The following is a 144,179-nucleotide window of genomic DNA, read 5'->3' as shown; positions in this document are numbered from 1 at the left end:
AGAACATTATATCAGTGGAGGAAACTTGGCATTGAAGGAATCATTTGATTCTGGGAAATTCACTTATAGGTTTTCAAGCATTAGATGAGAAGATCAATAACGCTCTCAACTTTGTCCATTCAGTGTAATATAGAAGCCAAGAGATGATCGGGTTTGTTAGCATAAAGAGGAGAAAATAGAGGAAATGGCTAGCCTGGCTGCTTAATGCTAAGTTGGGGTAATTGTATTTTGTGTCCAGCTTTAAGAACTGCATGTCCATTAGCCTTTAACCAAACACAGTAGTATACATATTCATAATTGTTTCTAATAGCATCCAAATAGTTGTGTAAATCCTAAAGTAAAGGCAACTATCCATACTGACCTATTGTGCATTTAATATGGATCGAAATAAACAAATACAGCCACATACCCAACAACAATAACAATGCGCCTGACTCACACAAACTCACACACACAGAAAGATGTGATAGGAATTCCACTAAATTATCTACTGCTAAGCAAATTCCAGACATTCCATACGTCTCCCACAAAAGTGTGTGTGTGTGTGTGTGTGTGTGTGTGTGTGTGGGGGGGGGGGGGGGGGGGGGGGGGTAGGTTGTGATGTGTTTGGGTCATTGTAAATCCTGAGGTCACTGTGTGTCTAGATCAATTGGGGTCACATGCTTTGCAGTTTATTTTGTAATGTGTGTGTGCGTGTGTATTGTGTGCCTGGTCGAGCTGTATGTGTGTGAGTGTGTTTATGTGTGCTTGTTTGTTTTGTTGCGATGCAGAGAAGCGGGCGACCTCGTAAGAGTCTGTGGTTGATGGTGTTTCTGCCTGGAAGCAGTAAAACTGATCAAGTAGGGACGAATGCTTGCAGACACATGCACACACTGATCACTGTTGCCCTGCAGCACACACACAGCCAAACACACGCGCACACACAAACCAACATATTTAAAATATGACTGTTTCTATTGATATAAGCCCTTGTGTTTTGTCCTTTTATTGAGCAGTCTGTGTTACAGGAGCTTATATACTGATCTTATAATGTTATACAGGATCTCATATACTCCACACAGAGAAACAATCACATAGAGAAGCGTTAGATTTACTGGTCCAATGAGGCCTAAATTTTATAAACAAAGACACAATAAGATAAGCCATAACTTTTCAGATTTGCAGGATCGCTGTACATCAGTGATTCATGGCAATCACTGAAGTGCCCTGAATGGGAATCACAGGACAAATCAGAAGTAATGAAACATAAATCAGGATAAGAAAGGCAGAAAAAAGTAGCGCAACAATAAATAGTTTCTTCTTTTTTTTCGTATCGCTTCCCTAATCTTTGCCAGATGGCTTCTGTACTCTACGAGCGACTCACACACACAAATAGGCAGGTTCAATGTAGTAATCTGAGTAACTGAAAAGCCTTCAGAACACCAAGCTGTTGTCTTCCTTTAACCACTGCACCACATGTAATCACCTCATGCCTGGTGTCTTGTTTGGAAAACACATGCAATCAGTCAGCATGCATTAGTGGAAGGACTCGTGACACTGCATGCACAAATGTTTTAGCCTTTTTCCATTTGTGCTATGCTCTATGTTGGAAAAATATCAGGAATGGAGAATATGGTCAGAGCCAGAAAGACCCAAGGAGTACATTGAAATGATCTGTACAATGGGGATAAAAACAACAGGGCATATAAGAGTTATATATATGTTATGTGTGTGTGTGTTATATATATGTTATGTGTGTGTGTGTATATATATATATACATATAGACTACAGGACCACCAAACCCTCCCCCGCATCCTCTGATGTCTCCTTCCTCAACGAGCTCAACAACTTTTATGCTCGTTTTGAGCGAGGGAACCCCACAACCACAACCAAAGCAGACATGACGCCAGACTACCAACCTATGACTCTCTCCCCCACCGATGTAGGAGCGGTGCTGAGCAGGATCAATGTCCACAAGGCTGCAGGCCCTGATGGCATCCCCGGGCGTGTTCTCAGAGCGTGTTCTGGGGAGCTTGCAGGAGTGCTCACAGACATATTCAATCTGTCCTTGGCCCACGCTGTGGTACCGGCCTGCTTCAAATCCACCTCCATCGTCCCGATACCCAAAAACTCCAACCCATCTTGCCTCAATGATTACCGCCCAGTAGCACTCACCCCCATCATCACTAAGTGCTTAGAGCGACTGGTCCTAGCACACTTCAAATCCTGTCTCCCCCCCACCCTGGACCCCCACCAATTCGCATACCGCCGGAACAGGAGCACAGAGGATGCAGTCTCCATCGCAATGCACTCTGTCCTCTCACACCTGGACAACAACAACACATACGCCAGAATGCTGTTTATAGACTTCAGTTCAGCATTCAATACAATCCACCCCTCACAACTCATCAGGAAACTGACAGACCTGGGTATCAGTTCCCTCATCTGCAAATGGTTACTAGACTTCCTGACCAACCGCCCCCAACATGTCCGGCTGGATAACCGCTGCTCATCTACCATCACAATGAACACCGGTGTACCACAAGGCTGTGTGATGAGCCCTTTCCTCTACTCCCTCTTCACCCACGACTGCAGACCTGCTGATGGTTCCAACACCATCATTAAGTTTGCAGATGACACCACGGTGATTGGCCTCATCAGTGACAACGATGAGGCCGCCTACAGGGAGGAGGTGGATCGTCTGGCTGAGTGGTGCGACAGAAACAACCTGCTGCTTAACACCGAGAAGACCAAGGAGCTCATCGTGGACTACAGGAGGAATGCTGACCCACATCCACCCATCCACATTAAGGGGACGGCTGTGGAGCGTGTGAGCAGCTTCAAGTTCCTGGGAGTCCACATCTCCGAGGATCTCACCTGGACGACCAACTGCTCCAAGCTGGTCAAGAAGGCTCACCAGCGCCTCTTCTTCTTGAGGACTCTGAGGAAGAACCACCTGTCCTCAGACATCCTGGTGAACTTCTATCGCTGCACCATCGAGAGCATCCTGACCAACTGTATAACAGTCTGGTACGGGAACTGCTCTGCCTCGGACCGGAAGGCGTTGCAGAGGGTCGTGAAAACTGCCCAGCGCATCGCCGGAGCACCACTTCCTGCCATAAAAGACATCTACAGGAAGCGGTGTCTGAAAAGGGCTGGGAAAATCATCAAAGACCCCAGTCACCCATCACATGGACTCTTCACCCTCCTGCCCTCTGGGAGGCGCCACAGGAGCCTCCGGACTAAGACCACCAGGTACCGGAACAGCTTCTTCCCCACAGCTGTCAGACTCCTGAACTCTGCCTCCTGACATCTGACCCACGTTAAACTCATGGACTGAACATACACACACCCACAATGGACAACTGTACCCTCAAACACAATAATAACATGGACTGAACCACCACTCACAACCCCTAGCACTTTATATAGCCTCTGTAGAAACTATCTACACCCTCACTTATCTTAACTGCACTACTGTATAGCTCTGTGTAAATAATCATTCTGTACATTCGATAATTTTTAATCCTACAACTGTTTACAACTTGCATAGTTCCCATTTCTGTATAGCTGTATATCCCAGATTCTGTAAAGTTATTTATTTCATATTCTGTATAGTTTTTCATATTTATATTCATATCCTGTACATAGCTTGTACTCACTACAGCCTGTACATACTTATAGTTATAGAATATTCACAAGATACTTCATACCGTGTACATTATAACATACCATAATAGACACATTTCTGTAATATACTCACATATCTATATTATTGCTAATATATATTGTAATATATCTATATCACTAAAGCACTTCTGGATGGATGCAAACTGCATTTCGTTGCCCTGTACCTGTGCATGTGCAATGACAATAAAGTTGAATTCTATTCTATTCTATTCTATATATATATATATATATATATATATATATATATATATATATATATATATATATATATATATATATATATATACATACATTGGAATTTTTTGTTTAGTTTCTTCTCAGAGCGCAGCTCAAACACAACAGGGATGCTCTATTTATTTCAGATAAAGGTCACCATTCAACATAATCAAAACTAATTTTAATGATGACATTTCAATCTACACTTAGCTCTCAGTAGGTTAGCTCTGTGATAATAAAGCAAATCTTATGATGTCATGAACCTTCACAATTCTTGAACATAACGAGCGCACAAACACGTACCATTACAGAGACAGTCTGGCACCAGATCCATTCTGCAGAACCACAATCATCATCAAGAAAAGCAAGGACTCTGGGACGGATGCTGTCCCCTGCATCATTACAACAGTTTGGGGTTGAATGACAAAAGTAAAAGGGAGTAAGAGGGAGTTTTTCCTTCCCACTGTCACCAAGTTTTGCTTAAAAGGGGTCGTCTGATTGGGTTTTCTCTGTGTTGTTGTAAGGACTTTACCTTACAATATAACTGTTGGAATCAACATTCTTATTACTTTGACTATATGACATATAGGGCTGCCACGATTAGTCGACTAGTCACGATTACGTCGACTATCAAAATCGTCGACGATTAATTTAATAGTCGACGCGTCGTTTGAAGCATGATCCCTTAAAGACGCAGGAATAAGTAGTAGGATTTAGGAGTGTAATAACGGACTGAAACAGAAGATGGCAGCACTGCATGTACAAGGATGCCAGCTGCCGTTAAACCCCGAAGAAGAAGCTGTGTCCCAGAATTCATAGCGCGGCCCAGCTCAATTTCCAACAATGGCGGTAGCTAGTTAGTTTTAATATTACTCTTATTATTCTTTCTAGGTCACAAAATAAACATTTATCATATTTTCAGGCGAGAATGTAGCTGTGTAAACCTCAAATATCTGCTGAATTTATCAAGACCCCACTTATTTTCAAAAGCGCTCCGACGTTTTCGGAGGACGTCTGTTACCCACCAGCTCGATAGCTTGCCGGGCTTCAAGGCTCACTAGAGCCGGTGAGAACACCGGACTCCTGGCAAAACGTCTTCAAACCCACCGCCGTGTTTCGCTACTCAGGTTAAACATGATATATAAGTCATTTAGATAACTTAAAAATGTTATTGTTTGGTTTTTTCTGTATTTTATTTGTTCCTGAGTAAATCGGTTTGGCTGAGATTAAAGTTAAAGTTTTTACACAGACGCATGCTGGTGCAATAAGCTGTACGTTTTGCGTCCAATGGATGCATGATCTGATTAGTCGACTAATCGCAAAAATAATCGGTGACTAGTCGACTATCAAAATAATCGTTGTGGCAGCCCTAATGACATATGACACATGTTAGCTCATACACAAGTGCGTGGTATAATATACTGAATGAAGACCATTGGATTTAAAAATAGAATAGAATGAAATAGAATGCATCGTTTCTGCTTAATTAAAGACTTGTGTTTCTGAAATGCAAGTAATTAATCTGCTCTCTGTATTAAAAAAAAATACATGAAAAGTTATTTTCATGCACCAGGAGTAATTACCCGTTTTGTTACACACAGCTACAGGAGAAAATGAAAGGCATTTTCTTTAAAGGTGTACCTCTGCAATTCTGTAAGTTCTGAACATGCTACTACCTATTGTATCTGTGGCCTAAATAAACACCCCAGGGAGTTTCTTTAGGAAATATTGCTGCTGTCCTTAGAGAATGAAGAATTAGTGCTTGAAATGCAAACTCCTCGGAGCTGCAAGGCCTGTGCCACAAAGAAAAACTATAATCCCCCACACTAGAAATGAAAAAATCCATGGCGGCCTCACACTGAGGTTCTTATATAGATTACTTGAGTATTTTAAGGATTTAATCAGGGGCCGACGGTGCTGCGGCTTCTTTCTTTCTTTCTTTCTTTTGTTCATCTGCTGTAGCGTCTAGCTCACTAATCTTTAGATCTCGGGAAACACTGCATCACTCATTACAACCAGGTAGGGACTAACAAGTGTGAGCTCGCACACAAACACAGACGTACATAAATATGCAGATGCGCTGAAATCCTTGCCCACGCATATGCTTGTTTATGTGCGACTCCTTGGGCTGGTGTCAGGGCCCTGACTGATGAAAACACAGCAGCGGTGTTGGTGTCAACGCCATAAAACAAAGGCTGCAGAGTAGATGAGCTGCCATCCGTACCTTCAGTGATGGATTTCACCGAGCGCACATTTGCTGTTGAAAAGAGACCAGTTAGTCTGCCCACTGCTCCTTCTCCTTCTTTCCACCCTGCTCGCTTTAATTCTTGCACTTCTACCCTCTTCCTGCATCACAGCGCGTTTTGTCTTTTGCATTTTCTGTCCTCCTGTTGCAATGCAGCCATTTTTTATCGTATCCTCTGTCTTCACACTTTTATTTACAGCGCTCGGTGCCCTTCAGCCATCTTCAAAGTTGAATGGCTCACGTTTATGGCCCCTACAAAGGGAACACATCTGTTCTCTGCCTATCCCACACTGTCTGTTTCAGTGTAGTTGGTCCTCTCTCTTCTCCGCTCCACTTGTCTGCACACGTCTGTAGCAAGCCCACTTCAGACCGTCTTTTGTCCATTCAATATCCTTCACCGGTGAAAGGGTCACAGCAAGCTCCCATATCCTTTAAACCCTCTCGAAAATATAAGCCCTGTGTGTGTCTACCAAATATGTTCCATAGGTGAAAACCGTCAAGCAGAACATTTTTAGATGTTAGCTTTATTTCCTTAAAAATATATATTTTTCCCATTTTATCTGAGGAATGTCATTTCAATTTTCACCATCCAGGAACACCTGCAGATTTTGTTATTTTCCTTTTACGTGTCCAGACGTCATGCTTGTGCTCGAGTCTAACAGATTGCTTAATAATAACAGTCTACATGGACAGATCAGTGTTAAGCTGTACTTGATCATGACTCACAGTTTTGCGATGGCATTGGGTGCAGAACACATCTGAATGAAATATGCAAAAACCCCTAAACCGTGTGACTATTAATAGAGGATGAAATATCACAGAAGCAGATTATGTTCACACTAGGGAGTCTCAGCAGAGAATTTTCCTCAACGATCTTAAGTAGTCCCACTCAACAATGCATAACAATCCCCCTCTCATCAGAAAAAAAGTCTGTCTGAGTTAATATCGTGCAATTATAGCGCATGTTTCACTTTGGTGTTTTGCAAATCATGGAGGAATAAAATTACAAGTGATGTTTTCATTCATGCTAAATCTTTGTATACTGTTTTCCATTTTTTTAATGTTCTATATGTAATAGCAGTGCAGTTTAAGATTTGCAAGTCCTCCAACCAACTGGAAATACCCCTGAACATGAAACAAAGTTAGTGAGAAGAAGAATAGTGATCTGAAAATAGTTAAACTACGAGACCAAAAACCTTTTTCTTTCAGATGCTGACCACAGCATATCATCCGCCTGCATCTCACGCTACCTCTAGCTTCCTCCTCTGTCACACCAAACCTCTGCATATCTTCCAATATCCGTTATCCCTCCTCTGCACATATCCGAGTCATCTCAGCCTTGCCTCTCCCCAAACCGCTCGACCTGAGCTGTTCCTCTGCATTTTTGTTATGCCACAATCTCCAAATCATCTGAAATATGTAACACTCCACTGAATGGAAATATGAAAAAAGTAGATTCCAATCTAATTTTCACAATGCAGTGAATGTAGAATTTGCTCAACAGTGGTAACAGTGGCCTCTGTGGCCACATGTGGTAATGACAGGATTCTGTAAAAAATAACATTCGATTAACAAACACAAATCCATCATCTCTATACCCCCCTGCAATTTTAAAATTCATATCAGGCAATTTAGTGTTAGGTGTGCATCCTCTGAGTTACACTTGCTTCCCAAAAGTCATTTCACTTAGCACCACTCTCCTTCCCACCTTGCCTTTCGCATCCTGAGACGTGCAAACTTGGTGCAAACCAACTACAAGGAACTTCTTACTGCTGTGTTTCCAAACAAGGGTTTCTCCACCATGTACTAAGTTGTGTTTTGCTTGGGAATCAAATGCATATTTGATCCAGTGACATGTAAGGTTTCTCTTTTCAGTTGGATGGTTGATGCTAATCAGAGAGTAGTCTATGAAAATGTATTTATGACGCGTCGATTTCCACTGGTTTTCTGTGTCCAGGAGTTTCGGCCCACCTGGAAATCGACTGTCACGCAGAGTCTGATTTACTACTTACTTATGTGTGTGAAAGTTTGCTGGAAAAGGTAAACCTTTAGCTCTGGTAACCGTTACATATTATTCCTCTGAAACAGTCATTAATCACAACTTGCCAAATCAGTGCAAAAAACTTCTTTGCAGAACACCCAACGGTCACAGACATTCAATCATAAGTTTAGCCAAGCCAGTTGGAAGAGTCAATCCCACTTATTTGACCGTGAAGGTTTACGATAAATGGGCAGACTTTATGAATAGAGGCTCTATTTAGAGATGGCTCCATAAAACATGCAGCCGTCCACTGTTTCATGTTTTGTCGTAAAGCATAAGGTCAGTGCCATTTGAAGTGCAAAATGGGATTCATTCTCTATTTTTGCAGGGTGGCAGTTAATCTCTTGTGATTTAATGTTCATGTATATAGAAAATAAAGCAAGTGGGACCAGTGTTTAAACTGAATTTGGAAACTCTTGCGGTTGAGTTTCCACAATATGTTTGTACTTCAGCAGGGAGAATATACATGCCATGGCCTTTATGCTAACAGAAAAGCTATTTAGACCTTTGTGAGTGCATGAAAGGAGGGTTTTATGTATATACACTAATGGTCCTATAGTCTCTGCAAGTTCAAACTTTCCCTGTTTAACTTCAAAAGGAGCTGCTGCATGACAGCCATACCCATTGTGTCCCCACCTGTGCATGGGCGTTTCAACCACTGCTATTAGTACAGCTGCTTGTCTATATGCAGGAGTATTTGCTGAGAGCTAAAATAGCTTTAATGACAGTGTGTTTGACACTGTGCTCTCAAAAGCAGCTTTGCTCTCCCTGATGCAATGTCTGTTGTTTGTCGAGTTGAAAAGTCCATAGGCGGTCCAGCAATGACAGTGGTGCAGTTGATGGTTTTTGTGTGTGCGCGTGTTCCGCTGTTAATAGACAACGCAGCGAGGTGCCAGTTGGCTTGTCTCATCGCAAGCTCCAAAATTTGGCTATTCGCAGGCAAGCAGGAGACAAACAAAGCATTTGTTGGCTCTTCCCTGTGGTTACAGTACACAATTAAAGGCAGAGGGTAACACGTGCACACATTTTATCTGCCTGTCCTTCGTACATACACATGTACAATTTCCAGCCATCCATATAAGTTCCTAACACATTTTATTTTCAGCATGCAGCATGCAGCAGAGGAATCATAAGGGGGAGAAAACTGTCATTGATGTGTAAATTCACTATAAATAATTCCTATCTCGTCTCACCCAAAAGACCGTCTTGACGAGTGTTGGCTGCTGCTGCTTCCAGCTTACGCCTATCTCTCTTCCTTCCCTCCTGTATCCATCTCTCCCAACATCATTACTTATGAAGCAAAGTAATGGAAAAAAAACACAAATTTTTTAGTGTTTTCCGAGACCCACTGTCACCATCCTCCTTTGCTCACTCTGGGATGGGCACGCGGCGTAAAGTATCCAGCCATAATGGAACATGAAAGTGGGGTTGTGGCCTACGCACTTGCATGGTGAGAAAAACAGCAGAAGTGGAAGTATCCTCGCCTTGCTCTGCTCTATATTTATAGGCTGAAAACCTGATTTCAGATCAGTCACGCTAGACTTGCAGCAGACACCTACTGCACGCTGGGGGAGGCGGCCAGGCATAGAGACACTGACTTTTTCTCTTTCTTTTTTCCCTACCTTGAAAAATGTTGGGTTTTATTTTCTGTTCCTGTCGGACGTTGTTTTCTCTTAGTTTCATCTTGCTCGTCTAGTATTCCTCTTCACAAGCAGAGTAAAGCACTTCCTCGGTGCAAAAATATTATAGCTGTATGTGCTGAGTGCAGTTATATGTATGTAACCTTTCTTTTAAATGATGAAGCAACCTGTTTACTTTTTAAATTTGTGTCACCTTTCTTTCTCCAGTGAGCTAAAACTTACATCTGCAAAATTCTTCTTCTTATTCGAAATAGACCCGAATATTTCTACTGTCATGGTAGATTTTTCTTTCTTTCCTCTGTGAAGAATTTCTATGTCTTTTTCTTGCTCTTCTATGAGTTCAAGAACAGACGAAATGCTTTTTGAGTGACTGGAGTATCCTATTAAGAAACCCAGGGACAAAGGTTTCTTGGGAAATATGCTCACTTGCTTTTTTTGTTAGTAGTTACATCAATACCACTTTCATTTAAGCGCCTTTACCAGCAATCCGTTAGCATTTCAGCATATCTTAGCTTTAAGACTCAATATGCACGGGGTAAAAAGCAATACAAACTGGATGAAAGGTAACACATTCTGCTTATCTACTAGTTTCAGCGGGTGTGTTGCATCTTATCTTATTTAATGCTAGAACAAAAGTCTATAAAAGTGTATACATTAGCTGTTAAATACAAAATAAACTGAATAGTGTGCATGGAGTTTGCATGTTCTCCCTGTGTCTGCATGAGCTGTCTCCGGGTGGAGTTAGGTTAATTGGTGATTCTAAATTGAGTGGCGACCTGTCCAGGCTGTACCCAGCTTCTTGCTCCATTAGTTACCCGCTGCCATCAGTCGGATATTCCAACTGGAAAGTCTGAGAGGTAACTCAAGATTTCCAACTTCTCACTTGAAATGGGTGATAAAATGTGTAACGATGATGCACGAATAAAGGGATCCTGTAAAGTCGAAGACAGCGACAGCTACTGTATGTAAAAATAAGGTGAATCTGGTATAAGTCTACCACAGCAGTCATACCATAGCAGGTGCCAGAAAGCAAATAATGTATTCCTTAAAATGTCAAACTAGTCTATGTTTGATGCTCTATAAACACAAGGTGTGAGATTTAGATGACATTGCACTTTTGACCTTAAGTGATGACATAATTAACTGGTCCAAATTCTCCTCACTTCAACGATAATTTAGCCTTATCAGTAATATAAAAGACTTCTATTGTTTTAGTTTAATACAGACACCTGCAAGTCTTCAAATCAACCCAAACTGTGTTAGTTGTCCTGAGTTTCCTTTTTTTGTTCGTCCTTCCGCCCTTTTTTCAGTGTCACCACTTAGTCTCGCAGATATGTGAATCCTTTTTTTCTGTCTTTTTCCTTTTTCTTTTTTTTTACTCGTCCTCATCATTCAGAGAAAAAGCAGGCCAATGTCTTTATGGTCGTGTTCCTGTCCTGCTGTGCTTTTAGCCTAATGGACAGACAGCTGTGCTCCCATTTCTATATTTAACCAGAAACCCCACATGATGAAGTTTGTCACACCCTCGCTCTTCCTCATGTAACTGTATGGTTGCAAAGCTGAAACTTAAAGGAATTGACGGAAGGGCACCACCAGGAGTGGAGCCTGCGGCTTAATTTGACTCAACACGGGAAACCTCACCCGGCCCGGACACGGAAAGGATTGACAGATTGATAGCTCAGAGAAACACTGTAACCTCACAGGACATTTTATTTTGTGCACCTCTGAAATACAGAGATGGAATATTAAATGCTGGCCCTAACATGTCAGAATATCTTTGGGTATAGAAAATAGAAACAATTTTAAAAGCCAATGCAGAGCAAAATACCACCAGTTGCAGTTGGTCTTTCCCTCTGTGTATGTATGCCGAGCTTGTACAAATAAATCCGAATTTTAAGCTGCTGTCTTTTCTCATACTTTCAGGGGCTTTTTGCTTAAAAACTGGAATATTTTATGCTGCTCTTTTTATTTAATCATTTAAGCTAAACATGGAAAACATGGGTTTTGTAAAAATTAAGGGTACATTAAACAGATTTAGCGAAAAGCACGTTGATAAGCCTTGCTGGAACTACTTTAAATGCAGTATTTAATGTAGCTGTAATCTGCATAAAACCACAATTCTGTTATTAAATGGATGCAGGAGGTAAAAATAAAAATCCCTTTCCATTTCGGCTCTTTGGTTTCATCGGTTTGTCCACTTTTCAAGAGAACGGTTACATAGTTCTCTGCAACATTTATAAAATCCTTGGAACAACTTTTACGAGCCTTGAAAGTTAAACACACATTATAAATCATATAATGACAGATCCACTTTGTCTGCCTTTTATTTGATATAATACATGATTAAATATGCAAATCCCTTTTTCCTGTGGATCTGTTTGTGACTGTTGGTGTGTCAGCTATGCCTGTAGATGTGTTTGTGTGTGTGTGTAAGCTCTGTATTGAGGTATAAGTAAAAGCATTAAGGAAGGGATCAGCTTGAGCTGGGGTCGTGCCCATCAGATTAGAAAGCTTAGTCCTCCCGTCTTTGTGTAATTAATGAGAGACAGAGGACAAGGAAGCGATAAAGACAGAGAGGCAATGAGGAGAATAGAGTGATATTAAAAGAAGCTAGTGCACATGCTCACCAGAGAAGGGATCGTGTGTAATGACAGGGTTCCTGGTGGTCAGTATATTTGTGTACATGATGGACGACTATGCAGCAAAGTACTGAGTCCAGAACCAACAACAGAAAGGGCTGGACTGGATATGTGGCTCGTCTAGCAGAGTTCAGGACCTTTATAATGTAAACAGGGATAAAAACTAGAGAATGATGGGAATACAGCGGTGTGAGGGTTTAAACGAAGCAGACAAAAGTATGCAAGTGGGCGAACATGCGATAACGGTGCAAACACTTGTATCGGTGAATACATTTTAGGAATATGCATATTTTTTTTCTGCAAACTTTTACTACATACAGATAATAACACATTCCTGAGTAACAAAGAAAAATAGCTTTAATTGGATTTTTTTGTGTGTGTAATAATGAGAGATGTGACGTAAGAACAATTTCTCATTAAGCAGGTTAATCACCAAGGTAATCCAAGTTTATTTCTGTAGCATCATTCAGCAAACATTCGTGTGCTTTATATAAAAGGCAAAAGAAAAATCAAGCAACATAAAAAAGCAAAGAAGATAAAAAATAATTAAAAAAAAAGAATGAGGTGGCCTACACAGAAGAATAAAAACTGCGGTCCCAATTTTAATTAAATAAAAAGCGGCGGTAACTAGAGAAGCTGTAATTATCCAGTATCCAGTAATGAGAGAAATATGCCACCCTAACATGAAAATATCTTATTATAGCGTGAGAACGGTCTCGCAGAAACTGGAAATTGTTCACACTGGGTATATTATATATTGGGTGCAAGCTCAAATACATAAAACAGAATGATGCACAGCACATTTTTACGTTTTCTTAATATTTCTTCAATAATAAATATTATACAAAAAAAGGAAAGATTTACTAGACCAGCACCCCCCAGTGTAAGGTTTATGCCAGAGCTGCACTGAATTAACATCACTGGTTATTACCAAAAATAAATTTCCAATGTTTTTGTATATTTTAATTCACTAGTTTGGGCAGCTCTTTAATAAAAAATAAATTTTTGATGCTATGACATAATTATTGTTGTAGTCACATTTTCAGTGTTAATGCTTGATTACTTTCCAACATCTCAGAAAAATCCAGAGTGCCGGCTCAAATCTGGGTAAAAAAAACCTTGAATTCAGTCATTTCCAGTTGAGTTAAGTTTTCACAAATATTTCGAAAGGATTTCTGTTTTCTTGTTTTTACGAAAAATGATATAACAAGTTTGTTATGCTATTTATGAGTCAAACTTACAGCTCATCATCACAGGTTGTGCATTAGCAAATTGTGAGCAATGATAGGAGTGTATAATAACTTACCCCCCTGATAGCAGGTGGTCCTAGTTTTGTTTATGCTGTGAAGGATGTTGACATACAGGTGAGGGTTTCTGACTTGATGTAATCCTATTTTTGTTAAAGACCACATGCAGTATGTGAATTACATGCTTTTTTAAAAATGAATAATGTGTGTTTTCTCTGTATGGCACATTAGAATGACGAACTTTTAAGCTTAATGTGGTTGTAAAGGGAAATTATAAACAGTTCATTATACTAGCTGAAGAGTTTCATTGTTAGCCCAGAGGAAACGGTGACCAGTTTCATCCAAAGAAATCGCCCCTTGTCCCTTTTCAGAGGTCGGCCCTAATGACTCTCGGTAACTGAGGAAGACAAAGCTGCATGGCAGAAAATCCATTAGTGAGTCTGCAGCTAGATAGCAAAGAGACACAGAGGAATGGTGGCTTTTGATACAGTAAAAGGAACTGCCTTGTCTTTTTCTGCGAGCGTCTCGAGAAAGCTGGCAGTTAGCCTGCATGTCAGAGCCCTGGTGGATGACTAATACTTGAAGCACTCTGAGGTGTGTCTGTGTATTGGCAAAGGAGGCCAAGGAACTGTGGGAGAGGGGGAGGAGGATAGACCAAAAGGGAGAGAAATTTGGGGATTGCAGCAGCGCTGTCACAATAACAGACTTTTGACAAAAATGCCAATATGGTTCAGCCTGCATACAGATATTGCTTTTCTTGTGTCACCAATCGGATTATTTGACATCTGGGTCCGTGATTTGTCTGTTTTTAGATCTCACAGACAAAAAAGGAGACATTAGGAGGTTCAGAGTTTCTACTGGATGTCAAAATAATACGCCAGTGTTGTTTTTGCAGCTTGTAGCAAGAAATGAATTTAAGTTTAAAAACTAAATGCACTTCATCTCATGAAAAAAACGGGGCTTTTGGAAGTGAGGAGATATTTCATGTGAATAGTTGCAGTTAAATTATTCAGTCTGAATTTTGACAGGAAAAAAAAGGTCAAATTCATTTTTTAGAATTCCAACTGTGGCAACTGTGCGAGCTCACAAAAGTGTCATAACCAATAAAAACACGTGCCAAAACTGATGAGCAAAATCTTGCCTACATTAATTTTTAAAAGCCAGTTTTTAATCAAATCAAGTTCCAGTGATTTTTTTTATTAATATCCATTTTTTTCCCGTTTTGAAGTGTGGTAAAGACAAGGTTAGAGCTTTCTTGTAAATTGTGGCACTATTGATATGTAGCTTGTCAGTGAGATGCAGATATCAGTTCACATGGAGGATTCACTCAACACTACACAAAAGTGTTCCAGTGGGATTGATAGGATTCAAAATCTGACACCGTTTCAATACCACTGTGTTGAGACGTCTTCCTGTAGTTACTTGTGCTACCGCTTGTGCATCTTGAGCATTCGAGTCTGTTTCATTCTTAATATCAGTGTCATTCAGCAGATGATCTGCACTATGACTGACTCCTCAGTATTTTTTAAATTCATGCTACGTTATTTTAATCCCAAATCGCACTGATCCCCCCACATTTAACTCTTTGCTGAACTGAGTTGCAGAGAAATACTGAAAATGCAATCAAATCTGAATATTTTTGTACAAGGAAGCGGAGGGAATAGTAAGAAGAAGGCGTGGCTGAAGGACTGAAGCTTATCTGTCCATCTGCCGTTGCCAGGCAGTGAGCCTGTGTGTCCGTGAAAGATGGTTCCTTACCGCACCAGATGCAGGAGAGGACTTAATATCGGGATACACCTTCTCTGTCCCTGTCTCTTGTTGATTTGTCACACACACACACACACACACACACACACACACACACACACACACACACACACACACACACACACACACACACCAGCCCAGTTTTGTAGGTTTTTTTTCTTTTTGTTTTTCCTTGACACAGAGATTAGCGGAACGTAAAAAAATAAAAAAAAGATTTAGACAGAAGATATGAGGAGGAGGAGGGAAAAGCGATAAAATTTCGGGCACTTTTGCTACTGTGAGACATCACAGAGACATCTTCCACACAAAGAACATGAACACTTTGGTTTCTGTTTATTGTAAGAGGATACTAGAAGACCTCATTCCTCCGCACACTGAAACCTGAACTCTGTTTAGCTTCCTGTCTTTGCGCCCTCTCTGTTTACTGTTTCCTCATCTTTTGGCTTTTTCACCCTCTAATTTTTACAATATGCTGTTCACATTTCTCACTTGTCTCTTTGTCTTATTTCAGTTTTGACTCCCAGTGTTTTACTGTCCAAATAATGCCTATTGTACAATAAAATACAAAGGCAATATGTCTGCCCCTGCTTCCATCTGATGGCAGGTTTATTGTAAGCTATAGTGTCGAGTGCCTGACCTATTGCCTGCAGACAGAGCTGTAGTTTTGAGGCTTACTCGCATCCGACCCTCCCTTCCTCTTCAGGCCCAGAGGCTGAAGCAGCTGGCTACATACATATTTCTGAATGACTAAGCAGGCAGGCAGCAGAGGTCTGGATATGCTGAATATTTTGGGAGAATAAGCCATAATTATTGGATATTATTCCACTGGATTTTTCAGCAACAGAAACTCCCATTACTCCTAGCTCTCATTTGTCTTGATGCCTTGATCAATTGGTCCTTTGCAACATTTTACAAAAAACTAAATGAAACATGTAAATGAGGGTTGCTTGGGCCTACAGTTTTGGCCGTAATTTGTAAGACGTGTGCTGAAATTACAGAGACAGTCCAACTCTGTCATGCAGGTCATACTGTGCTCGCTGAGCTGTACATGAGAGTGAAAAGCACAGACAGTGGCCTGTTAGCACCGTGGCAGCTAATCCATAACCTTTGTGAGCCTCGCGCTCGTGCTCACGCATGCAAACACACAAATACTGGAGCACGTTCACGCTCCATCGACACCTGACCTTTACAGGAAGCAGAGTGGAAATCAACTGACCAGAAGCTCCTGTCACTCAAGGAGCATCCACCCCCCCTCCCCCTCCTCTTTTCCTCCATCCCTCACCTCTCCGTTTACACTTAGTCAATATTCATTAGTCAGTGTTTAGTATAGAATGAGAGAGAGAATGTGTGGGTGAAAGAGACAGAAAGGAAAACCGAATATGTGTGTATATATGTTAGGGCTGCCACAAACGATTATTTTGATAGTCGACTAGTCACCGATTATTTATGCGATTAGTCGACTAATCAGATCATCATCCACTGGACGTAAAACTACAGCTTATTGCACCAGCAGCATCTGCTCTTATATAACTATCATTAGCTTACAGCTTTAAGCTTTTAAGGTGCTAACTAAAAATAAAGACAAGATGATAGTTTATTCAATTTTAATGAAATTTGCAGATTGTTTCGGTAAAGTTTAATAAACTCCTTGCTATCTAAAATATAACAGGACACCGGAGTATATTCTCCAGCATCTCACACTTCTGATAATCAGCTGTCTGCTTGACGTTCATTCAGCTGTGTAAAAACTATAACTTTAATCTCAGCCAAACCGATTTACTCAGGAACAAATAAAATACAAAAAAAAAAAAAAAAAAAAAAGCCAAACAACAACATTTTTAATTTATCTAAGTGACTCATATATATTTAACCTGAGTCGCGAAAGACGGCGGTGGGTTTGAAAACAATTTGCCGGGAGTCCGGTGTTCTCACGGCGCTAGTGACCTAGCCCCCGGCTAGCTATCGAGCTAGTGGGTAACAGACGTCTCCGAAAACGTCGGAGCGCTTTTGAAAATATGTGGTGTCCTGAAACTGAGCCGATATTTGAGGTTTACACAGCTACATTCTCGCCTGAAAATATGTTAAACGTTTATTTTGTGACCCAGAAAGAATAATAAGAGTAATATTAAAACTAACTAGCTACCGCCATTGTTGGAAACTAAGCTGGGCCGCGCTATGAATTCTGGGACACAGCTGCTTCTTCTTCTTCGGGGTTTAACGGCAGCTGGCATCCTTGTACATGCTGTGCTGCCATCTTCTGTTTCAGTCCGTTATTACACTCTTAAATCCTGCTATTATTCCTGCGTCTTTTGCGATCTTACAAAGCTTCAAACGACACGTCGACTATTAAATCAGTCGTCGACGATTTTGATAGTCGACGTAATCGTGACTAGTCGACAAATCGTGGCAGCCCTAATATATGTATGTATATATATATATATATATATATATATATATATATATATATATATATATATATATATATATATATATAGATATGAAAGGAAGAGAATGTCAGGGAGGGTGAAGCTGATGTTTGAGCAAGGGAGAGAAAAGGAATCGGGAGATGACAGGGCAGAAGAGAAGCAGATTTGCTTATCAGACACCCCAAAAAAACAGGCATGCACACACAGTCAGAAACTCAGAGTGGTGCCATCTTAGTAAACACAGCTTTGATGATATGGGTATCATACTGAGCCCAATGACTTGACTTAAAGAGAGAAAAACTGCTGTGCACTGTGCACTTTGTGTGTGCACATTAGTGAGCGAGAGAGCGAGAGAGACTGTGACTGTATGAGACAAAAATACATATTAAAAAAAGATAGAAATATGAAGATATCAGGCATAAATCTGTGTGTGTTTTTGTAAAAGAGGAAAAAGAGAGCGCGAGTGTGTGTCTTGACTACAAATCAACTTCTCTTATCCATCTACGTAGATTGCCCCCATATTGGATGTTTAATATTTAACTATAGCTCTTCTCTTGGGAGGCATGGAGATTAGAAAAAAAGTTGGAAGGCTGCAGTGTGTGTGTGTGTGTGTTTATACACATATACGCAAAAGCACGCACAAATGCAAACACAGAGCAGTGCTGACTTCTACAGATTATGTACACATAATCAGAACCCTTCATCACAAAACCACAAACACTCAATATGCAATCAGGGGCATACAAATGAGATGGAAATGTATTCAGACAACACCCAGTGTCAAAATGTTAAGTACAAGTTTCACAGGTGTACAAAAATAACTACCGTGGTTCTGAAATAAATGAAAAGAGATAGTTTAAGTCATTTAATAAGCATCATTGCCCAAATCAATACTTGTTCCACCCGTCTCAGGTCAGCTGAAACAAGTAGCACATGCAACACAGGCATGTAATCATATTTTGATTTGGTGCAGTTAGCCGGCAGTAACAAAAAGTAAGCGAATATCGAAGCCAGTGGAACAAGTTTACACTATATAAAATCATTTAAAAACAGAGGATTCATGTGGAAGATGATCATGTTTAAAGAGGTGAATTTTGAGACAGGATATGAAAGTGGGGAAAGAGTCAGTGTTATGAATATCTGGGATGGAGTTCCAGAGGTGAGGAGAAGAGCAGCTAACGGCTCTAAACCCTGTGGTAGTCAAACGGGGGGAAGGGACTGAGAGATGGAGGAGGAGACCCGAGCATGCGATGTGCAGAAGTTTACCCCACAATACTGAAAATGCAGATCGTTGTGTGCACATTACATGCATCATGCATACTTTCCCACATTATCACGCAGGGGATCCAGTGCGGTGCACTCCTTTTTTGGCACAATATAGAATTACCTCTATGCAGTCACACACTCGTACATTAATACAAAGTGAGTCATTGTTATTTCACAGGGTTTACCTACTCCACTCACAGAAACACTGACTCAGTTATTCACTCATACACATGGTTATGTTCTCATTTAAAATGACGCTTCCTCGACTTACAAACCAACAAATTTTGCCGCTCAGCTGCTGTTTAATGTAGGCAGGCTGATGTGCAGTTGTGGAAATTTGTCATACGTTGCTAATGTAAAGTAGGGATACTAATCTGTGTGTATGAAAAGGAATGTGAAGGACCGCTACGTGGCTACATTTTGAGTTGAATTTTAACTAACGTGATGGAGGCCTTAGGTACGTGACAAGCTCACTGCTTGCACTTTTCTTCAGCATTCAGAGGGTTGTGCGCTATGAATTCATCCCCAAGGGTTAGACTGTCAGCACCAAGTTGCATTGCAAAGTTCTGACGGGTGTGAGGGAGAACATTCAGTGCAAACAACTTGAACTGTGGTGCGTGTCACTGTGTCAGTGTCTGCCTGCTCACAGTGTGTCAAAGCACCCTGCTCACCAGATTTGACTCCCTGCAGCTTCTTCCTTTTCCTCAGTACAAAATATGAGGTGAAGGGTCATCGTTTTGACACCGTGGAAGTGATCGAGCACATGTTCCAGATGGTGGTTGAAGCACTTAGAGAATAGGACTTGCAGGGGGGCATTCTAAGTGTGGCACGAGGACAGCTAGTGCGTTGCTGTACATTGTGACTGCTTGGAAGCAGATAGTGCCCAGATTTAAATCGTTTTAGAGAAAAATCTAGATTTCCAAACAAAAATTTAACAAACGGACTTGTACGGACTTGCATGCAGACAAGCTGAGTCGCAGTTATGCATTATCAAACACACATTAAAACATATGCAGGGACGCAGAGGCAACAGAACCCGGAGACAGAAGTGGGTCAGGCTAACCAGCTCGGTCTCGCTACGTTTAAAAAATGCAACGGGGTCCCGCTGTTTCGCATTAGATACGATGGATGCAAAGGCACGTGCACACTCATATACACAGTTTAGGAGAATATCTGTGTATTCTCAGACCAGCAAGCCCAAAAACGTCAGTGTGTTTACTCCAGAAGAAAAGACATTTACTTTTGAATGCGGCACACACTCTCACTTACACATTTATTTATTCCCTTTGCTCAGACACACGAATACACCGAGGAGCTGTACGTTTTCACAGATGCAATCTACAAATTCATTTGCTCATGCATAACTAAACGCATATCTTTACCCAAATCTCAAGCTTGGAACAAGATTTGGACAGCAAATCCTCAGAAATACATTGTGCAAATCTCTTTAACAGTCATGACGGTTATTTTTGCTGGAAGATTAATTTCAAATGTACATCAGCGCTGCTCACTGGAGTTTGGTGCTGTTGTACATGCAAACAGATCCTCATCACACACCTACGCGTGTATGCATGTGCATAAAACAGTGGAGATATCTCTCTGTCAGCTCCATCAACAGGTGGAGGAATATCAGAGCGGAGCTGGAGCTAACGCCAGACAGGCCTGTCTTTCAGTAAACTGATGCCAGTGTTTGTGTAGGTCTGTGTGTGTCTGTTCGGTGTGTTTTGACACATTTATAGTGGATACGCAGCCAACGCTGAGCTATAACAGTGACATCCTTTCAGATCTTGAACTCCAGAACTGCCAGTGTTAACCGTTGCCAACATGAGCAATGGAAGCCCAATTTTGTCATCTGGGGAGCAAAGGAAGACTGGATCTTGTCACTCATGAAGGGTTAGATGAATGAGGGTGCGAGAAGATTAATAGGAGGCATATTTTGCAGTGATGTTCCTGCTGCAAATCAACAAGCCGAGCGCCGGATGCCGAGACATGGGAGGGCTGAGGAAAAAGAGCGGGGTGACTTAAACAGGGAGGTGGAGTGATGAGATGTGGAGGAGGAAGAAAGAAGGGGGAAAGTTGAACTTTCGCTTAAGAGGCCGTTTGTTTCCTCATCTGTTTACTCTTCCCCGCAGTTCTTTACCATGAAACCGTTACGCCACTCGACCGTTGCCGTTCCACTCAGGGTATGAAGGAGAGTATTGTTTCAGGGGTTTCCATTTGGCATCTTGTGCATCGTAGAAGTATGAAATACGAGTGTGAGGCAGTGGACCTCAGCCAGTGGGAGGGGTACACTCAAAATTTCTTACTTGGCATGAGTTCAAGTCATCTTGTCTACAACAGAGAAGAGAGATTAGGGCATATTTACTTATGAGCTCAGTGATAGATACTTTTCCAACATGCAGTAGCTATCTGTACTGGTGCCAACGTGTCTGCAGAGGGAAGATTTATGACGGCACATAATCTGAGCCATTATGACTAAATATCAGAAATGAAAAGCCACAAAAATCCTGGTTTATTTAATGTGTGACAGATGTTAAATTTGATGTATTAGAGGGAGCATGTGCTGCCACATTGGCAGACTATGTATTCGATTTGTTCGCTATCATTTTAGTAGATTAGGCCTTCACACTGTGACGGCTTTTAATCATCACTGCTTTTACAAAACTATTCTGACTGTAGCAATATTAATTTTAATATACCAGTTAGCATATTAATATTGAGACTAATTCTAGATTTTAGTTTCTCCTTTAACTGGTTCCAGCCACAATAACATTTCTTCTTTTTCCACCTTTCTGCTGTCTTACAAAACTTTGCATAGCTTGGTTAGGTAGCCAGAATCATGACAAATGACTCGCTATGCCTGCTTTTAATAACTCCTGTGGATTAAAAGGTCAGTTGCTAATAAGGAATGAATGCTGCCTCTGCATATATGCATGTTGATAAAGACTAACAATGTGTTATAATTCCACTTTGCTAGGTTTGATTACCAGGAGCTCCTCCACAACTCCACGTTCTGTTTGGTGCCTCGAGGTCGGCGCTTGGGCTCCTTCCGCTTCCTGGAGTCACTGCAGGTAAATATATATTGTTGTGCACAATGCTGGCTATGACCATTATTCACCTTAAAGTCTCATAGGTCATTTTTCACGATTTACACCTACATTTCTCAGGCCCAGTCATCTATGCGAAATAATGGCTTAAAGATTCAACAGTTTTATTGATTTCTCTGGAGATTAGATATATTTCTGTTCTTGCTCATGCATATTACACACTTTCATGTACCGATGAGCTTTAGTGTTATTTGAGTCAGGATCTAACAGTTGGTGGGCTCTTTGCTTAAGATACCAACAGGAGCTGAATGAAGCAAATTAGATGATCTTATTATCATGCCAGATTTTTACTTATTTGATTATGAATGGTTAATGTTGCCAATTTAAACTTGGTTTCAAACAAGCTTACATTATTATGTTTTATGCAAAAGGCGTACAGTGTGATAATGAGAGGTTTCACAGGAGTCTCTACAGTCCTGTGAAAAAGTCCATCCCTACTGCTTTTATACGTATTAAGAGGTTAAAGCGTCCAGGGAATACTAATAAAATGCAGCTGATAAAAGGATCAAATGTGAGCACCTCTATAAAAGCAGAGGTTTTGGTTTGCCGGTCTGGAACATTTAAGTGTGCGTTTAACACAATGCCAGAGAGGAAAGACATCAACAGTGACCTCAGAGCAGCATTTGTTGCTACCCATCAATCTGGGAAGGGTTCTAAGGACGTTTCTAAATAATTTGAAGTCCATCATTCTACTGCACGAAAGACTGTTCACAAGTGGAAAACATTCGGGACAGCTGCCAGTCTTCCCAGGAGTGAACGCCCTAGCAAATTCACAACAAGGTTACTCCATGCAATGTTCGGATAAACTACAAACTACAAATCTCACACTCCCCAGGGCTCAGTTAGCATGTTAAATTTGAAGCTCACGACAGTCCAATTAGAAGACGACTGAACAAGAATGGCTTGTTTGCAAAGGTTGCCAGGAGAAAACCAGCACCACATTTAATAAAAACCAAACACGGCACATACACCTCATAGCAAAAGTGTGCAAATTGGTAAAAGTGCAATGATTTGAGCTCGTGTTGCAGGCACAGCACCTGAGCATCTTGCAGTCATTAAGTTGACCGTGAACTCTGACTATCTGACAGCTAAAGCAAGGCTAAAATTGGGTCATGCAACATTGCAATGATCCCAAGCACAGCAGTAAATCCGCACCTGAATGGCTGAAAAAAATAAAAAAGTCGAGGTGCTGCAATGGCCCAGTCACAGTCCAGACCACAACCTGATTGAAATGCAGTGGCAGGACTTTAAGAGAGCTGCGGATAAATGAGTTAGCACAAACGTCAATCAAGTGAAGCAATTCTATAAAGAAGAATGGGCAAAAATTCCTTCACAACAATGTGAGAGAAAGTTCTACAGAAAACAATTCGAGTTATTGCTACTTGTTCTAGAAGGTTACGTCTACTGAATCATGGGGTTTTTCACTGGACTGCACAGAGTCCTGAAAACCTTTTTCACATGACTCTGTGTGCTTACCAATCGTAATTACTTTCAAGCATATGTAGTAACATACTAATAAAAACATGATTCAAAAGTTTTCTCTTTACAAAACGCTGTTGTTATTTTCAGGACTTTACTAAATCCTGCATAAACAATCAGATAAAATCCCACATGTACTATACTAACACAGTAACTATCAAAGCATTATCTGCTGATTTTCCCACAACGCTGTTAGAATAACTAAACCGCAGTGAAACCGTTCATGCCGAACAAGCTCCATCTCACAAGGGAATCAACAGGGAAGTGCAAAGAATGCAGAATGTTTATGTTCCAAAGCTGCGGTTTGTGCAGTGTTTTTGGTTGTTGACACCTTAATGGTCACATCTGCAAATGTTTTGCCCCAGACCTTTGTGCTATGCTGAATGCAGATTGAGCCATAAAGTCTTTATTTGCTATTTGAAAGGCCTTTTAGCCTAAAATGGATCCATTAACACACACAGACGCGAGCGAGCACTTATACAAACTCTAGGATCCTTCATTTAAGTCCATCAGTGAAATGTGCAAGCACACAAACAATAAAGACACCACAGGCAGTGGAGTGAGAGAATAGTTTAAACGCTTTAACAGTGTGCTGTAGTTCTCACTCTGCCACCCAAGTTGATGGTCTCACACCAGTGCAGGAAGCAGCAGTGGCTGTTTTTAGCTTTGCCGAACACTGAACTCTCTGGCTGCTACAGTGTTCCCTGGCTGCACTGCTCTCTGGGGCTACGTGGTGTGTGTGAGTGTGTGTTTCTAACTGCGTGAATAGTCCGGAAGCATCTATGGGAGTGGCAGCCTGCCCCACCGCCGCTGATGTCTGCTGAATGGACAAATCCACACACAACCCACTCGGCTTGGCAGCAGGTAGCTGTCACGGTCCCTTTCTCCTCTTTGCCTTCCTTTTTTTTTCTTGTTTTTTCCTCCGTATCAGCCTCTCTCTCTCTCTCTCTCTTCCTTTCAAGGCGCTTTTTAAGATTTTTCACTTGTGTACTCTTTATTTTTCATTTTTCATTTTTTTGTATTATTTTTTTGGTGCTAGCCAAGCCCACAGAAGAACTGGCAATTACCACTGTGGTAGGAAACTTGCTGCCAGCTTTCCAGTATACACACAGACACACATTTGCACACTCCTCCACATACACCATCCCTTGTTCGTCTCCCAATGCAAACAAACCAAAAACAACTACACAGCACAGAGGCCTTCATTTTCCTCTACCTCCAGGCAGAGGGGGCTTTAAAACGTTTGAAGCTCACCCTCACAGTGATTTATCTCTCAGGGAGAAGGCTCCGGTGAGCTGCTGCAAAATTAAAATTAAAGGCCTTGGATTATCACTCGAGGATCTTCATTTGACCTTGTTTTAACCAGGTGCTAATTCCCACACACGCATGCACGTGCAGGTCCTGCTCGAGTGTCCTTCAGCAGGTTGATTCTCCGATGGAACGCTGGAGCGTGGAAGTCTCGATGGGCCGGAGAGAGTGGTTGATTTCTACAATATCAGCTGCCGGTGCTGTTCTCTCTGGTGGTTTAATTTTAAAAAAAAAAGGTGGAAACAAACCCAGATCTACCAACAGTCTAGACCACAGTGAGTAGAAAGAAAAACTGAGCAGGATGAGATGAAAGTGCTGCAAACAGAAATTGAAAAAACCAAGTAAACAAGGAGAAAATCTGATAGATTTACAGAGAGGGGAAGACCAAAGGGGGTGCAAGGGTAGCAAAAAAAAGGAGAACAACATCAAAAACCTGTCAGTAAATGAAGAAATAAGACAACATCAAAAATCCACTTCAATGAAGCATTTTTTGTTTTTTTGTTTTTTTGTTTTTTTTTTTTTTTTTGGCCTGTCCCGTTTGGCTCTTTTGCCATCAGAATTGTTGTCTAAAGGCAAAGAAAGATACCCAACGGATTTACTTTACCAAACTGACCATCCCAGCCTTGCCGTAATGGTCCATTTGATTCACCTTTTATTGTTTATTTTATTTTCACTTACTGAATACGGGACAGACTTGACTGGGGGAAAGAAGGGGAGAAAGAAAGAGGGAAAGAGAAACAGCTGAGAAGAGGGACGGGGGAGAAGGGCAAAAGACAAAAACCAACAGAACGGGCAGAGAAAAAAAATGCATATATCAATCACCTGGATCACCTGCTGAGAAAGAAAAAAGAAAGCAAGCAGAAGAGAACAAGAGTAATAGAATAAACAACATCACAATGATATATGGGAATATGACAGTAAATACTAAATGTTAAACATTATTGTGCAGCACATAAGATCAACAGAACACAGTGTGCTTTGAGGTAGGAGCCAAAAAGGGTGTAGTTTGTGGGTGTGATCACCCGTGTGTACACCTGTGAGCATGGACGCGCTTGTTTTTTGTTTTTTAAAAGGTTCCTTCATGTAATAATCTGCTAGAGGGTGTGGGGGGGCCACAGCCCCGTCCTCCAGGGCGTGAAGCAGGTGTGGAGGAGATCAAAACTCCAGACATCCAGAGGCCCCCAGAACACAAGAGACCAAGGAAGACCAACAGAGGGGCAGCTGCGCCACTGTCCCGGAAAGAGCTGAGGAGAGTCCCAGATGAGGGCTCACTCAGCAGCCGCGGAGCAGAAGCCAGGGGGAGTTGCAGTGACGCGCCCGTGAGCTCCGCCGGCAGCCAGCTGCGCCTGAGTGACCGAGCCCCAGGCCGAGAGGCCGGGGGCACCCCACCTCCGAAGTGGCCCGAGCGAGCCCCAGGCTCCAGGCCCCGATAAGCGGCCGCCAAGGAGTGAGCCGGTGTGTACCTGGACGCCCATCCCCGGACACAAAGAACCACCAACGCACCGATGTCTGAGGGGGTCCGCCACTGGCAGGGGAAGTGGTGGTAGGGGGAGATAGGCCTCCAAACCTTGGAGGGCCTGAGATGTCCCCAGAGAGGTGGCGCCTGACACCCAACCTGACATATAGACACAGACATACAGGCACACACAGATACAAACATCCATTCCCACCCTCATGCTCTCATATGCACTTACTCCACACTCAACCAACGTGGAGACAGACATAAAGAGACGCTGTACACACGATCACACTCCCCAAGCGTACTCTACAAACCGGGTCTAGGTGCCCTCGCCCCTGGAGGGGGGAACTGCACCCAGACCCAGGTGGTGTTTCCCTTTTCCCTGCGGTGGGGGGAGGCAGACCGCCCCGACTCCGCAGCAGCAGGAAGGCTCCACACTCCAGACCGCAGTCGGACGGCCAACTCCTCCTCCTAGTCCTAGCCCCCCTGCTCCAGCAGGTCGCAGAGAACGGGGGTGAGAGAAGACTCCAAACCTCCCTCCACCCGCTCATTGTAATGTTGATGCATGTGTGTTCTAAGGTGCATTTAAAACCCAGGAGGGCATGGAGCTACCTGCCAGAGAGCAGCAGGTAAGCGCATGGTCCCTCCTGCTAGCCCTCAATGTCTACGTGTATTTAAAATTGAGAGGTGGGCAACGATGCCAGGGGTGGGGTGTACACCCTGATGGTACTTTGGACTCCGTGTATCGTGCCCACCCCCAAGATCCTATATGTATGTGTAATGAGAGTGTGAGTAATGTGAATGTCTAAGTTGTGGGATAAAATTGAGGCAGAGGCAGCCAGAAGGGGACAGAGGGGGGGTAGCCTCCTCTGCACCCCCAAGGAAGATGCCTCCGGGGAACCCCCCGACGCCCTAAGCCTGTCCCTACCCCCACACCAATCACAACAGTGAAGGCGGGACCAAACTATGACCCCCCACCCCCACTAGGTGATGGAGCTGATCAAAGGAGCCCAGAGCAATTGATCTGATGTGGTGGCAGAGGCTGTATCAAGACTAATGTAATCTAATAGATAATTTCTATATTGGTTAGAATTAAGATTATTTTTATTTTTCCAGTTCATGAGGACTGTTTTCTTGGCTATGCATAGGGCAGTGAAAACCATATGGGCGATATTCTTTTCTGAAGTGACATTATCTAAGCTGCCCAACAAACACACTAAGGGGGAAGTTGGAATGTTACATTTCAGACACTTCGATAAGTCTTCACATATCTCGCATATTGTATTCATGCAGCTGTATATCAAGCTATAGCATTTATTGCCAAAGGGGAGCCCAAGCCAGCAGCTAAGGAGGGCTGAATCAGAAGGAACCTATTTTGACTCACTGGATGTCAACTGTGGATATAAGCCTGTTTTTGACTGTGAATTTCACATGGCATTCTCTGCACGTTACCAGTTTCAAAATCCGCTTTTCTTTGGGAAACAACAACAACCTATGACACTGCAACCTACGCGTTTAAAAAAGGAAGGCTCTGGCAAAGCAGGCCTGCTTGGTTCTTGGGTGGCTCTATGTATTCTCAAGAATTAGTCGTGCACAGCCAGATCTATGTATGTAACGCAGCGTGATTACAGCTTCGGCCTCACACGTGCAAATGTTCTCTCCCACAAAGCCAAATTTTGCAGTCTCACTACATCCTGGGTTTAGTGCCATCAGTTCTCTCTGGTGGTTTAATTTTAAAAAAAAAAGGTGGAAACAAACCCAGATCTACCAACAGTCTAGACCACAGTGAGTAGAAAGAAAAACTGAGCAGGATGAGATGAAAGTGCTGCAAACAGAAATTGAAAAAACCAAGTAAACAAGGAGAAAATCTGATAGATTTACAGAGAGGGGAAGACCAAAGGGGGTGCAAGGGTAGCAAAAAAAAGGAGAACAACATCAAAAACCTGTCAGTAAATGAAGAAATAAGACAACATCAAAAATCCACTTCAATGAAGCATTTTTTTTTTTTTGTTTTTTTTTTTGTTTTTTTTTTTTTGGCCTGTCCCGTTTGGCTCTTTTGCCATCAGAATTGTTGTCTAAAGGCAAAGAAAGATGCCCAACGGATTTACTTTACCAAACTGACCATCCCAGCCTTGCCGTAATGGTCCATTTGATTCACCTTTTATTGTTTATTTTATTTTCACTTACTGAATACGGGACAGACTTGACTGGGGGAAAGAAGGGGAGAAAGAAAGAGGGAAAGAGAAACAGCTGAGAAGAGGGACGGGGGAGAAGGGCAAAAGACAAAAACCAACAGAACGGGCAGAGAAAAAAAATGCATATATCAATCACCTGGATCACCTGCTGAGAAAGAAAAAAGAAAGCAAGCAGAAGAAAACAAGAGTAATAGAATAAACAACATCACAATGATATATGGGAATATGACAGTAAATACTAAATATTAAACATTATTGTGCAGCACATAAGATCAACAGAACACAGTGTGCTTTGAGGTAGGAGCCAAAAAGGGTGTAGTTTGTGGGTGTGATCACCCGTGTGTACACCTGTGAGCATGGACGCGCTTGTTTTTTGTTTTTTTAAAAGGTTCCTTCATGTAATAATCTGCTAGAGGGTGTGGGGGGGCCACAGCCCCGTCCTCCAGGGCGTGAAGCAGGTGTGGAGGAGATCAAAACTCCAGACATCCAGAGGCCCCCAGAACACAAGAGACCAAGGAAGACCAACAGAGGGGCAGCTGCGCCACTGTCCCGGAAAGAGCTGAGGAGAGTCCCAGATGAGGGCTCACTCAGCAGCCGCGGAGCAGAAGCCAGGGGGAGTTGCAGTGACGCGCCCGTGAGCTCCGCCGGCAGCCAGCTGCGCCTGAGTGACCGAGCCCCAGGCCGAGAGGCCGGGGGCACCCCACCTCCGAAGTGGCCCGAGCGAGCCCCAGGCTCCAGGCCCCGATAAGCGGCCGCCAAGGAGTGAGCCGGTGTGTACCTGGACGCCCATCCCCGGACACAAAGAACCACCAACGCACCGATGTCTGAGGGGGTCCGCCACTGGCAGGGGAAGTGGTGGTAGGGGGAGATAGGCCTCCAAACCTTGGAGGGCCTGAGATGTCCCCAGAGAGGTGGCGCCTGACACCCAACCTGACATATAGAGACAGACATACAGGCACACACAGATACAAACATCCATTCCCACCCTCATGCTCTCATATGCACTTACTCCACACTCAACCAACGTGGAGACAGACATAAAGAGACGCTGTACACACGATCACACTCCCCAAGCGTACTCTACAAACCGGGTCTAGGTGCCCTCGCCCCTGGAGGGGGGAACTGCACCCAGACCCAGGTGGTGTTTCCCTTTTCCCTGCGGTGGGGGGAGGCAGACCGCCCCGACTCCGTAGCAGCAGGAAGGCTCCACACTCCAGACCGCAGTCGGACGGCCAACTCCTCCTCCTAGTCCTAGCCCCCCTGCTCCAGCAGGTCGCAGAGAACGGGGGTGAGAGAAGACTCCAAACCTCCCTCCACCCGCTCATTGTAATGTTGATGCATGTGTGTTCTAAGGTGCATTTAAAACCCAGGAGGGCATGGAGCTACCTGCCAGAGAGCAGCAGGTAAGCGCATGGTCCCTCCTGCTAGCCCTCAATGTCTACGTGTATTTAAAATTGAGAGGTGGGCAACGATGCCAGGGGTGGGGTGTACACCCTGATGGTACTTTGGACTCCGTGTATCGTGCCCACCCCCAAGATCCTATATGTATGTGTAATGAGAGTGTGAGTAATGTGAATGTCTAAGTTGTGGGATAAAATTGAGGCAGAGGCAGCCAGAAGGGGACAGAGGGGGGGTAGCCTCCTCTGCACCCCCAAGGAAGATGCCTCCGGGGAACCCCCCGACGCCCTAAGCCTGTCCCTACCCCCACACCAATCACAACAGTGAAGGCGGGACCAAACTATGACCCCCCACCCCCACTAGGTGATGGAGCTGATCAAAGGAGCCCAGAGCAATTGATCTGATGTGGTGGCAGAGGCTGTATCAAGACTAATGTAATCTAATAGATAATTTCTATATTGGTTAGAATTAAGATTATTTTTATTTTTCCAGTTCATGAGGACTGTTTTCTTGGCTATGCATAGGGCAGTGAAAACCATATGGGCGATATTCTTTTCTGAAGTGACATTATCTAAGCTGCCCAACAAACACACTAAGGGGGAAGTTGGAATGTTACATTTCAGACACTTCGATAAGTCTTCACATATCTCGCGCCAAAACTTCTGAACTGGTGGACAGAACCAAAGAGCGTGGATATAATTGTCCGGTGAAGCATTATGCTGTAACGCATCAACTGCTTCTTAGTTTCTCTGCTCTCTTTCCCTCAGTGTTCCTCTTACCCCACACATGTCCCCCTCAGTGGTTGTACCTAATTAGCGTGGAGTGAGTCAGCCCAGTCAGCCACATCTGTGTTTGCATCTATATGAATGACAGTGTTTAACAAACCTCCGGAGTATCCAGGGAAAGTAGAGATGAAGTTACTACTCATTCCAGCCACTCTGTGAGGGTCTCACACACACACAGAAGCATTGATCATATTATCTGCCCAGTTTGGGATATCACAGTGCCAAGCAGCTGGGGCTACACTCCTCCAGACTACATTGTATTCATGCAGCTGTATATCAAGCTATAGCATTTATTGCCAAAGGGGAGCCCAAGCCAGCAGCTAAGGAGGGCTGAATCAGAAGGAACCTATTTTGACTCACTGGATGTCAACTGTGGATATTAAGCCTGTTTTTGACTGTGAATTTCACATGGCATTCTCTGCACGTTACCAGTTTCAAAATCCGCTTTTCTTTGGGAAACAACAACAACCTATGACACTGCAACCTACGCGTTTAAAAAAGGAAGGCTCTGGCAAAGCAGGCCTGCTTGGTTCTTGGGTGGCTCTATGTATTCTCAAGAATTAGTCGTGCACAGCCAGATCTATGTATGTAACGCAGCGTGATTACAGCTTCGGCCTCACACGTGCAAATGTTCTCTCCCACAAAGCCAAATTTTGCAGTCTCACTACATCCTGGGTTTAGTGCCATCAGGGGCGATCTGGCTATAAGAAACTAGAAGGAACCCATTTCATCTGCAGCTTCTCAAATCTTATATTTTCTCCTACGTTACACAAGTTGGTTTCTTATTTTCACTGTTTCCTTTAAGATTCTTTAAACTCTTATTTCTATTTGCATGTGTGTGTCCAGGCGGCGTGTATCCCAGTACTGCTGAGTAACGGCTGGGAGCTGCCGTTTTCTGACGTCATACAGTGGAACCAAGCGGTCATTGAGGGAGACGAAAGATTACTACTTCAGGTAACGGACATAAGCATTTACAAGTGTCCGCACACAGGTGAACACCTTAACACATGCAAGCAGACATTGTGTTGACGGCCAGATGTTCATTCGGGATGTTTTGGGTCTTAGCATAACATCTGCATAAAATACATACTTGCGTTTTTTCATAATTTAAAGAAGAAAACAAACAATTGTGTTAGTTCATGGGTGGCTCACAAGCCGTTAAGTTATACACTGTCATCAAATAAGGCGTCTTCAGTTCTAGCAGATGAATATATGACTATAATTAAAGACATATCCAGAGATATGTATCCTTGGTTTAGGAGTCATGTTGGATTAGGCGAAGTTGAGAAATTTTACCACCTTCTTTTGGAATTATGCCACTATTTGGCAGCAACAGTAGCGAGGAAACATGTGAAGGGATTTGATATTCAACAAAGAAGCCAGCTTAAGGGATCTAGGGCGTATCGCAACCTTTCGATTTTTAAATCAGATGTTCTATTATTCGATTTTTAACAGAATAAACAGTTTTTAAGAAAAACACAAGCACTAAACCCTACTTTGTAAGGCTTACAAAGACTGATAGCCAGTATTATCTCTATCTGTGCAGAGGATTGGCTTAGTTTAAATGCAAACATGGACCTTGGAAAACATCCAGAACATCCAGGTAGGCATTACCTGTATCAAACGTGGTGGTTACAGCTTCGAGCTTCTTTGAGATTAAACACCCCAAAAGGCCTTAATCCAGCTTTATTTCAAAAGCACTCGCTCTCTCGCCGTGTCGCCTTGTTACACGGACGTACAAATAAACAGCCAGTGAGAAAAGCCAGTTCTCTCCCTGCTACAACCTTTATCTCTCTCCCTCACACACAAATTACATCATGTCTCCTCTGCATTGATCCGCTTTGATCCTGACCAATAGAGGACATGAATTGGCATTCAGCTAATGAGCAGGCACGAGCTCCCTGGAGCTCAGGGCGAGGGAGACATTTTCAAATTAGGGTAGAATTGGTTGAATGAGCTGACCTCATCAGTTGAATTTCTGCACACCTGCAAAAGTCTCATTTGGAAACGGGCGTATATTAGACACCGATGTTCACATCGTCTATGATCTGAGCGCAACTAATGCAAGGCTGAGTGCAGGCAGACAGTAGATGAAATTAGTGAAGCCATCTTTAACATGCACTGTAATTAATAAGAAGGAGAATTTTTCAAAAAAAGAGGAGATTTTTGTGGCGTCCCACCGTTTAACACGCATTTCTTCCACTTTGAGTTAAAATGAATGAATGAATTTTGGTGGTTCATTAAAACCCCCAATTTATCCTCACTAATCAGGGTCTGATTATCTGATTGACAGCCGCTAAATCAGATCTGTGTTAAATGTTTTAGAGGGCCAAATTAAACAACCCCTCTTTTTATCCTGTTCTAGACTATTTTAAAAGGTACGCCTTAAATTGACAACCATCAAAGGAAAAATCTTAATCGTATTTGTTTTTTCTCTTTCTTAAATTGCTTTTTTAAAAATTTTACCATGTTATTTTTTCTCTTTTGTCTTTAGGTGCCATCTACAGTGAGAGCAGTAGGGAACGAGAGAGTGCTGGCTCTACGACAAAGGACACAGATGTTGTGGGAAGCTTACTTTTCCTCGGTGGACAAGATAGTTCTCACCACACTGGAGGTCAGGCCAAGAATGGACAAACTCTTGATAATAAGGTCCAGCCACAGAAAATCCAACCAGATGTTGTTGGTAAAATCCAGGATCAGATATTCAAAGGCAAAGCCCAAACTCACGATTTGAAACAGAGGATGGAGTGCTGCCTGGGTATAGCATGTAGGACACTTAAAAACCACTTGCTTGTTGTAGCATTTTCAGACATTTCCAATCTAACATGCTAACAAGCTAACATAGCTCTCTTAACAGGTAATATGTGAGTTCAGGGCAAGATTTTTTCAGTTTGGCTCTAGTACTTCAGTGAGGTTTTGAATACTTACTGAACTATCTGATGAGACAGGTTACTACACATCCAGTTACTTTGGCACTTTAGTCTGAGGATTATAAAACAGAGAGGTTTGGTGAACAGATCTTATCTGCACAAACGCCTCATACCAACTGTCAAGCATGGAGGTGGAGGTCTGATGATTTGGGTTTATTTTGCACCCACAAGACATCAGGCCTATACTTACTAAATTGACCATGAACTCCTCTGTTTATTAAAAGAACTGTGCAATTGGGTTGTGCAAGAGAGCCTTGATCCCAAACATAGCAGCAAATATAAAACAGAATGACTGAAAAAGTAAAGAATTAAGTTATTGCAATGATGCAAAGTCCAGAACTCAACCTAACTGAAATGCTGTGTTGGGACCTTAAGAGGGCTGTGCTGGGAAAAAAAAAAGCCAACAAACCTTGATGAACTGAAGGAACTTTGTGAAGAAGAGTCAGCCAAGATTCCTCTACAATCATGTGAGAGACTAATAAAGTCTGAAAAGAATTACTAAAAGTCATTGAATCATGGGGTATACCTAGCCTTTCACTGGACTGCATAAACTCTTGTAAAAACTTTATTTTTCACATGACTGTAGCCACGGTGACATCAGTTATTGGTTAGTAAAGTCCCGTTCTGAAGCTTCAGTCTGAACATTTTTGGCCTTTGCCATTTTGATATTTTGAAACTGCACAGGAGAAGCAAGGGGTGAATTTAACAGACTTTACAGTTACAAGGATATTCACGGTAAAGCATGCCCTGCTCTGTACTCAAATGCTCTTTGACTGAAGTGGGAGTGGAATTTACAAATCCGCTTTGCTTGTATCACATTAAGCTTTGACCCCCTAGTGTCAACACAAGATCCGTGTCCCACAAATATGCGTGTGGGTAATACTGCAAACCTAGTTTTTCTCTGCTGCTATACAGATCTATTCAGAAATGTGCAGAACTCGAACGTTTCAAGTGAAAACTGCTATAAACACAGGCGGAGTTACTACTCCTGTGCCTTTTTCCTGCCTGCGTCCTGTATCATCAGTCCTCTTTCAGAAGACTGGTTTGCAGCAGAGTTGTCATATTTGAATCAAACACCCTTGTATCATTATGATTACAGGGTTGGCCCATGGTCTGTATTTCCACTCTTTCACTATCTCAGTTTTGTGTTGAATTAGGTCTGTGAAACATTTCAAAGCAGAGCACATCTGATCCGTCTTAGAGAAATCCCCCAAATGTATAGAAATTATATATCATTACTTAAATATCAGTCTCAACCTGCCAGTTTCTGCTTTACTGGTGACTATTATGACTTTTGATATGCTGCACATCAGGTGTAGAAGAAAAAACTTAAACCGGAATTACAAAGAGCTTGGAGTTTTCTTCACTTTTTTGTCTTTGAACAAGCTGCAAAGAAATGCATTGCAAAGATAGCTACTCTGGCTCAGAGAATGTCATTTGAAGGTTGGCCCAGCAGTTAGATGATGCATAAAAAGAAATGCCAAACCTCCTTATATAAGAAGTTTTTGAACACTCTGATAAAGTCAATGTGAGTAAACAACAGATTTAATGCTGCTGAAATCTGAAGAAATCACAGAACGAGTGGTAAACTTTATAATCAGATGTTTATGAACTGGAGTCTGGGAGCTCCTAGTTAATTTGGTGTGTGGAATTTGTGCAAATGATAATAAGAGGAAGGTTCTGGAGGTTAGTGATAAGCTGGTTATGTACAATGCATACAGCATGTAGAGGGGACCTCCGCACGAGAGACAGCTGTGCAGTCAGCTTGAGGTCAGTGAGGCAGAGGACTTCAGGTGCCAGTGTTGCTGCTGCATGGACACCTCCTATTGGTGTACAATGGGAAGTACACAGATCCTGTCATTACGGACTCCTAAAATATGCAGAGACAAGTGTGTCAGGACTTGAACTGCAGTGCAGTTTATATTAAGCTCTAAAATTCTCATGCACTGGCTTAGAAGGGGAAAAATGAGTGTGATGCAGGCTCATACTCGATGAGTACAACAGCCACTTTAATGCATAAAGCCAACATGTATTTCTCACATTGCAACCCACGTCGAACCTCATCCAATTTTTTTCCTTTCTTAGATCATTAAGGACCGTGTATTTTCTCACATATCGAGGAACAAGTACATGTGGAACTACCTCCCAGGAGGTCTGCTGGTCCTGCCAGAGTACTCCACTCATCTTGCACATTTCCCTTTCTACTACCTTGGATTAGGTAAATGCAGAGTTTATTTAAACAAATCAGCACAGCTTGCGAATCTTGATTGCATGCTAAGGATGTTGGAAAGGAGATGAAAAATTAAGACGCCACACTCAACATTACACAAATTGTTCTCAAATATTTGCTTAAGTTCTTGTCTGTATTGATTTTAATTTTGCATTCCTGCCAAATATTTGTTCTTTTATCCGGTTTAAATACATTATTTTATAAATTACGGCAGCATTAAACTGCAGCATTGCTCTCTACAGCACAGTGTTTTAAATGTTCAGATTCTTCATGGTGGCTTGAAATTATTTTGATGATGTTCAGTACAAATAAATATTAGTATTATTAGGCTTAGATTAGCAGCACCTTGCGCATGTTCAGACAGATAAGACATTTCATCATGTGCACATCTTTGTTTCATGACTTTGCTCAGGAGTCACTCCAGGACAGGAGTTCACTGCTGTCATCCATGCTGTCTCTCCATTGGTCTCCCAGTCTCAACCAATCATGAAGCTACTTCAGGTGGTCTCTAAGTCAAAGTACTGCTCACAGGTACATACTGAGATATTCTCTATGTAACTTTGTCATAATAATAAGCAAAAGTTGGATTGTGTGTACAGTTGCTTCAGAAAGTAGTCACTTTTTCACATATTATAATCGTAAGTTTAACTTGAAATGCATAATTGTGAATGTTTCTATAAAGCTACACTCAGTAACCCCTGAAGGCAAAGCAAACACATTTTAAGAAATGTTGAGAACGTACTACAGTGCCTTTCAGGTATTTATTTTCTTAACTGTTTATCACGGGGCCTATCATACCTTTATTGCAAATCTCTCATTTGAAAAGCATCCATGTCTACTCCTGCTGCAGTGCTCTCCACTGTTTTTCAAATTCCTCTTCAATAACTTCTGTCGTAAAGTGAATGGATTGTGCATAATTTAGTTTGTGCATATATAAGATTCAGTGATGTCAGAGCAAAATTATAGTGAAGTATAGATCTCACCAGGTTATAAAATTGAGCAGCTGGGGAAAAAAAGATGAGTCTCCACACTTCATAGAGTTGTGCATCTGGACAGACTGTGCAACCAAGCAAGAAATGCCATGGTCGCGAAAGTGACCTGGAACCCAACAGTCACTCTAACAAGTCAGTAGATGTTCTCTGCAGGAATTAGATGATCTGCCAATAAAAGGGCAGCCATCCCCAGGAGCACATCATCAATCAGGTCTTTAAGCTAAAAGTTGCAAGAGAAGCTGCTCTGAGTAAAACAGAGATGTCCTTGAAGAAAACCAGCTGAAGAGCACATGCAACTTGAGACCAAAGGGGTGAACTACAAAGTAAGATTAGTGGTTTAGCAAGCTACGTCAAGCTTAAAATCGGCGTTTTATATTTCTCAAAAGAGTTTCTCTTTTTACTTGGATAAATCACTGATGCTGAACACAATGCAGTCATGAGCAGGTTATGTTCAAAGCACCATATTTTAAGTGTAATGCAGATTCTCTGCTGCGGGAATACTTTTTTTTTTTTGACATAAACATTGTTAAACCATATCTTACCTTAAAAACAAGCATCGGGAGTGCACTCAGCCATTAAAATAATTAACTTGAATTAAAATGCTTATTTTTTAGCTCTGTGTGTGCTAACGTACCAGAATAACAGTTTTTTGCAGCCTTAATCTCTTGCTGTTTTTGCAACAGTATTGCATTTTACTGTTACAATTTTTATGTAGATATTTAGTCGTGTACGTGGCACTAATAGGGATCATTTTGTGTTGAAGAAGAGTTATATGACCTTTTTATATGAACATTGCACAGAGCCTGAACTAGAAAGCCCGACTTAATAAGAGAAAGTTGTTAACCACTGTTGTGATACTGGTTATCTCCAAATGAGTTTTAGGTTTTGTCAAATCAGCTGGGAAAGCCTGGCTGTGTTGACTTTCATTTGTATTAAACCCCTCAGGAATCCTGCTCAGCATTACAATAAACCAAAGCATACATACTTGGTTTTAGAACAAGTTTCTAGTAGTTCTTGAGTTAAAGGCCAAACTTAAACCCCATAGAGCACCAAAAATTAAACTTCACCGATATGAAGTGAATAAGAGTACAAAAATTAAAGTGGTCTGGATACTTGAGTACCTAAGGCAACTGTAGACTATGAAAATTTATCATTGAGCAAACTATCATATGGGATATGGGATATGGGATATCATATGGGTGAGGGATCATACCTCTGAAATCCCTGACTGATTTATGACAGCTACTTTTCTAATCAATCTAATGCATCTATATGTCGACATTTTACATGAGCTCCACTTCTCTTCTGTTTTAGATCATTATTCTGTGGAACAGCGAGAAACCGCCACCCAGTCGGAGCAAATGGCCTCCTATGCCTGTCCCCCTCACTGTGACAGATGGCAGGAGGAAGGTGAGGGCCAGTGCCACTCACAACTCAAGCTGTAGCCTGCTGTGACGTCTGAGTGACAGAATGACAAACTGTCGCTTGCTCAGTCTGTTTATGCGTCTCTCACTCGCTGTCTATATCTGCTAATCTATTTTTCGCCTTGATGTCTCTTTTTTTGGTCTTTCTTACCATCCGTGTTTATCTGACGTGTCCACCGATCCGTGCAGCATTTACTTTCTCAACCCTTCTTCCATGTGTGTCTTTTCAGACGTTTTTCTTCCTCCCAAGGCAAAACCTATAGTGATTCACCCATCTCAGTCACTCAACATGATTTACTGTATTTCATAATCTCTCAGAGCACAAGCCAGCCATCCCACGGGCTACAGCACCAGAGCTAAAACTAGTGACTTTGTTTTTCTCGCAGACCACCAGTCGGTTTCTACCTCATGTTGCCATAGAGACGGAAGCAGTGCTGAGTCTGGATGAGGATACGGTCCTACTGACAAGTGAGGTGTGTGGACATGTACAACACACAATACATACAGCAGAAGCGCCCACATACTGTACATGAATAAATTAATATTTCTAAACAAAAAAAACCCTGAATCTTCCTTTTCTGTACTTGCAGGTGAACTTTGCCTTCTTGGTGTGGCGGAGCTTCCCTGAGCGGATTGTAGGCTATCCTCCCAGAAGCCACTTCTGGGATCCCCTGAAGCGGGCCTGGGGCTACACCTCCAAATGGACCAACGACTACTCTATTGTCCTAACTGGAGCCGCCTTCTACCACAGGTGCATGAACGCAGGAGGGAAAAAATAATGAATAATAATTTGTTTCATATTTTTTATAACTGAAAACTTTCTTTGTGGTTACTAGTCTTTTAATTAAAGGTTCAAAGGAAGAAAAAAGACACTTTAGTTGAATCACCCAGCAAAATCTTGGTTTGTCTCACATATCCGGTGGTAAAAAAATTATTTGAATTTGCTATTACATAACAGCAGGAAAACATTTTATTGGAGTTGTAAGTTCTACATTAATTGGTCTGATCTTCAGTCGCCTTTATAGACATGTCACTTTCATGTATACAGATGTGAGTAATCTTTCCAATCCATGCTGGAAAAAGTATGTGAAACTTTGTGCCGACAGTCAAAGGAGCTTGCAAAGAAAAGCATCTGGACTTCTTTAAGTTACTTGAAGACGTTTCACCTCTCATCTGAGAGTTCTGAAGGGTGTTCCTCCCAAAATGTACGGCAATATGTCTATGAAGGTTCTCAGTCATCCAGGTCATCGTAGTCAAAGGAGCTTGCAAAGAAAAGCGTCTGGACTTCTTTAAGTTACTTGAAGACGTTTCACCTCTCATCCGAGAAGCTTCTTCAGTTCGGATGAGAGGTGAAACGTCTTCAAGTAACTTAAAGAAGTCCAGACGCTTTTCTTTGCAAGCTCCTTTGACTACGATGACCTGGATGACTGAGAACCTTCACAGACATATTTGTGCCGACAGTTTCTCCTACTTGGAGTCAAGTGCTTCAATTAAGGAGATGAGATTGGGTTGTGGGTTGGCGTGTCCTCTATAAATAAGGCATATCAATGTTGCAAGGGAGGTTTGCCTACAAAGGTTCCTAACTGAGTTAAATGACTTAGAAACAATTAGGTGGCAGCCATAGTTAGAGCTAATCAAATTACCTAAATGATAAGAGAAGGCGCTTCAGTGCTTCTTTTCCTATTCCCTTTAGTATTAGCTCTACTGCAGCATCTTTTATAACAACCCATAATGCTGTTCATCGATTCTCTTAGCACTGCAGTTGTCTTTGAAAAGATCACACCAGGATGCAATCCTGAGAGGTCGGAGAAAAACTCAAGGGTAACAGCAAAACCATCATAGAAATCTTTGCAACATAACGAAATCTTTGTTCATATTTCCACTATATGAAAATAGATATTCAATAGAATGGGCTTAATTTAAGGACACGATGCTTTTCGAGAACAAAATAATACAGCAGATCCCAAGTTTACCAAACCTGAAGGTTGTGTGAGTAGATGAGACAAAACTTAAAGCATTTTGACAACAACATATGTTTAAAGGAAGGAAAACAACAAAATCTCATGGGAGCATGGTTTGGGGCTGTTTTGCTCCCTCTGGGATTGAGTGCCGTGCAATTGCTGAATTCAAACAATGAATTTAAGAATTATCAATTTAATTTATTTTTTTTTGTAAATGAGACTATCAGGGCAGGAGTCCATGACCTTAAAATGCAAGCTCATAGTATAGTCAGCAAAAGAATGGTTGAAAAGGTAGAAGATCGTTGTTATGGAATTGCTGAGTTCTCAACTGAGAGGTTATGGCAAGACCTGAAGAGGGCTGTTCAGTCCATACATCCCAGAAATGTTAACAAACTGAGTCAGCTTTGTAGGAGGCAATGGTTAAAAATGAAGTTCTTACTGTTGTGTAAGCTCCATAAGCAGCTACAGGAAAACAGGAGCTCCTACAAATGGCTAAATTTAAAAGTTTGTTCATTTTTCCAGGGTGTACTGAGACTTTTTAATGTGTTTGATATATTCGTCTATAATAACTGCAACATTTGACAAACTAATACAGAACAGACATTAAATTCTCAAAACAGACTGCTTCAAAGATTAAAAACTGAGAGCAAGGGAGAACTTGAACTCTAGCAGCTCCGAACATAATGGCACAAATATCAACATGATGAGCAATAAGGGACAATCAAACAGAAAGAAAAGGCATCAAGAATAATTATGTATTTGTGTGAGCGGGAGGGGGAAAAAAAGAAGGCAAGAGTGAATTACTCAGGGATTACTTCAAGCAGTTTGATTAATTCGAAAAGCACGAAGTCGATTATGTGCTATGGGAGAGGGATGGGAGTTCTTATACAATGAGAATGTAATTACACCACAGACAGGGTACTTTAAAAGGTGTTGAAACCTTGTGACATTTTGAGACAATGTGGTCATTATTGTCAGCAGACTTAATAAAAACACGTTTTTGTCGTGCTAATTTGAATCTCTAAAGCCTATAGACACATCAGCGCCAACTTTAATAACCCGTTTTACTGCTTAAACAGAAAAATACCAATGAATAGTGAGCCTATAAAACACGACTCGCTCAGTGGGGGAATGGATAATTTAGTCTTCATCTAATTTTTACTGCATATCATATTAGTAAACTGATCTGACGGCGCGCCGAGACTCCACGGCAGCAACTTACATAGAGATAAATGTGGCCAATTTTGGTTGTGAAGCACAATTAAACCTTCTTTAAAAAAATAGAGTGACAGTTGCTTAGTCTGAAAATATAATGATAAGTAAATTGAAAGCGCTATACACCTAAAACTGATATTGAAGAACATATGCATTGCATCAGTGGAGTTTAGTCGGCTGGGCACCTTAAAGCTTAAATCTCACTCGGCGGAGAAATCAACTTGTCCTAGATACATATTATCAGCATACATCACACCATCTACTCTGTAGAGGTCACCGAGCCTGCTAACAGATGGTTGCTTGACCTCCAGTTAATCATGTTATGTTACATTTTTATTTTAGGTTAGATGAGGCCCTTGTCTAAAGAAATTTACAGTATGATGAGTGTAGGTATGAGAGGCTAAAACTATCATTAGAGCTACTGAAAGCGAGACAGGTAGAGCACATTGGCGGAAGAAGTGGCAGCATATCTTTGTCAGATGGGGTTTTTTAAACATATCTCTTTTATATAAAGCACCATTGCCTGCTGGCTTTAAGAATACAATGAATATTGTATGTTTATGTGACACTCTCAACTTCCCCACAGGTACTACCACTACCTGTTCACTCACTACCTGCCTCAGTCTCTGCGGACTCTGGTGGATCGCACCTCCAACTGTGAGGACATCCTTATGAACTTCCTGGTCTCTGCTGTGACTCACCAGCCGCCGATCAAAGTGGCTCAAAGGAAGCAGTACAAGGAGCTCCCCAGTCCACAGGTAGGTACCGAACTGTCTTCAAAGTAATACTCTCTGGAGTCTCTTGACTTGGTTGTTAGAACAAGATTGGATGCTAAATAGCATGTGCCTGTTCTACTCCCAGGGTACGAAGAGCGTCCCTTGGGCCAACCCTGAACACTTCAACCAGAGGCAAGAGTGCGTCAACTCCTTTGCCAACTGGTTTGGCTACATGCCCCTGGTGCATTCTCAGTTTCGCCTGGACCCCGTTCTCTTCAAAGATCAAGTGTCCGTCCTACGCAAGAAGTACAAAGACCTGGAGAGGGCCTAACATTTCTGGACAAAAAGACTAGAGAGCGTTGAAGTCATGTTTCGAGCCATTTTGGACAGACAAATATGGCTACTAAGTAACAGAAAGTTCAAGACATGTCTTTCATGCATGGGAAGTGGACAAAAAGGCACCGAGGTCCATTGGTGACATGGACAATCATCAAGAAAGACCCAAGGAGATCTGAACTATATAAAGAGCTTAAGAGAAAGGAGTCTATAAAAAGTACTTCAAATGCTTCTCCAACCTCCATGAATCTTGAGAAATTTGGGGCCTTAAAATAGTCCTTGTGATTGGCCCTGTCGCTGAGAAAGGACTATTAAAATAGTCAAAAAAGGAACATTTGTGAACACTTCAAATGTCAGTGCTACTGCAGTGGCAACAAGGAGAGAATGACTATCTCATGCCAGGAGCACCCAAGGGACTGGTATCGGTGCCATGCACTCCAGCTGGCAACATCTGTCTCCATGTTACTGTTGCCAAGGAAACAGATCATTTCACATTAAAATGCTAACTGTAAGACCAATAAAGTGATTTATAAATGCAAACTCTGGACTCGTGCTGCAGAATGTTCACATATTTTGTGCCATAATTGCCAAACACATAGTGTGTGGCCACGTTTCCAGCAGAGGCAAAGTTCATCTTGTAATTTAAGGTACAAGCAACAAAGATAGGAAATCAGGGAGGCTGCTGTGGCATGTCTGTCTTTCATCCAGTTATGCTACAAACGTATAAAAAGAATCATGTAGTTCTGGTTACACTGCTGAAGATCACACTGTCAAGCAGTTTCTTGAAAAACACACAAAAAATAGAAATCAACTAATCATTATGAATACTACCTTTAAATGAATAAGCGAAATCTGTAGGAAAACAGCCAAAATCTTTGTTCCAGTGGATTTATCATTTGCAGTCCAAGTTGGCATTTATTTTGAATATATGCAGATAAATGTTTGTCATGCAGAGCAAAAGACAGACTAATTGCTGGATGGTGATGCCAAACCTAGTAAAACTCGGTGAACTTAGGCAAGTAAATGTGTTTGAGGCAACCTGAAAATCAGAGTTGGGAAAAAAGGTGAGTTAAGTAACTCTGAACGTGGGATGGTTGTTGGCGCCAGATGGGTTGGTCTGAGAACTCCAGAAACTGAAGGTTTACTGGGATTTTCCCATACAACCATCTTTAGAAGAACGGAGAGCGCCAGGTCAGTGTGTGAAAATACCCTGTTGATGTCAGAGGAGAATGTACAGACTGCTTTGAGCTGCTAGAAAGCCAACTCAGCCGTTCTCTACAACCAAGATATCGAGAAGAGCTTCTCTGAATGCACAACACATCAAACCTTGAATCAGATTGGCTACAGCAGCCGAAGACAACACGTGGCGCTACTCTTGTCAACTAAGAACTAAGTTTATGAGGGTCTCGAAAAGCGATATATAAATGCAATCCATTATTATTATTATTATTATTATAGTTCACATGAGCTTACCAGACTGAAAAAAAGCATGATCCATCCTGCCTTGTATCAACAGTTCAGGCCGATGCTGCTGGTAAAACTCCAACTGAGCATCAATTAAACATGGCAGTCCATCTGGATATTACTGCTGTCCATGTCCATCCACAAAGCTCAAATAATCTCAAAAAGGCTTATTTTACATGACAGTGACCTCACTGTACTCAAATAGCCTCTACAGTCACCAGAGCATCTTTGTGATGAGGTGGAACGGGGGATTCAGATCATGAATGGGCCAAAATCTGAGGAATGTTTCCAGCCCATTATTAAATCTATGCCATGAAGAATAAGGGCAGTTTTGAAGGCCAAATGGGGTCGAGCAAAATTTGCTGTGTGATGGATACACTGAAAATGTGTATTGTGGCAGGTACAATTCCACTACAAAGGTAAAGTAAAATTAAATATAGAAAACCCATTTGGGACAGGATGAGTTTCCTTAAAAAATAAATTACTAAAGAGTATTATACTAAGCACAATCACAGGAATCGAAAGTGTGGTTCGATAGCATCCGACATGACTGAGAAAGAGAATGACTGGCTCTTTGTTGTAATGTAGGCAAACTACACAAAAGAGCTGCTGCTGTGTAAAGAAAGATGAATACAGAAGGTTAAGGTCAGAGTGTGCATCATTACAAGTAGGTGGATGTACTTTGATGTACTTATACATCATCTCAATTGTGAGGGAGATCATGCATTCCTACATCCACCCTCAGGGTTGAGACTGACACTATGGAGCTAATACTTCAGTCTGAGTGGGCCCGTCCTGGATTTAGAAGCAGGACTTTAAAATATATATTCAGACCGTTTGTTTCAAAAAAAGAAGTTTATTAAAAAACAAATACCCAGAACACCAACCATTTGTAGTACAGTTTACAAAAATAAATTCACAGGTAAGCAAGTCTCAACACCCTCAGGGCAAACAGGTGTGATGTGTAGCACTCAGGAAGCTAATCTCATTAAGCACATGCACACACTTATGTACAAAGCACCTGAGATACATAGCTGCCAAAGGGCCGATTGGAATTCTGAACCCACAGTGTTTTACAACTGACAGAGCACAAATATGGGCAATTGTTCCTATTGTAAACAAACATATCAGATCAGCTTCTGTGCTTTGTGGAAGAATTACCTGCAATGAATTCAAGTCTGTCTGGTGTCAAGTCAGCACCTGGAGGCAGAACACCATGAATAGGCAGTTTAGGCTTCTTTCTCTTCTGTGCTTTTTGTTACCTGAGGCCATCCAGGTTCCAACTTATTATTTCATCAGTTTGAACAAAAGTCTATAACTTATTTAAGTAGTTACAAAACAGTTGCAGAGCACTTTCCAAATGAAAATTGGGTTATCAGCTGCCTCATACAAAAGAAGAGGATGACTGTTAGAATGTGTGTCAGCTTATCCTGTTTTTGGCTTTGACTCGATACCTTATTCCTGCCTTGTTTATGATTTCCCTCTTATCGGCTCCAATACAACAAACAACACGGGCTCTTAGATGAAAAGGTGCAAGTAAATTATGAGTTTCAGTGATGAAGTGCCAGCTCAGAGTAGGCGGAAGGTCCCATAAATCCTACAGAAGTTCCCTTATTTCACCTGGTCTTTGCCGTCTTAAAGTTCCTTCACCCGCAGAGGAGTGCAGAGCTAAGAAACAAGTGCGCAAGTCTCATTCAGAGCCATCATTTTCTAAGTGTCAGCATAGCATTGATGTCCCACAGAAGGTTCCTCATCTGGTCCATCAGAACCTTCATCTCCTGGTTCTTCTGGCGCAATTTCTGTATAACAACAAGACATTTGGCCATTAGTTAAACTCTGCAGAACACGTGGACTTTAACCATTGCCTGTTACAACCTTATACATATAAGCAATCCGGGAAGGAAATAGCTAATCACATATTAACAAGTGATGCTGACACTGCCTCACACCTGGAGGAAAAATACTTTTCTACTGGTGCTGATGCTAAAGCCAACAGTCCTCTCAGCCTCAGGCAGAATTTTCCAGTGTTTTGCCACTGGCTCCCTGAAGGTATTTTTGTAACCCAACTGAAATATTAGCTCTAACAAAAAACAACACCCTAATTCAGAATGAGTAAATAATGCAGAGTTTTTCAGTTAAAATCCAGATGCTACTTTAGCCTGTGTCAGTACTGCCACCTAGAGGAATTTGAAAGGGACTTTATTCTGCTCATTTCAGCATAGCTAAGTAACACTGTCCCCAATTATTAAAATATATAATAAACTGTGGAACACCAAACAATATATGAGAAATTAATTGATTCATATGTTGAATCCATTTCAAGAAAAGCTGCAGCAATAAGTCAATGAACTGGCATAACGTTTGTTGCCAACCCTTTTTCTTTCTTAGTAGCTAATGATGTTTTCTGCACGTTTAGGATTTCCTGTTTTGTGTCATAAAGTGACGGTAATAGATATCCTGGCTGTTGGTCAGAGAAAACAAGGCACTAAAAGATGTCCCTTTTAGCAGTGGGAAGTTATCAATTTCAAGACCAATTATTATTAATTATTACAGAATTATTTGCAAATCTCACGAACCCATAACAATTCACAATAGTGCAGAAAAAACGTATCAAATGTTTAAACTGGGATAATGCACCATTTAAAAACAAAAGGTAACACTGACTTTGCTGGCACCAACACGTACGTTTTCAACAAGTCTCTAAATCCTGGACTTGAAATTCTGTGTGTACTGCTTTTTTATTTATTTTATTTTAACTTAACCCCCCCAAAAAAAGGCCCCGTCACTGCTGATGGTTTCCCGAGGCGACAAGAACATTACAGAAACCCACCTCTAGGACCTCGTTTCTTTCCTGGATGACAGCAGGACTGCAGGGCTCCACTCTGACAGAAACCAGCTCCTCTCCAGCGTACGGCACAAGCTGAACACACAGCCGAGGTAAATCACGATTAAAATTGCATTTTTTTTTTTCTCATTATCAAATCAGACATAAAGAAAGAACATAGTTCTACAGTAGTTATATAGTAGTAATTGAAAAAATGTTTGTTTGTTTTTCTTTTTTTGGGGGGGGTCAGCAAAGGTCTTCTCTAACCTCAGCTGGTCCCTCCTTCAGGTCAGAGGTCATTTCCACACAGCGTTCATACAGCAGTCGGAGTTTTTTGAAGAGCAGAGTGAGCTGCCGAAGGTGTTCCTGGAGCTTCCCAAAGCGGTCCTGATACGTTGCCTGGCTCTGAGTCACCCCATTAGGAAGCTGAATCAAAAACACACAATAGATAACATGAAATCATTTGGAATAATTACACTTCTATTTCTAAATACAGCAGTGTAATGCAAATAAAAATGCTGACAGTGTCAGGCAATGTAAATGACTGCATGTACATTGGACATGTAGACAATCATTTTTCAAAACCAAGTAATAGCAATGGCAACACAAAACCATAGTGTTCCTCTTCTCTGAGCTGCACAGGTTTAAAAAAAAAAAAAAAAAGGGGGGGGGGGGGGTCACCTTAATAGGCAAGAACAAGCTTTAGAAGTCAGCACTACACTGAAAAACACAGAGGCGCATTTGGTAACACGGATCAAATGGAGATGGGAGGATGGGTACGAGGGATGCTGACAGGCAAGCCGAGCAGATATGCCAGAAAAGAAGACGGGCCAAATTGAGACTGACAGGGAACAGTGGAACCACTTTAGCCACATAAATACCGCCCACTCAGTTAACAGCCACACATACACCAGAGCTGCTGGTGCAATTTGCTGCACTTAAGCTAAAGAAATAATGCTAATATAACAATAACTGCAATTTTTGGTAGCAGTAAAATATGAGTAACCGTCCGTGCTGCCCATCTAAAACTGCAGACTGGTGACTCAGCAGGTAATTATTGAACTAATCAGTCAGTAAACCTGCAGTCATTTGAATTTTCTGTTAAAATGCCAAATGTACAAAGGTTCCAAGGAAGGGCTCACCAGTACTGTAAGGACCCAAATGTGAGAGGCGCTGTTGTCTGAGAAGTGTGGATTTTAATTGGCTGATGCCCGGATTACACACTTACGGACGAGGGCACGGACAGTTCTGGAGATTATGGCCAAAAGCTTGATCTAATAATAGTTTTACATAGTGTACATTAAGTCCACCAGGGGGAGGTCAAATTGGTGCCCTGATAGTGTCATTGAGGTCACCAAATTGGCATTCACAGAGCCTTGTGTTCACACTCCAATGACCCACTTTTTATTTTAATTGTTGCCAATAGCTAGTTAGTTGGAGCAGTTGTTGTTTTTCTTTTTTTAATCTAAGACATTGTTTTTTCTCTTCTATTAGACAATAAATAAACTTAAATAAACGTAATCCTTAATTTAAAAAACAAAACGAATGTTATTTATAAATGGTATGAGGAACCTGAAGCTGCACTTGATTGAGTTTTCAAAAGTCGTTCAGATTAAATAAATATTAAAAACGATCGTTACAGTTGAATTTTTGGACTTTAAGTCAATATGAGAACTTAACAGGCAGGAGTGCAGAGGTGAGAGCTGGGACAAAGGCTGGTAAAAGGAGACAGCTGGCTGGTATGATAGAGAGAATGAGACCAGGTGGGAAGAAAGCCATGCCTGAGAAATTATAGATATACTCAAATGTGGAAGCGAAGAGTGTGTCATACAGGATTGAAGCTGGAAATCAAATAGGTGATGTTGAATTTGTTCACTACACGTTGGATGTCAGTTAGAAGAAAAAAACCAGAGTAATTTGGATAAGACCGTAAGCACAGTCAGAGTGTAAGAGACTGGCGATAGGAGCAGGCAATAGACATATGGGTGATGGAAATAGATTTGATAAGGACGTATCATATTTCAAGAAGACAGAAGAACACAGGGTGACATATAAGAAATGAGGAAGATGCATACAGGCGGACTACATTTAACCAGAAGGTGCAACCTGAAAGAGACACGAGACTGCAAGGTTAAGATTAAGAGTTTCATTAGGAATGTAATCAGACGGATGGCTCAGATTGAGTGCTAGAGAGGGAAGACTAAGATGGCTGGAAAATGTGCAGATAGGAATAATGGATATACTCGACAAAGATTGCTGAAAATGGAGCTGCTAGGCCAGAGGAAATGAGGAAAAAAGGAGAAGATTCATGAATGTAGTGAAGGGGACATGAAGATGGTTAGTGTGACAGAAGAGGATGTCAGAGAGAGAGATGGAGGCTGTAGTGACCCCTCAGAAGAGCAGCTGAACTGAGAAGATGAATGAGAAACTAACAGTAAGAAATATTAGTCTGCTAATGATACACCCATAAACAAAGCTGAATATGTGAGTGGGCAAGAATATAGGTAAGTGTGTTATACTCATATTACATATAGGTATGTGACAATATCGTTATTTTGATATCAAGTCCCAGACACTAACAACAAGAAAACAGTTCCTGCTGCTAAGCATGAGCCTCGTGTCCCTTACCTGTGTGGCTCGTGTAATCTGGAAGATCTCCATAGTGCGTGTGACAATATCTTGTACAGTCTCCTGTCCGATCCTGCAGAGGAACACCGGGGAGATCTCCCTAAGGGCTCCCTGAGGAGGCATGGGCTGCTGACCTGCACTTGGGGCAGCACCGGGGGGCAGATGAGGAGGCTGCTGCTGCTGCTGTGAGGGCATACCTGCCATCCCTGGCTTCTGAGGTAAAGAAGCTGCCATATCCACACAAATCTGCGGGGTACGATGGTACAAGACAAAGGTGATGTTCTATTAGCGTAAATATACGTTTTCTCAACACAGCAAGGATGTATGCTCAAATTTAAGCTTATTAGAGAAACTACAGACGTTTCGAGATCATATTTAAGAAAGCAGGAAACTCCTTAAAAATGTACTCTCAATGGAGACGAGGGAGGGAAACTTAACTTACTGGCTAAACATGCTAGCTCAAGCAAATTAAGCTAACTAGTTAGCAACGGGCTGTGCAAAAAGCTACTTACCCAAGTTCAAACCGTCTTTTGGCTGAATGTTGTACAGATGTTTCCCAGATGATGCAGCCTTTGCGAAAAAGGGCCTAGTTATTTATTATTTTAAATAAAGCATGATCACTGGCACCCTTCCATTGATTTCTTTCAGAAAGCACAGCACGTTAATGCGTCACTTCCGGGCATAAAAATGGGATTAATTCTCCCACCGCTAGATGGCGACAGTAGACGCGGATATACCTGAAGGTACTGTAAACATCAGCTGTAAAAGAACAAAACAATTTTAGCTATATACTATATATACTATAGTGTAAAAATATACATTTGTTTTTCATTCGCACTATTAAATATAAAACTGTAAAAAACATAGAGAGAAAAACACATTAAAAGTCATCACTTTTTATCAAATGCCACTAATTTCATCATAGAAAATGTTAGTGTTGGATTGACATTACTCAAGCATGATATTAAAATTAATTCAATTTAATTCTAAAGCACACATTACATGCATATTTTGCATGTAAAATGTAACAAGACCATACACTGGATGTATGTAAAAGGGAAAATTTAAGTATGCAGTAAATACAATTGCCCATTCAAAAACAGCAATAATGTAATTTCAATATTATATGATAGCCATCTAGTTATTTATTAGAAAGACAGCTATAAAATGATCATCTATTTATGATAGGGTATATGCAAAGCCTTATTGAACGTGTGGTCATATTGATTTAAATGTCCTATGTATATTACTGTTTTATAGCCGCAAAGAGTCAGCGTGTTAGTAAAGAAGTTGAAACTTCATCCTACTCCTTTTCAAGCATGTAAATTATGTGGTATATACAGATAGTCATTAATATTTTTCCCCTATTAGTTTTTTTCTTCTGTTTGCAATGTTTGTTTGTTTTTTAAAGTATATTTACAGTAAAAAAAAAAAACAATCAATTAATGTCTTAATCAAAATAGTCTTTTTTTTTAATTTAATGGAAACTGAAGTCAGTAAATCAAATTGGTGGTTTACAAATTTTCACTCACACTTAAGGTGTGTCAATGATGGTTTCAAGTATTTATTTATTTTTGAATAGTTATATCTACAAGGATTTTATAACTTAAGGAAATAGATAAGTCTTGGTGGCTGGGGATCAGTCTTCCACGGCCCCCGCTCCGGCCTCCAAGGCAGGGTCCCGGTAACCCTATCCCGGGCAGGGTGAACTGTTCCCTTGATGTTCTACTCATAGGCGTCTTCTGTATCTTTCTTTGTCTGGTCCTTCACCCAGGACCCAGCTCTCAATTTACCAGTCGATCTGCATCCCTACCCCCACCTATGGTCATGAGCTGTGGGTAGTTCCTCCGAAGAGTGGCTGGCCTCTCCCCTAGAGATAGGGTGAGAAGTTCCTTCACATCAAAAGGACCCAGTTGAGGTGTTCCGGGCATCTGATAAGGATGCCTCCTGGGCTCCAAAGGGGTGAGGTATTCCAGGCATCTCCCACTGGGAGGAGGCCCCGGGGCAGACCCAAGGCATGCTGGAGAGATTATATCTCTCGGCTGTCCTGGACAAGCTGGAGGAGGTGGCTAGGAAGAGGGAGGTTTGGGCTTCTCTGCTTATGCTGATGGATGGATGGATGGATGGATGGATGGAAGTCAGACTTTTAAGCAGTAGACCTATTTTGTTTGACTCAAGGATAAATGAATTACACGTGTTTGCTTTGCTGTCAAGTCAGACCAATAAAACTGAGGAAAGGACTGGATTTGTCAGTCACATGTGGACCTACTTTCTTTATTTGATGAGTCTGGTTGCGTGACTTTATCCATGGTTTATATAGGATCAAAGGTCGCAGTCAACCTAGCACAACAACAGCAAGTTCAAGGAAGTACAGCTTCCTTCAAGGACTTGGTTTAGACTTTATTCCCTTTGAACAAACATGAGTAAAATGGCCTGATATAGGCTCAGATTAAAAAAAGACGTAGTTTATATATTTGTATTTTATACTAAAATTGACTGATAATAGATCCAATTAACAACACAAATACAGAAAAAACAATTCCATCTACTTTGCAACTTTATTTTGCCTGTATGTTTCTCTTTGTTTTGACGTCACGTCACCATTTCCATCTGTGTTTGATGTACCGTTTCAACTTGAACTTTATGTTTGTTCTTAAGGAAATGCAATTTGCATGGAGATCTTAAACACGCAAGGCAGAGATAAGGTACGCAAGGTACTGATAACAATGAATGTTAAATGCATTTTAACGCACAGTGGGCTCAAAAAGCAAGACCACTTGTTTAAATACTACTTTTTTAGCATCAGTTTTGGAATTTATTACATGCATTGTTCAAAGTGATGGCTTCAGCTGAGTCATTTAAATAAAAGACTGAATCTTTGAATAATATAGACATATTATTATACACACGTTTAGTCTGTGGCTCTTTTGCTTTAAGAATATCAGATATAGTTGAGTTGGGAAGTCTGTGCACAACTTGATAACTCATTTAATTCAGTTTAGTGTTATTTATATAGCGCCAAAACACAACAACAGTTGCCTCAAGGCGCTTAACCCATGTTATCACGGATTAATCAGACAATTTTGTAATCTTTGTAAGGCCAAGTAGTCCTTGACAATCAGCACCCTTGGACATTCTTGGTCTTAAAGTAGTTCTTCATCTTGGCACCGTTTAATCGTGCTCCTCAAAGATGGGTGGTGCTTGTTTATGAGGAATTACGTGTCATATTTTCCAGTCAAGAGTACAATTCAAGCTTGTAAAAATAACCTTTTTCCCCAATAACCTCAGAGTTTTAACACTTCTACAATCACTAAAGCAATCAAAGTTTTGATTGGCAGAGCCTTATGAACAAAGATTATTTGCCTCTGAGTCACTCATGTCTGCCTGAGTATCATTTTAACCCCTTGAACAATTGAAAGGATGATTTCCTATAATTTACACAATCCAGTTTACGCAAAGTAGTTTTTTAAAGCTACATTAGCTGTTTAGCTCTATAGTGTTTTCAGTCATTCGGATTAAGACATTTTACATGTTCATATTCATAACGGATTATATTTTAGACCATGTTTCTTAAAATGTGGAAATAGAACATTAACTTTTAGCTGTGTATCTTCACAGTCATACAGCTCATGGAAAAAATTGCTCCCTTTTTTCCCCTCAATCTCTTAAGATCCTAATTTTAGTAACAGTGCCCTCTGAAAGCAAATACTAGCATGCTAACATGCTAAAAGAAACATTAGCATGTAAATACTGCACAGTTGATATGAACGTCGTGATTTTAACATTTAACTAACTCTATATATCTCTCTGCAGCCTTCATTAATAATAATAATAATAATAACTTTATTTATAAAGCGCTTTCAAACAAAGTGCTGTATAACTGTTTAAAACTAAAGAGATAAAAAAAATAAATAAATAAAAAGCGATACATAGCAATACACGTAAAAGACACAATACAAGTTAAAAACAGTAAGAATTTAAAAACTAAAAGCCATAGAATTAAGACTTGTAAGATAAGGTGAACAAATGTGTCTTCAGCTTAGTTTTAAAAACCTCCACGGAGCATGCCTGCCTAACATCTTGAGGGAGGGTGTTCCACAGAAACGGGGCACGAAAAGAAAAAGCACGCTCTCCAATTGTCTTTTTTCTGGCTCTAGGAACCTTTAGAAGGCCAGAGTCCTGAGATCGGAGAGCACGGGATGGAACGTAAAGATGTAAAAGGTCGGAGAGGTATGAAGGTGCCAGTCCGTTTAAAGCCTTGTAGATGAGCAGCAGGACCTTAAAATCTGCTCGAACCTGACAAGGTAGCCAATGCAGAGATCTCAGAACAGGGCTAATGTGCTCAAATTTCCCAGTTCTTGTTAAAATGTGAGCAGCTGCATTTTGCACCATTGTTCAGTGTTGTTTAGTTTGTAGACAGTATGAAATTTATATATATATATATATATATATATATATATATATATATATATGTGTGTGTGTGTGTGTGTGTGTATATATATATATATATAACAATTCTGTAACTGTAACTTCGGTCGTTGCTGTGCTTTTTTTGGAAGTCGAATTTCCCAGAGGAACCCACCCGAGGGATTAATAAAGTTCTATCTTATCTTATCTTATCTTATCTTATCTTATCTTAAATTTAGTAAGCAGTATTTATTTACAGATTTGTCTTTTATTGCTCAAACATCTGATCCTGTGGGAAAAAAGGTTTCAAATGACAATGTAGTTCTCTAAAAAGCGAATTACACCCCATGAGCCAATAGCTTCTAGAACCACCTTTAGCAGGAGTGAAATAATTGTTTTCTGTATGACCTTATTAGTTTCTCACATTGTTGTGAAGGAATTTTGGCCTATTTTTCTCTACCGTATTGCCTCAGTCGATTGGTGTTTGCAGACATTCATATATACACCGCTTTCTTAAGGTCCTGTAACAGCAATTCAGTTGGGTTGAGCTCTGCACTTTGACTGGTCCATTGCAAACCTCCGATGCTACGCTGTATCTGTAGCCACTGTGCCGATGAACTATTCTATAAGAAATATTTGGTGCTAAAATTCATAAGGAAAATGTGTACTACATTAATAAAATCCCACTCTATTCTACATGGAAACATGTAAGAGTGTCACTTGCGATGTTTGTGCTATATTGTGTCCTGGGACATTTGGTTATCGGAACTTTCCTGTACCAGGAAATATGCAGTGCTGTGATAAACCAGCTGATAACGTGCTACAAAAGGTTACTTGTGATCTCATACCTACCAGAATCATTTGTTACAGGAACAAGTTTGCTTCCTCTCTGTTGTTGTAATAATACGGTGGTAGGAGAGAAATGACGTTATGTGTGTTGTTATTTAAAATGTTTTGTAGTTTTAGGTTTGTATTCGACTTCCCCCACAGGATACATATGCTTTCGTTAATCAACTATAAAACACCCAGTATGCACCTGTTACATACTCACATATTAAATATTTGTGCAATCAGTCTTAAAATTTAAAGGGACAATACACCTCAAATAAAAAATGACAGATTTTTCCACTTGGACTATAGTGCCATCCGTTTGGCTTGTTTTGGTGTGTATAGCCATGTGTCGGGACATTAAAATAGAAATAGAATTAAAATAGACTTGAAATCCTCAGCACCAGTGTCTGTTTTTCCAGAAATTATGACCTGGCTATTTAAGAAACAACAACAACGTATTTCTGCAGATAGAGTCACGTATCTACCTGTGAGAAGAACCTGATACATGTTAATATGTGACAAGATGCAAATGATTATGGCACCCTTTCCTCTCAGCATTCAACCTTGTGCATCTAATTCTTGGTTTTTTTTTAAGTAATTAAAACTGTATTCTGTTGCAATGATTCCACCCTTGAAAAAGAACTATTCGAAGAAATAATTAAAATCATCATGTCATATATGCCAGTGAAGAAAGTATGTAAACTTTTGACCATAGCTGAACGTTGTTTTTGCAATGGAAAATGGGTACAAAAACAAGTACAACAGAAAAGTAACAGTACTTCTCTTTTTTTCACAATGGTTTGGTCACATTCGATTTTTTTTGGAAGTTGATAGGGTTCCTCAAATATTTGTAAAACCTTATATCAGAAATTAAATATCACAGGTTCACATTCCTTTCTGTTTGCATCAGTTATTCCAAGAGTTCAACAAGACAAGGTGAAATCAAATGTGAGTAATTTACCATTTTTAAAAAATCAATACAAAATGTGAAGGTTTGTAAAGTAGAATTCTTGTGTTATCAAAATAACTACAGAGGGCTGGTTAGCTTTCCACTTTCATTTTCCCTTGAATGACCTTGTTGCTTCACAGTTTTTCTCTGTTGACTTACCCTCGGGTTTATTCCTGCCTTATCTGACCTTGCCTGAAAGTTAAATATAAAGAAGAGACAGATTTCATAAAAATGTAAGACCAAGGTTGTAAATCTAGAAATGTAATATGAATAAAAAGAGATGAGAACCGAGAACTGTGTTGTTAGTTAGAATACTTCCGAACATGCAAGGTCAAATTCAACAAAACCAGCTGTTATTTTAAGAAGTGGCAAATAGCAGTCTCTAGCAAGTCTCAAGATGCCCTTTTCCTTCTAACTTCACACAAGTCCTCATGTGATCCATCCTTAGTAATATAAAACAAATACAACTGCTACAAAAAAAACAACTTTTTTGTACCATAACTAAGCCCTGCAAATTTTGTGATACAGGTTTATTCTTTCATGAAAAAATTTTTTTTACACAGTGAGTATAGCCAAAACTGTACCCAAAACACCCAACCTATTAGCATAACTTTTCACAAAATACATGGACACATGGTAGCATAATATCTCCTGTAATATGACACTACTGAGAAAGTGGGGGTCAGAACAATGTGTTTCCGCATCCTTCAGCATAATTTCAGCAGGTTCAGAGTTGTATCAGGAAGCAGTCACCGTGTTATAAAAAAAACCCAAAAACAAATATTAACCTTAGCTTTAGGAGAAGCATATGATTCTACTTTTAACAAAGTGCAGTGGAAGCAGTTTTCCCTCACATTGTTACTCTTTTTTACACACGAAACACATTTAGTTTCCTGTCATATAGGGCATTATGAAAGTGCACCAGAGTATATAACAGGGCATGGTTTTTTTTTCTCTGTTATCAGCATCAGTACTACTGGGAGTTGTCAGGTATAAAAGGTGAGCCAGCCATAAAGTACAAAGAGAATTTACCAAGAAGACCAAGATGAAGATAACCGGGACAGTTCTCCTATGTGTCTGTTTGACCTTTATGTTTTTGGGCATAGAGGTAAGAGGCATTTTCACTTAATTTACCAAAGTTGCATTTATTTAAAAAAGAAAAAGAAGCCAGTTCAGGTCACCATGCTTTTACTAATGGCAAGCAACACAATCATTTGTTTTTCTAGCTTAAGTGTAGTTGGATTCAAATCAGAGGTAAATTAAATCAAAAGTCAATGCAAATGCAGGGAAAGAGAAGAAAACAAAAGGATATAAAACCAAAACCTTTTGACTGTATTTCGTTTTGTACATGTTTGAGGATGTAGAATTGCATCACCTCATCATTCTCAGCACATAGGCACTGTAAGTGTAAACAGTGACATTTTCTTAGATTGTGATTTAAAATTATTATTGAAATTAGTGTGAATCAGTGCATCAGTGAACAAGAACTGTATTAACAGCTCCTTCATTTCTAGGATTCTGTGAAACTGAATATATCCATACTTTACTTACTTAATTTTAAGATAAGATAAGATAAAACTTTATTAATCCCTCAGGTGGGTTCCTCTGGTAAATTCGGTTTCCAAAAGCACAGCACCGACAGAAGTTACAGAGTTACAGAATATTTTATATATATATATGTATATATATATATACACACACACACATATATAAATACAGAGACATATATAAATAAAATATACGAAGGGGATAAATAGAATAAATAGGAATAAAAATAAAAATACAAGGAATACTTGCACATTTCAAGTATTGCGGTCTATTGCACCATTGACTATTAACAAAAATATTGCACAAAAGGTATTGCACAGTGAAGTGAAGAGGCACTACAGCTTAGTTGTTCCCCCCTCCTTTGTCCTCCTGTTTTTGTTCTCAATAATACGTTCTTCTTCTGTGTCAGCATTCAAATTTAAGTAAACTAAGTATGACTTATCAGATGTTACATAAAGCATAGGTCTGAACTACAAGTGGACAGAACAAAGAAGCAGGACTCAGGTTTAGGCCATCAGAGTACATGACAATCAGGCCCTGCAGCCCTGCCTATCACAGCGGTATGCAAAGTGCAGTTAATGCTTTCATGCTTCGCGTACTGTTGAAGCAATGTGTACCGAACTTTTGCATGCTTGTGCGTACAGAGGATTTTCCACTGAAACAGAGACACATCTGTAAGCTTTATTTATTCCACGAAGTTTGACACAGAGTGGAAATGCAGACAGAAGAACATGGAAATTGAATTTAGAGTAGTGATAAGTATTACAAATAAATGGTAAATGGCCTGTATTTGTATTGCGCTTTACTAATCCCTAAGGACCCCAAAGCGCTTTACACATCCAGTCATCCACCCATTCACACACATTCACACACTGGTGATGGCAAGCTACATTGTAGCCACAGCCACCCTGGGACGCACTGACAGAGGCGAATAAGTACATGATATCAATATCAAATCAGTTTATCAACATATATGATATAAATTAGAATGCCTCATGTTATCTCCTTTGTCATTTTTTAATTAGATCTGCTTTACAGTAGCAATTTGTTCCACATGAATTGCTGACATTGACGTCTGTAATTTATTTAAAATAGCTAAAACACTGTTGCTGGATAGATATGAGCATATGGCTCTGCAACAGTCTACATGAATATTTAGATATATCTTTTACACCGTGAACTTTTATTTTCTCTTACAGGGCCAAGGCACCACAGATGTCACAACTCCAGCAGTGACCAATAACAGCACTACGAGTAATAGCACTCAGCCTGCAGCGACCACACCTCAATGGAACGCCACTGTTTCTTACACGACAAACACCACCCATGCCCAAACTCCTAAAACCACAGGAATACCATCTGACACCACCTCCCACTCTACAGATAATGTCACTTCATCACAGGGGTCCTCCGTGTCCCCTGGGGCTACTCAAAACCCTGGAACCCCAGCATCCACCACACAGAAATCCACAGGGACTACCAGCAAAAATTTTACCACAATCTCATCTACAACGACAAAAGGAGGATCTGCTCCTTTGTTTGGGTTCTGCAGTCAGCTGCTGGTGTTTGCTGTCACTATTCTGATCTGCTGTGCTTTGGAATGAATGTATGAAAGTATAGAATCTGCATTTAAATCCTTAAATGCTGTGGAAACATATTACATTATTATTACAGCCTCGTATTAAATGGCTGCTTCTTTAAGGCTGTGATGTGCTCTGTTTGCACTGAGTCTTTCTCTGCTTTTACACAAATATCCATAAGTTATGTATGACACTGTGCTTCAAATGTTAATGCTATGTTTCATTCATAAATACTAAAAGGGAATAAAGGAAACCAATGTTTTTTGGCAAATAAAGTAAAATGGTGATCTTTTGCGGAGGCTGAAGAGTTAATTGTACTGAACACTTCAGCCAACCTCGGGTTTGTTTTAGCTGAAGGAAACGGCAGTGGTGCACCCACAGCTCCATTTGCATGTTGGCTTAACACTAAAAAAGCTAGGCAACATCACATTTGAATTCATGCTGTTTGTACAGTAGCATCTTTGTTTCTCTCATGCCAACATGTATTTATGCATGTATATTATTATATTATTTGGGGAAAAATTTAACTACTTCAACTAGAAACTATGCAGATCAACATCTAGCAAAAACAAACCAAAATCTAACAAGACCAAGTCACAAAATGTTCTGGTGGAGTATTTGCAAATTAAAAATAATAATACCATTTACAGTTTTATATATATGTATATATAATTATGCTAATACTAGTTCTAGTCGCACCATATAACTCATATAAGATATGATATTGAAATTTTGCATAAAGTATAGATTTTTATGTCTGTAAGCCAATCAATATCTCAACCTCCCATTCAGCTTTTGATATAGCTGCAATTGCCATTTATCCATTTTAAGAATAAAGATCCATTTTCTTTATGTCTTAAAACAACCTGTCCTTCACCCCGTACCCTTTCATCCACCTTTCCTGTTTTCATGCTATTACCTCTTGGTCTGACCTGCTCCCTCCCCCCTCAAGTCATGTTTCATCATCTTGTCCTCATCAACCCCATCTCCATGACTCATTCCTTGCACCCTTCACCTCTCCTTCACCATATACCCTTCATTGTATTGCATTCCATGTTTCTATAACCTTTCCCAGATTGTTGGCTAGGAGTAGGTCTCTCACAACACAGGATGCATGCCTTGTACTGCTCTGCTGATGAAAAAGTTGTGAAGTGTTTGTATAACTGCAAGCTTAAAAGATGAGAATACATAAGCAAATATCTTGGTTTATAACTGGTTAATGACATCTGTTGCCTCGTTGGACAATTCCTCTTTGATCTGGAATAAAGAATAAATCCAGTCTGCGTTTGACATGGTATTTAAAGTTAATTTTCTAAGGAAGACTTTTCCTCTGGGACGTCTGTGTCATAGTATGTTTGGGGGTTTTCTGTAAATGTAACCACTTCCAACCTTTGTCTATTAGTATCCAAAGCTATATATAGTAGTACCTGGTAGAGGACCCGAGCTTGAAGGATAAACCGCCCGCAGGGGCGTGCTGGGTGGTGTTTTTTTTTTGTTTTTTATATATATATATATATATATATATATATATATATCACGGTTCGATATTTTTTCGATACAAAAAAAAATGTTCATGCCTTTTTAATTTGTCATTATATATTATATTATTATAAATATATATTTTAACTCAAAAGTACAGTTTTTAAATTTAATGTTGCTGAAACAACAAAATAATAAAAGAAAATAAATCTGATTTAGAAATCACTTTGGAAAAGAGAGTTTATTACAGAGAAATGGCTCTTTCCAAAATAAAAGCTATACTATACGCTTCTTCTGGGCTATATTCTCAGCAGCATATTAAACATACCAGGTCCCCATAAGGAGAATCATGTGTTAACGGCTGTCTAAAAGTTTGTAGCATGCGTGCTTGTTGTTTTTGTCTGCTTCCACTTGTCTTTGCACTAGGATGATGTCAGTGTGAATGTGCAGTCATCTTCGTTGTGTTCCCACTAGTGCTGTCAGCGTTAATCTCGTTAAAATGACATTAACGCCACAACGCGGCAAATCTCCATTAATGAGTTACCACGGATCGCCCCATGCGTGGGGCTGGACGGCGTCAACACCTTAACAAGCTAACTGCGCTAACACACTAGTTCCCACCAATTGAGCATTGCGTGGCACATCCGACATACTGTTTTACTTTTGTCCATGGCGCGCTTACCATCAGGGTCATGCTTCACATGAAAACCAAGATAGTTCCAAACGCGGTTCAATTTTGGGTAGCGTAGAGGCAGTTGCCATGTTGCAATGAGCTTAGCTTCTGTCTTGCTAGCTTGCGCTGCGCTCAGTGGATCTGCACTCGACAGTGCAGCCTAGGCAGAGTAGTCGAACGCAGATCCACTGAGCGCTCAACATAGACAGCATCGTCAGAAGAAAAGTTGATAAAATAAATAAAACATTTTGTATTATTCGATACATATGCGTACCGAACCGAAAGCACTGGTGAATATTAGGAGTGACAAAGTCTAAAGACCCGAACGTCCACGGAAAAAAACGGGTGGATAATCGCAGAATCACTTCAGTGGTAATGAGAAATCCCTTCTGTCAGGAAGTGCTGTGTGGCAGCCAGGAGTTGGACCCAAAATGCAGGCACTCAGACTCGAGGGATGAACTCAAAACACTCAGCTTTATTCGCTTGCAGGGGAAAAGCATACAAAACTAAACCTCACTGGGGAAACTATAAACTACACTACAAGGCACACGAGGAAACACACAGCTAGAGTGACGACGCAACACTGACACAGAGAAACACAGGGCTTAAATACACTGGGGAAAAACAAGGGAATGAGACACAGAAGGAGAGCACAGCTGGGGGAAATCAGAACTGAAGAGACAAGGAAGCAAAGTAGGATACACTCACATCAGACACAGACCTTCAAAGTAAAACAGGAAGTATAACATTGAGGCATGAACTTGACATAGTAGAGACAAAGCAACTAAGAAACACAGAGACATAACCATAAGGCGAAGAACCAAAAGACTAGAGATGATAAATAATACACAGAGGGAAATCCTGGAACACAAGAAACTAGACTCGAGGGAGTAACAAAAGACCAACCATGAGAACATAATTCACAATACAGAGTGACAGAAAACACAAGAAACTCAAAACATGCGAAGACACAGACCAAGAAACACAGACTTTACACAGAAAAGAGGGGCACAGAGAAACATGAGGGGCAAGGGATCAAAACTAGAAACCATAGAATAAATCACATGAGTACTCGACAAAATACAAAAATCACAAAGAACTAAAAAAGCTGGGTGAAGAGACCCAGGATCCTGACACCTTCACAACTACCAACCAAGTGAACAACACTCTCCAGGAGGTAGGTGTATCAATATCAAAGTCTGCCATAAAGAGAAGACTGCATGAAAATAAACAAAGAGAGTTCACTGCAAGGTGCAAGCTACTCATAAGCCTCAAGAAGATAAAGGCTAGATTTAAAAAAAGAGACATGCTCAAATCCAGCTGAATGCAGTCAAATTGATTTGGTAGATGGACAATGACCCAAAACATACAGCCAAAGCAGCCCAGGAGATTATTAAAGCAAAAAATTGGAATATTCCTTGGAATATTCCTGAATGACCAAGTCAGTCACGTGATCTTAACCCAACTGAGCATGCATGCCACTTGTGGAAGACTAAACTTTGAACTGAAAGGCCCACAAACAAACAGCAACTGAAAGCTCCTGCAGTCAAGGTCTAAAAAGGAGGAAAGCCAGCATCTGGTGAAGTCCATGAGTTCAAGACTTCAGCCGGTTATTAGCAGTGTTGGTCAAGTTACTTGAAAAAAGTAATCAGTAACTAATTACTGATTACTCCCCCAAAAAAGTAATCCCGTTACTTTACTGATTACTTATTTTCAAAAGTAATTAATTACTTAGTTACTTAGTTACTTTTTAAAAACACGATTTACAACCTGAAGAGGTGATAAAGTGATAGATCTTTCAGCCCAATTCTACTTTTTCTACATAATCCATCATACAAAATGTAATCAAATGGAAAAGTCTCTTTTTTTAACTTGTTTTATCAGTTTTAATCTTTTAACTTTATGCATCAAGCAAAACATTTAATTATATGCAACATTCTCTGACTTGAATAAATTAGTTTAACATTTAAACCTATTTTCTACACATTCCAGCACATAAAATAAAATATTTTTTGTGTTTTCACTCACTCTTTCAAACAGATGCAAGTAAAACACAGCAGAAAATAAATAAAGTCAAAGACTCAGCGGTCCTTTTGCTCTATTTTCACCTGTAAAGCAGGAGCAGGGTAGGCGGAGGGTTACCCTGGTGCAGGTGTGCTGCGGTCAGTTGAAGAATCCGCGCGAGTGTCTCTGTGAGTTTCCCATCACGTCGTAGCTACTCGGTGCTTGCTCGGAAGTTTAGGGGTTTTTTTCGCTGTAAAAAGAAGTTTTCTTCCCACGCACGATGGACGCTAATGTTTTTGTCACTTTTTATGGAATCAAACTCAAAGTAAGGTCAGTACTTCCACACTTTAAACGCTGCACGCTCATACTCTCTCCCGCACTCGATATATTATCCATTGTTGATCTGCACACAGCTGCTGTCACCAACGTCGCACTTGCTTACGTCACTGTCATGAGACATTCTCGCAAAAAAAATCACGGTTTTAGTAACGCAGTAACGCAGCGTTCCTACGGGAAAGTAACGGTAATCTAATTACTGATTTTGCAATAGTAATCCCTTACTTTACTCGTTACTTGAAAAAAGTAATCAGATTACAGTAACGCGTTACAAGTAACGCGTTACTGCCCATCTCTGGTTATTAGCAGCAAAGTATTAGAAATGAACATTTTATTTTCCTGAAATGTGAATATTTAGTGAAATGAAAGGATTGTGTTAAAGATGTTTTAGTTCTTCACATTTTTATGCAGTCTTTTTGTTGAACCCACTGAATTGAAGCTGAAAGTCTGCACTTTACCTCCATCTGAGTCGTTTCATTTAAAATGCATTGTGGTAATGTACAGAACGAAATTAGAAAAAGAAGTTGTCTCTGTCCAAATATTTATGGGCCTAACTGTAAGCCTGACAAATCAGCGTGCTGTTTGAACTTTGAAAGGTTAAAGTAAATGTAGTTGTGGAGCTGTTGATGTACTGTTGCTACTTTAAAAAGGATCACATCAGACAAAAACTTCAGTGAAACATTGTACTTTACAACACTGCCTAATTAAACAAGATGAAAGAAAATGAGGTAAAATAACATGTTATTTGAAACTGTTGAGTAAGTTTAGGGTTGGAGTTCTACAAAAGAATAAAAATAGCATCGAGTCAGCAGCCTGAGACACAAGAAAGACATTAGAGAGAAGGTATCACATCCATAGGTTAGGTTTCATTTGGCACAGTATAAAGTTTTGCATTTGTGGTCCATCACTTGGGTGGAGGCTGACAGGTGAACAAGGTGAATGCAATATAAAAAGGCCAGCTTTGGAAGAGAGCACATATTGTACAAAACAAAGACTTGAGTACGGGAAACAAATCACATTTTAACAAGATATTTTAAGCTGTTAGCTTTCAAGAGGAAATTATATTTCAAGCAATATGAAGTACTTTTTCCTGGCGCTGCCTTTCCTGACTCTGCTGGGATTTCCCTTTTCCAAGGTAAGACTTGAAATTAAAAGTAAAAAAGAATGAATGTAACAAAAAATAAACAAAAAACAAACAGCAATCTTTGTTGATCAAACACACTTAAATAAATAAATAAATTAATATTCAGGGAATTCTAACCAGTGAGCCAAGATGATTTTTGATGGAAAAACTATTCTGATTCATATTTTTCACTGTTAATGCATTGCATTGAAATCACTTCCTTAATGGGCAATTATTACATATAAAGTATACAATATCATTTGTAGTGTCAGTTTTATTAATTTATTATTCAGTGTCATAAATTCTGTTGGTTTGCTCTTTAGCATGCGCCGCTAATGTCTGCAGCAAAAGGACTCAATTCTACCTACAATTTATCCCCGGCTACTAATACTACCACAACTGACAGTGAGACTAACAGCAACAGTGGCTCTGGCAGCGGCACCCAGGCTTCCACCAGCACGACGACCACAGCCGCAGGGGTATCGTCAACCAAGGTGACTACAAAGCACCTGGAGGCAACTGTTGCTGTGATTTGCCACTGTATAAATGAAAACTAATTGAATGCAAAGAGAGGATAGAGTCGCATTGCCACCTCTGTGGCTCTGCTGTTTGGACCTTTTGCTTTTTAAACCATAGTGCAGTGGGCAATCTGAAGTCTCAGAGACAGAACTAGACTACAGTGTTATTTATCACACAGCAAATCAGAGTTTATTGTATTTACTTGTAGATGAAATACATTACCAGCTGCAAGAAATAATCAAAAAAGATAAAAGTTAAAAAAAAAAGGAAATCTTTGTTTTTCATATTTCTTTGAATTGAAAGTAATGTGATCAAACACACACTACAATAAATATAAAACAAAAAAATGTATAAATTATTAAATTAATAAAAAAAAATACTTGAGGAAATCTTACCAGTGAACCAAGATTGTTTTTGATGGAATATCTATCCTGCTTCTGTATTTTTCAGTGTTAATGCATTGCTTTAAAATCTCGGCCTGAACGTAAAGTTATTACATGTAAAGCATACAATATCATACTCTGTAAAATCCAGCACAACAGAGTGTCATAAATTTTGTTGCTTTGCTCTTTAGGACATGAGGACAACCACTGCATCAACAGGTCTGAGTACTACCACTACTGACAGTAAGACTAGCAGCAACAGTGGCTCTGGCAGCGGCACCCAGGCTTCCACCAGCACGACGACCACAGCCACAGGGGTATCGTCAACCAAGGTGACTACAAAGCACCTCGAGGCAACTGTTGCTGTGATTTGCCACTGTATAAATGAAAACTAATTGACTATGTGCACGTTAGCATATGCTACTTCCGGTGCGGAAACTCCAGTGGGGAGCTTTGTTTCCGGTGTCCTATTCACGCCCTGTTTACGGTCCAAAACAAGTTAAGCAAATGAATGAATGAAGCGGCGATTTATGTTTCTATAGATGTCTTGGGCATTTACCCAATATATCTGTAAATGATGTTCATCGACTTGTCGATATTTTTTCCCTGCGCCTCAGAGCAAACGAGAAAAGGGATTCAAATGTCATATTTCTCAGTATCAGTAAACAGCGGTCCCTCGTTTATCGCGGGTCTTATGTTATAAAAATAACCAGCGATAGGTGAAATCAAGTAGCCAATTTTATTTTTTGACGGTGCAAAATGTTTGGTGGACATCGTGGACATACAGTACTGCACTTCAGAGTCACACTGCTAGCAATCGATGCAGCGATTCTGTACTGTACAGGAGAGACGTCACGGAGGGGAAAAAAAGCATGCAAACTTGCACTAAAAAATCTGCGAAACAGCAAGGTGAAATGTGAAACGTGTTATAGTGAGGGACCACTGTAATTTTGAAGGTAAGTCACAACATACCCTTCGTAAATACTAATGTATAGAAACCCTTACCAGCAATCATTCATTTTTTTGTGTGGCTTTTTTTTCACGGTTTGTTAACATGCTGTGTAGGTGTGTACTTGACTAGCTGATATCGACATAACGGGGAAACATCTGATTTGACTATAGTTCATCTGTAGTTTGAATGCATTTGCCTGTTTAAATCATAAGACCAGTCACTATACAGAGATGTGCTTCTGAATGTGGACGATGTGTCTTCTGCTGCAGTAATGCAGTTCTGCTTGTGTTGAGTGATAAACAACTGATCGATCTAAACTCTTTAAACGTCAAAATTGATCATTAGATTTTTTTATGACACAACAGTGGTGAGTGTTCCCACCTTCTGCTCTTTGTAACTTAACGCGATCTTTCCGTTTTCAAGTTTTGGACTTGATTTTGGAGTATATCTTCGCAGTAGCGATTGACCGCAAAGTAAAGCTACCGGAAATGTACCACCCCACATCCGGTCTCAAACCAGGAAGTTAGCATTTTCTCGTGCACATAGTCAATTGAATGCAAAGAGAGGATAGAGTCGCATTGCCACCTCTGTGGCTCTGCTGTTTGGATCTTTTGCTTTTTAAGCCACAGTGCAGAGGGTAATCTGGAGTCTCAGAGGCAGAATTAGACTACAATGTTATTTATCACACAGCAAATCAGAGTTTATTGTATTTACTTGTAGATGAAATACATTACCAGCTGTAAGAAATGATCAAAAAAGATAAAAGTACAGAATAAATGAATAAATAAAATGGAAATCTTTGTTTTTTCATATTTCTTTGAATTCAAAGAAAAATGAAAAACGTATACACTAAAATAAATAAATGTATAAAGTACGTGAGGAAATCTTACCAGTGAACCAAGATTATTTTTGATGGAAAAACTATCCTGCTTTTACATTTTTTCAGTGTTAATGCATTGCTTTAAAATCTCGGCCTGAACATAAAGTTATTACATGTAAAGTATACAATATCATACAGCACAATGCAGTGTCATAAATTCTGTTGGTTTGCTCTTTAGGTCATGGGGACAACCACTGCATCAACAGGACTGAGTACTAAAACTACTCGCAATCAGACCAGCAACAGCGGCTCTGGCAGCGGCACCCAGAGTGGAGAGAGCCACATCGTCACCTTTGTGGTTCTGCTGTTGGGATCTTTTGCTTTTCCAGCCATGGTGTAGTGAGCAATCTGGAGCCTCAGAGCCAAAACTAGACTACAATGCTATTTATAAAACAGGAAATCTGAGTTGATTGTATTTAGTTGTAGATGATGGTAGTGAAAGAGCTAACCTATAGCATCTCAAAAGATATGTGTGTAAGTCATAAGGTGATTTATAGAGCACTTTCCACAGTGGAAAGAGTGCAATGCCTAATGATATGTAAAGGAGAATTGTCTGTATTTTTAAAAGCACCTCAAAGCATATTTTGGCACATTTCAGTTGTTTTATTTCAAAGGTGACATGCCCTTACACATCTTTACACTATTATACCCATTACCTGTTTATTTTCTTGTGTGATACTTGATGTATAAGTTAAGTCAAATTTTACCTGTAGACATGTTATAATATAGTGATGTCTGTTGAAGATTTCCGTCTGTATTAGTATAATTATTTGCACAATTTACAATAATTATTTGATCTTTATGCATTAATGTGTGAAATAGATTCAACATAAAACACTATCTAACATAAATGGTAATAAAACAGAGCATCATTTTAATGGATGCGTGATTATGTGTTTTAATAACAATAATTCAATTAATTTCTGCTCTTTTTTTATACTGCAAATTTTTAAAACCATCCATCCATCCATCCATCCATCCATCCATCAGTTCTCTTCCACGTATCCTTTTCAGAGTTGCAGGGGGGCTGGAGCCAATCCCAGCTACAATAAGGCTAGAAGCAGGGTACACCTTGGATAGGTCATCACTTTTTCGCAGGGCTAATATAGAGAGACAGACAACCATTCACAGCTATATGCAACTTATAATCATCAGTTAACCTAACCCCACTAACAGCATGTCTTTGGACTGTGGGAGGAAGCCAGAATACGTGGAGACAACCCACACAAACACGGGGAGATCATACAAACTCAACACAAGACCCTGGTCACAAGGTGAAGTCAAACTCAGGAGGCAACAGTGCTAATCACCACTGCAAAAAAAGAAAAAAAATCAGTCCAGATATCTATTATGATTGTTGAGTATGCTTCACTGGAATCAGGTTTTTGTTGGCACGGTTGATCTTTTTCTTTTTTTGTTTCTTCGCCTGTCCTGTTTGGTTCTTTTGCCATCAGAATTATTGTCTAAAGGCAAAGAAAGATGCCCAACGGATTTACTTTACCAAATGGACCATCCCGGCCTTGCCGTATTGGTCTATTTGATTCATCTTTGCTTTCATTGTTTATTTTATTTTATTTTTGCTTGCTACACACGGGACAGACATGACTGGGGGAAAGAAAAGGGAGAAAGAAAGAGGGAAAGAAAAACAGCAGGGAAGAGGAATGGTGATAAAGGGAAAAAAAAACAAAAAAAACAAAAAACAAACAAAACAAACAGACAAAAAATACATATATAAATCACCTGGATCACCTGTTGAGAAAGAAAAAAGAGAAAACAAGCAAAAAAACAACAACAGAGCAATATAATAAACAACATCATCGCGATGATCTATGTGAATATAACAGTAAATACTAAATATTGAATATTATTGTGCTACCTAACCCTAACCCCTGCACATTTCTCAGCACTCACCCAACGTGGAGACAGACATAAATAGACACTGTACACACAATCACACTCCCCAAGCGTACTCTAGGTCTAGGTACCCTTGCCCCTGGAGGGGGAACCTGCACCCAGACCCAGATAGTGTTACCCTCTTCCCTGGGGTGGAGAGAAGAAGACCGCCCCGACTCCGCAGCAGCAGGGAGGCCCACATTCCAGACCCCAATCGGACGGCCAACTCCTCCTCCCAGCCCCCACGCCCCAACAGGCAACAGAGAACGGGGGTGTGTGAAGACTCCAAACCTCCCTCCGCCTGCTCATATGTAGTGTTGATGCATGTGTGTTCTAAGGTGCATTTAAAACCCAGGAGAGCATGGAGCTACCTGCCAGAGAGCAGCAGGTAAGTGCATCGCCCCTCCTGATAGCCCTCAATGTATATGTGTATTTAAAATTGAGAGGTGGGCAACGGCGCCAGGGGTGAGGTTGTACACTCTAATGGTCTTCTGGATGCTGTGTAGCGTGCCCACCCCCAAGGTCCTATATGTATGTGCTATGAGAGTGTGAGTAATGTGAATGTCTAAATTGTGGGATGAAATTGAGGCACAGGCAGCCAGAAGGGGACAAAGGGGGGGATGCCTCCCCTGAACCCTGGTGGCACACCTGCACCCCAGGGCCTTGCCTGTTCAGTAGTGCCGCCTGGCCCCACAGAGCCCGGGACAGCCCACCTGACCCCACCACAGAGAAAACTGCACCCACCCCGTCATCCACTCATCTTCCAGACTACACAAGACAATAGACACCCAGGCTGAGTTCTCCGCCTCCCCTATATCTCCCCCACCTGCAGAGTGATTTCCTGGAGAGAGGATTCTGTTCAATTCAATTTTATTCATATAGCGCCAAATCACAACAAAAGTCGCCTCAAGGTGGTTCATAGATACAGACAAAAACCCAACAATCATATGACCCCCTATGAGCAAGCACTTTGGCGACAGTGGGAAGGAAAAACTCCCTTTTAACAGGAAGAAACCTCCGGCAGAACCAGGCTCAGGGAGGGGCGGCCATCTGCTGCGACTGGTTGGGGTGAGAGAAGGAAGACAGGATAAAAGACATGCTGTGGAAGAGAGACAGAGGTTAATAACAGATATGATTCAATGCAGAGAGGTCTATTAACACATAGTGAGTGAGAAAGGTGACTGGAAAGGCAAAACTCAATGCATCATGGGAATCCCCGGCAGCCTACGTCTATTGCAGCATAACTAAGGGAGGATTCAGGGTCACCTGGTCCAGCCCTAACTATATGCTTTAGCAAAAAGGAAAGTTTTAAGCCTAATCATGAAAGTAGAGATAGTGTCTGTCTCCCGAATCCAAACTGGAAGCTGGTTCCACAGAAGAGGGGCCTGAAAACTGAAGGCTCTCCCTCCCATTCTACGTTTAAATACTCTAGGAACAACAAGTAGGCCTGCAGAGCGAGAGCGAAGTGCTCTAATGGGGTGATATGGTACTACAAGGTCATTAAGATAAGATGGGGCCTGATTATTTAAGACCTTGTATGTGAGGAGCAGGATTTTGAATTCAATTCTGGATTTAACAGGAAGCCGATGAAGGGAAGCCAAAACAGGAGAAATATGCTCTCTCTTTCTAGTCCCTGTCAGGACTCTTGCTGCAGCATTTTGGATTAGCTGAAGGCTTTTCAGCAAGTTTTTTTGGACATCCTGATAATAATGAATTACAGTAGTCCAGCCTGGAAGTAATAAGTGCATGAACTAGTTTTTCAGCGTCACTTGGTCTTTCGTTAATTAATAGGCTGGTGTGAAAAATTGCTGCCACACCGCCCCCTCGGCCTGTGCTTCGAGATTTCTGGTAGTTAGAATGACTCGGGGGAGACCTCCTGCAAGATGTAACAGCCTCCCCCACCAGTTGAAGAGCCCCCCAGGTGGCCAACCAGGACCCTAGCCCCGAGACGGAGCACCCCCAGTAATGTTTTCTTGGCTATGCAAAGGGCAGTGAAAACCATATGGGCTATATTCCTTTCTGTAGTGACATAATCCAAGCTGCCCAACAAACACACTAAGGGGGAAGTTGGAATGTTACATTTCAGACACTTCGATAAGTCTTCACATATCTCACGCCAAAACTTCTGAACTGGTGGAGAGAACCAAAGAGCGTGGATATAATTGTCCGGTTAATTGGCTTGACAGTGTGAGCAGTTGTTGGAAGACGTAAGACGTAAAGCCCATCTTGAACATCCGATGACCTGTATAGTGCACTCTGTGTAGTATTTTGTATTGAATGAATTGAAAACTGGGATTTCTAATTAAATGAAAAGTTTTTATGCGTATCTGAGACCAGAAGTTTAGGTCTAAGTTAACTGATAAATCCGCTTCCCATTTTGCAGTAGGAAGTGATATTGATTCATCTGTTTTAGAAAGCATTCTGTATATTTTGGAAAGTAATTTGGGGGTTTTAAGAGTAAGAAATTGTACCACACTTGATGGTGTTTGTAGTTCAACTTGACCCGGTTTAAATTTCTTTTTTACTATGGATTTAATTTGTTGATATTCTAAAAATCTTTTCTTGTTGATCCCATATTGTGTAACTAGTCTGTCAAATGGAATAAATTCTGTTCTTTCTAATATATGTTCCAAGTATTTGATTCCTTTACAACTCCAATCTGGAAAGTTTATCATATTATTGTTTTGTAATATGTCAGGGTTGTTCCAGATAGGTGTACGTTTGCATGGGATTAATGAAGACGCCGTCAATTTTTGGCACGGTTGACCTAAAAAAAGTAGTCAGACAGGATGCTGTATGTATGATGCAAAAAAAAGACTTGAAGAAAAGTTGCAGAGGTTCACGTTGCTTACATTCAATACAAGCTCTACTTGCACAACAGTGTGGTCACGATTGGACATTTACGTGGAAGCAAACTAAAATACTTATATAGAACCAAAACACAACCAACCACAACAAAGGTGCTTTTTTACTGTAAGATAAAGCCCCCCCAAAAAATACAGAGAAAGGTTCAAGCTTCTTAAATGTTTTAGGAGTAGTCTCAGCAACAGCTAAGTGATTACATATTTTGAAGGTGCATTATCCTTTAACTCTGTTTTTCTGAAAAATAAATTATATCTTGACGAGTCGACAGCTGTATTGGGAAGGATGTTGCGAATAAATCACAAAAGTGGCGTTAATGCTTTTGTGGAATGACAATGCAATGTGATATCAGGTCCACGAAAGCAGGAAAAAAACATGCAAACAAAAGAAATCAAATAAAAAGCGAAAAACACTTCAGTAGATATCTGATAAACAAAAGAAGTTACTAAAGAGTAAAATAATAGAATAACACTCAAATAGATTGATATTGGGATTTCTTTTCACATTTTTTAACTATCCATTCATCCATTCTCTTCCGTTTATCCTTTTCAGGGTTGCGGGAGCACTGGAGCCTATCCCAGCTGTTTTAAGGCAAGAGGCAGGGTACACCCCGAACAGGTCGCCAGTCTGTCACAGGGATAACAAACAGACACAGAAAACCATTCGCACTCACATTCACACCTACGGGCAGTTTAGGGTTTCCAGTTAGGGTTTTCCCCACTAACTGCATGTCTTTGTTCCATGCAAACACCGGGAGAACATGCAAACTCCACACGAAAAGACCCCGGCCTGATGGTGGAATTAAAATCAGGACCTTGGTGCTGTGAGGCAACAGTGCTAACCACCGTGCTGCCACATTTTTAACTAATCTTATGAAATAGCATGAACTGTGATGCACATACAGTTGTGATATGTTTGAAGTTAAATTTAAATCTGCAACTTAGTAGTCTCTATTGCCCTCTTCTGCCCAAGTAACTTCATTACAAAGATGGTTATTTGTTAGGCTGTTAAGGCTGTAAAAAAGCCAGTGAGTGAAACAGGTGTTAATCTTGACTTTAAAATAATAATCATTTGTAGATAGAGTCTTACAAGCGTAAATGTCAAATTTCTGGCACAACTTCACCTACTTCCAAGGTGCATGGAGAGGATGATAAACTCACAACGCAGGGACTACAGCAAAACTTAAAATGAAAGGGGAACAACTTTATTGACTAACCAACGCGTTTGGCTTGTGGCCTTCATCAGGGTCCATCAAGGCCACAAGCCAAACGCGTTGGTTAGTCAATGAAAACTCTATCAGTGCCATCAGTAATAGCAGCTGAAAACTAAGAAGCAGCTTTTCGTTGTTTTCAAAACCCCTTTTCAGGGTCAAAGGTTTGTTATTGTCTCAAGTGAGAAACCGCATATGCCTTACTATTCTTAAATGACTGAAAGTTATCTTTATCCTACACTAACGTTGCTTAAGGGCAAGTATTTTTGTGTTTTTGTTACTCATTGGGGTTCTAGGTCATCTAACAGGAGGAAGTAAGATTCAGTGACTGACGATAAACAGAGCAACACTGGACAATGCTTAACAAGGAGCAACAATAGTACAGGGAAGGTAGTAAAATACAGGTTACAAATTAAAGCACAAGTAAAACACATTGACTGAAGCGGCTCAGTCAATGTGTTTTATGATAGTTGTGTTAAAAAGTTTGTGTTATTGTGAAATTTAAGCATTCAAGGTAAAGGTTAGCTGAAAGGGGTAACAAGAACTCATACTTTCCATACACTGAAAAATTTCTGACACTTGTCTGTTTGATCATTTTGATGCTGAAGGATTTCTTTTTTCCTTCTAATGTTTTCAGCACAGCGAATAAAGTATCCGTTCTGGGCACTTGTGATTGCTTATGCTTATAACTAATCCAAATTCTATTAAAATTGCACTAGAGAAAATACCTTGAACAAACACAAGCATGCATGCATGCACTCTCAAACATTCAGTAACACTCTGACAACTTCCTGGATGCTGGTCATCCAGGTCACACACTACGTCACACCTACCCCACCTGAAACGTGATATTATTGTATAAAAGCTCAGTGTCCCTGAACTCAGGAACAGGTTACAAGGAGAAGTTTCAACGAAACTTAGCACAAAAGTACATTATACTCTGATTTTTGTGCAATAGAACAATTTCTGTAACATCTCTGGTGCATCTCTGCCTCCTTGGTTCTTTCCATTATGGATTTATTGTGTCTGGGTTTTTTTACACTGGTTTTGCTGGCACAGGTAATTACCTATTTTTAAAGTTTTTAAAAAAATGTTTTATTGAGTTTTATAATGATAAAAAGTCAATAAAAGTCAAAGTCAATAATTTAGGTGAAACATTGCAGAAAATGTGTGAATACAAAATGTTTCACAAACATGAGTGTATCGAGCTGACATGTCTAAAAGGATTAAAGTATTTAGAGGAGTTTTTATGTAAAAGTTCTTGCCAAACATTGTTAGGAGGATATCTAAAGGTGAAGAAGTTTTTAAAATAGAATTACATTTGTTTAATCATTATAGATTAATATTGGTCATCTTTTCCTGCCACTAGTAAATACTCAAGAAATTTCTGTTTGTGGTAACTGTAGCAGACACTTTGGAGGAATGATTAACTTCATTCGGAGAAAGAAACCGTTAATTTCTGATCTAATGTATTAATTCCTTACTGGAAAGAAATAATAGGTCAAGGAGAGTTTAGGTCATCCAAATACCATAGAATACGATTAACAGACTAAATAATGGGTTATGATGACAGCATAGGCACAGAAATTTTGCTGTTGTGCTTTTAGTCATTACATTTGTTGAAATGATATTCTATTTTATTCCTTCTGAGACTCCAAGAATCACTACTGCTGATCCAGGCAATACAACTGAGACTGCCACCCTGGACAACACAACTACAGCTGCCACCCTGGACAACATAACTAAAGCTGCTACCCTGGACAACACAACTACAGCTGCCACCCTGGACAACATAACTACAGCTGCTACCCTGGACAGCACAACTACAGCTGCCACCCTGGACAACATAACTACAGCTGCTACCCTGGACAACACAACTACAGCTGCCACCCTGGACAACATAACTACAGCTGCTACCCTGGACAACACAACTACAGCTGCCACCCTGGACAACATAACTACAGCTGCTACCCTGGACAACACAACTACAGCTGCCACCCTGGACAACATAACTACAGCTGCTACCCTGGACAACACAACTACAGCTGCCACCCTGGACAACATAACTACAGCTGCTACCCTGGACAACATAACTACAGCTGCCACCCTGGACAATACAACTACAGCTGCTACCCTGGACAATACAACTACAGCTGCCACCCTGGACAACATAACTACAGCTGCCACCCTGGACAACATAACTACAGCTGCCACCCTGGACAACACAACTACAGCTACCACACAGGCTGCCACCGCCACCACTACAGCTACCACACAGGCTGCCACCACCACTACTGCTACAACTACCAAACAGGCTGCCACCGCCACCACTACAGCTACCACACAGGCTGCCACCACCACTACTGCTACAACTACCAAACAGGCTGCCACCACCACCACTACAGCTACCACACTTCCTATACAGGCTGCCACTGCCAATACCACTGGCACTCCAAACACCAACAGTACAGCTACTATCCCAGCCAACGCCACTACAGCTGCCACACAGGACAACATTACAACTCTAACCCAAAGCATCACAACAACAGTGACTACCACCACTGCAAATGGAGGATCGGAGGTGAAAGCTTCTGTGCTTTGTCTTGTTTTTCCACTCTTGCTCTACATGCCTTGTGTTTAATTGTCTGTGAAGCTTGCATACATTAATTGTAGATGCACTCTAATCACGGAAACAAAGGACAACATCTAAGGTAAATCCTGACCCCTTTTTGTTTTGTACACAAAATATATGTAGACTTATCCTAATCTTATGTGCTCTGCATTGTATTTCTTAAATATACAGGGGAACAGAACCATGCAGTAGAATAGAGCTAAACTGACGGTGCAACAAAAAACAAAACAAAGTGATTGTGATTTAAGAAAGAAAAAATATAATAGGTAACACAATTCAGAGCAAATGAAAGTGATAAAAGGCTTTATTACACACACCATATTTTGATCATGTTATATATATATATATATATGTAATTAAAATGAACAAAAACCTGTTCTCCTTACATTTGATTGCACCTATAAGTACAAGTCAATAAGCAATATTTAAAATGGGTATACCTAAAGTAAGTGATTCAATGCAATATGAAGATTAGCATAAAACAGAGCTTATTTTTGTACTAGCAACGGGAAGGAAGTTACTAAATCAGTGAGTAGCAGATGCAGCTAAAACTTGTAGGCTTTATTTAATCTTCAGATCGACATATAGCAAGCAGTGCCTTTAGATAGTCTCCTTTAAAGTGGTTCTGTTGGAAAAACAGGAAATAGCAAGAAAATACAAATATTTATGCAAATATTTGAAATAGAAATATCGATATATTTACTATATAATAAATATTTATATTTAGAACAATTTTATCTGTGTGACAAACCTGCAGTGTAGTGTAGAGGGAAGTGCCTGTTAATTTAATGAAAGCAGCTCGGATACAGAGTAGATCTTCCTCACTGTGAGACACCATAATCCGCTGCACTATTTCTTTCTGTAAGAGTGAAATGAATATTGGTAACCAGTGCGTCAACAGTCTCTCCAGATGTATAGTCTGTCATTTTGACCCATCTGTACAGAGGAAGTTTGTTTTTTCATGTGCACTCATCAAAATTAAACCACTACACTACAAATAAACATGGTCTCTGCCTCTTCTAATAAACTTTATAAAATTACAGTGATTATGAGTTTCTTAAGCAACAGAAAATAATAGAAATAGCCCCAAAATTATTAAAAAATATATACATATAAAAAAACAGTAAAGAAATAAATAAAATCCTACATATTAAAATGGCTGCGGTCGATTTTAGGGATCCCATGTTGGTTTGGGTATTTCCTAGTGGTGACAGAAGTTACAGTGTTTTCACTCTCTGACATTATCTTTGAATTTGTTTAATATCTGTGAACGACGGCCACATTTTGCAGAGTCACAAAAGTGCATTTGTGGACAAGGACTTCCTATATACCAAGCCAGTGCCAGTGCGGCATAGTAAAGTACTAAAAGTACCAGTAGGGTGAAATAATTTATGCAAATATGACTGTGGGCAGACTGCGTTTGCAAATATTTGGTTATATTAAGTTCAAATATATTCAATAGTGATCACAGGATATGGCATTCATAATAGAAACTTTCCTTTCCTTATACTGACCATCATATCAACTGATTTTTCTATTATGAGCAGTGTTGGAAGGTTACTTTTAAAATGTATTCCACTACAGATTACAGATTACATGCCCCAAAATGTACAGGGAGTGCAGAATTATTAGGCAAATGAGTATTTTGTCCACATCATCCTCTTCATGCATGTTGTCTTACTCCAAGCTGTATAGGCTCGAAAGCCTACTACCAATTAAGCATATTAGGTGATGTGCATCTCTGTAATGAGAAGGGGTGTGGTCTAATGACATCAACACCCTATATCAGGTGTGCATAATTATTAGGCAACGTCCTTTCCTTTGGCAAAATGGGTCAAAAGAAGGACTTGACAGGCTCAGAAAAGTCAAAAATAGTGAGATATCTTGCAGAGGGATGCAGCAGTCTCAAAATTGCAAAGCTTCTGAAGCGTGATCATCGAACAATCAAGCGTTTCATTCAAAATAGTCAACAGGGTCACAAGAAGCGTGTGGAAAAACCAAGGCGCAAAATAACTGCCCATGAACTGAGAAAAGTCAAGCGTGCAGCTGCCAAGATGCCACTTGCCACCAGTTTGGCCATATTTCAGAGCTGCAACATCACTGGAGTGCCCAAAAGCACAAGGTATGCAATACTCAGAGACATGGCCAAGGTAAGAAAGGCTGAAAGACGACCACCACTGAACAAGACACACAAGCTGAAACGTCAAGACTGGGCCAAGAAATATCTCAAGACTGGTTTTTCTAAGGTTTTATGGACTGATGAAATGAGAGTGAGTCTTGATGGGCCAGATGGATGGGCCCGTGGCTGGATTGGTAAAGGGCAGAGAGCTCCAGTCCGACTCAGACGCCAGCAAGGTGGAGGTGGAGTACTGGTTTGGGCTGGTATCATCAAAGATGAGCTTGTGGGGCCTTTTCGGGTTGAGGATGGAGTCAAGCTCAACTCCCAGTCCTACTGCCAGTTTCTGGAAGACACCTTCTTCAAGCAGTGGTACAGGAAGAAGTCTGCATCCTTCAAGAAAAACATGATTTTCATGCAGGACAATGCTCCATCACACGCGTCCAAGTACTCCACAGTGTGGCTGGCAAGAAAGGGTATAAAAGAAGAAAAACTAATGACATGGCCACCTTGTTCACCTGATCTGAACCCCATTGAGAACCTGTGGTCCATCATCAAATGTGAGATTTACAAGGAGGGAAAACAGTACACCTCTCTGAACAGTGTCTGGGAGGCTGTGGTTGCTGCTGCACGCAATGTTGATAGTGAACAGATCAAAACACTGACAGAATCCATGGATGGCAGGCTTTTGAGTGTCCTTGCAAAGAAAGGTGGCTATATTGGTCGCTGATTTGTTTTTGTTTTGTTTTTGAATGTCAGAAATGTATATTTGTGAATGTGGAGATGTTATATTGGTGTCACTGGTAAAAATAAATAATTGAAATGGGTATATATTTGTTTTTTGTTAAGTTGCCTAATAATTATGCACAGTAATAGTCACCTGCACACACAGATATCCCCCTAAAATAGCTAAAACTAAAAACAAACTAAAAACTACTTCCAAAAACATTCAGCTTTGATATTAATGTTTTTTGGGTTCATTGAGAACATGGTTGTTGTTCAATGATAAAATTATTCCTCAAAAATACAACTTGCCTAATAATTCTGCACTCCCTGTATTTTGTAACGTATTCCGTTACTCAATAAGTGTAATGTATTCAGAATACTTTGGATTACTTAATATATTATCATGCTTTTTACAACTACATGAATGTACTATTGCTGTGTGATGTATTACTATTACTGAAGGCCACTCGCCATACCAAAACCAACTAGATTTTTAAATTTTAAAATGAGTAACAGTTAGGTATGGCTGCACTATTTGCAGCAATCTCGTATAGAAAACTATTCCACTCGTATATAAAACAGGTCCGCGGCTCGAACCATAGTAAAGGGACCTCTGGCTAATACGTCGGGTTCAGTGTCGGGCTTGTAGCCGAAAACTAGCTTTACTTTGTTGTCTGGGTCAACTTTGCTAGCGAGAGAGAGAGAGAGGCGTTCAAACGCTGCTTCAACAGAACTTCGGAGAAAAACACGAACATAGTGTACAGTCAAGTCTTAATGGCTTACTTACAACTGGACTACATTGCCCATGAGGCTACATTCTTTAGGGCTATGCCTGTAACACTCTGCCTATTGCCTTCATATTAAATAAGTTTTTGAATAATAATTAAAAAAAATATTTCTTCACGTCATTTTGTGGGCCGCAAGTAGAGGTGACATGGGCCGCGAGACTGAGACACGGGCATTAGAGCCTCTTAATGCGTGTTTTGTTTGGGTTTCCACCGGCGTGGAATTACCAAAAATAGTGAGGGAATAGCCTAACATATGAAATAGGAAAAGACCTCTGTGTAATCACTTTATTTCAACAAAGACAGTATTCTCAATACCACCCTTTTAAACGGTAACTGTAATGGAATACAGTTAGTCATATTTTGTATTTTAAATATGTAACGGCGGTACATGTATTTCGTTACTCCCCACTGATTATGAGCACATCTATAAAGAAAAATCGTCACACCTCGCAACAGGTGAGGACCTCGTCAGTAGCTATTTGGACCCAGACAATACCTAGGAACTACATACCTTCCCCTTTCTCTTTTATTTCTACTGCTAATAGGAACTCTGAAGAGATTTAACAACCAGACACAAGTTGGTAAGTTGGTAATAACCTCTCGTAGTTCTTCAGTTTCTTTTATTTCTGTGTTTTTTTCAATTTTTTTTTATTGTGAGGTTAAGAAGAAGTATGGCTGAAGTTAGTTGAAAAGAATTGCTAGCAAATATTTTCATATTTAGATAAAGTCTAAATATGAAAGATTCAATAAAGTCTGGATTTTTTAAAGTTGTGTTTTATTTCAATTTCAATCATATCTATAATCAAATCTTGTATTGGACACAAAAATAAATATTAAACTGCTAAAGTAAATATGCAAATTAAATAGATGGATATATATATATATATATATATATATATATATATATATATATATATATATATATATATATATATATATATATCCATCACCACATCCATAGCTGGACTCAATCATTTGATAAACCTATCAGACAGTATGTCATTTGTTCTGTGTGATATAACCCCCACATGTCCTTATGGCCAACTGTTACATATTATGTAGTTCTTCCATCAGTGCCTTCTGGTATTTGAATTTTGGCCGAATCCCTCTTTGAGTAGTTTTGAAATCTTCTCCCAAAATATCTGTATTTTGTCCTATGAACTTCTATCATAGATAAATTACCACAAAATCGTCTCACCTTCATGGTCTTAAGTCTCGTGGCAAGGTAGGCATCACGGTTTTGAATGCACTGTACTGTGATAAGACAAATATTAGGATAATGTTGGGTCTCCACCTAATAATGGTATGAAGTGCACAATAAATGTTCAAACAGTATGTCAAACTGTGTTTACCCAAAACTTTCAGACCCAAGCGAAAGTCTCCTGAAAACCTTTTCTCTATGATCTGATCCACCGTCTGCCCAAGCTCCAGCTCCAGTCCCATCAACACTGTTAATCATGCACAAAGTCGGGGGGGATGAAGATCTTGGGATTTAAAAACTAAATCAAAACACTTTTTAACACAGAAAGATTAATGAATTTTTAAAAAAAGGGACAGCCACCATTGTCAAGATGTTCTACATCTCTAGAAGTCAATATGTCAATCCATTGTCCTGCCTCAGCTTTCTTCCCTTTTAGGGATGCAGAGAGAGTCTAAATGATCAGACATAATAATGATGAAACACATTAAGGGTTAAAGGAGTAAAAATATACAGTTTTGTTTCAACTATTTCAGAATCAAGTAGTCAGTAGATGTATATGGTTTAACGTATTAAAAGAGCACTTTTTACTCCAGTGCCTTTTAGTTATGTTTGTACATAAAAGTAAATAATACCTCAATGTCTGTCTGAACCACACCAGCGACACATCCTTTCTGTTATGAGAGGGGGTGAAAGAAAAAACAAGAGGAACTATAATTTCAAAAGCTGGACTTAATTTCAAATGTGTGCTGTACTGTTTGTGTTCCCAGTGAAAGTTATACACAGGCAAAAGTTAAGCGTAGGATTTCATTCATTGTAGATCAAATTCTTTGGTTATAATTCAATCAAAGGCGATGATCAATGACATAAATATTTACATGTAGCAAAGCTTTAAGAAGCTTCTCAAAGTCATTACTGGTTTCCGATTCGATTTCCTTTTCCAGATCCTTCTTATACACTAAAACAGGAAGAGCAAAAAGAAAAAGAAGGATTAGGATTTAAACATCTAATTTCAAATAAACAATCTTTTTGGTCATTTAAAAAAAAAAAAAGTATCATAAAAGATCTTTGACTTACTTTCTTTGTATGCAGCACTGATGCTTTGCAGCTGCTTTCCAGATCTTGTGCTCAGAATTTCCGCAAGCGTTTCTTCATCTGTGCCCAAACCCTGCACACACATACCATGCACATTTCTTGATATAAAACAGTTATAACATCTATTCCAAAATCCTAAAGATGAAAGCAACCACTCACCGCCATGGCCTCCTGGAGACGGTAAGCTTCATACTCCACGGGGGTCATCAACAGTTCCAGCAAAAGAAGCTCCAGGTCTCCAGATAAAGCTTTCTTCAGAGCAGTTATTATATCCTAATTCACCACATGCATAAATAAAATAACACTGAATTATTTCTTATTTTGACTTGACTCAGAGTTTCACTCCTGGTTTTCTTTTTGTAATTCTTGTTAAGTTATTTTAGTAAAGAAACAGTAAATATCTAGAAAAAACCTCTGACTAATGGAATAAACCCCCAGAGTACACTTGGGATTGGAAGTGGATTCACACAAAACCTGCCTGACTATCACACTATGGTGTACTCTTTCCCTGTAAGACACTACAGTTGGGCATGTGACAGTAGTTCTGAAGTTGCTAAACAAAGGTGTGTTCACACCTTTAATGTCACCGTTTTTTTATTATTTGATCAGCAAACACTTCAAAGTTACAGATGAGCAAGCTTGCTTAATATATTTTATTGTAGGAGACAACTTTACACTTCATGGTTTCCACAAAACCATTAAAGTTTTAATTTCGAAACTCTTTGAAAAGGTTGTTACTGTTTCTATTTTCTCACCTTATGTGTTAGCTCCTGAAAGACCTGAGCAATTACTTGCCTCTGGGCGTTGTTCCTATTGGTTAGTATTCTCAGTAGCGTCACTGTGTCTGAGCAAGATACACGATATTCAATAAATTACCAGGAAAAGGGTGGAAAGAAATCGTGGGAATTTATTTTCAACATATGCCAATGAATGCCTTTGTTTTCCAGTGCTGTCACGATCTCCGTCACATCTCTGTCAGGGTAGAAATTGGAATAGGGTCGTACTGTTCCAAGGGTCCCCCAGTACATATCCTATTTAATAAAAAGGGACAATAATTGTGGCATCCACTCTCTATACAATATATAAAACAACTGAGTGGCAAGAATCAAGTGAAATGTGTAACAACTAACCTCATACTGAGCATACCACGAAGGTATGGAGATGTAGAACAATACAGATCAGCCATGCTTGAATTTAAAGAATGCTAAGTATGTCAGACTTCTAGGAGGAGGTGCACGCGTGTGTGTGTGTGTGTGTGTGTGTGTGTGTGTGTGTGTGTGTGTGTGTGTGTGTGTGTGTGTGTGTGTGTGTGGGGAGGGGGATGGTTCAACACAAACTATTAATACAAGTAATTTTCAATAATGAAACAAATTGGTTGAATTGTATTACTCGGCTTTCTTGATATTTAAAATCTAAACGTGACAATGCGCAGCAACCTTCAGAGCACTTGTTTATAGACAGCAATAAAAGGTATGTAGATAACCAGACTGAACATGACTGCAGATAAGGCTATTTGCAAATGTGGAGTCTTAGTGAGCAGAGTAATAAATCTTAGTGAAGAGTGAAGACGGGGCAGAGGTGTACTTCTTGGAATGTTTACTTACATAAGAGTCAGAGTACTCAGAATCCATGGCTTGCTTGTATCTAATGTGAGCAAAAACGGAAATGGCAAAGATTAATGGCAAACATTAACAGCCCACATCACGGAACAAACAGATAATGTGACTTCATTTTAATAGGTTTAATAGAGATTCTCCAATGAAACTTAAAGTCTACAGCATAGCTTTTGAGAATCTAGGAATTCGTGACAGTAACATATGAAGGAGGAGGCCAAGTCCGAGCTGATTAGCGTTAGCCACTTATTTCTTAAACAAATTATTTAAAAGGAATTGTTATTTTTCTTACCTGTAACAGAATACTAGGCCAGCTGTGACAAGGAGTGGAGGTAGTGTATCTTTTTTTTTTTTTTTTTTTTTTTTGTACAACCTCTCCGCCAACAAGCCCTGTATTTCAGTCCCACCCACAGTACGCCACAGCTGCTTCCCGTACACCCACTTGCGTGTCAGTCAAAGATACTGACCAATCAGTGCCCAGCATGTTCACAGCTCTGTTCACAGTTTCCCTGCTCAAATACTATGGCAACCCAGTTATACTTGAGCGTCAAGCAGGAATCTTGATAGTCAGGTTTGGTTACAGGCAACATTTTCTGTGGAATTTGACCATCATTTGTACTTCACGGCTGACTTTCCCCAAAATAAATAATTGACACGCTGTTGCTTTGGGCCAAACACAGTTCATGACATTCAAAGAAGAAATTGTAAGTTATAGCTTTGGCATGTTAAAGCTTTATACCAAGATAAGCAAAAAGATTTAATAAGCAAACTAATGAGGCAACATGCTGGCCATTTCTGAAAGTAAATGGAGGGCACACTCTGGTTTCAGGGTGTGCCTATGTATGACCAGGTGGTCTTTTAGATTCAAAGCCTAGAAACTTGACTGTGCAGCTAGACGGAACAAAAAGGCTTTTCAACAGACACATCTGATGATACCAGCGATAGGAGGATATAGATGTGATAGAGAGCGGGGGTGTTGTGCATTTTTTCAGAAAACTTATTACAGAAGAACAAATGTCACAAGGTTTTGATCTGTCCCATCCTCTGTGCTGGTTGGCTTCTACCAGTTTCTCGTCTACAGAAGGCAAATAAACAGATCTATGTGGTTATTACAAACAAAGCTGATCTAGAGCAGACTGTGTACCCTTTGATAAACTCTGCTAAACAAAGCACTATTTAAAGGGACAATTTGTATGCATCTCATTACTATGGAAATATTAGAAACAATTCAAATTTTATTTTTTATAGAAGCATTTAAATAATAGTGCAGGTGGCCTAGATACTTCCCGTGGCTTAAGTGAAACCACTGAACGCATGTGATATGTGAATTAGGTGAATTTGTGAGTGAAGTCTGAAATTTTAAATGTCTTTTAAAGATTGAAAACTGTTTATTCAAGCATGTGCACAACTATTGAAAGCAGCTGAAATGCTAGCTGAATTGGGGTGAAAATAGTAGAGGTCACCAAAGCTTATTTGACACTGCTAAACCTTGCAGAAAGCCTCCCCAAAAGAGTTGAAGCTGTTGTAGCTGAAACGGTCCACCAACATCATATTAACCCTTTGGATTAAGAACTGGACTTCACTCGAGTGTTCTCAAAGAGCTAAAGTATGAGCACTGATGATGTTGGTCTAAAATGCACAGCAGATAATGTCCTGAGTAGTTTAAAAAACTATGATGAAAAACAAGAAAGAAAAAGATGAATGGATTAAAAAAAATAAATAAATAAAAATACACCCTTATTTTGTAATCTTTTCTACAATCATTTTATTCAATATTTAATATTTTAAAACCTTTCCCTCCTACATAACATGAAATTACATCTTTAGTATCAAATATTAACATGCAGCTGAAGCAGGGAACACAGAAACATACACATTAAGATTTACATCAAAATATGTCAAGAAACAGTAACTCGACAGAAACTGCACAGTTCATTGCACTGGACCATGCATGTATACGTAAGTGCAACATTTCCCACAACACATACAGGATTTTTATATTACATATATAAAAACAAAAAATTAAAAGCGTAACACGCATTTCTTGAATACTAAACATCCTTTTGGCTTCACCCATCCAGCTTCACTATAAACCCCAGAAGGCCATTTTGTTTTCATTCCAGGAAATCAAATGCCCAAAAGCAATTTGAATTTCAAACTTAGATTTATAGTAAACAAATATAGGACGAGATGATGTTCCTCTTCTACAGACAAAAAAAAAAAAAGCCCCCATAAACCCAGATTCCGATAAACATGGAAATCCCAGGCTGGATAATCAAATTGTTGACAAATGATCAGCTGGAAGGTCAAATGAAAGTCGCAGAACAGTGTGAACCATATACGGAATTTTCACTGTACATCCTCAAACAAATAACATGTATTTGCCATTGCTTTTCGACTCATGCTCCAAATAAAACTAAACAAATCAAGGCACTTATTTAAACTCTTCTTTGGTAAAATACATTTTGAAAATGATTAAAAACAAAAAAACAAAACAAAAAACACATTTCATGCTATGAATGCAAACTAACAAAAAACCTTGAAAACAACTTGGGCAGCTTTTGCAGGGCATCTATTGCTTCTACGCATTCTTGCTGTTGGATACTGATTTCAAACTAGCTCATAGGTTTTAGAAGGAATTGCATGTCCTGAGATGCAGTAAGTCATGAAACAGATACAAGAGTGGATACTGAAATATCAAGACAATATCACAAAGTGGCAAAGATAAGCTCGGTTCCTGTGCTGCTGATGGCTACAGCAACTCTATCTCCCACTGCTGGCTGGGCCTCTCATCATTCTCGGGCATAATGACCACGTGGTCCTTGTCGTAAGTTTTGCCACCTGATGAAAAAAGTAGTTTCACAATGTAAATCTGACTAATTATTCATGCTGTAGTGGAATGTAACTAAATAAACTCATTTTCATTGTGGAATTGTTATTATTACATTAATACATAAAAAAAAAATCCCTGCCAGTGAACACTTAAAAGGGAATATGCAGGAAAATAAACTTGGACACTTCTGAAAATTAAGTTAATATCATTTGAGATTAGATAAGATTTTGTGATGACCAATTATAACTTAATATTTAATAATTTTAGAAAATGAAAGCCAGTAAAAACTACAATAGCCACTAACAACTTTACACGCAACAAATGTTTAAAGGTTAAATTACCACATTTTCTTCTCATACCTTTAACATCCAGGACCATGCCAGGGAAAGTATTGCTAGTGATGAGGCCTTTCATTGGGGCAGTCCAGGTTTGAACGGGCTGTCGGGTTTCTGTCCACAGAACCACCTTTGCTGCTGGCTCTATGTTGCCAACCACCTGAAGGCTCATGGTTGGGGACAACTACAGAATACACAAAGTATTATGTTGGAAAGAATTGTCAAGATTTGAAATGTATGACTGTGTTGAGGTTTTCGGAGATGTCACCAGCATTGTTACCTTGTTTTTAATCAGTCCATCCTGGTAGAACCAGATGTCACTCAGTGGCTCCACCTCAGGCGTCACCACCACTCGTCCTGATTTCAACTCCTCCACGCCACCCTGGACGGACAGGAAGTGACCTCGCTCTGTGTTCTTGATACGGAAAAAGTGGCGCTTCTGTAGAAGGAAAAAAATAGCACAATGTATTACTGTTATAGAATCTGTGGGCAGGCCAGACAACTCAAAGTTATTTGTAAATAAATACTAGCTGAAGTGAACAGAACTGGCTGCACTTGTAATGATGGACATTAGTTTCCATTTTTTTCTTTTTAAATATAGGGACCAACAGAATCACCATTCTCTCCGTTTTGGAACTATTGGATACTTTTAACATCTGAGATTTATAAAAATGTCAGCCTGGTTTACTAATAACACTAATGAGTGACCTAGAACACCAAAATCAACACCTTTAGGATCAAATTATTCTTCTTTAAGGCTCCTAATAAAGGCTTTGTTTGTTTTTTAAGGCTCCTAATGAGGGTTTTTCGATGCAATCTTCACTTATTGTGTAAAATGAAGGCTCTGAACTGGTGCTGGCAACAGGAGCTTAAGTCTATAAACATGATTTAATGCCATTAAAAGCAGGAAGAAAATAATCGTATAATTTTCTTTTAATAATTAATAAAGATTCAAACTTTCAGAGGTTCTCTTATTGTGTACCTCATGTTAAAAAGTCATTGTAAAGAATACTTGTTAACAAACCTGTCTGACTGGGTACATTGAGCCAATAGTGTGAAGGGAGCTGAACTTTGGCCAGTTGGTGATTTCAATTGGCTCCAGCAGGAACTGGCGCCCCCTGTAGTTGCTGTGTTCACATATCACCCAGCTACAAAGCAGGAAAGTGGACACAAAGAATTACTTATGACAACAGTATCCAGGTTCTCAGCAAGATATTTTTGGTTCACTATTAGCTGATGAAGCCATTTAATTGCATGTAAGTTACCAGCCGCTGTTGACTCTGAGCGACAGGATGTGGTTGTTGAAGCCTTCTTCTACCATACTCAGGATCTCTGTGTCTGTGGTGATCTCTCTGCCCTCCAGACACTCAAGCCCGAACAAAGAGATGGAAGGAACTGAGAACAACTGGAGAAAGAAAGAGCATTTAGTAAGGCCATTGCCATTGTGTGCAATAGGTCGGCACCCATAACATGAAATCTCCCACTCGTGGGACTAATAAAGGTATCTTATAATCGAGAGCAAAATTTTCCCTACACTGTGTGAGTGCATTTCTTACCAAGGGCACAATCTTAACAGAACGAATGGAACAGTCAGGGGGGCAGCCCATGCTGGTTAGATTGGGGTAGTCTCCTTCAGATAAGACATACAAGTTCCCAGAGAACTGTTCATTCTCATAGACGACCCAGCTGAAATACACAGTGTTAAATTGTGTCTTTATTGCTTTGCTTATTGACTTGAAAAAATAAAAAATACACACACACCAAATCATGTCAACTCTAACTTTTACTCACTTTACTTCCTGCTTACTCACCTTCTTCCCGTCACTCTGCATGACTTGGTAACTAATTTTTCTGGCATTTCCTCCTGTTTGCAGTTAAAGATGTAACACTCTCCCTGGAAGTCTGGCTCAGAGTACAATTTTATCTGACAAGAAGAAATAGGAAAAGCAAGGTGAGATGCCAGCTGAGAACATTTATATCTGTACTGTGACAGAAGCAAAGTTAACAGGGAAAATGTCAAGGTGCTTAACTTTGACCAAGTTATTAGCTTTAAGATATGCTCCATCCTTGAAAAAGGTTTTAAGCAAACAAAAAGAAACTCTGGATTCAAGTAATACAGTTCAATGTAACCTTCGCACATTGTTTTGGGACTGCTATCAGGCAGGGGACAGAGAAAGGTGAAGAAAAACAAACTCTACTGCAGTTTATAAGTTATACACTAAGCCTGTCGACCTTTGAACAGTGGAGCAAAATAACTAAAAAACAAAACAAAACAAAAAACCCTGCATAACCCAAGCTTAGAGCAATTCAGACAGTCTCTTCTTTACAACACTGCTTCAATTCAATTCCCCATGAAAGCTTTCTTTCCACATGACTGTACTTACCTCATCCCTGGACCTTGAACTGTCATTTGGAGCCTAATAACAAGACAAAACAAAACAAAACAAACAGAAGAATTACATGTCTGCACAGTTCTTAGTTTAGCAGTTTGAAGATACGACTCCCAGTGATTCTCACCAGTAAGATGGGCTGAACTGAGCAGACACGAGTGTCTTGAGACCCCCAGTCAGCACAGTTATTGTAGAAGCCTTTCTCTAGAATGTACTGGTGACCAGAAAAGTCCACATGCGAGTAAGCGATCCATCTGTAAGGAAGACAAACAAATACCTGATTATTGTAAAACCTGTCAATTCGTCGGTACAATGTAAGAAGAGGGGAAAAATATATATATTAAAAAAAAATTTAAATACTGGTGTCTTCTACACACTTACGCCCCACTGATTACTTCGATTGAACGCGTGGAGGTTTTGTAGCCAAACAGCTCAACGTCAGGGATGGCCTCTGTCACCTCGAAGGTCTTCTCCTCTTGCACTCCATCTTGGTCTTCCTCTAGCTGCTCAAACATCACCATGGCAGGGTCTGTCAAGTCCTGCAAGAGACAAAAAAAAACAAACAAACTGATTAATAGTCTGCATTCTAATATTTATCACGTTACTGATAATATAAATCATATCGGAGTCGCTTCATTTCTCTGGAGCCTGTTGTTATGAGTTTGTTGTAGACTTGTAGTCAAGACCACCTAAACCAAGACTCTTCTGATTCATTACAAAGCACTCTCTAAGCACGGCTCTTAGAGCTGATGCTTTTGAGCATGACACATTATCGAACGTTACGTTGTGTGTCATGGATACTGTTGACTCCAAATCTCCCGACAACTGTGTCGATCTGAGACAGCGAGACCAAGACAAGACCGAGACCACGTAAAAGTGGTCTCAAGACCGGAGACACGTATTAACAATTTCAAGTTAAACGGCCCTCTTGCAATTTAATGTGCAGCTTTCACTTACTGGGAGCCACAGTGGTTTCGTTTAAAGACTTCGAAACATGAGAAGAATGAACAAATATTAGTTCTTATGAAGTCATTGTAACTTACTGCGCGAATGACCCTAACAGAGCGCAGTTCAGCATCACAGCCTCCCCACACCCTCCAGTCATGATACTCTCCTTCCTCCAGCAGGTACTGGTGGCCTCGGAAACCCTCCTTCTCGTAGCCCACCCAGCTACAGAAACAGAGAAAGGCACATGGCTTAAAAAACAAAACAAAAACAAAGTAATAATGTGATCTGCAGCTGTTAAAACTTGCAAAATGCCTTTTCAAGGATCACCGAATACAAACAGGCAAGAATACCACTTACATTCCTCCTAGTACTTTAAGAGAGCCCACGTTATACATAAAGGTTGTTTGCTGCCTCTCTATTCTGGTCATAAAGTCTCTCATGTTGGTGGTTATTGTCCTCGATTTCCCAGTAAAGTAGGGCTTTTCATAAATCACCATCTGGAGACAAAAAGTCAGCTTTTAAGTTTCAGTAATAGTTTCAGTAGCAGTTTGTGAACAGGAAAATTCATCCTTCTTCACCTTTGGATCATTCAGATTTTCCACCTGTGGTTCACCCTGTGAGTTAAAAAGAAAAAGAAATCCAAATTAAGTGCAAGTGATAAAGAAGGCAGATTGTAAGTGCTTCTAGAAGTGACACTTACTATTTTGAGTGGATGTAATGACCCCACATAGGGCTGTTCCACCCCCCAGGCTGCTGGGTTTGAGTACCCCCCAACCTCCAGGACTCGTGGTACACCCTGGAAGAAAGGCTGTGCGAACACAAGCCACCTGAAGAGCAGAAAAATAGATGTCAGTAAAAAACATTAAAGCAATCTGATTTGTCAAATTGGATGAAATGCAACACTAGTGACAAATGATCAGTATCATATTAATTTTGGCTTTACAAAGCATTTTGAATAGATCAACATCACTCACAGCCCTGCGTTAATAATGATGGAATTGGCCTTAATGGGGAAACCAAAAATCCTGGCATCATCGGAAGTATCTCGGAAGATGACTTTCTTTCCCTCCGCTTCCTCTTCAGGGAAAAGGCTAATTTCTGGAACGCTGTAGTCCTGAGGGAGGATAGAAGGAGGCTGTAACGCTGCTGTCACATGGGAAACACGTGACTTACAGATAAACATCATAATGAGTAGATTTTTACACCTCCAGCATGGACAAGAAAGTTGTCCAACCTCTGTTAAAGGAGCTTTCGCACCAGTTGGGTCTGGATTGTCAGATATTTTAACTTGATTTGTTTTCTGAGGAAAATCAAATATGTCAGTCTGTAGGCATTTTCAAAGAGTATGGGCGAGAAAAAGGATGGGAGCACAATGCCATCTGAAGATAAAGAATGTTATACTCTTTACTAACAGAGCAACACTGTTATTGTTCTGAATACAGAATGAGCTGATGTCAGACAGACACTTCTACCAACCAATCACCGTCAAGTACTGGGAGACAACCCACGCAGGTGACATTATATAGGTATGGCATGTTAAAACAAAAATAAATATATGCAATAGATAAGTGTCTCAGGCTTTTTGATGTGAATAGTCCATATATCTCAGATTAATAAAATAGTAGAAAATAATTAAATATTTATTTTCATGCTTCAATGTTTCAATCCTTTAAAACAAAGTACATTTGTAGTAGTATCTGACTTGTCATACTTGTCGGCCCAGTCAAGTGTTGACACTTATTTTTGACACTAGATGGTGCCATTGAGCTAAGGAGCAAACAGCCACTCGCAAGATTGAAAACAAAACATTTAAGAAATCAGCCGTTCATGCTGATATAATGATTCTGCAATAAAATGTTCCACTGCACTCAGTTAGCTTTCAAATCCTAATTCAGGCTTTGTGGCAACAACCAGCGACAACAGAGGGAAAGAAAATTCTTCTTACCCTCACTGCTCTTCGTATGGATCCGATGAGGAACCTCCTGGCTGGCTTGGTCTCCTTTTGCTCATCATTTGTGTCTCCGTTGTGCTCTTCTCCCTCATTCTGTTCATTCTCTTGCTGCTCTTCTGGAGGGCTGAACGGGTAAGTAATCTCGATGTCACCCTCATCCAGAGCAATCTTCTCCCCTTTGAAGTTGGGTTTCTCATAAAGCACCCACCTAAAGGATTAAAAAGAAGAAGAAAAAAAGAAAAAGAAAAGAAAGGGCAGTGTAAGGTTACAGCCTGCTGCGTATGACCGTTGTTTCTCCTGATAATATGTTTATGCACTTTTCATAGACATTTACTGTTGCAACATCATTCTGATGTGTCAAAGCAACGAGTATTTCTCATTATTAATGTAGAGATAGTATTTGTTATTACTCTCATTAATGCCAGTGTTGATTTTACCCAACTATACGGCTTTGTTACTAACAAAAAGACTTTTAGAGGCAGGGACATTAAAAACCTGACACTAGTCATTCACTACTTTACAATTTTGCTTTTAATAAACCCAAGGCACAAAACTTTATGGGAATCAGAAGCTAAATGAAATCCTACTACTTTGCTACTTTTTAAGATTGGCTTTTCTTTTACAGCCCTCTCTTTAAATAGAACAACACACACTTTCTCTTTCTTATAGATGAAATTCTGCATGAACAAGCAATCAAACGCACTGCTAATAATGAAGAATGTCAGGCAGTTTTTCTACCACGGTCTGGTAAATGTTGTGCAACTCCAGCGCTGCTACAGTTACAAGGATTATGTGAAATGTGATCAATAAATATAGCCTAATAAATGAATATTCCTCTCTAAATATGAGTAAAAATAGAAGACACCATAGTAGAAACATGCAAGCAGTGTACAAGTACCTTTAAAATGGACCCATATGCAGTATGCTACCAATAAAATCCCAACACTTGAGCTGCTTGATAAAGGTAATCTCTTTATAAAAGACAGATTTTTTTTAAAGTCAGAGGCTGATGGCCTACAAATGCCACTTACTTTGCATTCCTACATTAGAGTATTAGCTGTGGTTTGGGTAGTGGCGCAGGAAATGGTGTGTGAACTGACAGTATAATCATCTCATTGTAAGAAGCTGAGGAAGCATTAGTCTAGTGTTAGTACAGGCCAGCGCAGCACCAGCAGGGTTACTGCAGGTTCACAGAGCTGGCTGTGTTTGACAAAACATTCCATGTCTGAGGCAGGTGTGTGTTTAAGCTTGTGTTTGGGGTGTGTTAACGATTGAAGGAATTTGCATGCCCACAGCACATCAATAGCAGTCTTGTTTTTATAACGCTACCTGATCACATCCGGAGAGAGTTTTATTTGGAAAAACCGCTGACTTGCTAAACACTTGACATTTAAAAGACAAAACCAAAATTATATATATAGCAAAGGTTAGAAGCTATTTTAAATACAATTTCCTTAAAGTGAGATATACGTAGTACACTTGACAAAAGGTTTTGCAGCTATAAAATCTGGTGATTAAACAGTTTCTGGTTAGAAAAGAAAAAGAAAAATCTAGTAAATCATGAAAAACTTCTTTACTTATTTCCTTGTGAAAAGCTTTGTGTCACTTAATGCCATTTTTTTCTCTTTTAGATATTAATGCATAACTCTGCAGTGAGTATGTAGTAAGAAAGCGCTACTTTCTGCATTTGGTAAATAAAAGCATTTAAAAGTCCAAAGTCCCAGACACCTGTATTAAGTGTGGCGTGGATAGGGGTTCTTTGTTTCACTGCATGTGGGAGTGCCCACAGGTGAAAGTCTTTTGGGAAAAGGTAATAAATCTGTTAGGCCAAGTTAAAGTGCTAATTTGATATGTATGCTAGACTTGTAGTCAAGACCAGAGGGTTTGGAGGCCTATCTCCCCCTACCACCACTTCCCCTGCCAGTGGCGGACTCCCTCAGGTGTCGGTGCGTTGGTGGTTCTTTGTGTCTGGGGGTGGGCGTCCAGGTACACACTGGCTCACTCCTTGGCGGCCGCTTATCGGGGCCTGGAGCCTGGGGCTCGCTCGGGCCACTTCGGAGGTGGGGTGCCCCCGGCCTCTCGGCCTGGGGCTCAGTCACTCAGGCACAGCTGGCTGCCGGCGGAGCTCACGGGCGCGTCACTGCAACTCCCCCTGGCTTCTGCTCCGCGGCTGCTGAGTGAGCCCTCATCTGGGACTCTCCTCAACTCTTACTGGGACAGTGGCGCGGCTGCCCCTCTGTTGGTCTTCCTTGGTCTCTTGTGTTCTGGGGGCCTCTGGATGTCTGGAGTTTTGATCTCCTACATACCTGCTTCATACCCTGGAGGACGGGGCTGTGGCTCCCCCACACTCCCTAGCAGATCGTTACATGGAGAAACCTTTGGAATGCAAGCATGCTGATCCACACAGGTGTACACACAGGTATTCACAGATGCGGACTACAGCTTTCTTGGCTGCTGCCTCAAAGCACATTGTGCGCTGTCTATCTTGCGTGCTGCACAATATCGTTTATTATTTAGTATCTACTGATATCTACTGCTAGCTAGTTTATTGTGATGGTGCTGTTTCTTTTTATTATGTTGCTCTTTGTTGTTTGCCTTCTCTTCTGTTTTTTTTCTCCATACAGGTGACCCAGGTGGGTTTTTTTTTGTTGTTGTTTGTTTTGTTTTGTTTTTTTCTTTCTTCCCCCCCTTCTCACCGTCTCTTCTCCCCTTTGGTTTTCTTTCTCTCCCTCTCTTTCTTTCATTCTTTCTCCCTGTCCTATCCCCCAGTCATGTCTGTCCCGTTTGTAGCAACTGAAAATAAAATAAATTCATAATTATAATAAAGGTCAATCAAATGGACCAATATGGCAAGGCCATGATGATCCACTTGGTAAAATAAATCCGCTTGGCATCTTTCTTGGCCTTAAGACAACAATTCTGATGGCTAAAGATCCAAACGGGACACAAAAAAAAAAAAAAAAAAAAAAAAAAAGACCAGAGGGTATCGAGACCAAGACAAGACCAAAACAAAAGTCCGTCGAGACCAAGACCATGTAAAAGTGGTCTTGAGACCAAGGCCGGTCTCGAGACATCCAACTCTAAATGTATGCCTGCCCTCCCCTCCCCCTTTGCTATGGCTTGCTTTATTTGTGTTTCTATTATTATGCCTTTTGTCATTATTTTATTTTATGTTCACTGTATATTATGTAAAACTAGTTAAAACCTAATAAATAAATATGTAAAAAAAAAAAGAAAAAAGAAAAGTCCAAAGTCCTGTCCTTTTACAAAGTTAAATACATACATGCATGCCTAAAATACAATCAAAAATACAAACGAGACAACAAGTAATATCTGTTACCGACAGCAAGAGGATCCATATGGATTTGTTTTATGGGAGAAGGGGGAAATAAATAAATAAATGCTTCCAGCACTTACCCTCCTCTGATCACCCTGATAGAGATGGTTTCCTGCAGCTCCCAGGGTGTAGCATCAATGACATCACCGTGTACCTCAATCCTTTGGCCGCACATACCCGGTCGGTCAAAAATATACATCTAGCCGGAAGGAAGACAAAATGTTAGCATAAATTATGACTGTACACTTGTAAAATCAGATGTTTTAAGGCTGCAGGTCATATAATCAGATATTAATAATAATAATTATGAATTACGTTGAGTATATAATCAGTGTTAACATTACAGTAGATGTCATTTAATACTACGCAAGCACCTGGGATGAAACTGTAGAAAAGACAGAATTACTGCAGTCTTTATCCTGTGCTGCAGAAGAGTCCTTTATATTGTCAAAGGAAAATAAAGCCAACACTGTTGAATGGCATCATCTCCAGTTTCATATTCAACCTTAACCTTTAGGCGTTTAATACTAAAAGAGTAGAAAGCTGACTATATGGTATTGAGATTACAAACTTCTAGATTCTGTTGATAATCAGGAAATGCAACTATGCAAGAACATTAAAAAGTGGAATAAAATTTTGCACATCACAAGAGAAAATGGAGGTACAGATGTGCATATATTGGTGTATATATGGAATTTATTGAATAACAAAAACCTGCCCAAGTCTAAAGCACAGACATGTTTGGGACATCCAGCTTTAAGGCCCTACAGCATGGGAGAGAACCTAAACCTAAATGGAAGCTCCTCCCCAATTATTAAGAATCATTTGTGGGTAACCTCAGTGAGAAAATCGAAGAGCTCTCCAGCAACAAGCACAAGCAGGTCTGAAATTAACACAAGGCCACAATGGTACAGGCAATAGTGTAGTAGGTATGCACTTTAATTACCAATCAAAGGCAGAAATTCCACAGAAGAGGTTTGGGAGGGTTTTTATTAGCATCTGATAACAATCTATCGTTTAACCAGACAGTCCGCGTCGTCTACTGCAGAATGGTTATGAAATGATGTGTAGGCTCCTACGTTACCAAGAAAAACAGTTTCGTAACAACAACTTATTCCCCCTCAGGTAAACTAGCAAGGTGTTGTGTACTTAATGGTTAACAGACTGAGATTCACAAGAAAGCTCTGCTTTTAACGCCCAATTTTTAAATTACACTTCAATATGCTAGCTGACATTACTTTTTAGCCACTTTCTAGTTCAAGTTAGTGGCAAAAGTGGCTGTCAGCTTATACACGTTTCTAAAAAGGCACGTGGGTGAAAACAACTCTCACTGAAGAGTGCGGTTTGTGTGGCCAACTCACCTTTCCAGGACGAGGATTAAGCTTTCCATGTTCCTTCTCTTTGGTAAGCTATGGACAAATAGCAAAATTGTAAGGATTAAACGGACATCACAGGACATTATTTTCTTTTACTTTTTTTTTTTTTTTTAAAGTACTCTTTGGGGGAAAAGAAAACAGCCTTGGTAAGCCACGAGCATGTAAGATTTAGACACGCTATTACGCCCAGGTTCTAAACATGCCACACAATCCAAACAGTGTTACTGTACTGTCACCTTGTTCAACAGGTTCTGAGGAAGTCTGAAAGATGATGTGAGAAGACTTAAGATCCTTCACGACAATTCAAGGACAGCTTTAACAAAGAGGAATACATTCCTCTACTGAACCTTTGACACTTCTGACTTGGAACTACAGCATGAGCTCGACATGACAAAGAAAGACATTGCACTGGAAACAAAAATAAATGTGCTGTGCACCCAACAAGTAATTAAATAAATTATTTTTAAAGCTGAATTGGTTTTAGAATGTTTAAAAAGGACAGACTGCAATGTGGTTGAAGCCACAGCAAATTAGAGTTTTCGGTGATACTGGTGTGTGGTGAGGTATCACTTCACTGCTCGTCTGGAAGCTCTGCAGGAAACCGGTTACAAACTAGATCATGTTACTGACCAATGAGTGGCAACAGCTGAAGCTAAGGTTTCAAGAGTCCCTGACCTAATTTAATTCAGAAACATGTTTGTTGTAATAGTAATAATAATAATAATAATAATAATAATAATAATAAAAAACAAATTTTAAACATGAATAAATAAAAAAAAGGATGAAATGTATTCATACTTAAAAAACAAAACAACAAAAAATGTAAAGACAAAATAGTAAAACAAACAAAAACAAACACAGAAGGTAGTAATCCCACTCAAACGTGACTGGGTTTTTTCTGTTCTTCAAGTTTCTGAACCCTTGAGAATTTTCCTTAAATTAATAGCTTTGCATTTTCACAATAAATTATACCCAGTAGTTCATACTGATATCGTACGTTAAAAGGTGACCATTGTCTGCATATCATAATTAATTTGGAGTTTTTGAGTTTTAAGTTAGCAGTAATTGAGAATCACTGATTAAAAACTTTCACTTGCAAAAACCTACTTAAAAAAAGACGACATGTGCAGCTGTGGCATTAAACTAGTGGACCAATTAAAATCCTGATTAAGAAAAAAAAATGATGGAAATGTAAATTACGATTAGGTTGGCCAACTGTTATTGTGCCTCAGGCTAGTAGCAAGGCCAAATGCTGCACATTCAGTGCAGCACCTGCTTAAATAACAGATGGTTTTTTTTCTGCATGCCCTCTGCACACGTTTCTTTTGTTAACATCACTATAAACCTTAAGCCACAAATCATTCAAAGTCAGAAAGCTACGTCGCCGATGGAGACTGCAGAGTTTACTGCCTTCTTGATGCCCTACAGAAACAAACTCACACAGACACGTTTGACCTTCTGTTCCTTTCCCTCCCTGCAGCCTGGGTACAAGATCTGCTCTCCAATAAAATGAGCTACCACAAATGGAATGTGCAGTTTCAGCAAATCACATATTTAAAAACAAAACAAAAAAGTTTGACCGTGTAATGAAATAACTGACGACTGCAGCAAACAAGAAACTGGGGAAGAGAAGGGATAACGGCTGTCATCTTTTCTTCTCACACAGGTGTCGCCTTATGTGTTCTTGTCATAATTCATCTAATCAAATATCAAGTTTGAAGAAAAAAAAAAAAAAAAAAACTAGGGTGTGGCCATGTCTCTGCAGGAACAGACAGATAGCTGGGATGGGTGGGGAACCCAGCTGAGATCATTTAAAAACAAAATAATAATAATACCACGGCTATTTAAGCAGTTGAAATGACTATAAATATACATCAAAAAAGGGTTCGCAGGATGAAATCTCCTTAATTCTTTGAGAACGTGATAACGAGAAATAACTAGAATACATCAGTGGGTGTAAAACTCTTTTGAAGTAATGCTCGTGTCTTAGACAAATAATCTTTCCCCCACAGTTTGGCTCACATCAACAACTCAGGAAGCACATCAGAAGTCAATATTAGTATCAAACATTGTGTTACACGAGCTTTGATCACTTCAGAGTTCTAATTGGACAAACTTTGTGCCGATATTTGTGTTAGATGCTACAAATGCCACAGGCCTACACTGACATTTCACTCTTCATGTTCTTCCATCGCTTATAGAATTGTTGTGCTTCCTAACTGCAGCTGCTTAAAACCATCCTGCGCTTTGTGTTTCGATGGGGGTGGGAAACAGGATGTGGCAGAATGAACAAGAGAGTGTGTCCCAACATTCAGGCATGAGCTCTGTAGGCATATATACATAAACCAAAGTCTTCACCTACATGCACTTTATCCTGTGACCTTTGGGATCTTCACTGAGAAATAGAATGTTTTTATAATAAATAGGAACATTTATTTCATTTTGAAGGATTGTTTTAACACTGCATGACACTGGAACCACCAGCAGGCCCATCCTTTAATCACTGCTGGTTTTCTATAGAAATTCCATTTTGAAGCTTATTTAAATGGCACGTTTGGCATACAAATGCCAACAAAAGCCACAGATAACTGGATTTGTTGTGTGCACAATAATAAGTCATTAAGCTCACCTATTGTGAGCTGACCTGTTTTGTCATTTCTTACAATGGGAGAAGAATGGATGAGAGTTGCCTGTAAGTAAACACAATCATAGGATTTTCTTACTCATTCTGTTATCAAAGGGATAGTTAACCTTTCACACCTCACCCAACCCTCCACTTAATGTAACTGTTTGCATACTTTGAGCAGCCGCACTCGAAGACTTAGAAATATTCAACGAACGTGTCATCGAATATATTATTTTTTAATAAAGAGGTCACACACTGTACGTTTTCATGTCTAATGTGATCATTTCTTAGCCTGGATTGTTACATTTTTAAATGTCAAATCAACAAAAGCATTCTCACAAATGTAATATTACTCACATAGGCATCGGGGAAGGCTCTGTATTTTGAAAGTAAGTTCCTGTCAGGCTCAGTTGTTTGGCTCTGGAACTGAGACTTTCCATTAACATCGCTGAACAATGAACTGTGGACCCCCACAGCGGCATCACTACTCAGGCTCCTCTGCAGGATGGAAGTGCCCATTGTCCCGCTACCCACACCCATCGCCATCTGAGGGGTCTGGCTAAACATTGATAAAGGAGTGTCTGTGTTGGCGAATGGCCTGTGGAGGTCAATCAAGCCAGTTGGGCTGAGGAGGCGAGTGGGGCTGTTGCTGGCAGGCGGGGAGCCGATGGCCAGAGATGCAGGCCGACTCACATGAGTGTTCAGGTCTTCGGCTACGCTCAGAGAGGAGGATGAGGAATTCATAAGAAAGGAGAGGCGCTCAAAGCGCGATCCACCTGACTCTGTGCCAGCGCCATGGTCACCCATCCCCTTTAATCCCGCAGTCGTGTGATCTTTTAAAGATAAAGTTTCGGGTAGGGAGCTGGTGCAGAACACTGACCGATGGGCTTTTCCGTTTTCTTGTGTCTGAACTGTGGATGACGGCTTGTAGTTACCAAAGAGGACACTGTGATCAAGGCGAGAGCTTGTGGTAGGAGATGGAGGTACTTCATTGCCATTAAGCACTGGAGATTTTAAATCCTCAGACGAGTCAGAGGATTTTCTCATTACAGTACTGTTAAGAGTTGATGCTCTAAAGGGAAAGTTGAGACCTCTTGTTCCAGGGTGTCCATCCTGCAGGTGACATGACACATGCATAGTTATGCTAAGCTCTGAAGCATTCACCTATGAGATCTATGTCTTCAAAACAATGCAATGAATGCAATTTCATTTTTGGTGCTGACATATTTGATGAGTTGCATTCAAAAATACTACAATTCCTGAACAAACACATAAGGAGTGTATTATAAATTGCTTATAGCTTTAAAGAACATTTCAATTTTCATGACTTCTACAATAAGCAAAAACATAATCATAAAAACAATATAAATAAAGGTAAATAATGAAACAGCATGAAGATTTTCTAGCTCATGAAATTAATTTTAAGTCTACGATACCTGATTCTGCCTAATCAGTTCCAATGGAGAACGACTGTCTCTTGGGGAAGTCCTCTTCAATCCCAGGTCAGCAGGCAGAGTATACAGTCCATTGAGGGACTCTGCTGGAGCGCCTGTTCCTTCCATCTTTGTTTGGAGACCGCTCACGGAGTCAGGCACGTCAGAAGAGACTGGGCTTGGAGCATCCTCCACAATGGGTGGCAGAGAGGAGGCGAGGCCTGCATTATTGGTGCGTATGCTCACACTCTTCTGCCTCAGAGAAGGCCCCATGCTCTTTAAAGTATCCACCAGAATTTCCATGTCAAACTGGCTGGTGGAGTCTTCGTCAGGGGAGGCAGGAGGAGTAGAAAGAGTAGTAGCTACAGGGTCAGAGACAGCCTCCACAAGTGTGGCTGTGAACACCCCAGTAAATCGGTATGAGTCGCCGTCCTCTTCCTCCAAACTGTTGTTGTAGCTGGTTTGTTGTGTTGAGGAAAGGCTGGATACAGGGAGCTGTTGTGGCTCCCAGGCTGACTTTACACTCTCTGACCCTCCCTCTCTCTGTCCCAGTGTTTCACCTGCAGCTGCTCCAGGCTCCTCCTGCTCCACTAAGCTCCTCCTCCAGTCATCTGCTGGTGCTTTGACTGGGTTGCTTTCACGGCTCAGGTAAAATTCATTCCTGTCACTCCACCTGTTGCCAAGGGTAATAGGTTCCTCCAGAGAGGGGAGGGAGGGGGAAGAGAAGGAGTCAGTGAAGCGTGTGTATGCTGTAGTGTCAGGCAGAGCCGAGGAAGAGGAAGAGGAGGAGTTACTGGACGAGGTGTCTGATATATTGTAAGTCAGGGAGTCAGAAAAAGTGTAATTCTCTGTTTTACTTGGTTTATACTGACTTACACCCTCAAATCTATTTTTCCATTTATACTCTGAGTCAAGATCCGGTTCATTTGACTCAGTCGAGGTGCTCGTTTTGCTAAAGTCCACTTCATCCTGTCTATTATCAACAGCATCAGCCTCATTAATGAGAGATAGTTTACGAAAACGATGTTTGGCTTCATCCTCTTTGGAGAGAGACGAGGTCTTTATTAACAGTTTGGTACTCAGGCTGCGGTAGCCTGAATTCATTTTGTCAGCCGATTCCTGGCAGTCGTCCGTCTGTTGACTTTCTGAACTTGCTGCGGTGGTCCTTGAAGCTGTCAAAGATCTACACAAATAGCAGAAAGAAAATAAGGTGGTAAGCGTTTCACAGCATACAAAGAGCTCCAAGGCAGAGTCTTCAGGGTGTGGTGGACACACAATGCCAACAATGCAAATTATACAAAGCAATATCGCTTATCTTGACTAGCATGCAACGTCCAAGTTTGCAAAACATGTCACAAATTTTGGTTCCCCATTTTATATCTGCTAAAAAAAAGTACTATATAAATGACCCTAAGCAAAATGCATTCAGCTGAGGTATTCAATTGACCTGAATACTTTACAGAATATACCCTGCACCAACAACCTCTTTAGAGCCAGCAAAGTTATCCACATTTCAATATAAACATTAGATAAGAACACTCAAATGTAAGTACTACAAAACGCTGTGTAGGAACTGAGACAGGCCGTTGATTCAGAGAACAATTCAAACGCCAAAGACGTGTTTAGAAGAATATAAACTTTTTCATACCATTAAAAACGCACGATGTTCATGATAAAATCTTTAAGGAAATTTTGCAATAAAAAATGTATTTTGTTATTTAGTTTCAAATGCTTCTCTGTATTTTTTGTTTTAAACAAGTTTTTGAAAGATTTTTGAAATATTTGCGTTAACTTGTTTTTATGACAGGTGGTCTCATAACTTTGTTAAGCACTGTAGCTCAGGCTCTGCTACTTTAACTTTGGTCAGTTTTCCCTCTTTTTTTTTTTTTTTTTTAATAATTAATTTAAAACTCTTTAAGCTTCCCAAACATTATCCATGTGAAAAGGTCAAATACTGAAGAGTATCCCTTTAAGAAAAGATTTTATACTTAATTATACTTTCACGAAGCAACAGATCTTACCAATTTCTCAAGAATTAAGATTCAGTTAGTGTGGGAAAAGAAATCCTTAATGACTAAATGCATTTACTGTGCATTTCTCCAATTACAGGGTTGTTTCTCTTAGATTTGAGATGTGAGAGTTTTTTTTTTTTTTTTTTTTTTTTTAAAATCAAAGTTATAAGAATGTATTTTTACCGTTGTCTGTATCCCATGGCTATACCCATCCAAACAGGGCATACTAGTTATGACTAAAAGCACAACTACAACAATTATCAATGTTGTTCAAGGAAACAAAACTAAATATCAAACAGCTTTCATAAGTCGAGCAGTAAATCTGACTTGATCCTCTGTTAGTGACTCATTTGACCTTTGACCACGAGGAGAGGCTCATTTATAAATGGTGTTTACTCTAATGTGCAAATGTTGTTTTTTGCTTTTTTACAGTTTCAGACAAAGTAGTGCATGACTGCAATAGCAGGGATGATTATTTAAAAGGTCACAAGAATACAGTCACAGCAATACGGTGAATTACTCAACCAATTTGCTCTTCTACAATGTGGGGTGGAGATGGTCTTAAAGGTCAAACTAAATGGTGATTTTAAAATGTTGCAATACTGTTGCAGGTTTCAAGTGTGCATCTATGTGTGCACACATATCCAAAGTAATTTACTTGGTGAATTCCCACTACTTAGGCATTCTAGAATTTTAGAAACCCTGAAAGACAACGCTGGGAAATACTGCTGATCCAGTTTTAGTTTAAAAGCTTTGGGAATTGTTTTAGTTTGATGCGGGTCCAGTCACAAAAATTAAGCCAAAACATTAGAGCAAGGCTCACAAATGTCACCACACCGAGCTCATCAACATGTACCAAGAAGCTGATACCGCATGTGTACTTCTACATAGATGGGGTGTAATTTGTGTAACTTTATAGATGTATTTCTTTTTCTTCCCATATTTTTTTAAACTAGTAAGAATACAGAAATTTAAAATACTTTAATCACATCATGTGAAATATCGGCAGGAAGTAAACAAATGGATTTTACAGTGCAAAAAATAAAAAAATCATGCAGCCTATGCAGAGGTAGCAGCAGCAGCTTTACGCAAGGCATGAGAAATGGCAAGTAGTATGCACAGAAGGGACTGTGGAGTGCCAGACCTGCGGTCTTGACAGCTTAAAGCTTGGCTTAAATTAGATGGTGCAACAGGACAGTGATCCCAAGGTGTTGTTACAGTCCAATTAAAGTCCCGACTTCAACCCAACTGAAATGTTGTTGTGGGGGCTTAAGAGAGCTGCACATTAGCTGTGGACCTTTTAGGTGCAGCATTTGTCAGTCTCAAACCTCAATCCTTCAAGCGGGAAGATTTATGGGAAAAAAAGGAATGCTTTTTAACTATTGTTTTGCATAAACACGGAGATTCCTGTCAAGGGGACATAAAGGTTTCTTTAGAAACAAGAGTGTAGAGGATGATAATTATAAAGGTGTCAAGAAAGGTGGCTGAAGAGTCTGGCAGTGATCCTAAACTTCTTCATGCGGGCCTGCAACAATCAGCCACATTTCATCATACACCAAATATCAAAGAACATCACTACCCTCTGTATAATTTCTTGGGAAACCTTATGATCTCTTGACAGGAATGTAGCTTCTTTCAGTAATAAAAATAAATTAAAAATTAAAAAAGTATAAAGTATAAAGTATCGCAGTCTGAAACTGACAAATATCTGCACCCAAAAGGCCTCGACTTTACTCCGAGAGACAGTGCATCTTGAATGATTGCCAGTTTAAGTCTTGTGCAAACAGATGAACTCGATCTAGCATAATAAAAAACACACACCCAACCTACAGCCAGCTTACATGAGAAGCTGCAAAGGACCAGAGGTGTAACGCCTTCCATATGCTGAAGGCGTTTTTGGTTTTCTGTTCTTGGACTGTCTAAATGATTGAACTACTAAAATTCTCCTCAAGATAAAACTGATAAGCAAGATACTAAAGATAAACTTACGCTTGTGTTAGCCTTTGAACTTAAGATAATATCTATTGACTTAATCTAGACTGTCTAAATTTATTCCACTTGTCCAGATTTAAAAACTGTTTTCAGATTGGCATATCAGCATAAGTATAGTATGTTATAGGAAGGCACACACACACCTGAGATGAAATCGCTGAAGACTCTTTATCTAACATGTTCATTTAAACTGAGGAAAGATCACTTCTGTCAGGTCAAGGTGTGGTTTTGCGAGTATGTTCCGGTCATTTACAACAAAGTGAATTCTCCACAAGTTTGACATTCTATGGATGTCTCAACTAAGCTGTCAGATGGTCACACGTGGAAGGAAAACAAAAGGGAAAGGCCAGTGTCATGGTTTAGTTTAAAGACATAAGTAGCTCGACTGGCTTTGGTTATACTCTCACCAGAAACAGTCCTATGGGCCCTCAGTTTTGGACAAAGGTAGGAAAATAATACAGCAGATATCAAAACTGTATTTTTACAGAGAAAATTTTTTTTTCAATAGATAAACTGCATTTCATAAATAGGAGGTCCCTAAGAGTCATCACAAGTGGAAATGCACGTCTCACCCGACTTCAATACACAGAAAGAATGCATGACAGGTGGGGCTGGCTAAATGCCTTGCTCATCTTTCACACCTCTTCATCAGAAACCTGTTGTTATTTTAAGTGCCAGAGGCCGCAACATGTTTGTCGGCTTGCCATGCAAAAAGGTGAGCACTACTGTACTTCTTACTAATCCTCATTTGTTCTTTTTCAGTCTGTAAAACTTTTAAATTACCCAGCTAATACATGCAGCTCTTCACCTTCAACAAGCATAAACGGAGTTTCGCAAGACGCATTCTGATCTTTACCAAAGTCAAAAACAGACGCAAAATCTAAATATGACACCATTGCTTGGAGAGCTCATTCTATGATTCGTGTTTCACAAATCTTAGGGCTTCTTTTTAAAATAATCATTTCAAAACTAACAGTAAACGTACGTTACCACCCTTCCTGCGAGGCCAAACTACAGCCTGTTTTTAATGTTTGAGTAATAGCAATCTTTCATTGATTACCTACCACTCACAGCTAAAACACCTCTTCGGTGCCACCTTGTGGTTTTAAATGTACGTCAAAAATAAAGTGTCATGAAACAAGTTTCCTTTTTGATAAAGCACATAGTTAGGGAATCCTCCCTTAGTTATGCTGCAATAGGTGTATGTTGCTGGGGGATTCCTATGATGCATCGAGTATTTCTTCTTCAGTCACCTTTCTCACTCACTGTATGTTAATAGACCTTTCTGCATTGCATTCTGGCTCTGTTCCACAGCATGACTTTTATCCTGTCTTCCTTCGATTGTTGGGTTTTTCTCTGTATGCGTTATTGTAAGGTCTGCCTTACAATATAAAGTGCCATTAAGCGACTGTTGTAGTGATTTGGCACTGTGTAAATGAAACTGAATTGAGCATCGTCTCACAAGTCACAGTAGATGCAAGTTGCTACCCTTTCTGAACTAGGTGTAGTAGTAGATCTGTAACAGCTACTTTCTACTGCAATCTTGTTTGTACTGCAATGTTTGATTTTTTTTAATTAATTAATTTTATTTATTTAAAACACCAGATGTCCCAAAATGGATTTGTGTCCCGCGAGGACCAAACTGGCAGGACACACAAACTGGGGATTTTCTGCCACATGATGGCACCAAAAATGTGCAACAAAAAGTTACTGCCTGTTATCTGCTTCACTGATCATAAATGATCTGAAGACTCGCACCATTCCTGCTGATAGTTTAAAGATGTTCATAATGTAGAGGTTGCAAAGCAAAAATGTATTTGATAAAGTCTTGTGATATGCCAGTAAGTAATGCTATTTTCTTGTGCTCTATACTCTTAAAATTGTGCTGCTCATCTCTTTTATCGTCACAAGCCAACATGCTCAAAACATTGTTAAGCTTGATGCATCAAACGGAGCAGGTTTCACTTATTCAGTGTGTTACAGGGTCAAGGTGTGGTCACAAGCTCAAAATTCTTTCCATTTTTTCCTTTTAACACTACTTAAAGTTTTATTTGTTCGAGTAAATAAAGACATCTGGTCAAATGCCAGCTTCAGACAAAACAAAACAAAAAAAAAAAAATGTACTCATGATGGCAAACACAGTTGTGTTACATAAATGTGACAATATGAGGGCAAGTGCTCTACGTGTCAGGACTTGACAGTGGCTGCCCACTGCTTCACTGAATAAATGGGTTAAATGCAGAGAGAAATTTCCCCACGGGGATCAATAAAGTATAACGTATACATTTTAAAACACAAAGCATGCAATGTGGATATTCCAACCATCCTACATCTCCAGAAGCAGGAAGAGGGCCACCTGTATCATGAAGGACCCCGCTCACCCAGCACACACACTTTTGTCCCGCTCCCCTCAGGCAGGAGGCTGAGAAGCATTAAATGCAAAATCACCAGACTGAGAAACGGCTTCATTCCAGAAGCTGTGAGACTTCTCAATGCATAAATGGACAAGAACTGCTATTGTAGCACCTTAATCACTACTGACACTGTCACTTTATCAATGCTGGTCATCACACCCTGTGCTGCTAAACGTTTTATACTTATATTTATACCTACATTCTATATCCATACTGGTACTCAGGTTGTTGAATTCTACTTATCATATTATTTATCGTATTATTTTATTACTTGTTATTCTGTTTTCTTTTTAAACAAACTTTAAAAAAAAATACAAACTTTACAAATATGAGGATTTGTTGTGTTCCTGTCCATATGGATAACAAATAGAAAAAGACTTGCATCAGATGTGGCCTACCTCATATAGTGAATCATATAAGGCTTATATGATTCACTTATGAAAGTGGCCACTTTCTCATTCATATATATATATATATATATATATATATATATATATATATATATATATATATATATATATATATATATATATATATATATATATATATATATATATATATATATATATATATATATATATATATATATTTTTTTTTTTAGTAAAGTATCCAAAACATACAAGTTTCATTTATACAATTTTTCTAGGGATCTTATATCTGTTTCCACTCTTGTATGCATTTCATACAAGTTTCACACCAGATACAAACTTTATAAGATTTATATACATCTGGATGGATTAAACAAGCAGCATGACAAAATTAGCTTGGACTTGGGAGAAATGATGTATATTTGTATCCATTTTGTGCTTATAATTCAAAAACTTAACTACAACTACTCCTCCACACTGAAATGACACAAACATAAACTGATAGACTGAGCCTCTAGGGTTGATTGGATGGGATGATGTTGATGGAGGGGGCTTTTTAAGGTTTTGTTTTGAACTGAACTTTCAACCCCTTGTTACTTACATCTCAAGACGTTTGTATGAAGGTACATTTTGTTATCCTGTAACAATCAGAGTAGACTGGCAACATCTATCGCATGCTCATTGGATTTGCTCAGCCTATATCATTTATTTACAGAGCTGAGTCTAAATCACTTAACGTGGAACTTTCTCAAGGGTGTGTTCATGATTCACAGGTATGTAGAAATCTGTGTTGGTAAACAAGGCAGCTCATCAACTGCTTTCCTGATTATCACAGGACGTGTTTAATCTTTACACATTTAAGATGCCTCATTGAATGACTACTGTACATGGTAATGTGTAAATGTGAAGCTGTGAGTTTAGAGTCACTAAAGATGGTTTTAAATAACACAGTCTGGCGTGTGCCTGAAGCTACACACTGTGCATTCCAGCACAGTAGCTACAGAGGCAGCAAGAATGAAAACTTGACACTCAAATAGGTAAAACAACTCTCACTTGTTCTCTCACCAACTTTCCCTTAATACTCTTACCATGAAATGGCAAAAAGAGTTTAGCGCATTTATTTTAAGTTTTATAGTTAAAAACACTCTTGGAGTCCAAGGAGCTTTTTCTACATTACAGAACTTTCCACTTACCCTTCATTCAGGTCAGGCTGGGCTTCTTTTGGATGCTCGCAGAGACCTTCTGCAGTGTTACTATCAAGATGGTGTGTGTCTGCGTTCGATGCTGACAGCTCAACTGCCACCTGTTCTGGCACTGGTACGGTAATGTTTCTGTCAGGGCTCTGAGTAATTGTATCCACCCACTCAGTGCTCCGTGGAACCCTATTGTGTTCAATCTCTGTGGCATCTGATTGCAGGTGAGTGCTGTGTGTCAGATTGCCCATGACAGCCTCTGCTGCCCCAGCAGTATCTGTTAATGTGCTGTTTGTTATGCCCATGCTATTTTCTGTGTCTTTGTTGCCTTCACCGGTCTTGTCTGCATTCACAATCAGTGGAACTTGCTCTTCTGTCTCTGTTATTATATGTACAATCACATCCTCTTCCTTTGTGTGGCTGGAAGTAGCATGCTTGAAACCAAAATCAGTGAAATCTTTGTTAGGCAGAGTTTCTTCCACCTCTGTTGGAAACAGGTTCTCTCCATTAGAGTGGTCTTCTGTTTCCAAGTCTACAGTCCAGTTTCCCCCAGACTCTTCCACCTGCCCATGCTGCTCACTGGGAGGAGGAGCAAAACTACATACCATCATTGTGTTCACCTGCTGAACCGGTGTGGCTAGTAAATCCTCCTTTCTACCCTCCTCCTCTTCTTCTTTCATTTGTGGCCATACAGCAGTTGATTGTTCTTCCACCCAACTCTCAGATGTTCCCATTTCATGCATTTGAAGAACAGAAATCGGACAGTCAAGTTGTTGCTGTACTTCAGTTTGGCCATTATAATCCTCTTGCTTTTCTTCATCGTCCATTTTGTCTTCTTTCTGTTCCATTTTCACAATCACGACCCTGAAATCTCCTTCATCTCTCTGGCTGATCCCTTTATCCATTGGCTCCGAGTGCTGTACGATTTCCTCACCTAGCCTCACAATGGACTCTTCTCTATCATCCATTGTGAACATCTCTTCGTCCCCACTCTCCTCTGCATTGTCCTCCTCAGCACTGTAGTAAATCTCCTTTGTACTTTCATCATCTGATCCAACACTTAGATATGCTGGACTTAAGAGCCTGTCATTTCGCACCGTTGGTCCAGAAAGGGCAGAAAACTCATCTGTCGTTTCAAATTCTACCTCAAGATCCTTCACCAGATTCATTTTATCAGGCACCGAAGAGCTACAGCCTGGATAAACGTTTGTGTCGTCTGTGACTAACTCTTTGACTAGGATCACTCTCCGTTTGGAGTCAGTAACCTGAGCATCTATCCCGTGGGATGTTTCATAGTTGGATATGGGAGGGGCAGAGTTCTGACACAAAGGGCCTGACCAGACACTGTCGGTAACAAGGCTTTTATTGTCCGATTTCAACTGTGAACGGGAGCGGGTCAGCTCAGAGTAAGAAATGCCAGCACTGTCAGAATACTTGGAAGCTGCACTGAGAGAGGTAGGCACATATCTGTTTTGGTTTTCTGGGACTGTTTGAATCTGAGAAGCAGAAACTCTGGAGCTCTCACCAAAAGAGCTTCCCTTTATTTCACCGATGGAGGCCGACCCATCAGGAGCATCAATCATTCTGCCAGCAGCCAAGTCAAGATCACGAGAAGTTAATGTTTGGGAGTACTGAGTATTTGTTTCTGCATGACTTTCATCGTGGGTTTTGACAATGACAAATTCTGTTTTGGTGTCAAGAAGTCTTTTATCAGTGCAGATATGAGATGATGGGCTTAGGAGTGAAGAGATTACCTCAGAGTTAAAATTCTGGGGGAAAAGTGACTCGTACAGAGCTCCATAAACTTTATCTTGATGGATGGGAGCAGTGCTGCTTTCGCTGCTAACAGCTGAGGTTGTGCTGACACTCTTGGCATTTTCAGGAAAAGACCTCTCAGTGTGAGAAATGAAGATTTCCTGATGGTTGGCAGCAGAGTCTGCACTGCTAGCTAACTTGTCATTTTGAGGATCAGGACTTGGCCCTGTAACAGTGGTGTAGTTACTGTTGTCAACACTTGTCAGGGAGGACTCACTATTTGAAATTGTACTGTCAACTGTGTCAGGGGCATCAGACTGATGATGTGGTAAAGTCCCACTGGTGGATTCATTTTCTTGGGGGATATAATCATAAGAATTATTGCCCGAGGCGACAGTTGCTGCTTCGTAAGCTGAACTGTCAAGCACAGTTGGTGGCTGGCTGGCTAGAAGAGTATGTTCAGCCTGGGTTTGAACAACAGAAGCTGTTTCTGAAGTAGCTATCAGAAGAGCTGATTTGACATCATTTCTGCTTGAGCTGTCGTGAACTGGAATGTTCTCTTTCTCCTCCAGTGAGCCGGTATCATCAAGTTGCAGCTCAGGAATGGAAGCAATTGGAGCTCTCAGGGTTTGCCTCTGCACATCCGAAAGATCAGAGGCATTCGTAAGAGGGCCCTTTGATTCTTGTTGGGTGTTCACAGTGATAACTGGGACTGACGGGGACTGTGCCGAAAGAGTGAAGTACGAGTCAGTTTCATTTGCAGCTACAGGGGGAGGTGAAGGGATGTCAAATTTACTGTCGCTGTCAAGCTCTGGTTGAGACATACTGAACTTCTTTCTGTTCCCTGGGTCCCGTTCCACAGGTGTCTAGAAGAAGATTAGTTATACTTTAACTGATGAAATACACAATACAGTTTTAACCTGAGAGATCTGTGTTTTAACGCAATGATTTGTACCCATGTAAACAAAAATCATTATTAAAGTTTCACATTATGAAGCTGGAGGGGTAGGTGATGCAGCATTTCACTACTCTCACCAGCAACCCAAGATTGAGTTATAGACATAGATTTTCACATTTGTGCATTAGCGACCTGTTCAGAGTGTACCCCACCGAGTTGAATAAATGTAAGCAAATAGATGGGCAGATTGATTCTGTTTTTATGTTTTAATACTTTAGCATTAAAACAAATTACTTGGTTGGAGTTAGGAATTAAAAATTACCGGGTTTGGTTTAGAAAAAGTTCATGGTTTGGCTTTAAATACAACAGCTGCTACTTCTTTTACAGCATATTCAACAATTCATGCCCATGAATATGAGTGCAATTATATGATCATTTCACAATTTGCTATGAGACCGAGCTGAAAAAAGAAACCCAATAAATTTAGCACATAGCAATACAAAAAGTATTATCAGGACATATGTTCCTTCAAAATTGCTCTTAGTGATTTTAAACAAACTCAATTTTTCAAAAACCTACAATATTGATTCACTGTTACCTCTTCCTGCTCCTCAATGCCTTGGGTAGGAAGACCAAAAGTGCTCTTTGACATATTCTCTTCATCTTTCTTCTTCTTCTTTCTAATACCAAATGAAATGGTTGCAAACCTCTTAGGCTTACGTAGGTCCATCTCTGAGTAGCTTAACGCTTTGGCCTTAGAAAGACAAAAGTACAGGAAGTAAGGATGGAGTGTAAAATGCTCTTTAATGCAAAAGGAAAGAATTTGTTAACAAAATACACGAGGTGTAACTACAAATGTATGGCTTTATGCCATTAAAAGCAACATACCTTGCTCAAACACTACCTTTCACCAAAGAAAACACATACCAAACATATTATAATCCCTTGCTACATGTTAATTAGAAACCATCCCTAGACTGTGTATTCCAATGGTAAGAATGAGGATATTACTCAATTATACTGTAAACAAGAAAGTGAGTTGACACCCTAACTTCATTCCTAAAAGCTGCTCCACCCTGAGAGGAATGAAAAACTAGTAGAACATGGTTAGCTAAATCACCAGCAACAGCACTGCTGATTAAACTATTATGATTAATGAAACTGAGGGCAAGAGAAAAAAAAAAAAAAAAAAAAAAAAAAAATCGGATCCTATAATTTCACAGAACTATAATTTAAAAAAAAAAACAAAAAACAAAAAAAAACGCTGCCAAACAAAGCAAAAATAAATCCATTTATTATGTTAAAAGTCAAACTTTCAAAAGTAGAGCATCAAAATACTTTAATAATATTTTTTGCGGGCTTGTCTAGGGAAACATTGAGTCAGAAGTGGTGATGCTCTTCTAGTGGTTATGTTTTGTCAATCACGAGTGAGAAAGGAAAGTAGAAGTCATTACTTTCTATCAGACAACAGTGAGATATCAAACTGGGTGTGCCTGTTAGCATTCTTTCTTTGAGGGAGAGTTTGGAAAGTATGAGAAGCTAATAAAGCATCTAAATAGAGATTTAAATAAAGTTTCAGTCGAGTCAGTGGTTTCTCCTAAATGTGAAGTCTCATATGTTAAGTAAGCTATGTTATCAGAATAATACTTTACGTAAAAATGTGGACAACCACAGAAAACAAAACTCTACAATCTATAGGGAGATTAAGATTTAAAAGGCTGAAATATTTATAGGTAGGACAAATCTTTCTTTGTTATTTCAAATCAGTGCGAATCCAAAAATCTCAGCTCGACTTATAAGTAAATTAAAAAGGAAATAAGCGTTTCTTTTTCAGCTAAATATCTCCATGAATACAATTTAAAAAAGCTTCAAGTCCTCTATATTAGATGAAAAAAAACCAAGGGAGACAATGTATATAACGAATAAGCAACTGCATGTCAGAGTTCCCAACATGCTCATAATACTGTTTATGCATTCTACACTTATGGAATAAGTCTATCTTAACCTTTGGACATTTCTGGCAAACAGTGTAGCGCCTGGTGGGGAAACGAGAGTCTTTTTTCAGACTTATTTGATAATGAAGCGCATTATGTTCTGCAGTCAAAGAAATGTTCCCATCCATCAGCAATGTTAACCTACTCTGCTGCCAGGCCTTAATCTTCACCACAACGCTGCTTAGCAAACTTCTAGCACCCTCTTCTGGTGATAAATTCCACTTGCTTTCCTTCTTCATTATATTAACATGAGGGCCTCTAGAGAGTTGATGCCCTATTGTGAGTAGTCATATACAGGGATTAGATCATAAGCAGGGCTCACTTTTATAGGGATAACTCAGTTGAGAATTTAATAATCCATCAACAAGACTGTACTGACATGTACAGTGCACATTTGAATCATTATGAGAAGCATCGTTCTGTAAAATAAGACCCCGAGCTATGCAGTAAAACACAGCTGGCATAGAACCAGCATTGAAGAAGGGCTCATGAGGTAGCATTATATATGTTTAAGAAAAGAAAAAAAAAAAATCTGGTCCCAAGAAACTTCTTGTTGAGACAAGTTTCCGATTTCTGACTGCTCAGAGAAAAACTTTAGATTTGTCCTGCAATCCGAGAGGGGAAGATTTAAAGATACAGCAACAACTGGATTTTATTCACAAACTTGCGTCAAAAAAGGAAACGTATCATCTAGGATTACTTGCGTGTGATACATAAAAGTGAAACTGTAGTTTGAGTCGGCTCTATCACATTTCATGTGAACATCCTGCTTTTACCCTCAGTCTTTAGTTCTGGGTAATTTACAGCCTTGTAGAGCCTTGTGCAGTTTCCTATGTGGAAAAAAAAATAATAGTGAAAGTTTCTCATTTACAGCAATAAATTAAAATGAAAAAAAAAGGGAGGTGGAGATAGAGAATTGCCGGAAACAAATGAGGTGCAGATAACATCTTATGAGGAAACTGGTAACACTTTTCATAATGATGATCATCTGAGGGCAGGGCAGAGTGGTGACTTTAAACTTGTTGCATGTTGGGCAGTCAGCCATGAGCTTTCAGTTGCCAAGTTTGACAAAACACTCGTCGTCTATAGTGGCTGTCTAACATTATCCTACTTTATTCAGAGCCGTGACACTGCAGGTTTAGGGAGAAATATCAAAACGAATCTCCTGCTTATATTTGGGTTCAAAAGCTGAGAAGCAATAAAACAAAAGAAGAGCATTACTGTATTTTAAAATAAATATATTCATTATTTATTTTTTAATTATGAAACTGGAGATTTGAAATTAAATATGCAAGACTTAAAAAAACCCAAACCCCCCCCCCCCCCCCAAAAAAACCACACACCTGACAAACCTTTCACACAGGGATGTTTGTATCAGCACCACATATTAATGAACCCAAAGTATTTTTTTTCTTCCCCCTCCTACAGCTGGTATAGTTTACTACTTGTTGTTTTTGTTTTTTTTTTTATAAATTGCTGACTACAATGTTATCTTTATGTAACATAATACACAGTTTCTCAGTGTAGTTACCAGAAAATAAATAGAATATACAAAATTTCCAATAACTGCATGTGAAAAAGAGCTCACTAGTTACGACATCTTCACTGACCTTAACCCTAGGTGCGGTGGCATAAACAGGAGGCAGCTTGCTGTCTGGGTCATTGTTGTCAGAAGCGGGCTCTTCGTCGTCTGCGGTCTCACTGTTCGCAACAGCTCTGAGGAGTACAAAAGTTTAAAAAAATAAAAATAAAAAAAATAATTAAAAAGTGAATGGATCGGAAATATGCTGAAAGAATATCCATGATTGACTGACCCCAATTACAGAATTTGTACTACTTACAGTGTAACAAAGTAAATTATAGGCTATGCTCAAAACTATGAGGAGGTTTATGTAACTCATGTACTATTGTGTGTATGTATATATTGACAGATTTATTGTTTGCCATCCAGTGTGTGCATTACAGAGGGTGCAATTTTTGTTGCCTAACAAAATGAAACAGTGAATCACTGCTAATGGAATGCTGAACAGAACCGGCTACACAGAAAGTGAGCTGGTGCTTCTTAGAACTGAGATCAATGTTGCGAACAAAGGTAAATCAGGCCATTAGGATAGATGACGTACTTAAAAACGTACGCTGACACCTAAAAAAAAAAAAAAAAAAAAAAACACTGTAAAGAAAAAAGGTTGTTTTTTTATTTGAATTGAATTATTAACCAATTGGACCAACCAACCAAGTGGAGCGACAGGTGCTGCCTTTGTTCGGTCATCAGCACGGCCTCTAATTCATGTACCGCTACAAAGGCTTCAAAGTCAACAGAGAAGCTCCATCAATAATCACAAGCTGTCACTTCATTAAACAAGCACAACAAAGGTCTCTTTATGCGCAGGATTTTTCCGCTTTACACGACCGGATGCTCAGACAAGAAGCCAAATGACAAGCAAACACGTGGAGCTGTCGCAATTTATAGATCACTGTGTTGAAACTCTTCTAATCCAAACACACTTATTTGCCACAAGTATGCATGAATATGCATTTGGCCTTTATGTGTACTGTACAGTTAGGTGAAAACTGCTCAGTCTTTTTTGTAGTTTTACTGATAAAAGCTGATATGCTCAGGCTGCCTTAGTCACACAAAGGGTTTTTTTTTGTTTTGTTTTGTTTTCTCCCCCCTGTGGTTGGCAACCCAAGAATCAGTCAAGTAACTAACCACTGCAGTATCTGAGACACAGGAGTAGTTTCTGGTAGAACAGATGTCCTAGAACAAGAAGATGAGTCATATCTTCGCCCCCGGGTGAATGCTGTTTACACAAGACACCCAAAAATGTGCAAAGCCTTTCACTGTGTGAAAATGCCACAGCTTAGACTTGTGGAAAAAAAAGGGAAAAAAAAGGGAAAAAAAAATAAAGGTCTTCCTTTGATGAAGTTCAAAGTGCTTCCTGTACTTTCTGTCTGTGCTGTGCAATGTGAGAGTGTTAAGAGATAAAAATCAGACCTACTAAAGTCCTGAAGCAAACACACAAAAATAGTTACTACTTTAAAGGAAGAGTTTCACATTTTTAACACATCTATATGGTAAATTGTTAGATGGGTGGTGATCAGCTTAGTTCAGCATGAAGTCTTTAAATCATAGTTATTTACCTGCCTACCCAGTCTTCTAAGCTAACCCCATACACAAACACGGGTATCATTTTTTACTCTGTAGTCACCAATGACCCACTACTCTACAGTTCCATTAGATGACCCATAATTTTAACATTTCAGAAACAAAAATAACTTTTATACTGCTAGTACTAGATACTCGTTAGTCCTTCACCGTGTCACTTTTGAGTGAAGAGAATGAGGGCTTCTTCTATACTAGCTGGTTATGAAAACTACACTTTTTCATTACACCACATATTTCAAGCCTGTAGAACAAAAATGCAATCCACTTTTTGGCCAAATTACATTTCCTGTATTCCTTAGTGTTGAATATTTCACAATTTTACTCTCATTAAATTGTGAACATAATCTTTAATCCCTGAAATGATTCCATCTTGAGCCATCAGGTTATCACTGTGTTCAAACTTCACCAAAGTCTGACCAAGTCCTACTGCCTGTAATGATTGTTGTGAACTGTCGACATGCAGAATGGAGGACGAATAAACATGGTAGGAGCTTGTCCGTCTTTCGCCTGGATGACCTAATTATTATGTACAATGCCAATGCATTATTTCGGTGCCTGGGTTACTGAGCCTTTATAAGTTTGATCCTTTTACTATGTAAAAACTACATCTGGAAGTTCATGTTATTTTTTTGTTTTTTTTTTAATGTTCATGGTCTTGTCTATGTGAAACTTTATTCTAATGCTCTGTGTGCATGCAGTGTCAAATCAGAAAGTAATACCTGCTCTTATTAAACCACCTAGTAGTGGGTAAACACTGTAAATGAATACTTGATTATTCATTAATCCACACCGAAACAAACATGTTGCTAGTATTTCAAGAGAGCCTTATTGCCAGCTGTTGGCATCACCACTTTAACGCACCTCTTTTAAAGTATAACACCTTCATGTTTAACTGTTGTGTTATTTAGAACAGCGGTCCCCAACCCCCGGGCCTCGGACCGGTACCGGTCCGTGAGTCGTTTGGTACCGGGCCGCGAGAGTTGAGGCTCAGGTGTGAAATGTATGGTTTTCAGGGTTTTTAATCGGTTTTCAGCGTTATTTTGTTATCGTTTTGATCGTTAACTCTGTTTTCCTGGGTCTTTTCACGTGTGTTATGAATAAATCTTTTTTTCGGTACCGGTATTAGTTTTAATTTGTTGTATTTATCCGCGACACCTTAAAGGCCGGTCCGTGAAAATAATGTCGGGCTTAAACCGGTCCGTGGCGCAACAAAGGTTGGGGACCGCTGATTTAGAATACACAGCTATCACCATTTGATGCTCATCACCACAATCACGCACTTTTTAGAATACAGACACAATAAAAGCGTTAACAACGGTTTCTTTGTCATCTGCAGGAAAACATCCCACAGTTTAAAAACATAAATAAATAAAATCCATGTTTGTGTGGCAAGTGTACTGATAAAGATCCAAAGAAGTGTAGTGTTGACAGTTATTTGGAAGACCAGTTCTCAAATTTTGGATAACATTTACTCTCACAATTGTTGGCATGGGAGGTGTTGAGAACTCTGATGAAGTCCAACAACATGACCCATCACAATTTTCAATCTGGGAAAGGAAAAAACAACAACAACAACAACAACAACAACAACAAAAAACCCAACATATAGCGAGAGAGTTTTTTTAAATTTGGCTGTTGATTCTTTAGAAACGGCAGCAGAGGAGCTGAAACACTTCTTTGCTCGCTTTGAGGTGTCCCACCCATCACAGTCCCCTTACCAAAAAAGGGAAGAAGAAAAAAAAAAAAAAAAAAAAAAAAAAAAAAAAAAAAACCCTACTGCAACCTGCCTGTATGACCGGCCAGTAGTGCTCACCCTGGTGAAGTGCATCGAGAGACTGGTCTGGATCATATGTCCTTCATCCCTCCCACATTTGATTCGATTTCCCGCATGACACATTTGAGTCCCCTGCTCTTCATACTGTACACCTACGACTGTGCTCCCCCACTCATCACAGTATCACCATTGTCAAATTTGCAGACGACAACACTGTGATGTCATTTCTAGTAGGGGTGATTCTGCCTAAAGGGACAAAGTGGTGTGGATGACAGGTTGGTGCAGGGACAACAACCTGCTACTGAACACAACCAAAACCAAGGAGATTGTTGTGGATTTCAGAAAAAAAGAAAACAGACATTAAACCACTTTACATCAATGGTGTTGGGGTTGGACTTCCACTTCCTGGGAGTTCACATCACAAGGACCTGTCCTGGGGTGTGTACAAAGGGGAGCTGGCAAAGAAGGCTCAGCAGAGACTTCATTTCCTGTGAATCCTCAGGAAAAATAACATCCCTCAAAAGCTGCTGTTGTCCTACTATCAATGTTCTATCAAAAGCATTCTATGCTACTGCCTGTGTGTTGTTACCCTCTCTGGACAAACTGCAAAGCTCTCGCCGTCACAGGAAATACCATAAAAGACAAAATAAATAAACAATGCCCAAACTCATCATGCACAACAATTAGCAATAATTTGATCTCATTGTGAAAACACGTTTCCAATAAGAGCTGCAGAAAACCTCCCATTCTTGACATCTTACCTCTGAAATATTATTTGAAGTTATCAACTAGACTGTCCTTGTCAAGTGGAATCAATGCCCCTTTATCACCAAGAACTGACTGAATAGAACAAATATGCACGTATGAATGACTTAAACAGCATTGTGTAGCAATGCACTGCTCAAAGCATATCCTTGGTTTGAAGTACAAGGCCTTCTCTGACTGATCCATTTTTCAGCACTTTGTTATACAATTTAATGCAGTGGTGTGAAGAAGAAGAAGAAGAAGAAGAAGAAGAAAAAAAACCCACTGCCAAAATACAGCATTCTTAACTCAACACACATTGAGTTTTACCTTGCTTACTCTTCTGGAACAGACATAACAGGTTCAACAATACAGTGACTTATTGTGAACTCAGCTGGATGTATTAAACACCCTTGTGCTGAGACATAAATGTTACCAGCATGCATCACCAAATACAATAGTGTAGCTTGTGTGTCCAATTGATTTGTAGTTTCATGACAATGCAACAGGCATGTGGAGTGGCAGGTTTGTCTACAGAACTTCCACTAATCCATAAAGCCACAAAAGAGCGCGACAACCTAAAGAGTGGGTGTGTGTGGTTTGTTTGGAACTTCAAGTTTCCTGCAACGTAATACACTGGTGGTAAGGTTTCCAACACATCCAGTGTGACTTTGACCTCACCCTTGAACTTTATGAAAAGAGATGGGAGTCAAAACAAACAATAAAATGAAGATTTATTTCTTAGATGATGAAATCCTCAAGTCTTGATAGATAAAATCTGGAACATGGATTAAAACAAAATCCTCAAACTAATAACAAAAACAGATTCAGTCTACATCTGGAAACAAGTCTATCTTGGTTGACCATCCACAGTGTCAACAATTTAAAAAAATCCTTTCATTCACAGCAAAACAATGTAATGTAATTCTGCACTTAATAGTTTATAAAATGATTTCTAGATGTGGCTCGTATAGACAATCAGTGGATAAAAGACTACCAAGACTGACCTGAATATATGTTTCATTCTGCTTTATGTTTACACTACTGCAATATTTGATTGATTATCAGGGCAATCGTGGCTCAAAGAGTTGGCAGTTTGTCTTGTAATCGGAAGGTTGCCGGTTCGAGCCCCGGCTCGGACAGTCTCGGTCGTTTTGTCCTTGGGCAAGACACTTTACCCTACCGCCTACTGGCGATATGGCAGCCTCGCTTCTGTCAGTCTGCCCCAGGGCAGCTGTAGCTTGCCTCCACCAGTGTGTGAATGAATAGTGGAATTGTAAAGCGCTTTGAGGGCCCCGAAAAGCACTGTATAAATGCAATCCATTATTATTATTATTATTTTTGAATGATGCATGATTTTTTTATGCATCGTTTAAAAACTTTACCCTTGCATAACCTCCATGTGCAAAGGCAGTCACAGTGTCAGCTCGCTGTTTATTTTTCTCTGTGCAAACACAAACCGTCACTGGCGCTCGTCTACAAACACATGAACAATATGATTCTATTGTCCTGGCCTGTGATTAGTAGCTTAACCTCCACCCCACCTGTGTCTATATGCACACCCAATGGTGACTTATACATCCTTACAGCTTTAAAGCATGTCTTGTTTATTGCCTTGCAAACATTTGTGACCAAAATCACCATTCACACATTTTATTCTGCTACCTGCCACCTACTATGAAACACCTAAGACCTCAAGGTAAGGTTGAAATCTACCAACCAGATCAACTAAGTCAATGTTTACCCTGGAGAATAAAATGAACATATCCTGTTTTTTATGACTTGGAACTCCTGAAACCGTTGGGGTCTCATGCACAGCTATAATTTATGAATAGACAGCATAAAATGGGCCTGTGAGGGAGGCCCTGACAGAAAAGTCTAAACTAACAATATAGAAAAAAAACCTAGGTTTACACTGGACGCCTTTCCCTTTGATTATTTTCGTCTGGTTTGAATTCTGCATTATATCAGATAATGGTAAAATGAAACACTCCATCTGAAGATTGAATTTGAGCTTCAAGGTGATTTTTCTAACAGAACTTTGCCTCAAAAGGGGTGGGGCTTGTGAAATGGCCTAGTTAAGCACCAGATTTGAATTATTGGAGGTTACAAACTGAGGACACATGCAAACGTTTTGCTGCTGAATTTTTTATTTTTTGCATGCAAGCTCGATATCAGTTTCCAGCATGCCATATCATAAGACTATGGACAAATATGCAAAAAGCATGTTTCTGCTGAAGGGGACAGTGCTAAGCTAAGTATGCTCTTACTTTTATCCAACTCTAAAGTCCCTTGTGGCTCTATAATTATATTTAAGTGTACTACCCATTTCAAAAGTTATTGGGATGTTTGCCCAAAAGCTCACAGTCTAGAAACATCTCAACTTTTTTTTTTCCACAGCAGTGAGGATTGCTTAATTTGGACTTTTCATTTAGGCTACCAATGGAAACAGCAGGCGCAGGCTACTTGCTGAAAACTAAAGTTTATCTGAAGCTTTGCTGCTCTTTAAAGCGTCAGAAGCTGCTTATTACCCCTTGAGCAATACAGCAAATGCAGGCATGAAAACAGGTCACTGAGTCAACATCACGGCACTGGGTAAGCATACCTGAGCACCTTCTGGCTGTCATTAGCTGACTTCTCAGAGTCCTTCTTGGACTTTGTCTTGAATTTGAACAACTTGAACTTCTTCTTCTCCCCTTCGTTTTTCTGCACATCCTTCTCCACCGATTCGTCCAAGTTGGCTTCGCTCTTGGAGAACAAACTTTTCAGAGACTTTCTGGTTGAACTCCTCTTCGCCATCTCTAGTCTACTGGGTAACGTCAGAGGGCCGAGTGAGTCGGGTCTTCTTCCCCACTGATCATTCAAAGCCGATGAAAACAGGCGAGGGGCAGAAAAGACTTACTGACAGCTGTTGCTCTGGCTGCCTCATTTTGTGTGCAGCACGCAGAGCTCAGGTGCGGGACACGCCCCCCGGGGAACACCCAGCTCAGACAAACAATGACACTCACTGCAGATGATCACCGGTCTTGTTAACATATTTTTGCAATGGCAACAACTTCGGGAAATTAGTGCAATTTGTTTTTATTGGCTTTACTGTCTTTGGTGTTACGTAGTTCAGCAATTATTACCCACAGAAATTCAACGGTTTATTAAAAATACACTGTCAAGGGCCTTAATATGCATATGTAAAGACCATAAAGGCCAAATTTTTACATTTTTTTTAAAATAAAAAAGATGTTTTAGGTGCTAATGTAATAATAATAAGAATAATAATCTCGATTTAATTAATTAATGCTTTAGTCAGATATGAAGGGAGCCTTAACATGGTCAAAGCTTTCTGCTTTTATAAATCTATCTATCTATCTATCTATCTATCTATCTATCTATCTAATGATAAATCCACGCGTAAACGTATTACTTTACACTGATGCGTTACAATGCGTTGTTTGTATGCAGTCTCCACGGTTCTAGGACGACATCGCCTGGCCTGTGTGCAGTTTGCAAGTCAATCATCAGGCGTGTAGATTGCTTTGCCACAAGATGGCATCCCAAGATTGCTCAGTCAAATCAGAGCGCTCTAGCTGCTCAAAGTTCAAGCATGTTACCTGTTAAACCTGTTGACTGAGGTGATGGATTGTGCATAAAATAAGGAACAAACAGAGAATAAACTGATTTCTTCCTCCTTCTTCCTTGTTCCCAGTAGCGTTACAGGTTATGGCTCATATAACTCTCTCATGTGGCGATGAGTGAAGAAAAAGAAGCCCTAATTTGACTTAAACCGTTTCTGATAAGGCAAGGCAAGGCAAGGCAAGTTTATTTGATAAGATAAAGAGTCGTCATTTGTTTGGTCATACACTAACGCTTTGCTGCATTTCTTTACTGAGAGGGCCCCTACTCTTTTTCTATCATGGTGCATGACAGAGAGAGAGTGAGCAGATGACAAAGATAAGACACGGAAAACACAAAACACATGATCTCGCTTTTATTGGGGGGGTTGGGGTGAGCTCATTCTGGTCACATTGTACTGGGAATCCCCTTTGGTGGCCTGTTGGAGCACAGTGTGAGAGACTTTGAGAAGAAAAGGGTGTTTTTGAACATTGGGGGCTGAAGATTTAGGTTTAGCCCAGGAAAAAAAAAGATTAAAAATACCTTAAAGGTTTAATCCTCACAATTACTAAAAATGTACATGTACCAATTTGTGCATCACATTCTACAGCGAGAGACTCCGTGACATTCCTCTCCTATACAGTCTAGTTTTACTTTATATTTACTTTAACACTGCTTCCCCATTGCCAACTCTACCCAACCAACCAACTAAAAAATTAAATAAAATAAATAAATCATCTATCCAGTCCATCGATGAAAAAGTTAGCTGCAGTTAAACATAATGTGCTGGAATCAGAGGTTAAAATGAAGTAGTAGGTAAAATCCTGTGAAATGTAATTGTTGGGTTTTTGCTGATTATCAGCAAATGTTCTGAAGCAAATGAGAGAAATTGTGTGATTATGAACTCACATAACAGAATGAAAACCACCCATTTTTTATCTTTATATGTGAAACCTTTAGACCCATTTAGCTGACTGCTACAACGTCACAACCTTGTGTTATTACTCAGTGCCCCACACCCATGTTTATTGCCTTTACCGCTGACTAAAAATAACTGCTACTGAAAGTCAAACATTAAGGCAGGATGAAGTTCAACAGAATTTATTAATCCAGGTGAAACATGATTCAAAGAGAGCGCATAAAAAAAATTGGAAACATTTGAAAAAACCAACACATTTGTTGTCTTTTTACAACAATCACTGGCTATCAGTGAGCTAAACTGAAAGGGAATGCTGTCAGGAAAAAGGGCTGTGTGTTTGTTCACTCAAGGCATAGCCACCGGCATGAAAAAGCACGCAAATAAACACAACCATCCCTTTTAACATTATCGTCCTTGGAATCTTTCTCTTGAATTAAGACAGAAAGCTATTTGATGCTCAGGGGTCATAGCATTTGTTCGTGAGATAAAACATCACGAAACGATTTGGTGCTTGTCCAATACAGGCCCTCCTCTCCAGGTAAGAGGCCAAGGGGCAAGAGGCTTGGTTACTTTTAAAAACAGTCATCAATTACTCACCTATTGCTCTGCTGCTGTGTATAATGTTAAACAGACATGTGACCAATTGCTACAAACTTAACTTTTATGTTTTTGTTTTTGTTTTTTAAACTGCTTACATTTTATTATGTAATCTTTTGCCAAATTATTAATATTTGAATTTAAGCAAACGTCCTTTCTCTCACACACAAATTGGCCACATCTATATACCCACAGTATGAGTATACTGTGAGTATACTGTGAGTATACTGACATGAAGAAAAACAGATTTGAAATGTTATGGATAGCTTCAAGCATTTCAGATTGAATAAGTCACAGTTATATGATTAATAAGGGCAGGTCATGTGTTTTAATTTACATCCTCTTTTAATCACCTTCTATTAACTGCCTAAAGTGTTAAATTCAAAAGTGGTCAATCACTTACTGTAACAACTTCTGATGTCACCTTGCTTTTTTTTCAATCTGACAGGGTAAATTTCCCAAATTACTAACTCAAAGGTAACTTGTTACAAAGTTATCAAACCCCAATCCTGTGACTAATGGACAATCTAACACAGCGGTCCCCAACCTTTTTTGCGCCACGGACCGGTTTATGCCCGACAATATTTTCACGGACCGGCCTTTAAGGTGTCGCGGATAAATACAACAAAATAAAACTAGTACCGGTACCGAGAAAAAAGAAGATTTATTCATAACACACGTGAAAAGACCCAGGAAAACCGAGTTAACGATCAAAACGATAACAAAATAACGCTGAAAACCGATAAAAACCCTGAATACCATACATTTCACACCTGAGCCTCAACTCTCGTGGCCCGGTACCAAACGACTCACGGACCGGTACCAGTCCGAGGCCCGGGGGTTGGGGACCGCTGATCTAACATACAGTATGCACAAGCCACAGTGAAACTAATTCTGTGAGTAGCAATTTAAGGTTATATGTCATAACCCTTCAGCATCATCTGAAGGGTTATGACATTTCTGGTGTGTAAAGCGCTTTGGGGTCCCTAGGGGGGACTAGCAAAAGCGCTATACAAATGCAGGCCATTTACCATTTACCATTTCAAGACATAAACTACAGCCAAGTTGAGCGCTACACCCTCTGGCTGATCTGCTCCTGTGCCAAATTTTGTATGATGTGTTCAATCTATGTTTTCACCTGCAGCCAAGTACTCTTTGCCTAACCTGTTGCACAGCAATGGCATGCTGTCAACTGTCATTCAAAGATATTCTTTTTTAAGATCAAAGGTGTTGACCAATGTATTGAACGATAAATGTTTCATTGAGTTGTTAAACAAATAAATATAGCAGGTAGAAATAACTCCTCTGCAGTTAATTAAATCTTGCCGATAGGGATAATCATTTTGTTCCTAAAGAATGTTAATTGAGACCAAGGTTTAAGTTGCAACTGAAAACATTAAGCAGAGTTTAGTGACTTTCCTGCTTCAGACAAAGAACTCCCGATTTATTTTTGTTCTGTATCTGTATTTGCTGAACTGCTCTCTTTGCCGCATATACACTGAGTCACTACCACAGTCACTGTTTCTGAGAAAAGAACTGGATATAATGTGACAGGTGCTTCCACTGCTTATATAACTTCCCATTAATGTCTGGTAATCGTGACAGCCAACTGTTGTTTGTACTAAAATATATGCGACTTTAACTTTCAGTTTGATCGGATTGCTGAAATTTTTTCTTTACAACATAACACATGTTGGAAGTCAGGCGTCCTTTTCAGGGGTTTGTGGGATTTCAACAGTAGACGCTGTCCTAAACGAGGTGTTGATGAAGTTGAAGGTTAAACCACTAAAGACTGGGTGTTAGTTATTCAAATGGTTCAATAGGAGAGGTGTAGCAATAGTTTTCTGCTCTGTGGTAAGTCCGTTCTCTGTGATGCTGCAGGCGAAATTTGTTCTGTGAAAATAATGGACGCAAAGGAAATGACTCCATTTGGACATGTAATTGAACTATCAAGCAGTGATACCTTTAAAGGCACATCGTGACTGTGTCTAAGGTCTCACTTTCCCCAAGAAAGTGAGAACGTGCAATTTCAACGAATCTGAAACGGGATAGTAACTTCCCTGGAAACTTTCCTGGAATCTTTGCTACCTTGACATGCATAATGAAGAATGAAACTTGCTTATGTAGAACACACTAGGAAGGGGAGGTATCTGATTGCAAGGTCCAAGAAAGAAATTCTCATCATTTTCTTTTTCACTAACTGCATGATTGCCTCTTAAAGGGACAACTTGAAAGACTTACCTTTGTGACGCTCAAAGGTTTTTTGTTTTCTTTTATTTTAGTGTATTTCTTTCATTTTCGCTTGCATAATTTCTGGGTGGGATGCTTTGGAACTGCATGAAGGTTGGAGCTGCATTGGTTTGCTGTTCGAAATTTGAAATACAGGGTGTTAGGATTTTAAGAGATTAGAAAATGTAGAGACATCAAGTAGATGAACGACACGAAAGACACTTTCATAAAAACGCGTCATGTCAGCCAGGAAGTAGTGGAGCGATGACAGATTACCGCCATTGTTTCTAAAGCAGTCTGTTATTTTTAGACTGATATGGTAATACTTTTTACTGACTTGTTGACAATCCTGTCATCTGTTGATGAATAAATGTATTTCTCAGGTGAGGTATATACAAAATACTACAGTTGGAGGTTAAGATATTAGGTTAAGATATCTCTTGTAATATCTTTTATGGCCAGACTGATTTGCATATATTTGCACACAGAAAGTAATAATGGTCTGATGGACTCGTGGTTTAAAGGGAAGAAGGGCTTTAATGGTCACGCAGTTGATTAGCCTTGGCTATATGTAAATTTTAGCTTTGTGTTCACTTTGCTAAAATTCACCACTCACATTTTAAAGCCTTACTTCCTTGAAAGATCTGTTATCAATTGCCTGTAAGTGATAACTGAAATGCTAAGCTAATGTTAGCTTCTAATATATTGCCCAGATATTGGAAGCAAATATTAGCTCAGGATATAGAGAGGGTTGTCTGCCAGTCAGAAGGCTGGTGGCCCAATCTGTCCAGTCTGCATGTCAAAGTATCCTTGGGCAAGATACTGAACCCAAAGGTGCCCATGATGCTTCCATCGGGGTGTGAGTAAGAAGGTAATTGTTAAACAAGATACTAATGCAAAGAAAAGAAAAAAATGTTTGTATGAATGCATATGTCAAAAGTACTTTGAGTCCTCAGTTAGGTAGCAGAAAAGCTCTAAATAAGTACCAGTACATTTACCAATTACCTATTGAGTGCTGGCAGCAAAGTTAAATATGGGCAAACCGCAAGACCTGTGGCTCAGTGTCTTTTGGACACAGTTTGGCCATCATGCATGGCACCAAACACAGCATATGAGCATAAACACATTATACCGATACTGTGGGGGAGGGGTGGTGATTTGGGCTTGTTTTGCAGCCACAGGATACAGGTACCTTACAGTCATCAATTGAAGTATGAACTCATCTGTATATCAAAGTTTTCCAATGTCAAATGCAAAGCCATGTTTCTAGCTAAAGCTTAGCATGCATTATGACCATCAGCCCAGCAAGTCTCCAACAGAATGGCTAAAAAAGAAAAGAATCAAGGTGTTGCAATGACCCGGTCAAAGTCCAGACCTCAACCTGATCTAAATGCTGTGGTGGAATTTTGACTGCCATGCATAAAAAATGGCAGTAAACCTCACTGAACTGAAACAATCCTGAGAAGAAGAGTTGGCCACGATTCCTCCGCAATGATTTGAGGGATTGATGAAGTCATAGTGAAAACAATTAGTTCAAGTTATTGCTGCCAAAGGTGATTAGTATACTTTTTCACACTGCCGTTGGCTTAGTTTTTATTGAATAAGTAATATCATGTTTTTAAATGTTATGTGTTGTTGCTCATCTGAGGTCATCTAATTTTAAGATTTGTCATAGACCAGATCATTTTTTATTTTATTTTACTGTGCTGTGATATGCTAAACTTTAGTTTTGATGAAGGGTGTTATTACTCATTCACGTAACTATACAAAGGCCTAGGCTTGACATCAACATTCAACAGTCTCTTTAAAATAGTTTCACATTAGGGTAAAGTAGCTAGAAGTACCGATAGTAAAATGATTTCATATGAAGCTGTAATGCTATGAGAATTGATTTTACATACATATATACAGATAGTCTGTATATGTTTAAAAAAAATGTGTATAACAGCTGTAATGAGAGAGAGAGACCCAACTATTTCTATGTGATAAGGACCTAGTCTACATGTTATTTTTTTCCCTTCTTTTCATAAAAAACATTACAATGGGGCTTTTTTTTTTTTTTTCCAAATTCTGAGAGCACCTTCTGCATCTATTGCTCACTTGCACAGTAACATGAATATGTAGCTGGCAGCTTGCCAGAACAGTAGGGTTTCCTGTCACCATGGTGGTTTGCTCACATTAAAGGTCTGAGAGTGTTTTTATTCTGGTCAGCGGTGTGTAGGTGTTTTCTGTGGGGTTCTCCCCCACAGCAGAGATGACAACCAGAAAACACTACAGAATGAGAAGTCACTGCACAGCAAAAAGAAAAAGAAAGCGGTTAAGAGAGACAGATCAAGAAATACCTAATACAATTACTGTAATGAGCAAACCATATTTACAGTAACTTTAAAGTTTAGTTTGATTGAAACTGTCTCATTGCCATGGAGAGACAGCGATCAAGTAAGAGAATTATATTGGGGTTTGGTGTTCTTTTAAGTACAGTACTGGGGTAAAAACATTTGCCAATTCTGGGCATTCACGACAGTTAAATATCAATTTCAGTAGCAAAAACAGCAGTGGTCTTGGATGTCAGACGCTTCCCAAAGTAGGTTCTAAACACTGGGTTTTAATTTGGAACTCTATTTTAGTACAACTTAATGCGTAATAAATCTAGACCATGCTTTTTTTGCAAAGACGGGCAATAACAAGTCAAGGCCTGCAGTGTTTCTTAGTAGTTTTTTAAAATTTGGGCTTGTAAAAATACGTTAAATAACCAGAACATCAGGATAATGAGTCACATCCATTTTGGAAAGATTTCACATGATTCTGTGAGTCAGTCGAACCAACCTGCAAATGAAAAGAAATGGACTTACCTAAACCTAATCATACCAAAACACAAAAATTGCAATAAAAACGACTTGCTTTATCCGAACAAAGCTGTGAAAGCAAGCACAAATATACGTACCTTACATTTATAAGTGATGCTTCTGTGATTCACAGTGTTACTCACCTCTTCCCATTAAACACTGTGAGCTCTTGACAGTAACACAGCAACAAAGAACTCCATAATAGGAGAATGTGTTGTGAGACTCTGTAATTTTGTAATATTGTAACATTGTGATCTAAGCACACTTTTTTCACTGGTGACTTAGTGACTTAATTTTCTTTACTTTCTTGGAAAGAGTGTACTGCTGTCAAATGAATGGCAGTAAGCAGGATGTTGCACTGTGTTGCCATCTATGACAAACAAACTTGGTAACTACATCATCATGATCTCTAGTTGCTGGTGCATATCAAAAAAGGTTGTGTCAGGATTTTCACTTGGCTATTTGGCCGATATTTTTGGCTATAATTCTATTGCTATTTTAACAGGAAAAAAGTTGCTAATAGTCACATAATAAAAATAGTAAGATTAAAAAAGAAGGAAAGGATTTAAAAGGCCCAGTCTTTTTGTTTGAGTTCAGCATGCCTGGGTTGTCTGTCTGGTATCTAGACTCACATTGGCAGTTAGGATAAGGGGTCACACAAAGCTGATTACTAGCTCCCTAAGTTAACTCTGGTTTTTACATTAAACCGCATCTAACCAATTATGGATGAGTGTCCTGGATGATTTTAAAAAGAAAGGTAAAACTATATTAGAGGTTAAGCACATAATAAAGAATGAAAGTGACACAGGTGCTGCAGACAAAGTAACAGTGTGAGATTTGTTTAGTGTTAAAAGCCCATATGACTGTCTGTGTGCTTCAAACATTTTGTCTACTAAGACTGGAAAACTGTTACTATATATTTATTGACTTATCAGTATCACTTAAAGATAATCTCATTATTATAACTATTTTATTAAATTAATGTTTGAAAGACATTTTTAGTTTTTATTCTTTCATTTGGAGCCCAGCTGTGCTTGATTATCCGAGAGACAGTGAAGAGTAAACATAAAAACAGAATTCCAGTGTAAGCTTACTCTATGTGAAAATTGAATACAAATAGGTGTTTTGTTTTAGAATTATATATTTATTTACATAGAACATTTTAATTGTAAAATTGTTTGCAACCAATTTGCACAAGGATCTATATTTAATCAATAATTTATATTTAATACTGATGCTCATGAGGGAAATACAAAGACTAGATCTTTTGCCTTTGACTTAATTTTTTCTAATTCTCTATTTTTAACATGGTTTGATTTATGCTATTTGTATATCTACAGCACTTTGTGAATCCTAGTTTTATCTATTTTTTTTTTTTATAAATAAAGGTGGGGTATGGCAATAAAAATCTATACCCCTATACTAGCTGTGCACAGAGATCATTCAGTAATGGCGATACTGTTTTCAAGAGAACAGATTGGTCAGTAGGGCATGATTTTATACCTGTTCATCTTTATTTATTGCTCTTTTTTTAAACATTAATGCTCATTCAAAGCCTGGATAAAGGGGCCAGTTGCATCAGGAAAGTCACCTGATAGAAAACCTGTGCTAAATCAGATTACTAGCGAGTGAATATGGGTGTACACAATTTAGGAATTTAAACATTAAAATACATTCCCACAAAAAACTTTTTAGACTTCTGGGACTGTGCAAAGGGAATTTTCAGTAAGACACAGTGAATGGAAGTCACTTTTGAGTAAAAATAAACCTGTAAAACAGGTCAAATGTCTCCAAACAGATAACACTGTTCCAAAACTAGACAATGATCTCAGTTTTTTAAATTATTTTGATTAAATGGATTCAATTCTTATCAGATTAACTTGAAGAGAGAAGAATGCATTTGTATTTCTAGATCACTGGCCAAGAGCGTTGAGGCACAGCGTGCTAAGAAAACAGTGCAAATACACAAACGCAAGCAAATTTGCCCTGCAGCTACATGACTCAGGCGTTAAAAGCTAAATAAATACCTGTCTGAAATTCGGCAGCACTCCTGTTTATAGTTGTCTCATTATTATCTGAAGTTATGTTCTGACCAGTTTCATGTGACCTTTTTGGTGTTTGTCAACTCTGGCAATTGCATTGTGTGTATTGATGCGTTATCACAGAAAGCCCAATCGATCACTGGATTTCAAAAGCAGTCACACACAAATTTGCTATCCTGGCATGAATGCACTTGAAAACATGAGATGTATAGAAACAATAGCTTTAATGTGCTACATCATGTAAATATAAAAGTATCATCAAAATAGTCTCTCACATATAAATTCTTAACATATCATAACTTGTTTGCAAAAATAAACTACATAAACAAACATACTGTACAGTTAAAGCACTAAAAACAAAGAAAAGTATATTACTCAATAGTAAAAGTTTTAAAGAATGGTTCCTAGTTACCTTTAGGCAAAAGCATACAGATATTGCTGCTTTATTATTACAGTGCCACAATACAAAAGTATTAAAAAGCTGGAAAATTGTGCCCCTTTGTTTGCACATAGTTTTTTTTTGTTTGTTTTTTTTTGTATTGCTGAATGAGGTACCGATGTTTCAGTTAAGATTTGGATGAAGCTCTTTTTCTTTTTCTTTTTTTTTTTTTTTTTTTGCAGTAACATCTGGAGTGAAACTTTTGTGTAAGAGACATGTAAAACGTTTGAATCCAACAAAAAGCTGTAAGAAAGATGAAACCTCTTTGTTTCCAGAGGAACCTGTTTAAATAACTGTTTACACTGAATCTTGTCTTTTGTTTCTTTTGGCTACATTATGGTTTGATCAGGACGGTGTGTCTTTGAGTTGGCAAGTAATCATCGAAAAGGTGAATAATGCTTTGACTGAATCTCTTTAGAATGGAAAAATGAGTTAAATAACCATGTGAAAATATTGCTACATATTCATGTTTTTTGATTGTAATTTTGGCAAATGCTTATTCCCAGCAGTTTCAGGACACATCAAGTTTCCCTTTATCATAAATAAATAAGACAATCGCAGACAATATTAGGAGCTGGTTTGTGCTATCACTGCGTCCTGCCTTTGATTGACAAAGTAAAATAACGCACACAGTACAATATAACAAGTGAAGGCTCATCCACAGGTTCGTGCCACGTTGTTGTTCCTGAGTCCATTTGCGGTCTTACCAAGAGCTCAAAATCTCTTTGGAAACGTCAACACACAGACGCAAACACGCAAAAATAATACTACTAGAAAAAAACAAACTAAGAGACAACTAAATAAATAACGCTGATGGCATTTAAAAAAGGAATAAGTTAAAGCACAAAAAAACAATCGTCTACCTGAGTAAAAGGGTTTTTAAATACTTCACAGCTTAACAACACCTCCCATGTTTATCTTTTTTAACTGAGGTTTGGGAGAAAGTACAATCACTGAATACTATCACCCAGTCTTTGGAATGCTCTTCTTTTGGTGTTGTGCTCATTGGATTGGCTAAGTTAATATTCCTTGTTATGCCTCGTATGGCACAATAGGAGATTTCATTTGGTGACACTCATATTCTTGGTAGATTATATGCTGTATGTTCAACTTTATATTCCTTTTCACTGTCCTTCTGTTTTCACAGATGGCCGTTTGTGGAGATGAACAACGCTGGCCCTCTCCTGGTAGGCGAGAGGGGGATTGTGGTGTGGTGCCGATTGGGTCATGGGTGTCAGTGGTGCATTAATAGCTGCAGTCAGAGCTTTTAGCAGCATGGTGGCTTCCTTCTGGTCTTCTTTTCCTTCACCTTCTAAGGTACGAGCCAGCCAGTGCTCGACGGCTTCCCCAACCTGAGACGCTGATGCTGCTTCTGTGAGCGCGTCTGCCTCTTGGCTGGCATCAAACCGCTCCACCATCTCTTTCATGTGCACATTGGCAGGCATGCTGGAGTTAGCTGGGCAGGTGCTGCGCTGGTGGATGCAGAGAGAGAAATGGTGGAAAAAGGCCTGGGCGCAGAGCTGGCAGCGGTAGGGACGGTCGCGGCTGCTGTGGAGACGGCGGTGCAGCTTGAGGTGGATGTACTGCGTGAACTTGGTGTTGCACAGCTTGCACTGGTAAGGCTTTTCCCCAGAGTGTAGTCGTAGATGCGTCTTCAAGTTGCTGGTGCTGCTGAAGCGCTTGTGGCACACCTGAAACACATGGTGTGAAAGGTCAGCACTTCTGTGAGTAACGTACACATGACTGATTCTAAAGTGAACCACCTAGTTGTGTTTAGGTTCAACTTTGATAAATGATGTCATATTATGGTATCGGGATTGATCATGTTATTCCAGTTCTCTGGGTAAAACTAGCTCCATCCAACAAACTTCACACCCACAGTGTCACATAAGCAAACAAAAGCATAAAGATGCTGTCGCATGACAAACTGGGTTGTGGCTCGGTGAAAATCAAATAGACACTGCATTACCAGAAAGGTATGTGAGTCAGAAAGCGGTTACCTGTTTTGTGTACACACTGAGTTTCTCTGTGTCTCTCATACTCTCGGTTTTACATCAACATTTCTTAAGTGAAGACTCGGGTTTAAACAATAAACAGTAACATTTTCTGAGTAAAGAGCTTGCATATGAAGCACGTAAAAAGGAAGATAAAAAAACACACAAAGGTTAGGATTATCAACATACCTGACATTCATGTGGTTTCTCTCCCGTGTGGACCAGGTGATGTTTCTGTAGGTGGGCAAGCTGAGTGAAACTCTTTTTACATAGGTTACACTGGAATGGTCTCTCGCCACTGTGCACTCGGAGGTGAACCTAGAGACAAATGATAGAAATTATACAAAGAGAAGTCATGAGTATTGAGGAACAACAGTAATAAGTGTAAAGTTTAGCTTAAAAAAATAGGAAGTTATTGAAATGAAGTTAATGTTGTTACCTTGAGGTTTGACAGCTGTCCGAAGGTCTTTGAGCAGATATTACATTCATACTTGATCTTTCCATTCTGCTTCTTCAGTGGATAGGGCAGGGATTTGTGACCAGGCCCATTGCGTGGTGCAGTGCTGCTTTTGGTTGTAGCCAGGCTTAGGTTCATAGCCTCCTCACAGCCAGAGGGGGACTGCTCAGGGGACTGATAGTGGCTGTTGGGCTTGGCGGGAGGGGAGAGCTCTGGAGTGGCTGGGGCTCCTCTCGGTGGGGAAATATTTGGTGTTAGCTCTTTCAGACCTCCTTGTGGAGATGGGGTGTAGGAGAGAGACACTGGAAGAAGATTAGGTGCGCCGATAGGGGGATACGGGAGTCCGTCAGCGCCGAGGTAGCCGCTGTATTGGAGCGAGCCTCTCGATGACAGCATCCCATGAAAGGGAGGAGAGTATGGGGGGAGCAGGAGGCGAGGATAATGTGGGTTGTAGGGAGGAAGGAATTGATAAGAAGGCTGGAGAGGTCTGGACTGTAATGGGGGGTAAGATGACACCAGGCCTTCTCTGTGCCCATAGAGCCCGTGGAGGTGAAGAGGAAGATTCCTGTGTGGAGCTGGGAATGTAGAGTAGTGATCTGGCAAGTAAGGATGATTTAGACCCAGACTGGGCTCTCTGTGCTCCAGCTGAGGGGAAGGAATGATGCCCCTTCCTTCTGGATCCTTATCGTCCTGCTCATCTTTTTTGCTGAAGTCAATTATCTGGTCATCAGGTGTGTCAGGTGGAGTGTCTCTCTCCAACATCTCCACATCAATCTTTTCTTCTGCGTCACTGTCCTTCCCTTCTTTTACCCCTTCCTTTGCTGTTTCTCTAAGCCACGTCTGCTGAGGTAAGTGCTGTTTCACATACTCATGCTCTTGGTCTTCATTGTTACTCGTGTATTCTGTCACAGAAAAATAAATACAAGCATTTAGCTTTTTAACAGTGTGTGATGAAATCACCACATCAAACAGAGGGCAAAAACGTAGGCAGTCAGTTTAATATGATGCTCGTTGTGTAAGTCAAACATGTTTTACAGGCATTATGGGACATCCACCCACAGAAGGTGCTTCTTCATATGGTAAATGATAGTAGTTTCGGTTTTGACATGATGTGTAAATCATAGATGACAGGTTTCTGTTCGGCAATCACTGAAGTTCTTTTGGTGTGGGAGAAAGAGTTGGTGGTAAAGTGAGGGGGAGTCTGTATGTGTCATGTATGGGCAGCAAGACTGTGAGTTTCGTTTGTAAAACCTTTTCTGGGTATACAGCAGCTGTCTTACCGTACAGACCACACAAAAAAAGAAAGAATCGTCTCTTCCTTTTTTCCTTTGCTTTCTTTGTTTTGAGATGGCATTTCCACGCATGTTATTTGTCCAAATTAGCCTTTCTCAGCTACTGCAAGATTTCACTATGTGAGTTATACTTAAAGTATGAGTGACTCATACGGCTCCTTTGCATAACTTTATTATCAACAATTTGCCAAAGTGTTTATAGTGTTTTACATCAATAAAACGCAAATTAGAAGGCATCAGCTTATAGAGACAAAAGCTTTTTAGATCAGCTTGTATTGTACCTTAAAAACAAGCTGATTAAAATGGCCTTGAGAAATTTTTAGCATTCTGTGCATTTCATTGATGCCAGAAAGCATAGGCAACCAGTTCCAGAAAACTAGCTGTCAAACTTGATTGCATACGTTTAATCAAGTCCCGGAATATCTAGCACGCAACACTTAACAGTTCTGGCCTGTGACTAAAAGGAAGTTAAATGCTTTCAAAATACCTAAGATGATAAAATAAGGCAATAATACCTTGCCTTGCCTTAGCATTAGTCACCAAGAAGAACGGCGACAAGGTTTGTGTATCCAGTTGGAATGAATCACCAGACTTACCCTCGTCTCTTATGGTGATGAGGGAAAGACCTGATGTTCTACTAATAGTTGAAAACCGGTGACTCACTAAGGTACTTTGACCAGCCATTATACACCTGAGATTACTTTTGCTTTCCTTCAATCCCACAATGAATAACAAACATCTCACAAAAGGCGGAGATGTGCTTCGTCTGCGTGTGGCTCATACATTCCCCATGATCTTTTTAAAATTCAGCCCACTATTGTATAAGTCAAACAGAAAGAAAAAGAATCAAATCAGCTAACTTGTTTGTTGGTAAAAGAGATAACGTCAGGCCTTTTTTTAAAGGAATGGAATAACGTGTCTTCATTCACTTTGAAGTGAAAGAATTTCACTGATAAGAGTTATCGCACAGTCTTCGTGACGCTTGTTTACTCATTGCACTGATCTAAATCTGTCACTTTATTGGATATTGTGCCTAAATATACCAAAGTCGTTTTCAAGTCATTGTCCTGCGTCGCCGCTACAGCTGGTAATCAACTTCCTTTCACTTCTTTATATGAAACATAGGCCCGCTAAAAAGTTTTTAAAGTAAAGGCCAAATCAAAACACAAATCAGCCACTATACTATACTTTCAACAACGTACATCTCAGGAAGTAATAAGGGACAGTGCGGTTTGCTTCCGGTGGTTCAGCATATTAGTTAAGCTTGTCCACTGTAAGTTCTACAAAGGAAAACTATCAGTGTCCCGTGTAGAAAGATTTTACACTCCTGCTGCACTCACTCTGTTTGATATCGTCTTGCTGGCCGCAGAGCCTCTGGGCGAACTCCTGACTGTACCAGACCAGCAATTCCTGTTTGGGCTCCACAGGGCGGATGGTGTAGAAGTAAATGTCCCGTCCATTCTGGCATGCCACCAGGTTCTGTTCGGCAAGAGAGCGGGCAGGGTTGACGTAGCGCATCCAATTGCTCCTGTGGACATCGTAGCCATCAATGAAGTGTTGGAGCTGTCCACCGCTATAAATCTGTACAAGATGAAGAAGAAGACGAGGTAAAATCACATGTTCACATATGCGATAAGTCTGATTGATATATATATATATATATATATATATAGAGAGAGATTAACACTCTAGTGGTCATCAATTGGGACAGTGCTGGAATGTTGCTTAAATAGTAAAAAAAAAAAAAAAAAATCAATAAAAAACATATCAAAAAACTCAAGTACAATTAAAACTTAAAGTAAAAATATTCACCTCTGCCATGGGCAATTAAATATCCTGTATCCTCTTCAGTTATCAGTGACAGTATTTTGCTCCTTTGGTTCGTGCCTTACACCTCTCCTCTGTGTGTGCTGAAAGCTACAGTCTTGAATGTGTTGAGTGCTGAGTGCATGTACTGCTTTTGAGACATAGTGGGCGGGGTCTCTCTCTCTCTGTCTCTCTCCCTCTCTATCGCTTGCCTTGCCACCTCTATCAAGTCCTCTTTTGGTGGTGGTTTCAGTAAATTACATTTGTCGGATAAATTCGTGTTGTAAAGTTAATTACGATCCCGTAATTCAAAAGTAAAGAAGATGACACATCTGCTGCTCTGTGATAATAAACAAGCAAGCGAAATGTAAAAGTGCTGGCAGCCAGCCAAACGCGAGGCATGCCTTTGGCAGCACGTCTGCACATGTCATTCACCTGTGTCATGCGGCCGATAACATAATCACTTCCGTGGAACGGCGACTTTCACTCTTGTGGTTAAGGAACACCCCTTACAGGTTTACAGGAAGTGAAGCCGGAAGGTAAATACGTAGCATGGCAGTAAAAACTCCTTATGGGAATTGACTCAGCACAATGCAAAATTTCCTAAGTGACACAAGCTGAGTCAGGATTACTTTGTGAAAGCAAATCTGAACAATCTAACTTAAAACGAGTGGAAAGATAAGGATTCTGTGAATATGTGCATGTGGATTATGAAAAATAGTCCTATCTTTTGTGCATGTGACACATGTTGCATAGGGCTTCAGTGCCGGTAAGAGTCTCATGACTGTGTAAGCATTCCAATCCACTGTTACGTGCCACCGGCGGTCACAACTTCCTCTAAAATTTTGACCAAAACTTCTGTGCGGCAGTGCAATCTGTGCGAACGCATTTCTTTCCCCTATTGACGTATGGACAAAGACTTGATGTGAAACTTCTCCCTCTGAGCAACCAGTGTTTTCTGTTTTCTTTTTTTTTCTTTTTTCATGAATAACAGACAAAGACCTGTCCATAGTAATTTCTTGTCTCTTCCCAGTCTCGTTTTTTCACATTTAGGCTCGAAACTTTCCCCTTCTTAAGCAGTACCTTGCCAGTGGGTTGGTTTATGCTTAAACGTCAGTGTACGAAAAAGCTTGTAAAGCATGTGGTTTCCCTTACCCTCCAGAAGTATTTCCTGTTGGCCAGCTTGGGTACATTGTCTTTGGTGTAGATTTCTCCTTGCAAAGGGCCAAAACGAGTCCCTTGTGGAATGTACTCTTTGCTGAACACACCTGTCACCTGGAAAACAGGACAAATAAATCATTGGAGTTTTTCATGTACAAACATACTACAACACAAGTCTTTCAAGCACTTATAAAGAAACAGTATTAATTACTTATTTATTCATTGTTTACATGTAAGGGTTAGTGCTTGTTGGCCCGTGTTGCCCGTTTGTTGTCACTCTGTCACGTTAACCCAGACAGCTCCTGGAGCCACAAGGTGACCCACTTTCAACTCTAATGAGTTAAACGAATGAAGGGTATTACACTCTTTCTGACATACTCTACTGATCTCTGACCCACTGTCCTCACAAACACCAGAAAGCGAGAGAGAGGAAAGACAGAAATACAGATGTCTTGTTAACCACCACTAATACAATAATACTAATACTTTTATAGTTTTAAGTCAACAAAATGCCAACAGCAAACAAAGATGGAAGACATATTTTGCTCACTCTTTAAAACCCTTCATCCTGTTACCCATGGTTGCGAAATGGTCCATATATGTGGAAATGAGTCAGGCTTCTGACTCCTTATAGGAGTTTCAAGTCTTAGCGTCTCCTGAATACATACGTCATACACATAATGTACAGTATGTTCCAAGAAGAGCCTGTAGTGTTCTGCAGTAATGGTCGTAATCAGTAACTGAGTCATTTTTAGTCTATTGATGTACCTTTTTATTTTTTTGTTTTTTGCTTTTTAAAATTTAGTTTAAAAAATCTATTGCGAGGCCTTGCTGGATATGGCACAGTGTGATCTGATTTGTTATTTATATTTAATACAAGAGTAAGACTTACAAAACATACTAAAACACGCACACACACACTATCAAGAAGCCGTATCTGCAGAACAGGCAACTTTCATGTTCAGTTCTTAAAAAACCAACGACCCCTAACTGAAACTTTTAGCCTCCACCGCCACCGCCACCCCCACCCCCATCCTCAACCTTACATAAACACAAACTGTCTTCCTGCCATCTAGAAATTCTAACTCAAGCTGGCCCTCGAGGATTTTCATGGACTTCCATATGAAGGTCAACACATGACAGACAAAAAAAATGCAACAAGCACCTGGGCATTTGTGGCGATTCATCATGCAAATCATGCTTAAGCAGTTAATTAGAAAAACAACAGGTCAGTGGGAGCAGCAGGACCATGTTGGTGCGCGTGTGTGTCAAACAGCCATTGAGGCGAGTGAAGTGATTCCAGGATGTGATGAACCAGTCTGACAGGGACATTGTACTTCACTGCTGTTGCGTGACTAACAAATTGCTGCGGCCGCTGGACTGCCGCTGCTGCTTAACCGCTCCGTTCAACTAGGCAGGGGAAGGGAGGGCAGGGTGTTGAAGAACGGAAGAAAGGAGGGAGAGCGTTCTTAAGTGGAGCCACGCTATCACCCGCACGAGGACCCTCCTTTTCTTCTGCCTTCCTCCAATCCCTTGTCTTTTCTGAATTCTATTGAAATAGCTTGTTAGCCTGATGCCTGGCCGGCTGCCTGTCCCCAACGAAAGTTAATCATCTGGTTTTAACCTAAATCCCCACTGCCCCTTCCCCCCAGAACACCCGCTTCTCCCCATCTCCTTCACTGCCACCCCCACCACCCCGTCCTTACTGGCACTCATTGCTAATGCCCCATCTGCCACGTGCCCCCTTCACCTTACTCCGCCTTTCCTGGCATGCTTTATAAAAGTGAGGTGTTGAAAAAGGGGTCCCGAAAACATGTGAGGAACTCATAAGAATAAGAAGATAGTGGACCTAAGACTGCTCCCTAATCTGGCTCCAAACAAGTGTGACACTTATGTAGATGTGCGTAACAATATGCTTCACATGTTTGAAGGCATATTACACTGTTTTATTTCAGACTACTTTGATTTGACTCATCTAGCGTTAATCACTCGCCCTTGGGAAAAATCCCAACTGATTTTTCATGATAGCAGTGTGTACACCATCCCACGTGAAGGAGTGGCTGCTTACATGACTATGACAGGAAATGGATTTCCCAACTTTGGTGGCAGAGAATTGAGGAGAAAGACTTGACAACATCTTTAGAAAGGGAAACCAGTCAAAAGACATGCCCTCATACTTCCAGTCATAAGAGTGCGTTCGTTATTGTTTTCATGTCCCATTTCGCAGCTGTCATTGTTTCAGTTGACAGAGCACATTCCCACATACGTGCATACAAGCTTAATTCTCTTTCATTAAATGTTTGTTTTTCTAGTTAGCTAAATGCAACATGTAATAATGCCAACAAGCACTGACAAGCAAACTGCTAAAATCAAGTTTGGTATAGTGTGAGTGTACGAAACGGTGGTAACTGTGTTTTAGTCAGTAAATGAGGGTGGGGGATTTGAATCAGCCATCAATGTGATTTTTATCATGTTAGCTTTCATGCTTTTCTCATCCTGCAGCGGTAAATGCTGCAGAAGGAGGAAGAACAGATTAGAGTGTGAGACCAAGAGAAGAGGAACGATGTCAGGAGAAAAAAGAGGAAGGGGACAGCAAAACCAACCACAAGTATCGCAGTACTGAGCCTTAAGAGCGAGCACAGATGAAGTGAGTGTGACATTGCTTTCTCTTTTAAAATGATGTGTTTCTCAGGTACAAAACAAGTTTCCTCTTAAAGTCACGCTGGGGGCCAGGTCTATAGTTGTTCAGATTAGCTGACATGCCTAGGCAAAGGATTGATCCTACTTCAGCGGTGGCCAACAGTCAGCTGACTGACCGACAATGACTATCAAAGCCATGTTGCCAGACGTTGTGTTTGCGTTGGCTGACTCACCTGAGTGGAGGAGGATTAGGGGGTAAAAATGACAGTTGTAAAGATAAATGAATGAGATCATTTATTGGAAACAGCTGATTCTTGTCATTCTGCTCCAAGTCTATGCACAAATGTGTTTGTGACCTGAGAAAATGAGTGGCGGTGTGCATTATTTGAAATGCGAGACATGTGCAAAACAGAAGTAAGTGAAGGTGGTCAGAAGACCTTGACCTCAAGCTGCCAGTGGCCTGTCTATTGAGACACACTCTCTCACTTACACAAACACACACAGACACAAAACACACGCTCACACCACACTGTGCAGGCTACCCCATACATCAAGAATGCATTAGTCAGCAGAGCTATTGTTCCAAGTAACCCGCTGCAGATGGCCTGACAGAATGTTATGTAACACATAAATAATAATATTGAGTGTAGACACTAAAGATTTAATCTGAAAACTGGTAACAACATCAAAGACAGTGAATTGCTTGAGGGCAAAGTTATAGTAAATTGTTAGATTTTTATAACATGCTTTTTCATGCATTGCATGAGGGGGCTGGTTTGTTTATATATACATGGTGTTCTGGTTGCATTGTATTGCATTTTAAAAGATGTTTCATAATTAGCCACTCTATAATCCAATGGGTAAAAACCTCAAAGGGGATTCAGTCTTACCTCATTGTCTGTGCTATATTCAAAGGTGAGGTTGCGAGGGATGGAGGTCATGGCTTTGGGCAAGTTGAAGCTGGGGTCTGCCACCTGGTCTGGCACAATGTAGGTGCAGTTGAGAGCGAAGTCCACTTCCTTCCACCCGCTCATGTCTCCAGGTGTGCTATCCAGTGTCATTTCCGACAATATACAGTATACTACACTTGATAGATTCAAGCTTTAAGTTTGGTTGAAGTTGCTTTGGTATGGGAGTACTTTGGTTTAGCTGGGGAAGCTAAGTTGCCTTAGGTACAATGGTTAAAGCTCAAGATCTGGAAAGAGAAATGTGGATAGAGAACAAGCTTTTAGTGCTTTAGAAACAGAACTTTGTAGTTCCCCCAAAAATTAAGCAAAACACATCTTATTATGTGAAATCAATTTGTGTAACCTGCTGTTTTAAATTAGGCCTTTTCACTTCTCAGTTATGCAGGAATGCAATTAGATGTTCAGGTATCCAAAACCACATCTGAGACCACCATAGTTTTCTGAGACTCACTACCAGTTGTTAGTCATTCATGATTCAGTCAGCTACTTCCATTCATTGATACTGTTCCTGGCCAACATCTCAACAATCACCTTTCCATTTAACCAGCCAACAGGTCAGCCTGACATCTTATGCTTACTCTTATTCGCATCCATCTTCAAACATTATTCTTACAGGAAACACCCCCCACCAAGAAAAAAGAACAAGCTGTGACTTACTTTTACACATTCATTCAAAGGCTGGATCCTCATTTCTTTGGCTATGTCATCCCCTAACTGTTTCTCCGATCAGCCTTCTCCTCTATGTACTCTCTCCTGCCTCTCAAGTCCTTCTTTACTTCTTCAAAGATTCAAATAGTTCCTTAGGTTATCCACTCGGCTGTGGCCACTCACCAGAAACTCATGTGCCGGGGTTGCGCCAAGCTTTTTTAGCTCCGCGCCCCGGCCAATCACAAGCCACTACGGTCACGTGACTGAGCCATCAGACACCCAACTGTTGGTTTCGGACAACAACATCAGTGACGTTGTACACTTGGATACCAAGTGGCTGTTGTGATGAATGCTTACACATACACACACATTCACACACGTCCACGCACACAGAAAGAAGGCATCTTAATGAATGAATAAAGGAAGAGCAGATGGCTGGCCTGTTGCCACTGAAAAACACACTCGTAGACTTTTGCTTGGTTTGGCACTTAATGAGCAATCTGCTGCCACCGTATCGCCTTGACCTACATCCCACTTTAGAACATCTTCAACTGAGGACCCCCCCCCCCCTGCATTCAGATCTCAGCCGCACAAACATATATGCAGAAAAACACACGTCAGAAATTAAAGAGCACAACCTGAAACCAGGTTTTGATTTTTATTAAATATGGAAAATTTTTCACAGATACCCAATTCTCATATATGGCATATCAGGTAAATCACTACTTCCTGTCTTTTTCAAATACCGAGTTGCAGAAAATAGTTGTGGCTTTAGGCGCTATTTGTTCATTCACACATACAGATATAGGGCAGGTCAACCGAGCTTACAGGAAAGAGACTTAGACACCTGTCTGGTGAGCATTCTCTTTACTTTCAGACGCACAGTGATCTAGTTTGTGTGACACAAAACTCCAGCTCAAGTCACCTTGACCCAGAGTTCTGTCTGCATATGCAGGACAGGACAGGAGAGAGGAGATAAAACAGTTTCTATGGAGAGTAAAGATTAGGTGATGCTTCTTCAAGTGGACATATGGCCTACTTAGATTTCATAATACCAATTTCATAGAACCCATATGTCTGCATGGGATTTTGTCCGTTTTATCACAAATGGAAAATTTTCTGTGAAACTTTATTGAAATTCATGAAACATAAAACCATGAAAAAGTTACTAATTCTACATAGGTTCTACATATACATAGGTTTATGATTGTGATTACAGTATGTACCAAATATGATATAATGTCCACTAAACTAAATGTTGACAATGACAACGACAAAACCGGACTCAATTCAGGAGATCCCTGGTGCTGAAAAAGTTTCTGATTTATTTTCTTTGGGCAACCCGCTCCCCAAAACACTAAAGAAAACCTGAAAAAATAACTTTAAAAGTATAATAAAGTAAATATAAAAGAACATTCTTTAAGATGACTATGAGTAGCAAATTGCACAAACATATCACGAACAGGATAATGTCAATGTATGGATTAATTTTCAATGGTATCAATTTAAAAATGAATAAATACATTAAAAACTGAAAGATAAAGTTTCATATGCAGCTGTATATATATTTTTTAAACCATAGAGCCTACGT

At 39.9% G+C, this 144,179-nt stretch overlaps 5 protein-coding genes across 7 annotated transcripts in view; 1 reads left to right on the top strand and 4 right to left on the bottom strand.

Moving 5' to 3' along the window:
- Positions 1-43,219, top strand: part of ext1c (exostoses (multiple) 1c) — a 109,594-nt gene extending 66,375 nt beyond the window's left edge. The window contains exons 3-12 of the mRNA XM_085346943.1: positions 22,135-22,228; positions 31,735-31,842; positions 33,383-33,502; positions 35,904-36,036; positions 36,461-36,579; positions 38,355-38,450; positions 38,851-38,937; positions 39,055-39,215; positions 42,227-42,398; positions 42,502-43,219. Of these exons, the coding sequence (XP_085203069.1) occupies positions 22,135-22,228; positions 31,735-31,842; positions 33,383-33,502; positions 35,904-36,036; positions 36,461-36,579; positions 38,355-38,450; positions 38,851-38,937; positions 39,055-39,215; positions 42,227-42,398; positions 42,502-42,687 (1,276 nt within the window). The 3' untranslated portion in view covers positions 42,688-43,219. The remainder of the gene's footprint in view (positions 1-22,134; positions 22,229-31,734; positions 31,843-33,382; positions 33,503-35,903; positions 36,037-36,460; positions 36,580-38,354; positions 38,451-38,850; positions 38,938-39,054; positions 39,216-42,226; positions 42,399-42,501) is intronic.
- Positions 43,220-45,597: 2,378 nt separating this feature from the next.
- LOC146609450 (mediator of RNA polymerase II transcription subunit 30) lies at positions 45,598-50,180 on the bottom strand. The gene is made up of 5 exons (XM_085346566.1): positions 50,121-50,180; positions 49,609-49,854; positions 47,248-47,406; positions 46,987-47,076; positions 45,598-45,955 (listed from the first exon to the last, which is right to left on the bottom strand). The coding sequence occupies exons 2-5, from the start codon at positions 49,840-49,842 to the stop codon at positions 45,860-45,862; spliced, it is 579 nt and encodes a 192-aa protein (XP_085202692.1). The 5' UTR covers positions 49,843-49,854; positions 50,121-50,180; the 3' UTR covers positions 45,598-45,859.
- Positions 50,181-76,434: 26,254 nt separating this feature from the next.
- Positions 76,435-83,423, bottom strand: anxa14 (annexin A14). The gene is made up of 12 exons (XM_085346704.1): positions 83,397-83,423; positions 82,727-82,823; positions 82,548-82,636; positions 81,952-82,065; positions 81,775-81,865; positions 81,576-81,655; positions 81,333-81,371; positions 81,061-81,151; positions 80,852-80,947; positions 80,698-80,753; positions 76,621-76,728; positions 76,435-76,494 (listed from the first exon to the last, which is right to left on the bottom strand). Exons 1-12 carry the CDS (start codon positions 83,421-83,423, stop codon positions 76,435-76,437), a joined length of 948 nt encoding a protein of 315 aa, XP_085202830.1.
- Positions 83,424-86,068: 2,645 nt separating this feature from the next.
- Positions 86,069-121,743, bottom strand: crybg2 (crystallin beta-gamma domain containing 2). Its single transcript, XM_085346451.1, has 24 exons — positions 121,550-121,743; positions 114,871-114,976; positions 111,865-112,020; positions 108,614-111,234; positions 100,638-101,817; positions 99,559-100,314; positions 96,561-96,608; positions 95,280-95,398; positions 91,857-92,070; positions 90,886-91,025; positions 90,612-90,738; positions 90,490-90,525; positions 90,269-90,408; positions 90,007-90,133; positions 89,345-89,502; positions 89,091-89,217; positions 88,958-88,990; positions 88,385-88,497; positions 88,130-88,259; positions 87,839-87,978; positions 87,598-87,721; positions 86,854-87,012; positions 86,598-86,757; positions 86,069-86,246 (listed from the first exon to the last, which is right to left on the bottom strand). The coding sequence occupies exons 1-24, from the start codon at positions 121,741-121,743 to the stop codon at positions 86,158-86,160; spliced, it is 7,197 nt and encodes a 2,398-aa protein (XP_085202577.1). The 3' UTR covers positions 86,069-86,157.
- A 10,958-nt stretch (positions 121,744-132,701) lies between these two features.
- prdm1b (PR domain containing 1b, with ZNF domain) lies at positions 132,702-142,033 on the bottom strand. 3 transcript variants are annotated; one of them, XM_085346512.1, is made up of 6 exons: positions 141,863-142,033; positions 138,327-138,446; positions 136,689-136,946; positions 134,056-134,940; positions 133,806-133,934; positions 132,702-133,313 (listed from the first exon to the last, which is right to left on the bottom strand). In XM_085346512.1, the coding sequence occupies exons 1-6, from the start codon at positions 142,031-142,033 to the stop codon at positions 132,747-132,749; spliced, it is 2,130 nt and encodes a 709-aa protein (XP_085202638.1). In that variant the 3' UTR covers positions 132,702-132,746. The 3 variants fall into 3 exon arrangements, with proteins under 3 accessions (XP_085202638.1, XP_085202637.1, XP_085202639.1); XM_085346511.1 differs by having other exon boundaries at positions 134,056-134,975; positions 136,706-136,946; XM_085346513.1 differs by having other exon boundaries at positions 134,056-134,948; positions 136,706-136,946.
- Between the last annotated feature and the right edge of the window lie 2,146 nt (positions 142,034-144,179).

The sequence above is a fragment of the Diplotaxodon limnothrissa genome, linkage group LG22 (assembly GCF_057381915.1).
Source record: "Diplotaxodon limnothrissa isolate DT_005_m linkage group LG22, D_limnothrissa_male_GT1.1, whole genome shotgun sequence".
NCBI classification, from domain to species: domain Eukaryota; kingdom Metazoa; phylum Chordata; class Actinopteri; order Cichliformes; family Cichlidae; genus Diplotaxodon; species Diplotaxodon limnothrissa.
Note: the sequence above shows the minus strand (reverse complement) of the source record. Positions and strands in the feature narration are given on the sequence as shown.

What these genes read in the sequence shown, in the direction of transcription:
- LOC146609450 (XM_085346566.1), bottom strand. Translation starts at nt 49,842, where the DNA reads ATGGCAGCTTCTTTACCTCAGAAGCCAGGGATGGCAGGTATGCCCTCA. An exon ending in AGATTACACGAGCCACACAG is followed by an intron (nt 47,407 to 49,608) that starts GTAAGGGACACG and finishes TTTTTGATTCAG; the next exon opens with CTTCCTAATGGGGTGACTCA. An exon ending in TGAAGGAGGGACCAGCTGAG is followed by an intron (nt 47,077 to 47,247) that starts GTTAGAGAAGAC and finishes CTGTGTGTTCAG; the next exon opens with CTTGTGCCGTACGCTGGAGA.
- prdm1b (XM_085346511.1), bottom strand. Translation starts at nt 142,033, where the DNA reads ATGACACTGGATAGCACACCTGGAGACATGAGCGGGTGGAAGGAAGTG. An exon ending in ACAGGAAATACTTCTGGAGG is followed by an intron (nt 136,947 to 138,326) that starts GTAAGGGAAACC and finishes CATCTTGTACAG; the next exon opens with ATTTATAGCGGTGGACAGCT. An exon ending in GACAGCTGTCAAACCTCAAG is followed by an intron (nt 133,935 to 134,055) that starts GTAACAACATTA and finishes ATTTGTCTCTAG; the next exon opens with GTTCACCTCCGAGTGCACAG.
- anxa14 (XM_085346704.1), bottom strand. Translation starts at nt 83,423, where the DNA reads ATGGATTCTGAGTACTCTGACTCTTAT. An exon ending in GACAGCACTGGAAAACAAAG is followed by an intron (nt 82,637 to 82,726) that starts GCATTCATTGGC and finishes TATCTTGCTCAG; the next exon opens with ACACAGTGACGCTACTGAGA. An exon ending in CTTGGGTCTGAAAGTTTTGG is followed by an intron (nt 80,754 to 80,851) that starts GTAAACACAGTT and finishes GTCTTATCACAG; the next exon opens with TACAGTGCATTCAAAACCGT.
- crybg2 (XM_085346451.1), bottom strand. Translation starts at nt 121,743, where the DNA reads ATGGCGAAGAGGAGTTCAACCAGAAAGTCTCTGAAAAGTTTGTTCTCC. An exon ending in AACTGATTAGGCAGAATCAG is followed by an intron (nt 100,315 to 100,637) that starts GTATCGTAGACT and finishes TGTCACCTGCAG; the next exon opens with GATGGACACCCTGGAACAAG. An exon ending in GTTCAAGGTCCAGGGATGAG is followed by an intron (nt 88,498 to 88,957) that starts GTAAGTACAGTC and finishes TCTTCTTGTCAG; the next exon opens with ATAAAATTGTACTCTGAGCC.